Below are 115,356 nucleotides of genomic sequence, written 5' to 3' on the forward strand. Positions count from 1 at the left end.
CTTTCCAAGTATATTTTGTAGATTGACCAAGAAAAAATTATGTTAAGCTTGTGATATATCTTACAATAACAAAAGAAGTAACAAATTAATTTGAATATGAAAATTAACCCATCATCAACTCAAATTCATGGAAATCAACTTTTCCATCAAGATTAAGATCAACAACATTAATCATTTTCTCAATTTCACTCAAATCCCATCCATTATCCAACCCTAAACACACCAAAACCCTCTTAATCTCCTTTGCATCAATAAAACCATCACCATCCTCATCAAACACCGTGAAAGCTTGTCTAAGAAGTTGTTGTTTTTCTCTCTTCTCTTCTTCCTCGAGCTCGTTGAGAACCTCATTCGCCTCGATTTCTTCCTCTAATATATCGAAACTCGATTCTTCTTCTTCTTCCTTGACTAACCCTAATTGTTTAACCACCTTGCACGCTTTCTCTTTAGCTATTCTTCCATCTTTGTCCATGCCAAACACGGTTATTAACGCTTTTGCCCTCGACTCGTGGGCTTGAACCGCATTTATCTTGCAAGGGGTTGGGAGGGTAGGGTTGGAAATCGAGTTTCGGACGTTTGAGTGAGGGACTACTCCTAGAGAAGGTATTACAACATTGCTTACAAGCAATTGGTAGAGCTTGCGAATGCCTAACATATTGAAATAAAAATGAAACAAAGAATAAAATAAATTTGTTAAAATTAAATGGAGAAGAATTAAGTAAATTAAGCTAGAGAATTAGAAGATGATTAGTGGGTTTTTGGTTTGGAAGTTCACTTGATTTATATAGTGGGAATGTAGAGGTGTTTCCTTACACTTTCTCAACAACGGTAATGCCCAATTATTGAGGAATGGTACAATTATTTATCATTATCTTAATTGTTATTTTGTTTACCAAAATATTCTAGGAGAATTAATTAATTCAATTAATTAGCCTTGTTGAGAGGGACATGAATGAACTGGATTTTGTGTATATGATATAGTTTTATGATTGTGATAGTGCAAGATAAATGGCATGTACATTTATGAAGATGAGTCATGTGATATTCTCATATAATTGATGTGAATCTTTATTTAAGAAATGGAATATTGGTAACTTAGAGGTTACATTAATTAATTACTTCTATTGTACAAGATAATTAACCAATTAATGGCTGTATTTATGTAAATCAATTGTAACTGGTAGAAGCAAAAATGTGTTATTAATTTATTATTACAGTAACACGGAACAGAATTATATTCCAAATCAGATTCTACTTATCTATTTAAAGAATTTAAAACGAGTAAAGTGGTTATTATTTAGGTATAGCTAACTTGATGTATACCAAGGAACAATATAGATTCTGTACACCAAACCGCCCTCCTCCTCTCTTTTATAATACTAGTCTTATATGCACGATATGCGTGCGAGATTATATAAAAATTAAAAATTGCGTTATGACAACTAATCACAATAAATAATATGCTAGAAGTTCAAAAGGTTCATACGAAGAAAAATTAGATAAAATCTATAGTTAAAAGCATTTATATAGTTAAACAATGCCTACACATATTATATGACGAAAAATCTAAATTGTAGTACTAAAGTAAAGAAAATTAACAAATAGTGTGTTTCTTAGAGAAATTGGAAAAAAGAATCGGAAATTGATTGAGTTTTTTCTTAGAGTAATTGGAAAAAAGGATTTCGGAATTTAGGTTTTGATAGCGATCAAGTAGAGAAAGAATGTCGTTGAGTGGATTATTTAGACTGCACCATTGAGCGTCGTTCCACGTACCATTTGGAATGAAGCATAGTTTTTTTTTTTTTTTTTTTTATATGAATTAAAATGGAGATAATTAAGGGGGTTATGAATTAAAATGGAGATCAGCATTAGGAGTTATGAATTAAAATGGAGAGAAATAAGGGATTTTGTCATCTTTTCTCAAATTATTAGCAATTTAACATTAACAAACATACATTATAGAGAGAAAATTAATGGGTAATTGATTGACTTTTTGATTTTTTTTTATTTCTTTTACTATTTTTGTGTCATTGCGGTGGGTTAGTTTGTTGTAATTAAGTATTTGGTAAAAAAAATATTTTTTAATTTCTGGCCCTGATTTTGGTGGGTTAAGTTAATTGTAATTAAGTATTTGGTACAAAAAAATCATTTTTAATTTTGAATTTTTACCAGTTGTTAATTGTTATTTCATTAGTGACGCAATTTGTGGTTGGGCCTACGTAATTTTTACTATCATTAAGTTAATTTTTTGTAGTTTTTCTTATTTATTTCTGATTTTTCCCCTTAATGACGTTATTTATTGTGGCTATTAACTGATATTCTTTTTTTTCTTTTTAATTTATTAAATACTTACTCTTTTCTACAGGGGACATCAAAAGTATATTTAATAAAATAACCTCGGGTATTTTCTTATATAAAAAATTTCGAGTCAAATAAGGTCACTCATTTGTCTCTCTAATTGAATCACTAAAATTTCGAGTCCATTAAATAAGGTCACTCAATCATACCTATTTTTACCATATTTGAATCGTATGGTCAATCTCTCAAATTGAAATGATATAACTCGAACATGACTCGACCCAAACATGAATAATATGGCTGAATATGATCCAAATCGATATGAAACTGAACCAAATAACTTAAGCCGTTAAATTGATACACACAATTCAAAGCCACGTATACAAATCTAATTAATACGCAAATTCACTAAATTGAGATATTTTTGCTGATATATTAGAGCCCACGTAGAAAATCTAATGGTTTGACCAATGAAAAATAACATTTCTAATTTATTTTTGAATTAAAAAAATCGAGTGTCACGTAGATAATTAATTAGATGTCACGTAGATATTTTAGGTAGTGTTCTCTTCACCTGAATTTCACTTATCTTATCTTATCTTATCTTATCTTATTGGCCCTGAACTTATCTTATCTTATCTTATCTTATCTTATCTTATCTTATTGACCCTTATCTTATCTTATCTTATCTTATTGACCCTTATCTTATCTTATCTTATCTGAACTTATTGACCCTTATCTTATCTTATCTTATTAACCCTTATCTTATCTTATTGACCCTTATCTTATTGAAACTTATAGTATAACCTTATGTAATATTTACCTTATCTTATCTTATCTTATCTTATCTTATCTTATCTTATCTTATTGGCCCTGAACTTATCTTATCTTATCTTATCTTATCTTATTGACCCTGAACTTATCTTATCTTATCTTATCTTATCTTATTGACCCTGAACTTATCTTATTTTATCTTATCTTATCTTATCAGACCTGAAATAAGTGAAAATAAGGTGAAGAGAACAGAGCCTTAATTAATTAATTACTAATATTTACAACATTACAACTCCATCCAAAATCAAAACACTCTAATAATTAAAAAATAAATCTTAAATAATGTTCATGCAAATTGAAACACTAATCTAAAATAAAATTCAACCTAAAATCAAACATTAATCCAATATTAGAGCGCCATGTAGGAAATTTAATGGTTTCGGCCAATGAAAAATAAGATTTCAAAATTATTTTTGAATTATGAAATTTGAGTGCCATGTAGATAAATAATTAGGTGCCATGTAGATATTTTTATAAATTAATTAGTAATATTACGTATATTCAACTTCATAACACTCTAATAATTAAAATTAAAAATAAACTGAAATTCAATCCAAATTCAAACACTAATCTAATCTAATATACTCCGTATAAAATATAGCAATTGGTATATATAAGAGTTTTATTTTAACTTAACAATTTAATAGAATATGTGCATCGCACGAGCTAAAATATAGTAAGAAGAAAGTGGAGCTAGTTTACTCATGCCTCCTCTCTCTCCCCTTTCTCTCTCTTCTTCTTTTAAGATTTTAGTTTTTTGCCGTTCAGATCTGAAATAGTCTAATTTTTGGCCCTTATTCTTGTTTTTTCATTGTTTTCTCTTTATGTTTTGTCTTTTTTTTTTTTTTTTTTTTTTCGTTGGTTTGTTCCCAATTTATTTTTGGCTTGTTCCCAATTTATTCTTGGGTTTTTCCTAGATTTTCCCAGGTTCTTGGTTTTCATCCATGGACGAGAATTTTATTTTTATGGTTTCAATAATTGGGAAGCTGATTTGGATTCATATAGGTTTGGGATTTATCGAAACTCGTCACAATTCGTGCGCAGATTAAAGGGCTATACTTAGAAAGATGTGAAAACATAGAAAATCACTGCTCGCGTCAAGCTAGAAGCGGTGGAGTAAGAATTGTGATTTAGGATGCAGAATAATAATTGTTGCATGTGATTGTAACAAGTACGTATATTTTCTTTGAATCTGTGATATGCAAAGATATTTTTATCATTTTAATACCGTATGACTGATTATTAATAATATTGTTCATTCCCGTAAAAATAAAATAATATATAGTAGTAGTAATAATAATAATAATAATAATAATAATAATAATAATAATAATGGTTATGGCGATTAGGGCTGGTTATTAGCACGTTCATTTTCCGGCGAAGGTAGCAGCAGCTCGGTCCGGCGAAGGGTGCGGTAAAGGGTCGGCGTTTTCAGGCAGTTTACAGGCAGTTTCACGGTGGTTTTTGGTGGCGTTTTCGGGTGTTGTCGGGTTTTTCAGGCATTTTCCGGTGGTTTTTTGCGGCATCATTTTCAGCTTCGTGGGTTCGGTTGCAGGTATTTCGGGAGTTCAGTTTCATTTCGGGTTTCAGGTTGGGGATTCGATCAGTTCCGTCAATTTGGGTGTCAGTTTCAATTCGGGCTTTGGTGTTTCGATCAGGTTCGTGACTTCTTTCTCTGCCATTCGTGGGTTCCTTTTGGTGATTTGTTCAGGCGTGGAGGTTCTGGTTCGACGTTGTGGGTGTGTTGCATTCGCTGTGGGTGTGTTGCGTTCGCTGTGGGTGGCAGTTTCAATTTGGTATTTCCGCATAGGTTTTCGCAGTGGGTGTAATCGGAGGTTTTTCAATGTGCAACGTGCATGGTTAAAGCATTTGCACGGGTTTATTACTTCGGGCAGTATTGTCATCTCTGTTTCGATCGGTGTGGTAGCGGTTCTCTGTTTCGGTGTGCTGCGGACGTTTTTTGTGGTGTGTGGTGTGTTGTGTTTCGGTGGTTATTGTGGTGTTGCGGTGTTTTCCGGTGCTTTGGCGTTAGGGTTATTGTGGTGGTGAAGTAGTGTGGGTTGCGTTCTTGTTATTCTTGATTGTCGTAGCGGTCAGTGCTTGTGAATTGCGTTGTGTTTGGTGGCATTGCGTGGTTGTTGCGTTGTGAGGTTGTGTTTCTTGGTTGAGGTTTCAGATTCAGTGCGGTTGAAGTGCTTTGATATGGCGGCTTCCGTGGAGAAGTTTCATTGCCCTTTTGTGGGACTTAGCGGGTGCCAGGATGGAGGTGGGCGTGGTTTGGTGAGGAGTTCTCTGCTCACTCACTTACGGGATCGTCACTGTTGCTTTGGTGTGCGGGATGCTACCCGTCATTCCCTTACTACCAATTTGCAGGTTTTTACTTCGGCTGAGGTGACCTTTCGTCGTATGGGAATTTGGCTATGTGGAGATTGTTACAAGACTCATACTCATCGTACTAGGTGTCGACATGGCAGTGGTTCTAGTACTGTTTTTGTGGACCCTCCTGATTCTGGGGATGGTATTCCCCGTTTTATTCTCTATGGTATTCAAAAACCCCTAGCTCCTACTTCCGAGCTGCCTTCTTCTGATGCGCCTCGGGAACATCATTTTTCTTTTGATGTTGCTCTTCTAGACTCTTTGTTGTCTAAGCGGTTGCGTTCTGTGAAATCCATCCCTCCCAAATGTCGTTTGGGTTTTTCGCGGGTTCTGAAAGGGGCGCTTGATAAGGTGATTTGCAGATCAGATGACATCGCTTGTTGGGTTCAGTTGCTCGTGTTACCTCTTTGTGTCCTCACGACTTTTTCTCCGCGGAGTAATCGTGAGTGTTCATCCGGTGTTAGGCGTCGTCGTCAGGAAGAGAGTATCACCGCTGCTATTCGTTCTTGGGGTGTGCCTGGTGGTTCTGAGCAGCTTGTTATGGACACATTGGCTAGCGTGTCTCCCCCTCTATTGGATGTTGACGACGACCATGATTTGGCGGAGCGTAATATTAAGCAATGCAAGAGAAAAATTTCTGACGGTCACTACACGGCTGCCGTTAGAGTTCTTTCGTCCTCAGGTCTTGCCCCTTACAATGATGCTACTCTTGCTGATTTGCAAGCAAAGCACCCTTCAGTTCCGGAACCTACCTTTCCGGATATCCCAGTTGATCATCACCTTACTGCTTCCTCCGCTGTTGTGTTGGAGCAGATTAGGGGCTTTCCGCGTGGTACTTCGTGCGGTAGAGATGGCTTGCGTGCTCAACACCTTTTGGATTGCTTGGGTGGTGCTGCTGTAGCTGTTTCTGATGAGTTGGTGGACTCTATCACTCAGGTAGTTAATCTCTTTCTTGCTGGAAAGTGTCCTGCTGAGCTTGGTGGATATATTGCTAGTGCTCCTCTTACGCCACTTGTTAAGCCGGGTGGTGGTATTCGGCCTATTGCTGTGGGCACTGTTTGGAGGCGTCTTGTTTCTAAGGTTGGGGCTGCTATGATTGGTCCGCGTTTAGGGAACTACTTTGGGGGGCTTCAGTTTGGAGTTGGGGTTCCAGCAGGTGGTGAGGCTATTCTCCATGCTGTCAATCGTTTGGTTGAGGCTCGTGGGGCCGATGTTGGCCTCTCTATGTTATTGGTGGATTTTCAGAATGCATTCAATTTGGTTGATCGTTCGGCTTTGTTGCGTGAGGTTCGGCTACATTGTCCTGCTCTTTCGCGTTGGGTTGAATTCTGCTACTCTTCTCCAGCACGGTTGTATTATGGGGAGCATACCTTGTGGTCTTGTCAAGGTGTGCAGCAAGGGGATCCTCTCGGCCCTTTGCTATTTTCTTTGGTTCTACATCCATTGGTGTGTCGAATCAGGGACTCTTTTGATCTATCTCTGCAGGCGTGGTACTTGGATGATGGCACTATCGTTGGTGACAGTTTGGTGGTTGGAAAGGTCTTGGAGTTGATTTTGGAGGAGGGTCCTCATTTAGGTCTCCATGTTAATGTTGAGAAGACAGAGGTTTTCTGGCCTTCGGAGGACCCACGCAGTCGTCTAGAGGGTGTCTTTCCTACTGGTATTGCTCGTCCCGCGCTTGGTGTTAAGTTGCTTGGTGGTCCAGTCAGTACGGATTCCTCTTTTTGTAAGGAGTTGGTTTCGCGACGGGTGTCGAAGACTGTTGTGTTGATGGATGCTGTAGCTAAGCTTAATGATCCCCAGTGTGAGTTGTTGCTTCTTCGTGCGTGCACTGGAGTTTCTAAACTCTATTTTGCTATGCGCACTTGTCCACCTCATCTTTTTGAAGCGGCCCAAGTATCTTTTGATGTGGCTCTTCGGGCTTCTTTAGAGCGTATCGTGACTGCTTCGGGACCTGGGTTCGGTGACTGGCAATGGCGTCTTGCTACCTTGCCTTATTCGTATGGAGGATTGGGTGTTTATTCAGCTGGTGATGTTCGGCATTATGCTTTTCTTGCATCCCGTTTGCAGTCTTCTGGTTTGCAGGATTCGCTTCTTCGGCTTTCAGGTGTTGATGGTCCGGGGTCGGCCTTTGATGATGCTCTTGGTCTTTTCAATAGGACCGTGGAGAGCGACCTTATGAGTAGCCCTAGTGAAATCACTGCCCCAACTCTCATGAAGAAATTGGCAGACATATATTTCACGAAGGTTACTGCTGATGCGGTATCCGCCTACTCCTTATCTTCGCGTCATGTTGCCCTTTGGAAATCCCAACAGGGGGATCACTCCTCAGCTTGGTTGCGGCAGTCCCCATCTCGGGTTTAGGCCAGACTATGAACGGTAAGACTTATCGTTCGGTTCTTTGCTATCGGTTGGGTATTCCGTTGTTCTTTGATTCGACGCCGTGTTCTGCTTGCTCTCGGGTTTTCGATGGGGATATTTATGGGGATCATGCCGTGTCTTGTGCTGGGATCGTGGGTATCAAACATCGACATAATGTTGTTCGTGATACCCTTTTGGATATTTGCTATCGGTCGGGGATTTCTGCTCGAAAGGAGGTTGATGTTGGGCTGACTAGTGAGAGTGATGGAGCTCTTCGTCCTGCAGATATATTGCTTTATTCTTGGGATGGCGGTGTAGATGTGTGTGTCGACTTGACTGGGTCTTCACCTATGACGCAATCTGGGTTGTCAGACTTCGTTCCGGGTCGGGTTGTGGCGGTTGCTGCGCAGCGGAAGCAGGTTAAGTATGCGGCACGTTGTAGGGCTTTGGGTTACGGTTTCTTTCCTTTTTCCTTCTCTTCTTTTGGGGAGTTAGAGAAAGGGGCTGTTTCGTTGCTGAAGCGGGTCCAGACGTACTCCGGGGCTCAAAACATAGGGGCACGGGCAGCTGCCCACATTTTCAGCAGGATCGGGTTCGCCATAGCTAGAGGAGTGGGGGCCCAGATTGTATCTCGGCTCCCCACCAACTTCTTGTAGTTTACTTGATCTTTGTAGCTTGTTAAGCTTGTAACGTTTTGGTGGTTTCCCATAATAATAATAATAATAATAATAATAATTTGACATAGAAAGTGGAGATCCAACTATACATGTTGTCTATACTAAATTGGTGCAAAAACAACTCATCAACAAATTAAAGTCAGAATATCACAAAGTTACAGATTAATTAATAATAAAGAATGATAATAACAATTATTATTATTTTGTGAATGGCCTTCATTTTGATTGTCAGTGTGTTTAGTGACAACCATTAATTGTCCCATGCACCTCAGATTTCCAACCTCTTACCTTCCTTGAAGGAGGTACGGAGTATTATGCTTTCATAACTTAATGTCGATCACTTGTTCATGCAACTATATTATAAAATACTTCATTACTTTTGTTCTTCGGATTTGTGAATGTCAACTTGTCAATGGTTCGTATTTGGATTGGATGGAGTTTTACCTGCATGGCTGCAGTTCTATATGACCGCAGGCTGTAACTATCCGCTTTCCTACTTACTCACCCGTATCCATCTGCCACTTGTTTAACCAATCACATGCACCCATCCATACGTCACCCTTGGAAGAAAGGGGTGGTGGGTGGATTAGATAGTCGCAGATGAGTATTCTATAATTTTAAAAAGCAGTATGTACTTATTTATTTTCACTACAAGAAATTGTACTATTAACGACGGGAAATCCCGTCGCAAAAGGCCAATAATCATTCATTAACGACGGGATTTCCTGTCGCGAACCCGTTATAAAAGGGGGCCGTCGTTAATAAAAATCCCGTCGTAAATCCGTCGTAAACCCGTCGTAAAAGACATTTGCGACGGTTATTCCCGTCATTGTTTGGTTGTTAGCCCCGTCGCAAAAGGTTTTTGCGACGGGGTTTTTGACCCGTCGTAATTAGGTTGTCATTAAAGATACAAATTCTTGTAATGTAATTTTAACTAAAAATAGAAAATAGCAACAAATGGTTTGAAAAATTATTTTGCCACAAAAATTAAGTGTTTTTGGTTGAATATATTTAATAATCTTTATTAAACGGATGGGTGAATGGTTAATAAATGTTCCGGTGTTGTAAAGATGGAAACAATGGGCTTCGAATGAAGGCCCTTTTGTATGTGTTGAAGATCTTGCTTGTTTGAATGAGTAGAGTCCGAATTCACCTGCACAAGAGCAAAGTCACTAGCCTCGGGGGTGTTTCCGAGGAAAGCCCCTCCGATGCCTAAGTAAGAACGATGCTCGGATTCTAGAGAGAAGTTCTCTAGAAGAGTAGTCTTAAGGCGATAAATTGGACGTACCTTGAGGTGTGAGCCTTGGCGGCCTATTTATAGTGTTTGCATAATAAATGCCCATAGGTCATTTATTGCTATTGGGCCTTGGGCCTTAATGGATGGCTGAGCAGCCATTGGTAGGTTTGATGCTGTTGTTTAGAGCCATTGGGCTTTGGACTTAGTGGCCCAATTGAGAATCAATTGGGAGCCCAAACAACATGCCCCCCAGACCCGGTCCATTTAGAATTAAATGGGTGGGTTTCCAGCTGTCAGAAGTCCGAAAGTTCCCTCTCTTTTTTGAAAAGGGATGATTTGCATTGATGACAAGTGTTGGGAGTTGTACTGTGTCGTGGAGATCGTGGGTTGAGGAAGTTGATGCGCCCTTTTCTTTTCTATAAATACTGGGTGCTTTGCTCTTTTTGAACTTTTTATTCCTTCTTTCAAACCCATTCTCTCTCCAAATTCCGGCGATCGCAGTGCAATTTGCTTCTTCAGATCTACGAAATTCGGCCAACTTTAGACTTCGGGAACTTGTGTTGTTCGCTTTATCGGCGAATTCCGCTTCGGAAAAAGGTAATTTGTTTCTGAGTTCTCCTTTTTTCTTCGTTCTTCCTTCTACCCCTCAATCTAAACCCTAGATCGAGATTTCGCGACCATGGCAAAGAATAGGGGCAAAAGCAAGTTCGTCGTTGGCTCCTCTAGTGAGAGAGAGAACGTGCCTTCGGGGAGGTTACCGAAAACTTCGAGGAGTCGGCCTTCGGCGAGGCCGTTGGAGAGGAGTTCGATTGGTTGGGATGCTTCCGAAGATGAACGCGCAACCTCTGGTGAGAGAGCTGGCTTTTCGGGTGCTCGTCGTCGTTACCCCGAGTTTCCAGCTCATTGGACGGAAGCTGATCCGAAGGGCAAGTATGCCTCAATTTTGCACGAGACCACGCAGATCGACGGTCCGTTGGAGAAATCGGTCAGCGGTGACTGGTTGGTGGAAGCGAAGCTAGGGAATTATCATCGGAAGGCCGAGGAGCTATACGGAATTCAGCATGCCTTGGGGTACTGGTGCGAGCTTCCTGAACAAGAGCGTCCTCGGGTGACTCATCCACCGAGGGGGTTCATTTCCGTGTATACTCACCACTTGGAGAATGGTCTCCGCTTTCCTTTTGATCCGTTCGTATCCGAGCTTTTGGTGTCGTACAACATTAGTTTGGCCCAGCTCACACCCAAATCTATGAGGCACATAATCGGATTTAGATGGGTGTGTGACTTCGTCAATTTCCCTTGCTCTGTCGCTATTTTTCGGGATCTTCACGATCTGGTTCTCAACCATGCTTCCAAGGGTGATGGGTATGGTTGGTGGACCATTGTCAACAAGAAGTCCCGAAAGAGGGGGGATCCGAACTACATCACGGCGTACCCCTACCTTAGCTCTGACCACAATTGGAAGACGGAGTGGTTGCTCGTCCGTGTGCCGACGGATCCGAAGCATCCCAACTTTTATCGTCCTCCGAAGTGGTTCGTGGCTCCTGATCCTGATATGAGGAGTGTGGCAGCTCCAGATCGGAACCATCGCCACTATGTGGACCTCCTCCAGTGGTTCTTGGCTCAAGAGGATAATCATCGACTGCCGTCTAGCTGGCTCCCGAATCTCAATTACATTTTGAGGGAGGACATTCTTGCTGTTGCCGGTCTCAGCAGGATTTTTGACAGGGGTAGGTGTCTTTCGGCTGAGACCGTTTTTTCAGTGAGTTTGTCCTCTTTCCTGCTTCGTTTTGCTGACATGTTTTGTGCTTTGTTTTTGCAGAGTACGGCTTCAGCTGCATTGATCCTAAGAAGTTGGGCATTTCTTTGGATTTGAAGACTATTCACGACCCGGCTCCCGAGTACAAGTTCGGAAAAGATAACCCTCGTAATCCTCGTCTGAAGGATTACGTGTTGTCTCCTTCGGGGGTTGCTCGGATATCCGAAGTTCGAGCTGATCCGTGGGATTCCGCCTCCTCTGTTGAAGCTGTTCCTATGAAGGTTGTGCTTCCTGAGTTGAAGACAACTTCGGACCCGGTGAGTGTTCATTTATAGGCTCGATTTTCTGTTTGTCTTCTTCTTTTCGGTTGGCCGTCGGCTAATCGTCTTGGTCCTGGACCATCTTTTTAGGGTCCTGGGACTGACGCTGTGCCGCGTGCCGTTCCTTCGGTTTCATCTCCGGCTCGGATAGATATCTCTTTATCTAGGAACCGGGTATTTCCCGCTTTTTCTCTATTTCTTCCTTTTTCTTCTTTTATATTCGTTGACCCTTGGTCTTCCCTTTTTAGGATCAACGCAAAAGGAAGGGCAGCACTCTTTTGAGGCCTTCTGCGCATCCGAAGAAAGCGAAAGCTTCTCAGTCTTCGGAGAAGGTATTTGTTCTAACTTGGAGCCTTTTGTGGTCCGTTTCTCCCTTTTTCGGAAACTAATCTTTGACCGCTTGCTATGTAGGAAGCGGCTTTGGAAGTCATGCCTCCTCCTAAGAATCTTCTTCACTTCATGCCCTTGCCAGGGCAGAAGTTAAAGAGTGTGGTGGTTGCTGAACCGCCGCCCGTGGATCAGCCGCTGATCGAGGAAGATATCATCCCTTCTCCACTGAAACCATCTGCTGCTTTGGGGATCGAAATCCAGGATATCACCGAGGTGATGGAGGCGATTGAAGCCGATTTTGTTCCTGGTTCGGATGTCCCTGAGGTAGCTGGGGAGAAGAAGGAGTCTGCTGATCTTCCCTTCGAGAGAGAGAAGAGTCCAGACAAGGAGATGATAGATCTCTCGGGCCCCGAAGCTGCGGTCCCCGAGGTTCAGAAGGAGGTTCCCTCTGCTGGAGAGGAGGAGCAGCCCGAGCAAGGTTTGACGAGGAAGAGGCGCCACTCAACTTTGGGTTCTACTTCTACCTCGGCCCTGGATAGGCTGATCCATGCTGATCCCTGTTCGGATGTTCCGCTAAAACGGATCCCCGAAGAAGTAAGGGAGGCGATGGCTCGATATGCCAGGGCTCCGATTTTGGGAGAGGACCCCTTGGCTCACGTGGGATCCTTGGTGGGCCCCGAGGCTGCTCGGGAGAATCTGCTTCGTGCTAACCCGCAGTGGAGGGTTCCTGGGGCCGAAGAGAGGAATCCGGCTATGATGGCCCAGTACTATCTGAACGAGGTAATTTGCTAGATTTTTCTCTTTGAGTTGTGTTTTTGTTTTATGTTTTTCCTATTTTGCTCATCTTTCTCTCGTTCCCAGGCTGTTTTCTAGTCCTCGTTCGCTTCCGAGTGTAGCTCGGTTGAGGAGAAACAATTGAGGAAATATCGTGAGGCTTATGCTCGTGATATTCCCATTTTGGACCAGAAGGCTGGGCAACTCCTCTCCGAGCTTACGGAAGTCAAGCAGCTATACCTTCTGTATAGTCGCGAGGCTAGAGAGTCTGCTGAGAAGATTGGGGCCGAGGTTGGCCAGCTCATCTTCCGAGTTGAAGAGGATGCTGAGAAGATCGCTTCCTTTGCTGAGGAAAAGAAGGATATGGCCGCTAAGTTCGCTAGCGAACTTGAGGAAAAAGATAGACTCTTCCAGGAGATGAAGTCTAAATTTGAAGCGGCCGACAAGGAGCATAAAGAGGCGGAGTTAAGGCTCCACCATTTTGTCCAGCATCGGGAGCTGATCCAGCAGCAAGCTGATAAGGTGCATGTCCTTCGGCTGAAGCTTCGGGAAAAGGATGACTATATTCGGAAGTTGGAGCAGGAGCGAGTCGACCTCTACACTGCTGATCAGTGTAGAGAGCAGTACTGGAACGGCATCCTGGGTGCTCGGCGCATGTTTGCGAAGCACATGCCTCACTTCCCTTGGAACGAGAAAGTTCCCCTATGGATGCAGGCCGAGGACCACTTGGTGGAATGCCAAGCTGATCGAGATGAAGCTGAAGCTGAACGCCAAGCTGCTCTTGCAGAGGCTCGGGCCCAGAAGGCAACTTCCGAGGGTGATACTACTGCTGGGGGTTCTTCGAAGGATGCTCCCCTAGGGGCCGCTCCTGAGACTCCCAAGAGTTAGGGATTCGGGCAGTCGTCTTCTTCAGAGTCGGTCGGTTCCAGTTGAGGACTTCCGAATATGTGCTTGCTTTTCCCCCTTTTGCCTCGGCGCTGCGTTGTACTCATTTCTTTTTGTTTTCTTTAGTACTTCGGTAGGCCGGTATTGTCTGTTGATGGCTGCCGATTTTAACTGTTTCATTTTGTTTTCAATTTTTGAGGTTTTCAATGTATTTGTACTCTCCCCAAATATTGAATAAAAAATGAATGTTTGTTACTTGGCTGCTTCTTTTCAACTTGTTCTTTCGCAATTTTAGGTCTTTAAATCCGTAGATTTCTCGAGCTCCTCTTTCTGTAGACTTGCTAAAAACCTTTTGATCTTGCGAGCTCTTTAAATCCGTAGATCTGTTAAGAGACTTTTTAACTTTTGCGAGTTCTTCAAATCCGTAGATCTGCTAAGAGACTCTTTGACTTTGCGAGTTCTTCAGATCCTTAGATCTGCTAAGAGACTCTTTAGTTTTGCGAGTTCTTCAAATCCGTAGATCTGCTAAGAGACTCTTTAGCTTTGCGAGTTCTTCAAATCCGTAGATCTGCTAAGAGACTCTTTAGTTTTGCGAGTTCTTCAAATCCGTAGATCTGCTAAGAGACTCTTTAGTTTTGCGAGTTCTTCAAATCCGTAGATCTGCTAAGAGACTCTTTAGCTTTGCGAGTTCTTCAAATCCGTAGATCTGCTAAGAGACTCTTTAGCTTTGCGAGTTCTTCAAATCCGTAGATCTGCTAAGAGACTCTTTAGTTTTGCGAGTTCTTCAAATCCGTAGATCTGCTAAGAGACTCTTTAGTTTCCAGACTCTTCAAATCCGTCGATCTGCTCAGAGGTTTGGATTGTTCTTCCGATCTCTTGTGGTTCGGAAACCTGGGCAAGAGATCGCTAGTCTGCCTCTTTAGTTATGCCTTCGGCGATCCGTGGATCTGAGCCGGAGTTTTATAACTTGATTCGAGCGACTGTTTGTTGCGAACAAATTTTATTAGGGTACCGCGAATCCGAGGATTCTGGACGATTCCCTGAAGTGTATGATTTGGTCATTTCTTGCATTTTATCAAGGAATGGGCAAAGTCAATCCTGTTTTTAGTCTCGGATTGATCAGATCCGAGGCTGCATGTATATATAAAGGGACAATAAATATAGAGATAAGTTTAATGAAACTCATGGTGCCAATGGCTTTCCTCTTCTCATTAAACAACTTACTTGGTTTTCAGACAGAGATCATACAAAATATTTCTTGAGAACATCGGTATTCCAATGGTTCTTCAAAATTGTTCCATCTAACTGTTTCAGCATATACGTGCCTGGCCTTTTTTCGGAATGGATGATGTATGGTCCTTCCCAAGTGGCTGAGAGTTTGCCATGGATCCGTCCTTTCTGAACCGAGGCGGCGTTTCTGAGTGCTAGATCACCGACTTTTAGGGGTCTGGCGTTGACTCTTCGGTTGTAATGCTTGTTGACCCTCTGCAAATAGGCTGCGTTGAGTGTCCTTGCATCGTTCCGAGCTTCGTCCAGTAGATCGAGAGCTTCGGATAGAAGTTGGTTGTTGCTTTCTCCTTGGAGCCCATCATACCTGTTGTATGCCTGGATCCTCAGGCTTTCTGTTCCGATTTCCACAGGAATTACAGCTTCGGATCCGTATACAAGGTGGAACGGTGTTTGCCCGGTAGCTTCTTTCTCAGTGGTCCGAAGGGACCATAGCGTTCCGGGTAGCTCTTCTAACCATTTGTTTTTGTCATCCTCGACTCTTTTCTTGAGTGCATTGAGGATGAGTTTGTTAGCAGCTTCGGCTTGCCCGTTGCTTTGTGGGTGACAGACTGCCGAGTACGCTAGGTGTATGCCGAACTGTTTGCACCACTTTTGCAACGGGGTGTTGTCGAACTGTTTCCCGTGGTCGAAGACCATCAGTCTTGGTATGCCGAACCTTGTGATGATGTTCTGCCATATGAACTTGCGGACCTGAGGTTCGGTGATGGAGGAGACAGCTTCGGCTTCGATCCATTTGCTAAAATAGTCGACTCCTACAATCAACCACTTCTTCTGGTTCGTCGCTGAGGGGAAGGGACCAATGATGTCTAACCCCCACTGTGCGAATGGTAAGGGATACAGTGTTGATTGTAGGGTTTGAGCTGGTTGATGGATGGCTGGTGCGAACTTTTGGCATTTCTCGCATTTCCTTGCCATCTGCTTTGCCTCGGAAACCATAGTGGGCCACCAGTACCCAGCCCGAAGGGCTTTATGTGCCAATGTCCTACCTCCAATGTGGTTTCCGCATATTCCGAGGTGGATTTCCCTTAGGATGTAGTCAGCGTCTGTTGGACCCACACATTTTAGCAGCGGAGCAGAGAATGATTTCCTCATGAGCTCTCCTTCGGCGCTGATGATGAACCATTTGTTGAATCTTTTCAGTTTTCTCGCTTGCAGCTTATCTTCGGGAAGTTCTCCCCTTTCTTTGTATGCAACTACTGCGTCCATCCAGCTAGGTTCGGTACGTAAGCTGCATACTGTGGTGGGTAGCAAGTCGATGCTTCTCTCTTGGTGAACTTCCACGTGGACCGACCTGTTTAGGTCGATGAGTGTTGAGCTTGCGAGCTTTGACGGTGCGTCTGCTTGCGTGTTTTGTCCTCGGGGAATGAGGATGACTTCAAAGGATCTTAACTTTGACGTTAAGGATTTAATTTTTGCTAAATAGGCTGTCATGCTGGGCCATTTGGCCTCATACTCCCCTCGGATCTGGTTGGCTACAAGCTGGGAATCAGTTTTGAGGCAAACATGTTCGGCCTCCAGGGATAAACAAAGCTCTATCCCTGCGATTGCGGCCTCATATTCGGCCTCGTTGTTGGTTGCTTTGAAGCCGAACTTCAATGCATACTCTATGCTTTTCCCCGTCGGGGGGATCAGTACAACTCCTGCTCCTGAGCCGTTTATTGTGGAAGATCCGTCAGTGAAGACCTCCCAAGTGCTTTTCGTATCATCCAACATTTCCTGGTATGAGCACTCGGCCAAGAAGTCTGCCAATGCTTGTGCTTTGATTGCTGTCCTCGGCTGATATTTGATGCCGAACTCTGATAGTTCGAAGGCCCAGGCAGCCAATCTTCCTGACCTCTCTATTTTGTCGAGTACTTTTTCGAGCGGTTGGTCAGTTAGCACTGTGATCTGGTGGGAGTCGAAGTATGGCCTCAGTTTTCGTGCAGCTACCACTACTGCATATGCGACTTTCTCGATGAGTGGGTACCGGGTTTCGGCCCCTGTGAGTGTTCGGCTGGTGAAGTAGATTGGCTGTTGCTTCTTTTCTTCTTCCCGAAGAAGCACTGCGCTGACGGTTTCAGGGCTAACTGCGACATATAGGTACAGGGTTTCCCCCTCCTTTGGTCTGGCCAGTGTCGGCAGTTGAGCTAGGTGGGCTCTGAGTTGCTGAAAAGCTTCTTTTTGCTCCTGTTCCCATATCAGTTCGGGATCCACTTTCCTCGGGACCCCTTTTTTCTTGACTGGTTCTGCTTCTCCTCCGGGGAGGTTCTTTGGTTTCAGTGCTTTGAAGAAGGGGGCTCCCTTGTCCGAGGCTTTTGATATGAACCTTGTTAGTGCGGCTAACCTGCCGGTTAGCCTCTGCACATCTCTCTTGGTCTTCGGCTCGGGTAAATCCAATGCCGCTTGGACTTTGTCTGGGTTCGCATCAATTCCTCTTTCGCTCACCATGAATCCGAGGAATTTCCCTGACTTCACCCCGAAGACGCATTTTTTTGGGTTCAGCTTCATGCTGTATTTCCTCAGATTTCCGAAGGTCTCTGCCAAGTCTTTGACGTGGTCTTCCTCCTTGATGCTTTTTACGATGGAGTCATCCACATAGACCTCCACATTCCTCCCTTTCTGGTCGGCGAAGACGTGATCAACTAGCCTCTGGTAGGTGGCTCCGGCATTTTTCAAGCCGAAAGGCATCATTTTGTAGTTGAACACTCCTGCGCTTGTGATGAACGCTGTCTTTGCTCTGTCATCGGGGTGCATGAATACTTGGTGGTAGCCTGAAAAGGCATCCATGAAGCTGAGCAGTGCATGGCCGCTGGTGGAGTCAACCAATTGATCTATCCTTGGCAGGGGATAGCAGTCTTTGGGGCAGGCTCGGTTCAGGTCTGTGAAATCCACGCACATTCGCCAGGAGCCATTCGCTTTTTTGACCATCACCACGTTGGCCAGCCATTTCGGATACATGCATGGCTCAATGAATCCGGCCTCCTGCAACTTTTTCACCTCCTCGGCGATGGCTTTGTTTTTCTCCGAGGAGTAGTTCCTCTTTTTTTGCTTGACTGGCCGAGCTTCAGCGTTGACGTCCAGCTTGTGACAAATCAGCTTCGGATTTATCCCTGGCATATCTGCTGCTGACCATGCAAAGATGTCTTTATGATCCCTGAGTAATCGGATCAAATCGATTCGGAGCCCCGAGCTTAGGCCCTTGCCTATTCGGACGCTCCTGTCTGAATCCTCTTCGAGGAAGATATCCTCCATTTCTTGATCAGGTTCGGGAGATAGGGTTTCGGGGCGGGCATCAACTTCTGCGGGAGACAAGCTGCTCGTGCTTGCTCTTCTCCTTTTTGCCTCGCTTTCCTCTCCCGTAGCTCCTTTTTCTTCCTCGGGGCCGTCCCCTAGTTTGGGCTTTCGGACAGCAGTGTGGCAGGTTCTTCTCGCCACTTCTTGATCACCTCTGATTCGTTCGGCGAATCCTGCATCCGAGACGTATATCATCAGCTGGTGGTATGTGGAGGGGACTGCTTGCATCTTGTGAATCATGGTTCTCCCCATGATTACGTTGTATACGGAGTCGCAGTCCATCACCAAAAATTCGTCCCGAAGGGTTTTTGCTGCCTGGCCTTCGCCCACTGTGACTGGCAGGGTGATCTTTCCTCGAGGGATAGCTGCGGATCCGTTGAATCCGATCAGAGGATAACTGACTTTCGTCAGTGCTTCCTCTGGCTCTTCGAGGATCAGCTGCTCGAAGCAGTTTCTGAAGATGATATTGACGGCACTTCCTCCGTCGACTAACACTCGATGTACGTTGTGGTTGTTGAGGTCCATGGAAATGACCAGAGGATCGTCATGTTTGTACTGGACTCCGAAGCAATCATCAGCAGTGAAGGTCATGTTCGGGGGGTGTGGCTGGTTGTCTCCAACCGCGCTGAAGTTGACCCGATGGGAGAGGGCTCTTAGGTGTTTCTTGCTGGCCTGGCCAGACTTCTGCCCCCCGAACACCACCAGGATGTCGTTTTTCTTATGTCCTGTTGCTTCGTAGACCCTCTTCTGGGGTTGCTCATGCTGTTTGCCACTGGCGGCCTTTTCTTTTTCCTCCCTTCGGTCTAACAAGTACTGTTTCAGGTAGCCTCGGCGAACGAGGTCCTCAATGTTGTCTTTCAGTGAGTTGCACTCTTCGGTGTGGTGACCGAAGTCATCATGGAACTCGCACCACTTGTTCTTGTTTCTCCGAGCTGGGTTGGACTTGAGCTTCCCCGGTAGTTTCCACTTTTCATCATTTCTGTTGAGGCTAAATATCTCTTTTCGGGGCAGAGCTAGTGGAGTGTAGTTGGTGTATTTGGGTTGAAGTTCACCCCTTCTCCCGTCTTTCTTCGGGCTCATCTCTCTAGCTCCTACTTTCTCTTTCCCCTTCCTTGAGCCGCCCTCGGGCTTGCTCTGGGTATTCTTTGTGTCTCTCGGATCCGACGATCCCTTCAATCTTGCAGCGGCCTTGTTGAACTCTTCGGTTCTGATGAACGCATCAGCCATTTGGAGCACGTCAGCTATTCTGGAGGGGTTCTTCATTGAGAGTTCGTCACGGAACTTCCCTTCCTGGAGCGCGTGCTTCAAGGCGAAGATGGCCACGTCTGGCTGCAAGTTTGGTATGTTTTTTGATTCCTTCATGAATCTGGCCATGAATTCTCTCAGACTTTCGTCTCTTTCTTGTTGGATTGAGGTCAGTTCTGCTGTGGTTCGCTCGGGGCGATTGTTGCTCACGAACTGTGTGCAGAATCTCTTTTTCAGCTTTTTCCAGCTCTTGATCGATCCCTTCGGCAGCGATCTAAACCACTCTCCCGCCACTCCGGTTAGCGTGGTTGGGAAGTATTTACACCAACATGCTTCGGAGTAGGGACTCAAGAACATTTGCTGCTCGTAGGAGATGACATGATCCCTCGGATCTGTGATTCCGCTGTAGGTTAGGTGCGCTGGCAGTCTTACCTTCGGTATTTCTTCCATGATCAGCTCGTCCGAGAAAGGGGATGACGTAGGAGTCATGATTCTTTTCCCGAGTCTGGCCCTGATGCCTTCGTTTGCCGAGGTTCTGTGATTAGAACGTTCGGGCGTACGATGGGGGCTAGGGGTTCGATCATGCCTCTTGTCTCTTCTTCTTTCTCGGCTACTGACCTCGGGTCGTTCGCCAGATCTGCTCGACTCACCTACCCCGAGTCTCGTATGGATCGAAGGTCTTAACCTTGAGTGGACCGAGGGCCTCAACCTGCTGAGCACCGAGCTTCGGATCCGAGTGTTACGAGTAGTTGATTCGCTTTGGAGAGCTGTTGGAGTAGGCGATGGTCTCGCAAACCAATCTGGTTGCTGTTGTGCCCTTTTTTGGGTGTCCCACGTGCTTTCCATCCACCTCGACGTCAAGTGTGTACCTGTCAAGGGAAGGAGTTCTCGTTCGGGTCTGGACACTTCCGCACTGGGTGGCTCGTTCAGCCTTCGCCTGGTCCTCCTCTCTTCTCTGCGGTCATTTGCCAGTCCTTGCTGCTTCTCATTGAAGAGGAAGTTTTGCATGATGGTCATGGCCGCAGTGAGCTCTTCCCTAGTTGGAATCGGAGGTCCTGCATTTGTGGCGGTCGTAGCTCTGCTTGGCTGTGACCTCGCCATCGATTGAGGGTGCCCCTCTTGGTCAGATTCTGAATCTGACCGCACCATCATATCGTCGTCATTGTTGTTAACAACATCATTCACCATTTTCGCGGAAAGAGGTGATTGATGTCTTTCAAAGGCTTTGAAGTGTTCTTCCCCACAGACGGCGCCAAATTGTTCCGGTGTTGTAAAGATGGAAACAATGGGCTTCGAATGAAGGCCCTTTTGTATGTGTTGAAGATCTTGCTTGTTTGAATGAGTAGAGTCCGAATTCACCTGCACAAGAGCAAAGTCACTAGCCTCGGGGGTGTTTCCGAGGAAAGCCCCTCCGATGCCTAAGTAAGAACGATGCTCGGATTCTAGAGAGAAGTTCTCTAGAAGAGTAGTCTTAAGGCGATAAATTGGACGTACCTTGAGGTGTGAGCCTTGGCGGCCTATTTATATTGTTTGCATAATAAATGCCCATAGGTCATTTATTGCTATTGGGCCTTGGGCCTTAATGGATGGCTGAGCAGCCATTGGTAGGTTTGATGTTGTTGTTTAGAGCCATTGGGCTTTGGACTTAGTGGCCCAATTGAGAATCAATTGGGAGCCCAAACAATAAATGTAGTAGATACCATCCAAATTTGATCCAATTTGTTGCCCGGCCGCTTCATCCATCACTTATCTTCCGATTTCCATCCATATAACTCAGGTTTTCACCCGTTTACACGAGTGGAGCAAGTCAGTAAATATTCATTTAAAGTTGACATCCTTTTTCAAGTTTATTATAACTTATCTAAAATGCTAAGTACTTGATATTTAGTTTGTGTTTGTTTAGCTGGAAAAAGAAAAAAAAAATGCTAAGTACAGTCTTAAAAGTTGGCATGCATACTAATAAAGGCACCATATTTTTATGAATTTGAAAATTAAAAGTATTTTAAAAAATCCATTTAACACGTATATAAAACATTTTAGGCTAATAATTGAAACTCGATCAATAACTATATTTAACGATCATACGTAGTACAAACTACAAAGTATCATTTAACATTGAGGTTAGGATAGATCATATGACTGCGCAAAATTACCCAAAATCAAAAAACCTGAAACCCAATCCATTTTCCGATTCTGAAACTCCGACTATCAAAAATTATGTGTACCCAACCCGATAAATAGATTCTTTTTCAATTCAAATTTTTTTTCCCTCAAAAAACTAAATAATTGTTATTTAAAGATACGGATAGTGGTTCGGTTTAATAAATTAGACAAATCATAAAAGATCTACTACGTACACCACCATGGCACCATCTCTTTGCATGAATGTACAAAATGCGAAAGATACATGAAATGCAAGCTGCCAATACGCGTTTTCTAGCTAAAGTTGTTTCCCTTTTCCTTTTCCTTTTTTTGTACGTTTCATATCCTTAATTATTAATTTTCTAATCACAATTATTAATTAATTGTCGGGTTTATGTATACTAAGATGCCAAATGTTGGTAATGTCCTTTGGGGATGGTCGGGTGGAACTCTTAGTTTTAAGAAGTGGACTTGAAATTTGGAAATCTGTCATCCTTACACAATATTGAGTGACAAATTGACTATAGTATAACATTTCAAATTAACATTTCCTTTGTTGCAAGATTTAATGTTGGAAATTCTCGTTGAAAGTGGAAAAAAAGGGGGAAAAGTGAAAAGGGAAAAAGCTCCGCATTGATAAAAACACCAACTTTATTCCTGGTTTATATTTGGGGGTTTGAGTACAATACTCCCTCCGTCCCTTAATACTCGCACCGGTTTGACCGTGCAGAGTTTAATACATTTGAATTGACTTAATAATTTAATGGGTGTTTGTTGATAGTGGGGTATTTTTTTAATATAGTTAGTGGGAAATATGTGAGGGGTGGGGAGTGGTGAGTGGGGGGTGTGTATTTTTAAATGATTTTTTGTAGGGAGTAGGGGTGTAGGTGGGTTTGTAGGTAAGTGTAAGAAATATAATAATGGTAAAAATTTCCATTATAGAAGCGGTGCAAGTATTAAGGGACGGCCCGAAAAGGAAAGCGGTGCGAGTATTAAGGGACGGAGGGAGTACTTGTTTAAGAAAGCATGAGAGTGGCACGCGTGGACACATAACACATATGTGTGGCCGGGTTGGGCTCGGGCCGTGGCCCTTGGGGGCTCTTGGTTCGCGAGCGTGGGTTTTGTGGGCCACATATATTCTTTTTGGCCAGAAACTATTCACTCTCTGTCTTTCTCAAATTAATCCTTGGTATCGTGTTAACCCTGTAAAACAACCGCAAGCGTTCTACTGCATCGGGATAGCGTCAATTGTCTTTTAGAGTAGTGGTTCGGCTACGGCACGATAATTGTTCAGTTCGTATTTCGTAACATCCAGATAAGTTGTTCTAATTATTTTTTGCTAACATTTAAAATTTCAAAAATTGGAATACTTTTTATTGTTTTCTGTCTCAACGAGTATATAGTTTTCTACTGTATATACTTACTTAAAGTACGTTTTGTTTATCGTTAGACCCTCTCTCTGAAAAGAATGCATGCATGTTCCAGCGTTATATACGGGAGACGTTCTACAGTGCAAGATTCATTCAACGACCGTAGTTTTGATGAAGGAAACCTTTATTTAATTCAATTTGTCATGTATTTGTTAAATCTATATTTCTCTTGTAGATGTCGTATGATCTTTATTAATGAATTAATTTTCCTTTAAAAAAAAAAGTACGTTTTGTTTACTTCTTTAGTGGATAGTGTCTTGGAGGACATAGCCTCTACTAGTTGCAATTTGGTTTTCTAAATTGGTCTCATGTCAAAAGAGATGGAAATAGTGTTGCCCATTATCTTGCAAAGGTAGTACCGTTTGCTAATGAACAATGTTGGGAGAACCACTCCCCGAGTGAGGTTTCATCCTATGTACTAATAGACTCTCTTTCGATTTAATGTACTCTTTCGATTTAATATATTAGCCTAATCTTTCCCTCAAAAAAAGTACGTTTTGTTTACTTACTTTTTTTGAAATTATTTGAACTTAAGTAAACCTATTAAAACTTATGAAAACTTATTTCAGTATGTACTGTCTAGGTCAACCCTTATTTTTCCTCAACTTATTTGAACTTATTTTTCTTAAAATAAGTGAAAATAAAGTGAACATAGCATAATCTTAATTTTCCTTATTAATGAAGTATTTAATACCCTGTATGGCTGTATCAAGTCATCAAACACACTGTAAGAATGTCGTTACACACAATGTTGATTTGGGCTTTGGTCTAATTCGATTGACAATGTGAGTTACTTCACATTTTAATTTGGTTTTAATTTGGTAAGAATTAAAGATATCTCTCAATCTTAAATGTAGAGTTTTGCATATGCTAGTGTGTTTTGGGTGTATGGTAGGTATAATGGGAGTTGATGTGAGTATTTTATTTATTTTAATTTATTTTTGGCAAGGCTTAATGTGGGTGTTGAAGTAGGTGTCTGGAGTGCGGAGGGTGGCCAGCCAAAACTTAAAGGATGAATTAATTCAGTTTGACTCTTTGTAGAGTTGATTGGAATTACTTTTGACGTTTTAAGTATCAAAATTTTGAAATTTATGTATTCAATTGATAAGGTTTGAGTGTGATATGATGAAATATTTTGTTTTGACGTTTTAAGTATCAAAATTTTGACATTTATGTATTCAATTGATAAGAGTTGAGTGTAATATGATGAAATATTTAGGTGAAACCGTAAAACTTTTCAAACTATTAAGATATAAGACCCTAACCAAAATATGTGTATCGACAATTCGACATTCCTTTCATTTGCAAATTTTCCAAGGCATACCAAGTGCTTGTTTTTTGTGACAATCCCCCTTGAACACCAATATGACCACTGACAAACCTCAATAAGGTGAAGACAATCCCCCTTGCTCAGGTTCTTATCAGACCAAATTATTTTTAGCTTTTTTTTTTATCTTCATATCAAATAAATACAAGAATATTATTAATAATTCATATACTTTGCTTGCAGCATTCGTCATTTTTATACAACTGCTAATGGTACAGTCTTCACCTTCTGTAAATATACATGAAATAGCATTACAAAAGACCATAACAAAAAAATTATAATAATGATTATTGAAGATATATAAAATAATTATCAGTTAATCAAAGGCCTTTCAAAATTTGGCTCTGAATTTCCTTCCCTAACGCCAGCACCTTTCAACTTGGGTGAAGGAAGGTTCAACTCTGAACAAACCAGCTGAATAATGTCTGCGGTGACACCTCCAAATGACATTTTGTTTAATGTAATGGCAATTGAGAACCTGTTTTTTACGTCACAGTAACCGGTTGACCCACCCATACCCGAGTGACCAAAACCAATAATGGATCCGTCCGCAGAAATTATCCGCTTAAATCCTAACCCAAAATCTCCATCAGGCAAAGCAAAATTCTCATATTCTCCTAAACCCATGAAGGCATCATGAATGTTAGGATTTCTAAAAAGTTTCTCATTCTTCTTTTCATGATCATCACCATTCACATTGTGACCAAGTATGTTTTGTTCAACGTGACTGCCATTGCTGTTGTTGCTGCTACTAGGCTCGTCACTTGGGAACCTATCATAACTAGGACCCTTGACAACATTTTTACCTTTTTCATGGTTGAAATTTTCAGACATCATGGTTCTGCATAGAGAAAACAGATTTAGGCGCTTCTTACTGGTGTTGTTTTCTTTCTTGTGAAGTTTATCAGAGGAAAACTTTGGTATATGGACGTGGCTGCCAAGGCGAGGTGAGGAGGAGGGAAGTTTTGGAACAGTTCCTGAGTCGGCCAATGAAGCATAATAACGCGCAAGAGCACGCGCAGAGCAATGTCCATTGGCAGCAGGTATGATAGCACGGCGAACAAAAAGAGAATTGAAGAGGGCTGGGAGTGCAGTGGCAACCTGAGCAATCTGGCTTGGTTGGAAAGTGGAAGGCAAGTCAGAACGTGCATCCAAGTCAGGGAGTTTCTTGAGATCATCCGTATCTAGTGTAAGTGCTGCTAGTCGATTTTCAACTCCTGCACTAAAAAAATATTAGACTGGAGAAATGAAAGAAATTAAGAATAAAGGCAAAGGAGAAGGAGAAGAGGAAAAAAGAAAAACGTCAATGGAATTGGAATTGGTACTCTGGTGTTCTAATCTAATTGAAGTGCAAATTAGATTTTATTCTCGCAACAAGCTTTAAAAGAAGAATCCTCAAACACAAGAATGTTAACAACTTGCCTGGGGGAATGCCAATATACAGCTCGCCCTCAATACTTAGTGGATGAATGAATGCTTCTTCAAGAATCTCTTGGAATTTCTTCCCAGATGCACGCTGATAAATCCAAAATTATAATGTTAAATTAAATCAGGAATACATGTTTTAAATACAACTATATCGAATGAAGATTATATCAAAAAGTAGAACCCAAAATGGAGTCAGGCAAAGAGGATAGCAAACTCAGGAATCAGGATCACCAAAAGCACATTCAATGTAAACAGAATTGGTCCGATATAAACAGAATCAATGTAATAGTATAGTGCATATAGACACTACATTAAATCACAAGATACAGGTTGAAAACAGGTAATTCAGAATAAGATTGAGTTCCTAATCATACAAGAATGATGAGTCTTTCAGTTCGATTTCAGTTTAGTTCGAGTTGATTCGGGTTGAAACATGTTCGGCCCCTTAGATATTAACTTACTACTCACTGTTCCAAAATATAAATGTCAATACAGTTTTCAAGAACCAACTTTGACATTTGGGTATTCTAAAAACATTAATACAATTATAACTTTATACCAACGGATTTGTAACATATATATACTCTCTTTGTTTCTTTGTTTTTTTTTTTTTTTTTTGTGTACTCACTTTCCATTTTGACGTGTTTTATTTGATGTCCCCCCCTCTTACTTTTATTCTATTGTTGGCACACGCATTTTACCATCTTATCCCATATCCTCACAATGTTTACACCCTTTCCACACATTCCCTCTTAAATTGTCCATTTTTTAAAAATTATACTCACCTGCCTTTTTACTACATCTCTCTTTACTTTATCCACATCTTTCTTACACTCACCACTCCAAGAAACAAGAGTGTACACCAACATCAAAAGAAAATGGGGGAGTTTAACAGTCAAAGTAAAAGCGACAGTTATTTAGAAACAAGGGGAGTTGTATTTATGAAAAATAAATCAATTATACTTATATGAACTTTTGAGTTGCTTGGTTCTAGTCAATTAAGTTTGGGTTGTGTAATTCGGTCCGGAACTGGGACAGGGCATTTTGCAAGTCCATCACACAAAAAGTCACCTGTGCAGATTAGGATAAATAAAGATTGAGACAGTTCATATTTAATGGAAAAATAAACAAAAAAGATAAAAGCATTGATCAACTTGCACTCCATATAACAAACCAACCCCCCAACCTCACTGCATAAATAAAACTGAGATAAAACAGCCAATTGACGTCTTGCTCTGATATCTAATGGCAGCATGCAAAAGAAAAGCAAATTAGCATATGCCAAGAATTACAGTAAATGACAAGATCAAAACCTCAACAATTCCACCACATAGCCATCCGAATGAGAGATAATGATACAACTGTAGTTGACCAGGCTCGCTCTCAGGAGTAGACTGAGCCATTTGTTGCAAGCACTCACTCCAATCCGATACCGACAATGGATTATCTTTCATGATGTTGGCCAACGCATTATGGAGACCAGACGTATGATTAAGAACGTGATGAACCTGCAGAGGGAAATGAATGTATGTAACAAAGTAGTAGAAAGGAAACAATATTAAAGCAAAGATGCCTCTGAGAATAGAAGCATGATACCTTTATCGCATCCTTATTGTTTGATGCAAATTCAGGCCATACAGAAGCAATGTTTTCATCATAGCTTAGTTTTCTGAAGGATCAGAAGCAAAAAGAATTATCCAGCAGAAAACTTTACAGACTTTATATCTTTCTTGTTAAAAAGGAAGATAATCAAATTCCTGAATTTTCAAATTAAGGGGTTAGACATTTGTGAATCTGGCTGATTCTTCCTTGGACTCAGATGCCCTCTTTACTTTATACATCTTTATTACACCTAGTAGCTTTATTTGTTGTTGCTTTTACTCAGTAGCTTTATAGATAGTCTAAAACTCAATGCTCATTTGCTTACAGGGACTGATACTATTAGTTGCAGGACAGCTAAACATCACAAGAAATGACGGATAAAACTTTATTAGACAAACAAGCTAACTCAAGTATGAAACTTAACCATCCTCAAGCACACTAATCTGTAGAAACTTCCGTAAGTTCAATCGTTATGGTAAAGATTTGTCAAAGAACTTACAACATTAACCCCTTTATTATTGTTCATTTTCAAATTATGCATTGGACTCGGAGTCTCCTTTATTAAGTAGGTCTTTATCACAAAATGGTTATCCAACCACTGAAGTCACATTTCCCATTTTGGAAAACAACATTTAAGTAGTCAGAGAAAATACAAGTATTAGATTACAAAATGCAGAGTACTTAGCACTAGTCGGACTATTCTTTTTCAACTCCCACTCCCTAACCACCTCAATCCACCAGGACAGAAATGGAGAAAGGGGCGGAGAGAAAAGTGCTATATAAAGAGACAACAACAAGCAAAAGCAAGTGTTGGGATTTTCATTTACAGTGACACAGCCTCCTGAGAGTCTCAGACAAGCACAAAACCATGCCTTCAATGTTATGTCTCTATCTCCTTTCCCCAAAAAAATAACGGGAAATTCTACATGATGACCCTATATTTTGTAAACTTATAAATGGTAGAAAAAATTTCTTCTGATTTTCGACAGGGACCCTCATTTATTGTTCAATTGACTTCTGTGGCCATGTTTTGCCAAATCTTTAAAAAACCGTCCAAAATAAAAATTACTTGATATATAAAGAATTCATTTTTTAAGGAAACAAAATTGACCTTTTCCTTCAACTAGAAATGTCTAAAATTTCTCTATGCAATTTATTCTCCAAATCCTGCCACTGATGACTTCTGAAATGCCTTACTTCAGGCTTCTATATAATTCAGGGTCAGAGAGTTCATTGCAAGCTCCAGAAACTCTATTGATCATTCAATAATACCCTAAGCCTTCCCTCTTACTCTTATTTCTTCAGTATCTCATCTCTTCACCCCTGACTTTTCCATTAATCTTGTTCTACACCCCCCCCCCCCCACCTCCAACCCCCAAATACTTTTTATTATGTTTCCTGCATCAAAAAGCTTATAATTTCCAAAATCTAGAACAAAACACAAAAAGGCGGAATCAATAACGCGCCAGTTACCAGATTTAGTCAACCTATAGCTTCAGAACTTTATAGCATAATAGTGATGCAAAGATAAGCACAGCACTACTTATATTGTAAGGTTTGTACCTGTTATCGACTAACCAGTGTAGCAATCCTGCTGTGATACCCTTCGTCACTGAAAAGACAGGAAACAACGAATCAAGCTGAACTGGTCGGGGATCATACTTCCCAAGCACTCCAGCAGCAGTGTCAATGATGACTTCCCCATCTTTGTAGGCACAGATCTAATTGACATTGCAGAAAATTGATGTTGTTAAATAAAAATTTGATGGGAACTTTTCAAATGCCTTAATTTGTTGTCAACAGTTTGTTGTAACTGGTAGTATTTAAAAACAAAAAAAATCCCATTCCAACACCTGCAACACATTCTTTTAAGAAGAATACACTATTCATCTGCATCGATGATCTCATTTCATAGTTTCTGTAAAGCCTGTAATGGTACAGAATTTTTGCATGGTTCTATACTGAATGTTCTATGTTTTATGTCCTAGTGATGTGTCACCATTAGCAAACACTTGCGTTTCTTCATGCCCTTTCATTAACACTTGCACCCACACCTTGAAATAAAAATAAAGAACAAGTGTTTGCTAAAGAAGATCCGCAATCTGGACATTTGCAGGGGATATCCCATGTAAAAGTACCAAATGAACTATTGCCAATGCCATCCCTATTTTTTACTTATACCAAATGAGACATATAACGATTTTTGCACGACAGAAGCAGGAACCTCAAATCAAAACAAAAATGATGCTTCAATTATGTCAATGGATTGAAGACTCAAAGGAAAACATAAGCATAAAATCAGCCTTACAGATTTGATGGTATAACATTAAGTAAAGCAAATGATGAAGAAGGGGAAAGAATTGCTCAATACAAAACAACTCATAAGTCATAACTAATGCTTTCCTCACTGTAGACACTGTTACATGCCTAAGAACGGAAGACTTGTGAGTATGTGACTACATCTAACAACGTAAGTGGCAGCAAGTTCCAGCAACTTCTCTGCTAAATCTTGTGATCAAAATAACTCTAAATCATATCCTATCAGATCCACAGCCAGTTAAAAGATGAATCAAGGCTCTTAAATAACACATCAATAATTAAATTTAATGAGAGAAAAGGAAGTTCATGAATCATGAACTAGCAACCTCTTTGTAGCAGAACATGTTAATAGACACATGTAACCTCTAAACTGTAAACATGCATCATGTGTCAGAGAAGTATGTTTAGGTGCATTTTCAGTCTCATTTAATATACTTTTAGAGCATTAAGAACTAATTTTGCATGATTTCCGCTTACTTAAGTTCCATGATGCTTCAAGGGTTATTCCTGTGTTTTTTATGAACTTCAAGGATAATTGGATTCTCAGTGACTCTAATGAGCCGATGATAAACGAGGCACAGGCCACGAAATCCTATGAGCAAATTTTGGGCCCCACATATGGAAATTTGAAAGGAATTGCAAGCAAATGGTCCTCAACCGTGCCATATCAGGCACAACATTCAGAACCTTTTCCTTGGAGGCAGAAACTACTGACTCGCTTCTGGAAAGTGGTATCTGAATTCTGAACTTCTGAAGGAGCATATACATGCCACTTGTGCCACTTCCGTGCCATTCCTTCGTTTCAAGATCAGTAGGATTCGATACGTCCGTGCCACTCCTATTTTCAGAGATCAATAGGTTCTGGAAGCAAGAAGTCTGGCACGTCCGTGCATGTCTGATGCTGAAGCAGCTTTTACTTACAACTTTCTTATGTCGGCTTATGTAATAGGGTTTCATATAGACACTTTGAAAAATACCCATTAAGACGAATCTAACAAGACCCTACTTGATAATGTTTTCTTCTTATATATTTAACATAAAAATGTGGTTAAAGTTTACACAAATCAATAGATCAGATCAGAACTTATAACATGCAGAACAAAACACCATATTTTAGCTGAAGAGAACAGATCCCTAGTATTTTCTTGTCTGCCTCTCTTATTTTTTTAATTGCAATTATTCTGTTCCTCAATATTTCTATTTTCTTTGTCAATTTGTTTATGTGTGAGTAGTTCTTTAATCTAGGGTTACTTAAACCCTAATCAAGAAAATTTTCCACCAAATCCCTAACTTCACTAACTAAATCTTATTGCTTTAGCTTATTGATGCAAGGTTAGAAGTAACTTAGTATTGATTAAACCTAATGTCTTTATTATCAATAAGAGTTGGATTTAGATGGTTGTGAGAATCTCCATAAGGACATGATTTCTCCACTGGAAATAAGTTGATCTGGTTGTTAGTAACTTTAGGATGTCGTTCTAATGTCTTTAATAGTGCATGATTCCATGAGCCTAGGTTTCATTGCATATTATAGAACTCATTAATACTCAAAAATGGTTATTAGCAACTAAAAGGCTCATCTTTTTTTCTATAGCTTTATCGTTTGATTATTGAGGTAGGGATTTATTAGATACATTGATTATATCCTTAGTTGCATTTTTTTTTGGTGAAACCCTTAGTTGCATTAGTTTAGAGTTATTGTAATTATTATCAACTCAATAATTTTGTTACTTGCTTGGTTGTTTTCAACTCAAATCAGATAACTAGTATAGTAAGGATGATAGTGTATGTTATTTTCACATACACGCGAAATCTTGTCACTAGTTTCCTCTCCTTATTCAATTTTCAGGCAATTCTGGAAATAAAACCAGTCAGTACCAGGAATAGACAATTCAACTAAAAGTTCCTTCTTTTCTTTGGATAGTAACTACATTCGCCTAGAATTAGGAGTTTTAGGACAAAATTTTTCCAATAATATGTGAACATGTGATATATGACGGCTAAGTAGGTATTAAAAAAACTCCATCCTCCAAACTTCTTATTCCTCAAAGGCTCAAATGTCTCTTTCCCTGCCCATCGGAATGAAATGAGGCAAAGAAGAAATAATAGCACAGAAACAGGAACACATATGACAAATGTGAGAAAGCAGCAAGAAAAGAAAAACTACTACGTATCTTATCTTTATCTTACTTGTGAGCATATTTCATCTTGTAAGCAAGGGGGGGCATACATTGATCCAGTAAAAAAAAAAGCTAGACAATCCGTATATTAAGCTCAACACCATAAGGGGCACAAAAAGGGTTGTGAAAATTTTTGCAGAAGCATCATATGCATAAACATTAAACAACATACCTGAACTCCCAGTATCTTTCCAGAATTTCCCAGATCGATCAAGAGCTTCCGCAGCTTTCCCTCCACATCTGAATGCACAGGAGTGTCACAGAGCCATTGCGTATTTGTTGCTGGTCCCATATTAATGATTCTGACAAGTAAATAAATCTATGTCAGACTAAAATGAACTTAATAAAAACATCCACATTCGGTTGAGAGTTTGAGACTAACACACCCTCCCAAAGCAGACTCGGCAAATGGTCTCATGATATCAAAGTAGACAATGCGGACATCCATTGTGGCAGAAAGACCTAATTTGAAGTCAAATGTTTAATTAGTATCACAGAAAACCACATATATTATTCTCAAGACGTTATTTAAACAAAAAACTTTATGACAAAAATTATCTAATTAAGGCATTTACAGACTGACCTCTTAAAAGATTCAGCACACGTGTAAATATCACTATATCTCCAGGGAAGGCATCAACCTAGAAACAGCCATTACAATGTTTACATACATGTGTGACAAGAGTCATAGAGTAGTACCATTCAATAAAAACTTAGACCAAACTTACAGGACTAAATCGTTTAGCTTCTTTTTCACCAAGCTGCATCTTTTCTTGTAAGGCCTTCAATTTCTTTTCTCTTTCTTCTGAGAACTTTTTTAACGTTTCCTGTACAGAGAACTCGGCTTTAGTAAAAGTAGATTAGAAAAGCAAACCGGAAACCTTGACACCAAATCCAATACTCACAGCAGCTTCGCTTGCAGGAGTTGAGTTACGAAAGAAGACCGTTGTCACCTCCATTGCCTGCTCAGGCAAATCCATGCGCAACTTAAGTCCCATTTCTGCAAATGCAGACAAAAGTGCCACATGATCCCCCTGCCATTATTAGCATAGTAGCATCAATCATTTCGTAATTCTATCAAACTGGTATATCCAAAGAACTTCTAGAAAGGCTCATTTTTCTTTTGGAGTTCAGTTAAGTGCATAAGAGGAGGAAAGAAGTTTTAAACTAGAAAAATGACATCACAAAAACCAATTATGAGATCAGAAGGTCCAGAACTATGACAGGAATCTCTCAAACTGCAAAACATCCTTGTAAGGCATAGAGTATTTAAGCAGAGTCCTATATTCAATAAATATTGTTGACACCAGCTAGCACGTCATAAATCTCAAAATAAAATGTTCAGGTCAGCTCTAGACTGCCTAGCAAACCTTCTTCCAGGACCTCTGTCAAAGGGTTCACCTAAAGATAAAATGTCGCTGTTATGCCATTAATTCTCATATCCTAGTGCCTACACATTTGCGTCCATCCTTTTCAAGGCTTTATACTGTATATGCATGTTATTGTTGATAGAAAACACAGACATCATACTTGTACTGTTTTAATGACTTTCTGAATTACAAACAGCTTTTGCCTCCTATTGGAGCCTAAAAGCTTATAATTCCAGAAACAAGATTGCTGAAAACAAATATCGATCATCAGTACTGGGGAAAAAATCACTTTAACTAACATAAACCGCTCCAACTAACCTCTGAAGCTGCTAAGAGCATCTTTGCCAGCGCTTGTTTTGTGGTTGCTGGAAGTGACTTCGTGAGGCCAAAATCTAGCAAAATTGGACGATGCGGAAACTCTTTGCTCACAAGAAAGTTTCCTGATTTATCCAGCACAGAAACATTGGACAGTTGGGTTAGCGTAAATGCATTTGCAAATACTCACATATTAATTGTGAGCATGCTTGGTGGCAATGAGCCTCATATGGTAATGATAAGCAGCAAGGACGGAAAGCAAAAGGGATATATGCGTACCAGGATGAGGATCACCATTAAAGAATCCATCGACATAGATTTGGTGGGCATAAGCACGTGTGATTTCTTCCACAAGTTTTTTTCTATCAACACCCAATTCTTGCAGAGCTTCAAAATCATTTAAGCGAACCCCATCCATATACTCCAAAACTATCACTTTCTCTGTTGACTGCCAATGATGAAAGTGGGGGAAAAACAGAGAAATGAGTCATTGTTTTAGTGATAACTCGGAAAAAAGACAAGATGGGAACTGAATTTTGAGGTTTAACTGATGGGATGACCTCATTGAGCTGGTTTTATCTTGATTCTATCATCTAAAAGAAAGTTCATAATTCCTGAAGGATTGTAACGGTTCTCCCAGAAAAGTCTCAGGGGCATCCCATTTTAACATCCACTTAACAGTTCTCCCAGGGGTATCCCATTGTTTTAGTGCTCTTTCTCATACGAAGTATATTTTAGGTTCCTTTTTATATGAGAATAAGGAAAATTGTAAACAACTACCTGTATTCCAAATTTTGTTTCAGTAACACTAACATTTGGCGGAAACTGTTACAACATTTCGTTTGTGGGGCCTACATTATATCTTTGCTTCATTTCTTTTCTGCATTTACCAACCATCATCCCCTTTATACTTTCACTGTAGATCCAAATAAAAAAGCAATAAAACTGGAAAGAGAGTGGAATCAGTGGTAAATTTCGGAAGAATCATTAGTATTGCATTTTTAGCCCTTTGAGGAGTTGGGTTTCAATCTCTAATTTAGGGTTCATTTGAATTTGGAGGAGTTTTTAATTCTTTACAGAATTTCACCAGCTGGGGGTTAAAAGTAAGAATCCAAGGATCAAATTGAAATGTATGAGGTTTGAATATTCGAATGATTAATTTAACAAGTAAATCAAGCTTGAATTTGTTTTAATTTGTGGTTAAGGAATTAAAAATTCATTGTTAAACTCTAAGTTTGGGTATTTAAGGTAGGGGTAAATTTGAAACATCCGCAAAAGGATCTTCAATTGGGTGTATTAATGCTTCTTTTATTACTGTTTTCATATTACGAGTTCAATTTGGTTTTTAAAAAGGCTAATTCAGCAATGCAAAGACATATATTTATACTACCTTTGTTAATATTAATAATATTTATAAATATATATACCAAATATTATTTTAAGGAATATTTAACGTTTATACTTAATAGTACTCCCTCCGTCCCAAAATTATAGTCCAGTTTGACTAAAAACACGCGTTTTAAGAAAAGTGGAATATAGTGTATGGGAAAGTAAGAAAGTGGGAAAGTGAAATTTAGTGTGTGGGGAAGTGGGGAAGTGTACGGGAAAGTGGAAAAGTGGAATATAGTGTATGGGAAAGTGTGAAAATTAATGGCCAAAAATAGAAACAGGACTATAAATTTGGGACGCCCAAAATAGAAAACAGGGCTATAATTTTGGGACGGAGGGAGTATAAAATTACCGTATATATAAAATGTCACTTTTTAGCCTACGCAAAGAAGGTTGATGGTGAGCACAATGAAATGATAGTTTTGTCATTTTTAGTAATGGGTGAAGAAATTGGAAGGAATGGGAAATTTGGGTCGTTTTCTTACAGATTCCGTCAATTGGTACTTTGGTAGTGGTACTCAAACAAAATTGAGAATGAAGTAGTTGTTTAAGAAAAAAGCTTAAAAGATAGTACTCCCTCCGTCCCTTAATATTCGCCCCAGTTTGACCGTCACAAAGTTTTAGGCAATTTGATTGACTTAGTAATTTATTAGGTGGTAGTTGATAGTGGGGTACTTTTTTAATATAGTCAGTGGGGAAAGTGTCAAATAAAGGGGTGGGGTGGGGGTGGGTTTAATTTTTAATGCTTTTTAAGGAAATAAGAATATAAATGGGTCCATGGTTAAATGAGAGAAATGATATAATATAAGTATAAGTATGCCATTTATAGAAACGAGGCGAGTATTAAGGGACAGCTTTATAAGGAAAGTGGGGCGAGTATTAAAGGATGGAGGGAGTAATTCACAAAAGTGGGGAAGTAAAATATATTGTTCACCCTCACTGTGATACTGCCAATATATTTAAGTATCAAAGTAATCAAATATACCATCTTACAAGAAATTACTACCTGTATAACTTCTGGAATCAAAACATCAATGCCATTGGTTCCCCTAGTATCATTGTTTATCTTATCGCAACCAAGATTGATGGCCACCTTTCTGGTATTCTCTACAGTCATGAGGATAATATTAGTAAACAAAGTGTGCCTACTATGAAAACATACGGAGTACTAATTTAAGAAAATAAATTAAAGATTAAAGAAAAGCTGTGGCACAGCACTTGATAACAATTTGTAGCTACAGGAAAAATAAGTACCAGCTTCAATGTTAAAATCAAGTTCTTTTGGTGCTTCTTTACACCATTCATCTATCATGGGGTTGAAATTGTAAACAGGTTCAGCCCATGCTATCCATTCAACAATTGACTTCGCATTCTTCAAGTCCTATGAGTGAACAAAGATTACACCAATAGCTTATAGGTTGTGGCTATCTTCTCTTGTTTACATTTTAGTTCTGCTGTCTAATGCAAAAGTCAGAAAGGGGGAAAGGGCAATAAGAACCTCCAATATAACATGCTTAATACCGTCATGCTGAACTTTGACCACCACTTCCTTCCCATTTCTCAGTGTTGCACGATGAACCTGTGCTATCTGCATAAAAACATAAAGCAATGAGCTCGCCACTTTTATCTTAACAAAGAGGCGTGATATTTGAAGGATGACTTCATATATACAGAATAAGTTGTATTTAATAAATAAATCCATCAAACTCACAGGCCAACCTAAGAAACATGGCAATAGTCGAACAGAGTGTTCATAAAGAGAAAAATATATAATGCTTAATGAAGTTCATAATATGGTAATAACATACAGAACGTCATCTGAATATCTCTTCAATTCAAGTATGCATACTAAAACCATCTACCATCATTACAAGTCATTATCCCCACGGGAGAAAAAGTAAGCCAGAGAAACAAAGAAAAGAATATCTACCATTAACAAACTTCTAAAAGTTTTGAAAGCCTTTGAAAAAATAAAAATAAAAATTGACAGGGCATTAAGTTGAAATTTTAAATATTTACATAAAAAATAAAATTAAAAAGAAGGAACACAGTCCGTATAGAAAATGTACTCTGAAAAATAACAACTTATCTGGGGCAGGAATGAGAAAAAAGGACCAGGGCAGTTATAATTTAAACTTACTGATGCTGTAGCCAGAGGTGCTTCTATGAATTTCAAAAACAATTCCTCCACAGATTTTCCCATCTCTTTCTCAATAGTATGACAGACCTGTGTGGAAAAACATAAAAATAAAAATAAAGGTTAACCAAATGGTATAGATGTATCAAGTACCAAAGTTTTTGCAACGATTCTAGTACACCAAGTAGCTTCAACGAGGGCAGATGAATAACAACAGCCAGAGCTCCACTCTAAAATATCCACGTCAAAATCCCAACATAACACAATATAAAAGTCAACAAAAACTTAATATACAAGGACATAACCATCTTGTACAAGGTAAATTTTCTTTTTCACAGATAACAAGCAACAACAATCCAAAACATAGATTATATCGCATTACTCCCATGTTAGTAAAGTCTTACACATTTTGACACTTAATGTGATCAAATTTATCTCAATAAAGAGAGAGCCAGAGAGGTAAAGTGAAAATATTTGATACGGAGTATTTTCAGAGCTTTTAGCTCCACCTATCAACTTGTCTAACTAATTAAAGTACGTTTGAGTTCTGGTTGCAGCTGACAGCCTAACATATCCAGCTCAATCTCTGATTTTTTTTCACCTCATTTTTCCCCAGGTGTGTCAAAGTGATTAAATGCTGGAAAAGATATATATCATATTACGTCGTCAAGAATGAGAGAAAACCATACAATCAGAAATAAACAAGGGTTAAAAGTAGAAGCCTAAAGTTCTAAGGTCAACAATCATTTCATAAGCAATTTAGATGCATAAACTTTAATCATAAGACAAATATTTCTTCATATACTGCTAGAAATGTATATTCCCTGAAATCACACATCAACTAAAGCCAATACTAAATATCCAACATGAGGTGGCCCCTGAATGGGCGCCAGCTAGTTCCCATTCAGTGACAACATTTTCCTTATTGTCACGATCTCACCTGGTTCTCAACTACTTTATTTTCAATAAAAACTCACAGAAGAAAAATCAATATATAATCAACCACAAATAAAAGAATGACGTACTACGTATTATAAAACGAATTTAAAAAAATATGTAATTTTCTTCTTTTTTTTCATTGGAAAAGGTGGTACTTTCCTCCTATCCTTAGTACTTTCTTATATAGTGCAAGAGCCAAGAGCCTTCCATCTTCCAAACATTTTTTAATGGTTAGATAATTGCGATAAAAAGATTTTAGGGAAGAGAAAGGATTATATGTGATAAGGACCGCCCTGATTCTCCACAAAATATTAAAAAAAAAAATGTGCTAAAGAACAAGAAAAGAAAATCAGATAATTAAGAATCAAGGACAAATAATGGGTCTGGAACTCTGGATTGGTTAAAAGTTCAGTAAGAGCATCTTTGACAGAACCTAAATTAGACCAATTTTGGGCCTCTCAAAGGTAAACCTTCCAGGAGTTAAAAAGGATTCTTTGATACTATTATATATTACAAATTCACTAAAGAGAATTCCTGAAAGTTGAAACATTTTGAAGATAGTCATTTTCCATCCAAAGCTGAACTCCAACCAATAATCCAACAAAGATCCTTGCTAAAATCTCTGTCGGAAACTTGTAATTATATCACCAAAACACCACATTGTTTATGAAAATCCGCATATGACATGCAATGATCGCATCCATTAGCTACTCTTTTTAAGGCATTATCTTCTATTCCTAAGCCACTAAAATGACAAATCCATAATTTCTCCTACTCTAGTTAATTTAGAAATTACCAAAGTAGATGGAATGTTACCTCGTCTAAGGGTCGAGGAGGAAGGGAATCCTGTAGCTTCTGGAGAAGCCGTATATAGGCCTCAGGAAGAACATCAGCACGTGTAGACAAATATTGCCCAAGTTTTACCCACAAGCCCTCCATTTGTATCATGAAGTTGAGGATGCGAGTAGCATTGCGCTCATGAGCTTTTTTCCATATAGCATCCTTTTTAGACTTGTTTTTAATCCATTTACTTCTCTTCTGCAAAGCCTGTTAACATAATTTGACCAAGGAAATTTCAGCGTAACAAATCTAAGAAAGGGAAAAGGAACTAGAATAAATGAGAGGAGGAATTTTTCCAGTAAGCATGCATGTTTACCTTATAATCCAGGTAGATCATGAAGGCCAATGTAAAGACTTTGATGCGCCTCTTATAAATGTTTCCCCACCCCATCATGCAAGGGAGATGCTTCTTGATCTTCTCTTAGTAAGAAAAAAGGAAATACTAACATCATCATCATTATCATTACCCCATTGCCTCAAAGAGGCTCCCGCAGCGGGGTAAGGGGGGTCGGACGTACGCAACCTTACCCCTGCAATTGCAGAGAGGTTGTTTCCAATTGACCCAAAAGCGATAACGGGACAACAACGGGATGACCATCTTCTACTTCATGGAAATGAAGCGAAGAGGTATTAAGAGCCATTTTGATTTAGTCCATTACATCCCACAGCCAAAAGAACAAATGAATCTTTGGCTCCATCGGAAATGGACAAGAATGCAAACTCAAATTAACAGGAAAAGAATGCAAACAGTGAAATACGTCAACAACAACAAAGAAAAACGCATACATACACAGACGAAAATATGCTACATCTTCCATGACAATATAACTTACAACACAAACACTTCTGTGACAGAGTGCTTAATGTACACAGGCAGAAAGTATATGACTTCTGGTTGCAAGCATCTGTTGTAATTACAATACTACAATCACTGTCCATGGAGCTTGATGTACAGCATTATGTCACATCAGAGCTGTAAGGGGTAGAGTGGAAGACAGTTTGATTGACCTAAATGACCTTGAAGTTATATGATTACATTTTAGATCTTCTTCTGAAAACTCTAAGTATTCCGTTTGTTAATCTGTTCTTAGCAATAGATGTCCCTGGTGTAAAACCTCACTGTATCAGATTATTGACAAAACAATACCAGCAATTCCAAAAGACTTGGAGATTTCTCAAAGTCATTACACCGAAAAACTCTAAACACAAATAGGAGAATTTCTCCATCACTAAAGTAAACTAACAAAGTGAAACTGGATACATTAATCAAGACATCACCCGGCGCAGTGCCACACACTAAATCTGTAAATCATAATGCATAAATAAAGACCAAAAACACTTACAATTATTCTCCTCCTCCTCTATCAAACACCTAGTTAAAATAGTTTTACAATACAAAGTAACTGCCTTTTTTATCTCTTAGAGCTACAACAACAAAATTAGCATCAACATTGAAACTTTTACCAACACTAAGTCGCTCAAAAAAAACAGCTCCTAACTATCAAGTAAGCATAATTTAACAGCCACAATAAACTCAAGTTTTCTTCAATTCTCGTAATTTGCTCAAATTTGATTCAATTCACATAAACTGCTCAAATTCGATTCAATTCAATTCACACAAATTGCTCAATTCGCTACAATTCACAGAAATTGCTGAAATTCACTTCAATTCACAGAAATTGCTCAAATTCACTTCAATTCACACAAATTGCTCAAATTCGCTGCAATTCAAGTAAATTGCTCAAATTCAGCTGCAATTCATTAAAATACAATCACACTGAATAAAAATACAAGCTCGACATTACAGAACTTAATATAAAAAAAGTTGTGAAAAAATAAAATTTCATGACCTCAATTTCGATAAATCAATAACAAAATTAATAAAATTCAAAAAAATACATAAAAAATATATATTTAAGAAAAAGATGATCGCGAATTTGAAAATCGACAAGACGAAGGTGTGAAAAAACTTACCTCGGAAAAAGCGACGAAATGCGGAAGAAAATAGGTGGAAACGGAGGAGAGAGAGAAAACTGAGGGGAATTTGGTGGTGCTGTGGTTGCCTTGTGTACGAAGTACTAGTGGCCCGACTTGCAGGTTAAAGAGAGAGAGAGAGTGGAGATTTTTAGGTGAAGAAGGAAAGCACCATGAAAAAAGAAAGGGGAAGAAGAGTCCAACTGAATACGCCCACGATTGTGGAAACGTCAGTCGTCACGTTTACGCGGGGTTTCAATTTAACTACCGCCTCATATTCATGCTAGATTTAGGATACTGTTTTCTTCTCAACTACTGCGTTTAGTTCAGCTAATTTTTTCTTGTTTTTACTGATTTAAATCGATTTTTACTAATTAAAATTTATCTTTATTGTAACTTTATTAGGTAGAATAATCCTATAATAGAGTTTAAAACCTATACGAAGTGTTTTCTTTCCATTCGATAAACTGCATTATATTTATTTTAGTTTTGTCCTCAACAATTTATTTCATAGGTTGATGATAAAGGTCGCAAGTTGCGACAACATTTAATTGTCACAATCCTACGTATCGCAGTTTAATTGGTACATATAGGCGTCACGTAAGCTATGTGTCATCGGGATATTTTTACTATCAATTCAATATTTTTACTATGAAAATATGTAAATAAGGGAGTCGATATAAAGAAGAAAACAAATTAGAATATTAAGATTTTCCTACCTTTATTGAAACATGTACTATAGATTATATAAGTTAAATATTTTAGTATTCAATTTAAATCATGACACAAACATGCCATGTCATAATTGTGACACAACTTAAAGGTCGTATGTTGCGACCTTAGCTTAACTTATCCCCCTACAAGACCTGAAGACCACAACCAACATATACTACAATTGAGCATGGATTGGATGTGAAATCCAGTTTTGAATCTGATATACGTTGCTGAAATTTCAACATCAAATTCAGAAATTTTCAAGTATCTAAATATTTACGTTCGTACATAACAATATCTACCTTTTAGGAAAAAAGAAAAAACAAAGAAAAATAAGTCAATGTACATAAATATAAAATTCGTCCACTTGAAATTTAGAATAACGTTCATTATATAAAAGTACATCTAGTTACATACATGAAAGGGATTTATCTAATTAAATACATGAAACTATGGAAGGGTAGTTCTAACATGAAGATTACAGATGCTTCTAAAATTATTTTAAACTTTACTTGGAAGCCAATTAAAGAAAACGGAAATCCTTAAAGCTATGCTCCTATTTTGTTTTTATTTTTGTTTTTATTTTTTATTCTTATGTCAACATAAGAAGGAGAATATTAGGAGACTCTCCACACGAGAAGGGGAAAAGTTAGACTGAAATTGCTCATTATGTAGACCGAGTCACCAACTTATCTTGCACGAAAAACTTATAGCACTTTTTTCCGCAATTGCATGATAACGCTCATTGTGCACAAATGCACAATACATTGTATATTTTACAAGTGATCAAGTTAAAAGTTAGAACTACCTTTCATGTATCTAATTGATCACTTTTCGAGAAGGGCAACTCAAAGCATTCGAACAAACAACAAAATGGGTCAAAATCCTTTCACCATTTGAATAATGAGAAGAGTATTTTGGAAATTGAAAAAGAAAAAACAAACAAAAGAGACTATAGAAACTACAATTTGATTTGCAGCTCAAACAGATTGGTTGACAAGAGAAAATTACCCAATAAGAAATACTAGTCTCGTCATAATACAACAGATGATATTCTAGTCCTTTGGCAGATAGCTATTACGGATATGACCGTGGTAATCATCTAATCTCTACAAAACGCTATCTACTACTATAACCTAGCAACTCTGTAGGAGAAAGTTACAACCAAGAGGTTAAATATGAGAACAAGAGAAATAGCATTATCCAGACAAAAACTCAAAAAGCAACCTATTATGTTCACAGTACAGCTTCGGACTCCACCATCAACATAGGTTTACTGGATGGACATTTTTCACAAAAGAATCAGCAATACAAAAGGGAGAAATTTGTGTCTAGCACGGTAACCTCCTTCAGCGTATGATTGATGCAGTACAACGAAGGCTCTAAAATCTTCAAAAACTTATTTTCAGCCTGCCAATACGAAACAAAAACAAAAAATGGCAGAAACGAATGAGAAAGTTGAATTTATAATTTGGATATCAACAAAATGCTTGATAAGAAAGTGATTTATGCAAGGAGAAGAATAATCTAATAATCATAAAACAAATGTTACCCATGCAGATATTAAAGGGACAGGGCAAGGCACTAGAGAAAACTAGCACATATCAGCGAAACATTCATGGAAATGATTTCAAGCATGGTAAATTCAATACAAGGATCGTTTTCATATAGAAAATCCTAGCATGATACTACTTTTGGAGGGTTTGCATGCATATTAGAATATTGAATTTTACTAAGTTGGTGATCGCTTCGCTTTCGTCAAATTTATGGGAACTTAGGCCGGTTTGTCCAAAAATTATCTTGTTAAGAGTGATCGAATTTTGTAATATTATGGTTCACAAGTCCTCACAACACGACTTATTAGTCTTGTCCCGTCAATACACCTCTTTTACCATAATAAGTTATCTTGTAACACCCTGTGACTACCCTTGTAACGCTCCTCAAATTCTCAAAAGCATATACAACAGTTACACTCACTTTCTATATACACACAAACAAGGAGGAGAGTTATAAGCAGGGTATGAAAACGCACACTAGGCACTGAGGCGACGGGGTTAAGAGCTTTCTTTGTTCTAAGCGAGGCACATTCAAGGTAACTTTATACAATGCGCCTCACTTCAATAAGACGCACCGAAGCACAACCAAGGCGCTTCTAGGCGCAGCAAGACCCTTATCGCCTTGGTGCGCTTTGAGGTATTTTTATACATTGGTTACAAGATTAGTCATATCATTCATATGGACTATGAGAATAGCAACTTGTGGATATGAACTAATATTTTAAGAACAGCATATTACAAATTTACATGTAACGGTAGCAAAGTACCTCAGATGTGCCACAAGTGCAAAGCAAACTAGACGCTGAAAATCTACTTGTCTGAATGTCCCCTTTTACCCTTGCGGCGTGAGTGATGTCCATGAGTATTACGAGAAGGCTTCACTGACTTTTTGCTGCACCAACCAAGTCCAAGGAAAATCAAAGTTTTATTTATAAATACATCTTCATTTCGTCTGCCTTTCCTAGGTTCAAAATTAGAATAGATGAGAATTTTATACTTACCAGAACAGCGCTGAGCAGATTCTAGATAGAAGGATGACAGGAAGAGCCAAAAGAGCAGAGGCCTAAGAGGAGGGAATTACAAGAAAATTAGATCTTTTTAAAAAAAAATGTGTGCACCAGCAAACTGAGAAACAACAAGGTGAGAATGGAATTTACCATAAACCAAACCAACTCCTTTGTTGCTAGAGAGTTTGTAACCTCGTGTTGCTTCAGCTTTTCATGAACTGCAGCTTGGACCTACCCATGCATTACAAAGTGAGAATAAAAAAAAAATTGCCTAAGCATTAAGGAAAATATTGCAACTTACAACAAGGTATAAGTAGCAGCATTTACTAGTGAGCAGAATTGCGACAAAATTTCAGGTCTTGAAATTAAGAAATAATCTATCTGCCTTCAAACCCAAAAGCATGTCAAAGATGGTGACTTCCCAAGAGGCCAAGACCATATTTTCACAACTAATTTTTTTTCCTCTACAAATTTTACTGAAAACTCGCTAGCAAATATAGTAAAATAAATGGTAAGCCCAGAACACCTAGTCGGCCATGGAAATAACAACCAAGAAAAAAAGGTGGAAGAATCACGTACTCAAAAACCCCGGTTACAGTGGGCACATGTCTTGCGTAACCTTTTTTACCTTCCCCACGTTACATACTTAGGGGATGTTTGGTATCTCAATTTTTAGAGTCGGAAACGGATTCACATAACTGTTTACATTACAAGGTGTTTGGTTTGGAGTACACGATAACCGTTACCGTTATTGAGGGGTAATTGACTCCCCTACTTCGTTACTGCTCCAAAGGCCACGGTAACAATTACCGTTTCCCCTCAAAATCCTTATTGCTCTCTTCTTCTCCTTCGTTCTTCTCTCATCACTCTCTCCTTTGAGCTTACTCCCAAACTGAAACTGTAGTTGACGTGCGGGCGAGGCACTATGTGACCTCCGTATCTGCACATGAGGCGGCGGTTGTTGCGGAGGATTGATGAGGTGGATCGGAATGGATCGCCGAAGTTAGTTGCGCGTGAGCGCCGGGAGGAGTCGATTGAGTCTGCATAGTTGGCGGTGGTGAGGAGGGCGGGGTGGTGGAGATGGGCGGAGGTGGTTGTCAATGGTGGATGGGTGGGTGGGCAGGCAAACTGGGTGAGAGCAGGAGAGAGAAAGAGATGAAAATGGGGGAAAGAACACGGTTGCTTGCCTTCCTTGTAATAATTCCTCCAAAAAAATATTAAAAAATATATAAAAAGTAATTGAATTCTATTTTTCTCTATGTAAAAAGTGGGTTAGGTTTGATAAAAAACAGGTATTGGGATTTGGGGCTATAAACCGGGGGAGTATTGTGGTTCTTCATAAAAAAAATTGTTGTTCTTCAAAGGTGTTACTCCCTATTTCTTGTTAATTTGTATTTTATTATGATTTCTTACTTTATATTGTTCATATATAAATGTAGAATACCCTATAAAATATACGGAGTATTCATTTTCTTATTACTTACCAAACATTAAGTAAGGAAATCGTATATAAGTTATTCCTTTCCTATTACATACCAAACACCCAATAATGGAAATAGTTAATATTACCTTTTCCCCTTTTTATTTGTTTCCATTCCACTCCCTTTCCAACTTTCATACCAAACAACCCCTTACATTATTAGGCCCACCCAAATGCATTACCCCTTCTTTTCAACGAAAGGTTACAAAAGATTAGCATCTGTTCCAAGTCAAATGACCTTTTAGTTTCTTGGAAAAATGTCTTACAATTCTGTTGTAAGCAGTAGGGAAGTTAGTTCCCTATTGAACCTAGGCTCGAAGGGAAACAAACTTCTTTGATTACAAGGATAAGGCTAATTTCTAAAAGAACCTCATAAAAATTGCATGGACATGGTATCTTATCTAAAGTTCTGAACCCTTCTAACCCGCCATAGGTGTGACACTGTGACATGAAAGATTATTCCTTAATACACTGTTACACAAGCACACAAGAATAGCACATGTGAACTAAATAAACCAATAACTGAGAATACTCATCACAACCCAAGCTGCCACTTCTAGATGCATTGTGCCACATGAGGTAAAAATGCAATGGGCACTAAAATTTGTCCTTAGCCAATGAAGGAACAAACGGACCTCTCGTTTTTACCCTTTATTCACGAAGACCATCAAAATTTTCATAAGCTTACTGGATGGCCATCCATGAACAACTACCAAGCACATTAACATGACTTCTACTCCTGTAAACGTAATTTTCTAAAATGAGGTTATAAATATCCTTGACTTCCAATTATTGGCAAACCGCAAGAATATCACGGCTGCACAACTGCACAGGTTGATTTATAACTCTGTTCTATAGAAGTGCATTGCAAGTTCAATTATCTGCCAATCTTAATTCATACCATTTCTCGCCCATTAAGCAGGAAATTGGAACAGGAATGGATCACGAAAACCTAATTTAGTCATGACAATGCAACTTAGCATAAAGCACTAACATAGATCTAAGTATTATTTCATTAGGACTGTGAAAGCACACTATTTCCTAAGGGTCGTTCATCACATTTCATATGGTCAGCAATCTCAGACATCTATTTACCACAAAGTATGAATCCATCACATAACTTCAGTTATGAATGTCTAAGAAAATTGCTTCTCTTAATTCATCGCAAGTGGCAACCTGGCGGCTGGCAATCTGCCATTCACTCCTCCGGCCAATTAAGGAAGCTTTTCACCTTTCGTAGTACCTAGATAGCTAAGTTATATTGTTATAATGAAGACCTGAGATACCTAACAGATAAAAAATCACAATTACTAAACATACCTGATGATGATACATAGTTGCTGATTCAAGAAATTTCCCATAAACATGAATTGCCTTCTTAGTATACGGCTTCAAGGCAGTCCTTGCTTTTTCGACATGAGGCTTTGTCACAGTGGCAACATGATCAATGTATGGCTTGCTTACTTTCTTCACTTCCTGTTATCATGAGAAAACTGTCTTAGCCTACTACACTATCCAAGGACGATTAACAGGGAAAAACAAAAAAAAAGACTTAGAATACCTGATAATAAGGGTCTGCCAAGTCCTGTACTTTAATGATGTGTGGCTTCACAGCATCCCTAGATGCCTCAAATGCCTCAGCAGACTTAGCTGTCAACGTCTGAATATGCGGTTCAACATACTCTGTTACCATCACCCATTGTTCCTTCACAGCTGGGACCAATTTCTTCATAATCCAACGACCAGGTTATGAGTGTCCGAGTTAGATATAAAGTGAAAACAAATGATAATATGATGCATAGAGAAAATTCCAAAACAAGTGTTGTAGCGCATGCACAAAAATCAATCAATCGGACAGAAAATATTTATGAGAACAGACTATATTGTACATGCATGCACCGCATTAACATACATTACAATTGCCATGAACAGACTAAATCGTTTAGGTGGCTTACAGTTTTGATAGTTTCAACGTGAGGTTCTGCCCACTTTTCAGCTTGATCCTTCTTCTCCAGTGTCTGGCAAAGATATATTCAAGCAGTGAGTTGGTGAAATTTAACTTCTGAATGACTTTCTTAAAAATTACGGACTACATAACTATCTAGAACTAGCACAAAATATCGGTTTATTATAAAAGGAAAAAAAATAGCAAAATTGAATATCATGGCATTACCTTCTGAACCAAAACCTCCATAACAGGTTTTCCATGCTCATTCCACTCAATCTCTATGAAAGACTACAGCAGACAAAAGTCAGTAGTTATAACAGAGGAAATAGGTTACGTTTTATGTGCGATAAAAATAAAAGAGAAACAATGACTACAAAATTTACCCACGAACGAAGCACATGATCCACGAACCATGGTGGAAGCCATGCACCATGCACCTACACATTGATAAGATCAAAGTCAACCAAACAACATTGAATTGGCTCCAAGCCTCCAAGCAGGTTATCAAACAGAAAAACCTTTTTTTAAGAAGACTTAGATGTGAACAATTCGCAGCAATTTTCTCGCCATTTATGCTAAGTTCTCTTTAGTGCATTTACAAGAACACGAAAATACCAATCAGATCCTTAAAGTGGATACATCTTAGAGATTCTTCCACAAAGTAGCTAACAAGCTTTTAATTTCATTGTCTGTAGTGCTCAAAATCCTTCATTTATGAGGAAGACCAAGTTACTCAACCCCTTGACGAAAATATTAAAATTTCTCAACATCCTTGAGGCAACCATAAAAGAACATTGTTGTATTAAACCAGTTAGCTAGCTGTTTCGGGAACACATCTCAGTAACTTTTAGAAGCATCCTAGTAACTTATGATGCCAGAGTAACCAGATGTTTCTACGATACTATTTCTACTGTCTTCAAACTTTTTTCATGAACAGGACATAATAGGAGCCTAAAAAGGATAGAAATAGGGAAGTGCTAACTGCAAATGATAAAGGAAAACACAAAGGTTAATTTTGGAAGGAAATTATGTCACTGCCTGTATCATATAAACATCGCCTCAACCTTGGAACTGGAAAAAGAAATTACATGTATATTGATATAAGTTCCAAACCTAAATTGTGTCGTGAATACCCTTTCGTTTTACAGGGCTAAACCACAAGTTCTTCTACATGCACATAGTAAGAGAATAATGAAGTGGCTAGTGACATCCTAAACAGAAAACAATACCATATCCCTTTGAAAAGAAAGCAGGTGCACGCAACTAAGACTATCTCCATTAATCCATAGGTGCAGTCAAAGTCTAACACCAAAACCACAATTTTGCAAAAGACAAGAAAGTCCATTCTAGAGATACTTTTCCCAAAAAAAAAAAAAAACCTTCCCTTGCATCGCAGAAAAGCAAAACAACGAACCATAAGTGACCTTAGAAGCTGAAAATTTATTTTTAACTTAATTGCATCTCTGTTTTTTTTCAACAAAAAGAGACAGCACCGGTTAAGCAACAACATTCACCAAGCACCACAAAGAACAACGTCAATACAAACCTTGAATTTAAGAAAATCTGTTAGTATTACAACTAGAAAGTAAAGCAGGCTGACTGGAAACAACACAGAAGTGAATCAATCTTTACCTCCATCAACTCCTTAGTCCTTGAGGTGGCCTCCAACTTAGCCTTCATCATTTCTTCCTGATAGCATTAAAGATAAAAAGAAAGGAAGTTAACAATACGCCAAAATAAACCATACATATCCAAGAATAAATAGTAGAAGTGTCATGCATGAAGCAGTAAAAAGTACCTCTGCCACTTGAAGTGCACGCTCAAGTTTACGAATTCTGCTCTTCTGTTCATCATTTATCTTCTGTAACTGTATAATCAGACATACAGATGAACTTGAGAAAAATAATATCTACTACAAGTACAGTTTATTCAATCAACCCATCACTTAAACTAAAAACGTGAAATTTATCTCAAAGTTTGTCATCTTAAAATTCACAACAATTATTTACCAGAAAATCTACATCATGTCAAACAAGAGCAAGCCACAATGCTACATGGTCAATTTACTAAAAGAACTCTTGGATCCCTTCTGATGCACTGTTTTTTTTTCTGTCCCCATTTACATTTATGTCCTATTCTAGATAAAAGGTTTAAGAACATTAAAGGTAAATAATACATGTGCAAGCTCATGCAAACAATTAACGTTAGAAAGACGAGTCAGTTGCAATTTGCAGGATAGATGATGACATTCAACATTAAGATACATCCCGTTCCCTAAAGCATCGCCAACAAACTACAACTTTTTAACCAACACTTCCCAATACCCTAAAGCATCCTCTAGGAAATACATATAGTCATATAGCATGCAACAAGCCAATGCCACAAACAACTACGAGTAGTATCTACAGCGCTCAATGAAATCATACAGTTGTGCCTGTCAAGTTCAAAGCACAAGAGCCAAACTCATGCAATATAGTCTATGACAGAAAATCAGATACAACACATCTATAAGTAATAAAAGGGTTTAATTATTCTTTATATCTCCAAATCGCATTAAGAAAACCCCATAGAACAATCGATCATCACTTAATAACCATCTATCCAAAACCACAGTGCCATACAGTCTTCTCACAAGTATACTATGTGATTATACATGATTGTAAAAACTAATAATGTCTAAGCACAAATCCTCCACTAAACCACTAACTATGGCTTCACGTAGAAAAATCAAAGGTTCGACTGAAATCAATTATTAACTATTGCTTTATCTTTCACTGTATAATACGAGTAGTTGAAAATTAACCAAAGATGCTTGTCCTTGAAATTATGCTTGAAGCTTCTACAAAAAACACGGGTTCAACCTACTTCCCTCTAAAATCCTTTGGTCAGTTGCAGATACTTGGGGCAGACTGCAACTGTTTGGCAAAACCCAATAGATGGGTTCCGGGGGAGAACTTAAAGAGGATCGCAAAAGAATTAGCATGTTCACCACTTTGCTTGCATTAATGGCTTACCTTATCTAGTTTCGAACTCAATTCCTCAATTTTGTTCTCTGATTCTCTAGCTCGGGCTTCCAAGGGCTCCTTCTCTTTTTTCTGTCCTTCAATTTCTTTCTTCAACTTGTCAACCTATGAAGACAATAATGCAAACAAATTCCTTACTTCAGACTCTATTTCTGACTGAAAGGTCAATAGCATATCCCTTCAACAGGTACCTGCTTTTGCAACTCACTAGCCCGAGCATGAGCCTTTCCAACCCGCTCCTCAGCATCTGATGTTCCTCTTTTCTGACCCAACAGAAAATCAACAAAAAAAAGGAATCAATTCTATGCTCAAATTCTCAATATTATCCAAATTTTATTCCGGATTGTCCAAACCAACCATAACATAATTTTATACATGAACTCCAAAAAAAATAACAATTAAATATCAAACCTGAGCGGTCTCTATCTCACTTTGCAACGAAGCAACAACCTCTGACTTCTCTTGGATGACTTTCTCCAAGTCTGATATTTTCTCATCCTTTGTCTTCACATTAGCGTTGCTCTCATCAAGACGAGTTTCTACGACAAGCAAAGAGCACAAGATGATCAAATTAAGAGAAAGAAACTCAATGCACAACCCTACTTACATTACAACACTAATTATTACAAGCACGTTTACCACTTTTTGATGCAATCAATCAATCATTCATCATATCGTTACACAGCAGTTTCATCAAGGAACAGTAATAAGAATACAGAACACACTTAACACTTCAGCTAATACTTAATGAAAATCATTTTAAAAAGACTGCATTTTGGTTATTCTGCAACATTCCAAACACAATTTCACATCGATTTAGACATTTTAAGGTAATCTACAATCTGTACCCCTAATTTCGCTAAACAACAGCAAATCTAGCCCCCCAAAAAAATAATCAAAAACTGAAACAACAGTCAAATAACAAATCAAATCAAGCATAAAGCTAACATGCAAATGTTACATCAAAGCTTAAACAACCACTCAAAATCAAAGTAAATAAATAGAAATGATAACGCATAGAACAATCATTACATCATTGATATCAATTATAACAGAAAAAAAGAGAAAAAAAGCTAACCAAGAAGTTGGATCTTGGACTTAAGCTGGTCGAATTCAAGCTTAAGAGAGGAAGAATCCTCCGATCGAACTTCCTCAATAAGTTCCGAATTTCCAGAATCTGCAATTACGCCGCTGAAAATCAACGAACATAGCAGAAAAATCGACAAGAATGCGAGCTTGGAATTCGCCATTGAAAAGAGAAAAGGAAGAAGAAAAAAAAGGAGAGAGAAAATGAGAGATTTCAAAGCATAAGAAGAGAGCGAGCTTCGGAACCCCCGAAGAAGAAGAAGGGGAGTAGGAGACGTGGTGCAATGAGAAATAAATTAATGTTCTTTTTTCCTTTTATTTATTACTCATTCTTTTTTAGGAAATTAAGAAGACGTGTGTATAATTTGTATGGACTGTTTTATGTTAAGGTATGCGATGTGTTTCTCACATTTTGCATACAAACACGTGTGGTCCGTGCACTGCCCGGATTATTACTTACAATAATTAAAGTTCACGATTTTTCTTCAGCTCAATATTTGATCAAAATATATGTAGTCTATAAAAAAAATTCATTGCGTCCATCAACAATACATGTACACTACGTAATTTCTTATGCCAAGTAAATGTAACTACATAAGTTTATGTGCCACGTGGCGCTCTATTTGTGAGTATCCATTTCACGTAAACTTCATATATTTAAAAATTTAGAAATGAAGCATGTATAAGACTCGAATCCGCAACCTCACTTCTAAACAATGAAATATTTACCATTGAGCTATAACACATTACATGCTATCATTGTAAAAAAAATATACTAATAAATGTAATAAAAAGGAATTGATTAATAATATTTTCAAAATACGAAGTAAGAATAATATAAATGTTACTAATGCAGTAACATGGGGCACGCCCGGGCCTAGAACTAGTAAATGATACAAAATGTGCGTTGGCAAACGTAAAAAATATAAATTGGAACACCACTATGAAATGGATGCAGTATACATTTATAACTATTACATTGACAAGTTAGTTAGTTTTTTTTTTATGAATGACTCAAAAGGGCAATATAAATTACAAATGAGGCGATGAGATTCGAACTTAAAATTTATCGTACCCAAACCCTCAATGTTAAACATTACGGAGTACGTCAAGACTCAAAAAAGTCAATCTCGCAAGGTCGATTATAAGATTTTGATTTTTATTATTTTTATTTTATTTGTATTTTTATGTGTGAATGTGTGATGTATGGAGTGCAAAGTGTGTGGGGTATTTAATTTAATGATTAAATAAATATGGTGATGGTTGGGGAGAAAAATCAAATCAAAGACAAAGAAAAAGAGGTATAGGTGGTAGTTGGAGATAGAATCTTAAGAAAGGTTTTATTGTTGAATCTACCTTTATTTTGTTTGGTTTTATATTTACCAATTTGATCTTTTTTTCTACACAAAACAAAAATAAAAAGGGTATTCAAAAGCCTACTAAAGTTGATATGTTATGTGTAAAGACTTCTAATAATATCGCTTTATGCCTTTAAAATTTTAATTAGATCAAGGGTCCTTGTTAAGTATTGTTTGGGATGATTCATTTGTTTGATGTTTGGAGTTAGCCGTTACAATTTGAGAAATGTAAAGGTGTTTTAGGCTTTTAGCAACAATGGGTAGATTTATTATCTAAACTAATATTTTAAAACACAATGATTTTCTTGCTACGTGTCATCTTCTTACTTTTATATGTTTTTTTTTGTTCTTTTTGTTAATTATTCTATTTATCCTTCAAATTCTCATTTTATTTATTAAAAAAAAAAAAAGTTGAATATCTTGCATGACTCTCCATGTACTTTAATTAATTTTATTTTGTACAATTCATCGATGGTGGAATAATTGATTAGTTCAGTGCTCTTTTAATTTTTATATAGCATACACAATTGTGTTGATTTAATAAAAATATATAACCTGTGCGTTGCACGGGTTAAAACTAGTCATGATTTTAAAGAAGCTTTAAGTTTTTTTGGAAAAAAATTGGTTGACATTAATTAATTGGAGAATGCTATGGTATAATATTAATGATAAAAAATAAAAATACATACGAAGTATGTGTCAGTGTCTTTACAATTCTTTGTACCAGAAAATAGTTTTTTAAAAAAATATCGGAAAAGTTTACAATTTATTACAAGATTTTCAGGCTTTGTATCATCAAAATGGCGTCATTTTTTTACTAGGCTGAAAAAATAAAAAATAAAAAATAAATAGTACTCCGTAAGAAGTAAGACCATTATGCCACCAATGGATAATTGGGGTAAGGGTTGGGGACGGGGGTTCCATCATTTGCATCATTGACAATTTGACATCATTAATTAGATATAAAGATTTCAACTTGATAGCTTTGTCCAAATACTTAAATGTTAAAACCTTTTATAAAGTAAGTTTAGGCATATGTTTTGCTTCTTCTTTGCATTGTTTCTATCTAACTTTGAGACGATGGTATACAAAGAGATGACTTTGACTAAAAGTCATATAATTTCAAGAATAATATCAATTTGTAGTAGGATTGTTTTTTCTCCTAATTTGTTTCGCACAATTTTAGTTTCGTAGATCAATAAACTTACGTGGTAATTCTTTTTCAATATAGTCAGTACATAGCTCTTTCATTTAGATTCTCAATAAAGTGATAAACTAATTAAACATGACGGAGTTTTAATATAGTCTCCACCTTCAAACATATGAAAGGAAAAAAGCTTCACCTAACTTTTACATCTATATTAGAGATGATCATTGGTCAGGACTCAGAAGGACTAAATTACACATAATGTGATGGTAATGTTCTTTCTATATTTAACTTGATGAGTATTTTTGGATCACACCAAGTTGAGAAAAAACGAAAAAAACAAAATCGATATATTTGGGGATGGAGTAGATTTTCAGGACAATGAGTAAAGTATAAAGCTTGCCTCTTTTTTGTGTCTAAAAATGTATACAGGTACGAAATTAGTGTTTATGATTGACGGTAAATGCAAATAGATTATTCGTCCCTCGTCAATTCATCGTGACGACAATTCTCGCCAATTCATCGTGACGACAAATCTCGCCCCTGAGGTTTCATAGTGAAATTAAGAGAAGAATTACCAAGAAGATATGGACAATGTACATTTACATCATAATCACTACATATATTGATCATAAATTATTATTTTTGTGAGAGGAAATTATCGTCTTCTCATTAAGACCAATTTTACAGTTAGAGGAACAACTGGGGATAGCATCTATTGCAAAACGTATTAATACGAGATTTCGTATATTAAATGGTTAAGGAACATCATATCCAAAGGGGTAGGTTCTTGGGTAGGTTCTCCCCACACAACCTTCACACACAAGGTTCTTTTCACCTTTGTCAATTGTTTGTTCTGTCGTTTATGTGAACATGTTTACCACAAAATCCAACAAAGTCATCAAAGTAAGAGAAACCATTCTAAATTTCTACGGTAAAAAGTTTCAGCATAACATTCACATAAATGTAGGGGATGCTTGGTACGAAGAATTCTAGACTCGAAAACGAAATTAAGTAACGGTTTACGTTAAAACTTGTTTGGTATAAAGTGTTGGTAATCGTCACCGTTTTTTCGAGGGAAATTAATTTCCTTACTTTGTTTCTACTGTAAACCCTGCAGTAACCGTTACCATTTCCTCTTCAAACAAGTTCGTCGCCTCCATTTATGTCCCTCTCATTCCCTCTCTTCCCCCCCCCCCTCTCCATCTATCTGTTGAATTTTGCCTCCTCTCCGCCGATCTCACAAGTAATTCACTTCATCAATTTTCCGATCAACATCTGGTTCTCATTGCCGGATCATTTACAACGATACTATTTATCGACTATTCTTCACAATTTCTTTGATTATTGTTTCACTTTTTGATTTATTAGATGAGAATCTATGAAAATTTCTGCATTTAGAGAAGTTTGTTAGCTATGATTTGTTAAATTAATCATAATTTTTAGATTTTGGCGATTAATTAGTAAAGATGAGTGCAACACAACCTTCTTCTTCATCTTTACTCATTAATCATAATGTTTGTTGATTAATCTTCACAGATGAGTGCACCTTCGTCTTCATCTTCTTCAATTTGGCGATTGATTAGAAACTCCAACACCTTCGTCTTCACCTTCTTCCTCGAATTGAACTACTACTACTCCTCCTACTCCAACTGTTCGATTTACTTTTATCAAACACGGAATCAATCGGCTATTTTGGGTTTTTAGTTGATGGTATTATTTTGGCCTTGATTAGGATGTAATTTGCAGGATAATAGGACAGTTAGGGTTGATACCTTCTCTTCCGTCAAATTAATTTGTGTGTGGTACTTGATTTATGAGCATACTTGCTTTATTTAAGTAATTTCGTAAACCTGGTATTTTCACCAGCCTGATGGTATTTTATTTCTTATGTTATGCTATAATGTTTTATATAGGGGATTTTGGTCCGGAGTATATAGAGATGTTCCATACAATACTACCCAAGAGATTTATTTAGTAATACACCCCCTTAAAGGTTTGAATGCAAGGACTTTACATAACAAGTCTATTTTGAATGCAAGTAGACATGTTGTAAATTGTGACGTTCTATGAAATACTACATTCAGGTTCGCAAGAGAATAAAGAGCAGGAATAGTTTCACACTTTCACGTATAAAATAGCCCAAGGGCTACTGGCCTACCGTAGCATTGTTATAAATAATCAAATGAATCTGAAAACTAAATTAAACTGGGTAAAAAAATGTAAGAATTTCAAGTATAAATTCATGTTACGCAGATCACTGGGACGATTAATGCAAGAAAATACTGAAGTGACCTTCCAATATGGCTAAACAAGTCTATCAACCACCATACATATGATATGACAACTAAATTAATTGTTCAAGCCTTAACTATATCTTCAACAAAAATATGCAGGCAGTAAAACAAAACTGAACCACAACACAATTAGAAGAGTGAGGTTCCCTTTCCCTTCTTGTCTCCACCAATCTCAAAGTGCTTGCAACGCTGCAAAAACAATACCATAGATATACACAGTCAGGAAAAACAGAACTACCATACACAAATATAAGCATTGTTGAATAGTGTAGCCAAACATAAACCTTAATGGGGTGCTGGGATACATGCTTGCATGACTGGCACTGTAGCCTCAAGACAATCTTCTTGGTAGTCTTGGCCTGTTGAGCAACAACAAACACTAGATCCGTCAAAACACAGTGCTGAACAAAGACATTCGAGCTGCAAAAGTAACACACATCACTGTGCTTTTACCTTCTTGTGAAAGACGGGCTTAGTCTGACCACCATATCCTGATTGTTTGCGATCATAACGTCTCTTTCCTTGGGCAGCCAAACTGTCCTTACCCTTCTTGTATTGAGTCACCTTGTGCTGGGTGTGCTTCCTGCATTCCTTGTTCTTGCAGTAGGTCTTCTTCACTTTCGGAACGTTCACCTGTCATCAGAATACATGCAAATCAGACAGAATTTCAACAATTTACACCAGCACATGAAAAAAATACTAATTGTAAGCATAATTAGTAATTTAGTAGGACTACTAATCGAACAGCACTACCAATCAAAGAACTCAACCCCAACCAAGGGAAAGGGTTTGTTGATCCGGCAAAGAAAGTCAATAGTCATTAGGGAAGTCTTGGGAAGAACGCAGCATACCACAGTCAAGGTTATTTCGGCTAACTATACTATATCTAATACTCCGTATGATCTCATCTACTTTGTCTTTCCCCTAACGAAGCTCGTTCTACGTCAATCTCTTGAATTTTTGTAACTGGAAGTAGACGATGCAGTTCGGATCAACAATCATACGACGGGAAAAGGAAAAGCACTTTCAAGAGAAAACTACATAAGCCACTCCTAATAGTCCTAATCTAAACAGACGAACTTCCGGCAACAAATGGATAGTGTACTCAGAAAACTACGAAGTAGATTATTTCACTCGTGCAAGTCAATACATCTTCATGAAAATTTATGTAGGATTGTTCTTAATAGATAGATTATTCTTGCCAACTGTCTTGTGTATTAATACTTGGAACAAATTGTACCAACAGATAATAATGGACAGCGTGCATTAGCTACGCCTATACACACCTTGTTAACAATATCACATTCTAACCCATAATTTTATTCCAAAAGGCTAAGATACACTAACACGTCTTACCGGAGTCATTGCATTAGGGGGAAAACCGCATATTCTTTAGGAAGTGTAGAAACCGAATCATTTCAAAATTCAAACAAAGGAACAAGTTTAATATCCCAATTTTTATAATATACAGCTCCTAATTGAAGTTACAAACCCTAAAATTTATTCAAAATCCGAACAAATTGAACCTCGCATTAGCTCCATCTCATAAAATCCAACAAACCAATAGTTTCTACCTTAGAAATTGACAAGAATTTCACTGAGAAGTGAAAAAAATAACTAGAATAAACAATCAATAAAATACCGACAAAAAAAATTAAAAAAGAAGAAAAACATTCACTGTAGACAAAAACGAAAAGCGAGATTAACAGGAGCAGATGAACAGCTACCAATCAGAGGAAAAAAGAGAGAAGACGTACCATTGTTGCAGGCGGCAGGGAGATCTGGTTTTGATAAACCCTACAAATGAAGAAGACGACTCAAAACAAGAAATTAGGGTAGCATTTTCTTATTTATATGAAAGCAGTTCAGGGTTTCTGTGATTGGATATTGAAATTGGGCCGGGCTTATGTGGATTAGTATGTTTGCGATCGGAATGGGCTACATTCATTCCTTTTTATCTGTTTTTGAAATAAAAAAACATTGTCAACACTTGCTTTAACGTTGCTCCGGATCCTATCAGAACTCCGCAGTTAAGCATGCCACAATGGACCGGACAAAGACAATGTGTTATAATCCAACCTTCTTTTACTTGTATTTTGCTTATCTAGTGCTTTCTATGATCTTTCTAATAGTTTTCTAGACTCTAGATAGAATTATTATGTTACTGTAATTTCATTGTTCACGGGCAAGTTTTAGCTAATTCAAAATAAACCTCTATGAGGGTATGAACCAATACCTCTCATCAGAAGTTTCCTTTGCTTAATCACTTGCGTTGTTGTTAGCCTTTATAAATATTGTGGTGTCGCATGTTTTTAAGTTTTTCAAGACCAATCAAAGTCCCCAAAACATATACACTCTCGTCGTCGGTCCCGCTTGTGCCTGTTGTGCACACAAGCGCCCCGATCGACCCTCGTCCCTCGCTCTTGTCGCCAATAGGCAAGAGTGTCCCTTCAGAATCAGACGCTTACTCGTGCCCATACGAGTCACAAGACACTCATTCCACACAAGGCTCGCATCCTTGCCGCCAATAGGCAAGAGTGCGCCGCACAAATTCGGTGTCAAAACATTCGGACCGTGACACAGTGGATACGGTCTAAAGTCGGAAAATATTAATTTTTGGTTTCTGGCCTAAGCTACTTGGTTAAAAATAAGGATATAAACCACTTAAGAAGTTAATGTATCTTTTGGATATATTAGAGATGTTACTATATTATTACATATTTTATTTTATTTTTATCCTTTCAAAAAATTCGGTGAACAATTACTTTTCAATATTTATTTTCTCAATTTTACTGCGTTTTTTAGAAATTTTAACAAAATATTGAAACAAGTTTACAAACGATGTAAACCAACTTGGTTCAGGTTTTGGAACGGTCTTTTTAGTCCGTGACCAGCAAAGCATAATCGGTTTGTTCTTCATATCTTGATTTATTAAAATTTCTATCCCCGATTCGGTCAGGTCCAGGATTGAACCAGTTAAACACCCTTAATTGTGAGTTGTAATTTTGTAAGAGTGGTAGATTTTTTGTAAGGGTACGTTTTATTACAAGTACCAAAGCCTCGTATATGCGGGCATCGGGGGGTTGTTGGGAGGATATTAGAGTATTTACAAATTTCTAACGGGGATATATTTCTCTTAGGAAGTACTCTGTATAAATACATGAGCCTAAAGAAAATACATAAATTGGAGACGTTGTGTCTACTGAGACTTTGAGTATATATTAATCGTCACCAATAAGAATGAACGCATATTATTATGTTGAGTGGTGTGAACATGACTTCTCGCACGCTCGTCTAAAACATGTATCATATATTCGTGTGCTAATATTACTAGTGATTAATGTATGGTGGATTCAAAATTTTGTATGGGTAGAGTGGAAAAAAAAGTATTTTATATATCTGCATAAATTTCATTATAAATTACATTAGCTTTAGATAAATTTTAAACTACAAAATTAGTGGAAAAAGAAAGAAGAGGAAAGGTAGTAAACTCGTAACATAATGCCCTTAAAACAAAACATAAAAGGTTTGAAGAATAAATTGAAAAGGAAATACAAAAGCAAAATAGAGAAGGAAAACCAGAGTTGTATCAAAAATGTGAAAATAAAGAGAAAGTCTCCAGATTCAACAACTACAACGAATCAAACCAAGAACCAAACTTCTAAGAGCGTTGACGTGCAAAATGTTTAACAATTGCATGTTAGAGTCAACTTTGTCAAGTTTATTTTACGGTTATTCTTTACACATATCAAAAATGGACTTGTGATATTTTTTGATCATGGGCAGGCCAAAACCTTGATTGGCCACCCCTAGATCAAATCTGCCATGGTGATGATAGGTTGATAGTCTCTGAATGGCAACTAAATTACGAGTAGTCAAGAGCTGTCGAGTAGTGAGTTTGAAACAAATACAAAGCATTGCCCATACATGGAAGAACATCGTAGCAAGTGACAATGAAGAAGAGTGACATCTTCCATTTGATATATAGTTGTATATGCATCTATATAATTGCAAAACATATGATATTAATTAGATTTTCCTTTATGTTGAACTATGCATTCCTTTTTTGTTTAATACTCAATAAAAATTCTTATCATGTCAATTTATCACCCAATTCTTATACAGAAAAATACATACCTAAATGAGCTAAAAATATATACGAAGTATTGTAGACTTGTTAATGGAATGCAGTACGTACTACATTTGGGGGGGATTGAGTATGAAACTTGGCGACCAATGTTGCGAAATTCTAAATAACTTACAACAAGTGTAGAAAAAGTGTAAGAGAGATTTATACGAGAAAAACTTCACAGAACTAAATAGAAAGTGAAAAAACCATATCACTAGGGATTTTGTTCAATCTTTCCACTAATATTAGGCCAACGACAATATCCAACAATTGCTCCCTTTAATAGTTGCAGCCTCAAACTTCGCTTGAAGTTTCCTCTCTTGATTTTGAACTTTATTCAAAGACTTACTTTTTCTCTCTTTCTTAAGCTTAACGCAAAGCTTTACACATCCAAAAGGAACTCACTAATTAAGGTGCTTTCCCAAAAACCCTAATACAAGAGTTCACTTAACACAAAATCTTGTTTACAAAGGGTGTACAATAATTTACTGTACACCAAGCCCAACTAACAAGCCTTTGTTTCTTTTGGGCTGGACTCACGCGTGTGAGTAGAAAATACCTTTCTTCTTTTCTTCTAACGTCGTTATCTTTTCACGTTCTCTCTCCTCACACTCCTTCCATTTCCTCTTTCCATTGAAGAATGAAGACATTGATTCAATATTAATTCAGGTATGTCGATCTTATTTGCTTTTGTTTTCTCTTCAATTAGATTTTTTTTTCTTTTCAATTTTGATGTTAAGACTATCGACGAGGGTTCAAGAGAATTGGGAACACTTTGTTCGAGCTACGATCCGGCGAGAGTACCGTCATAGATATTTCCGTATGCACTATAAGAAGTGGCCATGAATCATGGTTGTACTGGGGCTGAAATACTCAATATTCTTGGATTTTCTCTGAATGATTTAGAGCAATTTGAGAAAGTGATGCGATACATAAGATCAGACATTGCTACTTGGGAGTGGAGCTAAGCTCGAAACAGGAGGAGAACAATTAAGTTAAGAGGGATACTACATTAAACCCAATGTTTTCTCCAATATCAGTGAAGACATGTTGATTGCACATGATGAAATATTTCATTCAATTGCTTTGTACCATTTAAATCTAAACACTCACTTTTTATTCTTTCAATTGATGGAATTGTTACTAAATATTGAGTCTCGTCATATATAATAATGTAGGGACTATTAATATAAAAGTTAATAATATCAATATAAAAGTTAGGCCTAGTGTAGTAAAAGTTAACAAAAGTTTTATATTAGTTTACCTAACTTTTACTATATCAAGCCTATCTTTTAGTATAAAAAGACTAACTTTAACATTTTTACTAAAAAAATGCTAACTTTAACTTGTGAGGCTTCACTTGAGTGAAAAAGTAGGAATATTAATATAAAAGTTAATAATATCAACATAAAAGTTAGGCCTAGTGTAGTAAAAGTTAACAAAAGTTTTATATCAGTTTACCTAACTTTAACCATATCGAGCCTAACTTTTAGTATAAAAAGACTAACTTTAACATTTTTACTAAAAAATGCTAACTTTAACTTGTGAGGCCTCACTTAAGTGAAAAAGTAGGAATATTAATATAAAAGTTAATAATATCAGCATAAAAGTTAGGCCTAGTGTAGTAAAAGTTAACAAAGTTTTATATCAGTTTCTCTAACTTTTACTTTTATTAACTTAAATTTAAACGATAAAAGTCTGACTTTTATATTTCTCCCTTTCTTCGGCTAATGTGAATCATGCAATTTGTTTTATTTCACACCTTGTAATTTTATGTGTTAAAGTTGTGGTTCTACAGGTTAAAGTTATGGAAATTATTCTAAAAGTTAAGACAGTATTCCGTCATATCAAGCCTAACTTTTACTTTTAATAACTTAACTTTAACGACTAAAAGTCTGACTTTTATATTTCTACCTTTTTTCAGATAATGTGAGTCATCCAATCTTTTTATTGCACACATTGTAGTTTTCTGTGTTAAAGTTGTAGTTTTGTAGGTTAAAGTTATGGAAATTGTTCTAAAAGTTAAGACAGTCTTTTTCATCTCAAACCTAACTTTTACTTTTATTAACTTAACTTTAACCGCTAAAAGTCTGACTTTTATATTTCTCCCTTTCTTCGGCTAATGTGAATCATGCAATCTGTTTTATTTCACACCTCGTAATTTTATGGGTTAAAGTTGTGGTTCTGTAGGTTAAAGTTATGGAAATTGTTCTAAAAGTTAAGACAGTCTTCCGTCGTATCAAACCTAACTTTTACTTTTAATAACTTAACTTTAATTGCTAAAAGCCTGACTTTTATTTTTTACCTTTTTTCAGCTAATGTGAGTCGTGCATTTTTTTTATTTCGCACATTGTACTTTTTTGTGTTAAAGTTGTAGTTTTATAGGTTAAAGTTATGGAAATTATTCTAAAAGTTAAGGCAGTCGTCCATCATCTCAAACCTAACTTATACTTTTAATAATTTAACTTTAACTGCTAAAAGTCTGACTTTTATATTTTTACCTTTCTTCAGCTAATGTGAGTCGTGCATTCTTTTTTTTTCACACATTGTACTTTCCTGTGTTAAAGTTTTAGTTTCATAGGTTAAAGTTATGGAAATTGTTCTAAAAGTTAAGGCAGTCTTCCGTCATCTCAAACCTAACTTTTACTTTTATTAACTTAACTTTAACTGTTAAAAGTCCGACTTTTATATTTCTACCTTTCTTCCGCTAATGTGAGCCCGTCAATCTTTTTATTGTACACATTGTAGTTTTGTTGTAGTTCTGTATGTTAAAGTTATGAAAATTGTTCTAAAAGTTAAGACAGTCTTCCGTCATCTCAAACCTAACTTTTACTTTTAATAACTTAACTTTAACTGCTAAAAACCTGACTTTTATATTTTTACCTTTTTTCAGCTAATGTGAGTCGTGCATTCTTTTTATTTCACACATTGTACTTTTCTGTGTTAAAGTTGTAGTTTCATAGGTTAAAGTTATGGAAATTGTTCTAAAAGTTAAGGCAGTCTTCCGTCATTTCAAACCTAACTTTTAATTTTAATAACTTAACTTTAACTGCTAAAAGTCTGACTTTTATATTTTTACCTTTCTTCGGCTAATGTGAGTCATGCATTATTTTTATTTTCACACACTGTACTTTTATGTGTTAAAATTGTAATTTTATAGGTTCCTGTTATGGAAATTGTTATAAGTTAAGAAAAGTTTTGTACCGGTCTACTCAATATGCAAATGTTTGAACACTAAGGCTATTAGCTCAAATGGTAGAGCAATGTGCATTTATGTACATGGTATGGGTTCAAGTCCCATATAGCCTACATACTATTGGGTTGTGTTTTGATATATTGTGAAACGACTATCAAACCTAACTTTTACTTTTAATAACTTAACTTTAACTGCTAAAAGTCTGACTTTTATATTTTTACCTTTTTTCAGCTAATGTGAGTCGTGCATTCTTTTTATTTCACACATTGTATTTTTCTGTGTTAAAGTTGTAGTTTCATAGGTTAAAGTTATGGAAATTGTTCTAAAAGTTAAGGCAGCCTTCCGTCATCTCAAACCTAACTTTTAATTTTAATAAATTAACTTTAACTGCTAAAAGCCTGACTTTTATATTTTTATCTTTCTTCATCTAATGTGAGTCGTGCATTCTTTTTATTTCACACATTGTACTTTTTTTGTGTTAAAGTTGTAGTTTTATAGGTTAAAGTTATAGAAATTGTTCTAAAAGTTAAGGCAGTCGTCCATCATCTCAAACCTAACTTTTACTTTTAATAACTTAACTTTAACTGTTAAAAGTCTGACTTTTATATTTTTACATAATAAAACCAATAGCCTATGTAGGATTTGAACCCACATCTCCACGCAAGTTGCACGGTGCTCGCCCAGTTGAGCTAATAGGCTTACAAAAATAAAACACACAATGTAGAACATGTACTCAGATTTATTCAAATCAGGTACACATGAATCAAGTAACTTATTGAAGGTTAGGTTTCATCAATGGTTTTTGGAAATTTGTCGCCAATCAAATATGAGTATCTTGGAAGGCTTATAAGTAATTGTTGCCATGCTACAAACAAAGAGAATGAGCTACAGAATCGCTGCTTTAATATTTAGCTTTCAACATATCAAGTATCACATTGAAGCTGTGAGAAATAAAACTGGCCAAATGGAGCAATGTATGAATTAGAACCCAGGTAAATGGCAAAACTTTTAAGTAAAGCTAGCTGCAACTATATATCAATACAGCAATCCTAGTTGGCAACATAATATTACAGGAACATTAGACTAAGGAATCAAGCCTACATTCACATAAAGGAAATACTGATTTGTTAGACCTGGAAGCTCGATGATAATGATGCTGCATATATGAAAGTGAGTGAAGAAGTTGAAAATTCCATGGTCACAGAATCTGTCTCGGTACATGTAGGAAAGAAATCTAGTGCCTAGAAACTACTGCACATGACTGCATCTCACGCAGCCGATATATACTCCCAAAAACGACTATTTCCTAATTTTAAGTTTTTAACACAAGCTGTAACCTCACCCATTCACCCCCAACCTATTACTGAGCATCACTTCACGTTTTATACCTAAGCAACATGATTTAGAGCAGCAATTTACATCAACAACTGATTCAAATCTGGCACCAAAATTGGAGTAAATACCACTATTTCCTGAACTTTTAATTAGCAAAAATAAATTTATATAATCTAACATACCAATTACAGTTATCACTAGACATAAAGCATATGAATTAACATGATTTGGGGCAGCAAAACACAAGCCAGAAACAGATTAGAACTTGCATAATGAATTAGACAATATAAACTCTAAATCGCAAATTTTAATTAATAGAATAACTCTATAATCTGAACATGCTAATTACCATTATATATAAGCATGATAACATGATAAAATATGGATCTTCTGTACTGAATTCAACTCCTTTTCGCAAAGATCTTCCACAGAAAATGGAACCTAATTACTCAAATAGAAGAAAATCAATGAATTAAAGAAACAAAAATCAAACCTATTAATGGGAATCGAAGATTGGTGCGGTGTTGGCGGCGAGTCGAACCTCTATCTTCAACATGATTCGATTCTAGTGGTGATTAGCGGCGGCGAGGGATTGAAATTAGTAGTGCCATGGTTCTCATTGCAAATTCGATCTTCATCTTCATTTGCGTCTTCCATCTTTCTCTCTCCTCTATGTTTTTTCCCTTTTTTAATTTTCTCTCCACTCTTATTATTTGGCAGGTGAAATTGTTATGCGGATGTGTTGGAAAATTTCGCACGTGTGAAACTTTTGGTGTACGTTAATATTAACGTACACCTGTTGCGCGCAAGACCGATTAGAGTTCACTTAAACCCTTAACTAATACCTCAATACAAAAATTCACTACAAACCCTTATCGAACACCCCAATGCAAGAGTTCACTATATATAGCATGATAGAAGATCACCTACTTTCATACGCATTTAAGGAGTCATCCCACTAACACATTAACACTATTATTTAACCCACTTACTTCATATTTCCCACTAGGATTATGTTTCCTATGAAATAGGCATGTTCTCTATGAATGTAAACAATAAATTAAGGTATTCAATGTGTTTACAAAGTCAAAAACATTTTCCCCATATTTTTCTTCTTCTTTCTCCTTTTAGGCAATCTTCGAATCCTCAGGAAATTAATCCCCCAATAATTGATTTGGAGGCACCTCCACCGGCAGAAGTATCATCAACTGTGGTCACAACCGAAATATTCTTTGGAACAATCCCAACGAAAGTGACTACAAGGGTAGTGAATGCAATCCAAGGAGATGTTGGGAAGCACGGTGGAGAGTCAGGTGTTAAAGAGTAGTTGGTTGGGTCACTTTCCCCTCTTAGGTTGGATGCTTGTTAGTGTTTGGAATGTAATGTTTGAGGTGGGGGGGGGGGGGGGGGGGAGTCAGTTTTTTGGGGTAGTGTTTGGGTTAATGTAGTTGTCCATATTTTGTGTTATGCGGGCTGCAAGTTTTTGGTGCCTTTGCCCGATGTCTTTTATACTGTTTTTTACGCTGATGCGCTATTAATATAAGTTCATCGTTTGTGCGTTTTTTCCCACCTTTAGTCAATTCTTCTAAATTGTGAAAACGTTAGGAATTTTATTTTATAAAGGTAAAACAATTAAAAGTCTAAATAAAATAAATAGAGTTGACAAAGTTTTATCTCTATAGAGCCAAAAGTTTCAAGTTTGTCCAAACACAAATTCTTATTTACAAAGGGTGTATAATAAATATTGTACATCTAAGTAAAAGTTAACACAAAATGCTTAAAAGTTAAGCTTATATAGGTAAAAGTTATTAATTTTTAGTGATAAGTTTTTTCATTTTAGTAAAACTTATTTCTTCAAAATCACTAATAATGTATAAAATTAATCATTTAAACCTTTAATATGTTTTCTATCAACTATTTTTTACTAATATAAAAGTTAATCAAAACTAGGTTAAAATTTCAAAAAAAATAGGTAAAAGTTATCTTGGTGTACAATAAATTTATTGTACGCCTTGTGCGCGCAAGACTTTTGTTGTCCAAATGCTTAACCAAAGGAGAACATAATAACAAGTAACTCCTCCAAAATCCGATCGAATTCACTATTTTACACCAGCAGTTGACTCGTTCAACATGAACAGTTGAGCGGCTGGACCTCAACAAAAGGGTACGGGGTTTTAGAATTCCAACAAACGTTTTCCATTTTCACTTCCCGCTGTTTGGAGTTCCCCCGTCACACCTTCGCTCTCTTTCTCTCCCAAGTGAGTTCTTCCTTTCTCTCTTTCTATAGTTTTACCTTTTTTTCTTCTACAATTTTATAGGTTTACATTGTTATATTTTTTTTCAAATTATGTTACAAATTTGTTGCAATTTTAGGGCTAATTTAGTTGTAATTGTTAGGGCTGATATTGAGAAATGGACGGGGAGGAGTTAACGGAGCAAGAAACTGCGCTGTATGATCGTCAAATTAGGGTTTGGGGTGCTGATGCTCAACGACGGTAATACCAATTTCACGATTTTATAAATTTAGCTGTTATTTTAATTTATGATTATGATTGTGATTGCCACCTGCTTAGCTTTGTGTAATGTTCTGAACAAAATCCAACACTGCAATTTGGTAGTTAAAATTGACTGCTTCAGTATGGAATTTATGGATAATGCATTTTTTCATGGTAGTTTGAGCAAATCACGTTTTAAATGTGGAAATTAGTTGGTTTTAGATAGGTTTTTTTAGGAATAGGAAGTCGTAAGCAAAACCCACAAGTAGAATGTCGTATTTTTGTGAAGATGATGTGTTTTTGTTGTTGGAGGAGTATTTTTGTTGAAGTAGAATGATTGTCAGAAGTTTATGTGTGAATGCTCATAAGTTTAATGCTTGCTTGGTTTTTGTGTTATAGACTGAGCAAAGCCCATGTGCTGATTGGTGGGATGAAAGGAACAATTGCTGAGGTTTCTCTTCCTATCACTTTCCCCATTTGAAAAAGTTTGCTTGATGCAATATATTACCAGAATATTAATATGTTGATGTTTCTTTGAGTACATTGTAGGTCTGCAAGAATATAGTTTTGGCTGGTGTTGGAAGTGTTACATTGGTGGATGATAGTCCAGTAACGGAAGAATCACTAAATGCTAACTTCTTAATTCCCTCAGATGAGACTCTGTATGAAGGTCGTTCTATAGCAGAGGTTTGTTGCGACTCCTTGAAGGATTTCAACCCAATGGTTCACGTCTCTGCGGAAAAAGGTCTGTTCCTTTGTGGAATATCCTGGATATTTTATTCAATTAGTTGGCTACAGTTATTTTTTTCTTTCTGGTCTTATTCACGACAATATTGGGTTCTATTAGGATTTTTGGAAGACACTTAGGCTCCGTTCTATTCGACTTATTTCGTCTGAACTTAACTGAACTTATCTGAACTTATTTTATATGAAAAAAACTTATTTTAACTGAAATAAACTTATTTGTGTGTTAAAATATCTGAAAAAACTTATTTTTTCTGAACATATATTATCTGAACTTAACTGAACTTAACTGAAATACTAAACTTATCTTAACTAAACTGAACTTATCTGAACTTAACTGAGCTTAATTGAACTTATCTAAACTTATTTTGTGTGAAATAAGTCAAAATAAGTCGAACAAAACAAAGCCTTAGTTGTCAAGCTTCGAAGATTGGAACTGGATGGTTCTTGTGTAACGTAATTCTTTGGATTGTTGGCTGTTGTGTTTTGACTTACTGCTTGCGGATTGTGCCATAGGCTCATAGATGGATGTTGTTGGAGGAGGTCTTGGACTCCTGGGATGTTTTGTCACTTTATTGTTGAAATTGCGGAAAAGTCAAATTAAGGATAAGTGTAAAAAAGTAAAATTTGTTAAAATTTTCTTTTTAGTTTGATTATTTGATGTATGAAAGTAAAAGATTAATTGGCACCGAGAGGAAATTGAGTGAAAGTGTCAAACTAAAATGTCTTCAGTATTTAGTTTCCACCAGCGTTAAAGGGAAAACCAAATAAAATATAACTAGAGGATTTCCACTAGTTTCAGTTTAATTAAACAAACATGGTAAAGTTTGGGAAATCTGAAGTTTCCTGCACTTCTACAGAATTTTCCATTGAATGCAAGTTCTCTAACACACTGTTAGTCAATAATGTTAAATTGGTAGTCCATAGGAGAGCCATGTTTTGCTGAAAATCCATAATCATTCTGAGAAGCTATTTTTTTCCGAGTCTTCGAATTAGTAGGTTTCAACATTTGAACTTTGATTATTTTTAATAATATAATTTGAGGATCACAGTCAGGAATGTACATCCACTTGTGTTGGTCATGCATTTGAGAAAATCATGTCATCAGAAACTTAGAGCGTTTAGCGTATCGAGACATCTAGATTTCATGCTAAAGTTGTCTGCTTTTGACTTTTGCCGTGTTATGGAGTGTCAAGGTTTCTTACAGTTGTTCCTTAACGGGCTTATCATAAGTCTCTGGCATAGAGTAATGAAGCATACAGCCATACAATGGTATAAACATCTGAACACATGTTTTTGCTTGTATGAAAAATGTTATATGGCCTTGGTTTTATGGTTTATCTGTGATGCTATGTTCATGAAAGGTTGGTTGTATCTTCGACTTGTTATTCAGAAGGGGGTTATTAAAGGAAGTGGCTTTCCATGTTTCTCAGTTACTAGCTGCTATTCTAGGGGAAATAAACAAGTTTGTTCAGGTTGGGTTGTAAGGCTACATAAGGGTGGAAATTTTGATGAGAATAATTATTTTGGTAATGTTGCAGGAGAGAATCAGTAACCTAACGGGCTAAAAGATGATTTAGGTAATTCAGCTGAGATGAAGTATATGTACTAGACTACTAGATTTGCGCTAGCTGAGCTGTGAGGTAAAAGTGTCTATTCTATGTGGCATTGTGGAATCAAGAATCCACCTTAAAATCATTTGTATGAATTAGAGAAGAAAATAAAGTACTTGGGGATTGTAATTCTTCTCTAAATTAGCAGTTATAACTTAGAAGAATTGCGTCAGTGGCATAGTGTAAAAACTCGCCCGAATTAACTCGTATCGACCAAGTTAACAAGGTTTTGGAGGCTAGCGATACGAGATATCCCGAGTTGTAAAGGTGTTTTAAAAAACGGCGAGATCTTGGTCGGTTCAACCGATCCAAACGAATTTTGTCCGCATTAAACGTTATTGACATCACATCTACTCGGTTTTCAGCCGTATTCCCCATGTTTTCGACAAATAGAAAGGGAAAAAGTAAAGAAATGGAGAAACTCCACTGAAATAGAGTAGAGAACTCCAATTTTCAAATCAAAACAAGAGAGGAGAGAGAAGGTAGACAAAGGAATTCATTTTAATTATGTCACGTGTACGGTTTAGGGCAGGGGGACTAGGGTAGGTAGTGAGTGGGGCTGACATGGGGATTCTTTTTCAAATTTTAAATTCCTACGCGACAACCGCGACACGGTCCGCGACTAACGCATCATTCCCATTACCGAGACTCCGCGACCGTGACCGATACCGCATTTTTTTATCTATGGTCAGTGGTCAAGTCAACAAGCTTGCAGAGTCTGCTGCAAGTTAAGGAAATTAGGGAGAATATTATGGATACAAGATAAGGTTTTCTTTAGTTTCTTACTTGTCCGTCTTCAGGAAATTGGATACTGGAGTAAGAAATTAGATTTTACCAAAAGAGAAATATACAAACTATAAGAATTGGTTGTTATCTCTTTCTACTGACACACTTGTATCAAATTATCTTTTGTTTTCCATGTGACCCATTATTTTTCAGAGCTCCAACTTTAATTGATATAGGAACTTTTTGAAAGAAGGTTTTGGTAATGATAACTATTCTTGCAGGTGATTTATCAAGTCTCAGTACAGAAATTTTGGAGAAGTTTGATGTTGTAATAGTCAGTGGTTGCTCTCTAAGCACAAAGGTAGACTGAAAATATTTTCTGTACAATCAATTTTGTACATCCCACCTTCATGTCCTATTGACAAGTAATACAACTTGACAGACACTAATTCTTCTTCCAATTGGGTGCTCTCATATTTCAGAAAGTGGTCAATGATAAATGTATAAACAACTTTTTAGTTTATGCATCCGTAAATTATTTTGCATCTTTATGTCATATTGACTAGTAATGACAACTTGACGTATACTTATTCTTCTTCCTATTGGTGTTCTCATCTCTCAGAAAGCAATCAATGGTAAATGTCGGAAGTTGTCGAAGCGCATTGCATTTTATTCAGTTGATTGCCGCGATTCTTGTGGTGAAATATTTGTTGATTTGCAGGACCATTCTTGTACAAAGGTTAGCTCTTGATTTGTGTAATATAACTTTGTTCTTGGTCATTGCATGACATGTTTAAAAGGGTCTTTGAATCTTTGTTATCTAGATAGTGATAACTGATTTAGTTGTAATCAGACTACCCTTTTCTTGAGTGTTCAACCTTTGCCTATGCTAATGTTGTTCTTGTCCAACGTTTTACTGACGGTAGATTCACCCTTATTCACGAGGATTGTATACTCTCCAATTTTCTTTATGTTAACATAATTGTCACATATGCTAGCCATACTCTTCATTTCATCTTGAGTACCTGGGTCGGAATAAAGATTCCTTCATTCGAAGGAGGATCCCAACTGCCCTTGAGAACATAAAAATAAGAAGGCTTCAGTAACATCCCACATGCCCCGCTCCTCTACTTGTATTGGCCCTAGTCGATGGGAGGTCAGATTCCCCACGCTCCAACTTGGTTGTCGACACTTCGACCATTCATTTTATCCAAAATCATGGAAATTTTCACAAAATAGCGGAGTGTCACACTTACACACATAGCCATATCCGAAACGAGTACTCAAATCCTAGTAACAACATATTGTTATTATTACTAGGTATTAATATACATAGGCATCATCGTGTCTCTCATGTTTAGTGTCGTTTTTACTTTAATGTTCTCAATTTCTGTCGTTTCATTATAATTGGTAGTAATTATTACTATCTCCATCCTACGCGTGGAGGAAGAAATTTGTGTTTCTACCGTTTCATACTACTGCCCCTCATCAACTTTCTTTACTTCACTGATGATTTTTGACTACTATTAAAACTATTGTACTTCAATACTTCTCCACTTTGGAAATTTTTTAAATGCTTTTAGGGGTCGGACCCATATAGTCTTTATGGTTATATGAATTGCCGACCCTTCTTATTCTAGAGCCACGAGTGCTCTTCTTGAGGGCAGGTTAAGTACTTCCATATAGTTCCACTAGGACTGCTACCACCACTCAGCAAGAATACACAGGCAGATCAATTTATGTTTTCCTATGTGTCATTTTAAGAAAAGCTAAAAAAGGTCAAATAGGCTTAGTTACTATTAGCACTTTTCACAAGTCAAGTTTCACAACATTTAAAGATCATACTACATTGGGAATTTTGGTATCCTATTTTCAGACCTATGACAAGTCTTCCATGCACAAGTTCTCAAGTTATAGGGAATTCAGCATGCCTCATCTCAACCTGTTACATCATTAATTCATCACCTTTGTATAAAGTATATGCCCATACTTTGGTTTGAAGTTATTTGAATTTTTCTTATTGAAAATGTGGGCTTCTGGTTGGAATTTGAAAATCTTACTTCTGTAAATTATACCATCAGTATAATTGATGCTTATGGAGCTTGGGGTTTTATTTTTCTGAATCGGCGAATGGTTGGGGCTGGTCGGCTCACTGTTCTAGACTTTTGATTGTTTCCATTTAAAAAGTAATACTCTAAAATGTATATCCTGTTTTAGGACTTCGTTGAACGTTAGTTTTGGGCCTTTCAAAGAAGGGCATCTACGGAAGTTTCCATTTCTCACTGCAGTCCTTCACAGAAACTTTTGTCAAGTGTGTTTCTGTAATCCTCAAGTTAATTTCTGGAAAATAGGTTGGAGACAAATGTTAGATGTATGTCAACTTTTCAAAGAAAAAGGAGAATTATGAACTGAAATTTAACTGGTATACTGTATTAGCTAAAATCTACAACGTTATTCTCCAAAGAGAAGATAATTTATTCAACATTTAAGCAAGAGCATAGAAATATTTGATGCAAGACACAAATACTGAACGAAAACATCAAAACATTTTATATTGATATTCCAGTCTGGATCCTGATGTTTCTAGGGGTGTTCTATAACATACAAGGCCAACGTACCAAGCTCCCCTTGGTGATGTACCACATAACTGACTTTGTCCTGCATCGCATATTGGTTGACATTTAGAATGACCCTGGGACATCTAAGGAGGAATGTGTTCACAGAGCAATGAAAAGTAAAAGTAAAAGAACATAGATGGTTCATTCCCCCCCTGAAGAAAATAGGATTTTAATTTTTAATTTTATGGTGCACAAGTATTACCCAGGTAGCATAGATCCTGTATGATGAATCTGTGGGCATTACTAGATCAACATCTGTATTTTAATGCCCATCTTTTTGCTTGAGGGCCTGTATTAGTGTGCTAACAGAGCTTACCGATGTTCATTTGTCTTTCGTTTTGATTTTTTTAGTATATTATTGTGGAATAGTGTTATCGGGATACATTTTAATCTGTTTAAGTGATCTTGTATTGTTGGTGATGGAATGCTTCAACATTCATCTGATTTCATAGAACATGCATCTTATTTCCTCTATTTAATGTAAGTATTGTTATTCTGTACCCTTGCAGAAACAGGTCAATGAGACTGTTGAATGCCGCCTGCAGTATCCGAGTTTTGAGGTATGTGCCATAGACATGATTCAGCTAAACTCCAGAAACCTTAGCATTGGTTTTTTGTGTTTCTTACGCTCTCTTCCTGCTCTAGGGTAAGAAGTTTTTTATTTATTTATTTGTTTATAATGTAAGTCATTATTAAAATATGTCTCTCGTGGCAGGAAGCTATTGCAGTACCCTGGAAAATACTTCCTAAGCGTATCTCCAAACTTTACTTCGCCACGAGGGGTATGGATTTTTATCTTTTTGCCTTCTACACTTCGTATCGTTACAGATATTGTGGCTGTTGTTATTTTTTTCTTTTTGTGATGTATAGCTCACTTGACTGTCAATGTCTGATTTTCGACTTATATATGTATGTCCGACAGACCCCCCTACCCCGCTTCTTGCGGGAGCCTCTTTGAGGTAATGGGGCAATGATAATGATATGCTTGCTGGTCTTGTAAAGTTGTAATTAGTGTTCACTCACTTTACTACTTTAGGATCAGCATTAGTTTTGATATGCTTGCTGGTCTTGTAATTAGTGTTCACTCACTTTACTACTTTAGGACCAGCATTAGTTTTTTCCAACATTTAACTCCTTTTGTCAAGGATATCTGAAAGAGTACTCTGATTGTCTATTTGTCTGATTTTTGTAGGCATTAGTATCTGTTTTGGAAATATTTCTTCTCCACCGTGTTCAACCACAAAATATTTTTAACGATGAAATATTTTTACTGTTTGGTGAACGCAAAGTAATTTTTATCTTTTATTCTTGCATCAGTTGGGCATCCTTTTTGCAGTCGGGACTTGGGAAGGGGTACTGAGATGTCCGTAACTAGGATGATTTCGTAGGCGGATTACAGAAAATACCCTTTCTCATGGAAAGGATTTTGGTTTTCTCTTCCGTTATAGAATATCCTGTTAAGCATTTTTGCCAGGAACACTAAGCGTTGAAATCTTAGTTTCTCCCTCCAACCATACCCTGCCATTTGATCTTCAGCTCCTCTTCTCTATCGGTTTTGCTACTTTATGATGTAAGGGGTGTTCGGTTCAAGAATCCTTTCATGTCATGTGTTTGGTTGATAATTTTAAACATTTTGACCATACCATCTTGATGTAAGGTATGAGGTTTAGAAACAAGTGGGAAGTGGGTTGGCTGAACTAAACACATGGTATTAAGAATCAAGTTCCAACCATACCATCTTGATATCATTCCTGATCCCAACCCATACCACTCAACAAACCAAATTCCCAATAGATTTAGAAGTAAGGTTTTCTTTCCACCGAAATGTCTATGTGCATACCATTTTGGACTGTTGGTATACTTTCTATTGTTAAGGATTAATAGGGAGTGGTCCAAAACACAATAACAACATATAAAAAAGCTTTCAACGTAAAGTAATAAAAAAAAAAGAATTTCAATGAAGCGTCAAAAGCGTGCTTTTTGCACTTCGCAGGCTTCATGCGCTTAAGCGCGCTTCGGCGGGCTTAATCACAAGAGCTTAGCTCAGACCTAATTAAGCGTTTTTCCCTAGAGCTTCAAGCTTCAGGGCTTAAGTGTGCTTTAAGCACGCTTTTTTAAACACTGCTTGTAGTTTGGCCATAAGGGCCAGTGACAGATTGGTGGCCTCGCAATTTTTGAAGTCGACAGTCTTTTGGTAAATTTGGGGGGTGTTTTATTTTTTTTAGAAACTTGCATATTCCTAGCATTTTTTGGCTAATATTTGAGTCCAAGTAGATTAATCTTCAGCTATATATATATACTTCCTGTGTTCCTTAATTATTGCACCGTGGTTGACTTTTACTCCTCCAACACATTACTTTGACTCCATTTCAAATTATGTATAAGTAAAAATTATTAAAAAAATAATATTTAGAAGATATATATCGATACAAATCTAACATGATCACAAATGACTACTCGTAGTGTGAATAGTGTAAAAATCAAAATTGATTACATGAAAGTTGGCTAAAAAAGCCCTAAAGAAGGGGAAGTCATCAAATTCATCTTTTTGGGGCACATGCTATTAGAATTAGCTGTTGGAAGTTGAAAGAACTTGGACATTAAGAGGAGTTAGATTGGGCTACAATATGCTCAGTAAAACACGGGCCCTGAACCTATTAAATCTGCCAATGTCTCTTCTCTTCCCATGGGGGGTGGGTCCAAGATTATTGATTTTTTTCTGCCATACATAAACTCATGAATATTTTCAGGGTTGTTTTATTGACAAGAAAGCAAAATAGCTGAAGGGCTTTGAGTTACTTTGGTTTCTTGTATGTTTTTTGTCAATTATATTAAAAAAAGGTTGGGTTGGGTGAACACAAGTCTTTCTTCGAGTGAAACCATGTACAGTTTGAGGGTTGTTGACTTGTTTCATTGAGACGAAAGGGGGAAAAAAAGTGCTGAAGGCCCTTCAGTTTTCTTGCTTGCTTGTCAATAGGATTTAAATAAGTTGGGAAATTAAAGGTCTTCCTTTGATCTAAACACATCCGCGGTGCGGCTGGTGCCTTTCAGCTGTTACCACATTTTTACCCCGAATGAGGATCATTGTAGCATATAGGCTCTTTTCTCTTAATTTGAGATGTTGAGATTTAATATGCTGATGTTTTTTCTCCTCTTTATCTTCTACTTCCTCAGTTATAGAAAGGTTCGAGGAGACAGAGACGCGTACTTCTGGTGAAACCTCACTTGCTGATCTTCCTAATGTTCTGAAGTTGAGGAAGGAACTCTGTGAAGCACAGGTATGCTAGAAACCTCATTTGTTTATAACTTCTTTTGTCAATTGTAATATTATTAACTTGTTTTGTCTGTTGCAGTGTATCAGTGAATCTCAAATTCCTGATTCCCTCCTTGAGAGATTGCTATTGGGTAAACTGGAGTTCCCTCCGGTTTGTGCCATAATTGGTGGTATTCTTGGACAGGTAATTGAAACATTTTTTTTTTTTTTAATTCTACTAGTTGTTTATTAATTAATTGTGGATTCTGATTATCCTTCTTTAATTTGGTTTTCCAATACCAGGAAGTCATTAAAGCTATATCATGCAAAGGAGAGCCAATCAAGAATTTCTTCTACTTCGATGCTGCAGATGGAAAAGGCCTAATTGAGGACATATCAAATCCCAATTCTGCTAGTTGAACATTCGACGACAGGTTTCACCATAACTTAACCCAATGCATGTAGTAACTCGTAAGATTCCAGGGTGTTTTTTGTTCATGATTTTAGTATAGTTATCCGGTGATGCTTTAGGGAAATAGCATAACATATTGGAGAAAATTTGGCTTCATCTTTTACTCTAATTTTTGTCGGAAAGTTTTCCACATCTTGACAAATTGGGGTTTGAATGAGCCTCGTATTTTCCTTGTATGATCTGATCATCGTCTATGGTTTTGAATGAGGTTGAGGATGAAGAGGTGTAACAGAGCTTTTTGCGCAAATGTTCATACATCCATCCATCTTTATTGTAGGTCGGAAAATGATTTTTTTTTTATTAAGACTTTGACTTGTAGATTTGCTAATACAAATTGAAAGCAAGGAAATTAAGTTTCTTGAAATGTTGAGCACTCCATTGTTGCTTGCTGTGTTGCTGGGTTTAAGGTTCATGCAGGGTAAACCTCGATAACAGACCTGGACCCTAGAATCGGTAATATTTTATAGTCACCGAAGCCGGAATTGATGAAGAGATGTTTCCATTGTTGTTCAGTTCTTTCTTTAGCCCCCAAGACTGACACCATTTGCATATCCATTAGGAATTGGGATTGAGAGTGATTTACATTGTCACTTGAAATTCCCACCACCATTTCTATGATCAGCAACTTACCTCCTTCGTCTTTGCTCGGAATTGATTCTTTACATCGCTTAAGTACCTTAATGCAATTATCATCACTCCAATTGTGCATTATCCACTGCAACATACAAATTGCAAAGTATATATATTGTTAAATTTTAGAGAATATGAAAGTTATGAAAGGTCAAACAAACATGGAATCTGATACCATGTTAAGTTTCAGAGATATGAAATGCGTCTGGGCAATAAGGAGGGGGAGAATTTGGTTCATTTATAAGCCCGACGGAGGTTTCACACTAAAATCAATTGACAATAGTGAGTCTAACACCTCAAACTTGTTAGACATTATTTTTTCTCATATTTCTCTAATGTGGGATAACTCGTATGTGGATAATATTGGATTTCAACAAATATAATTAAAGAACTTGAAAACTTTGGGTCTGTTTGTTATTGTTGTTTTTTTGTTAAAATTTTTCATATGCATTTCAGATGCTGTACAATGGTACACAATGGATATGGTGCACAAAAGAATATTAATTAGTTTATGTTAAAAGAACACAAGTCACGCTTTGAGTTAATTAGTTTACCTTGAGTATAATCGCATGAGCACGAGGAATGACCTCAAACATGTCACCCGCAACATAAGTCAAGTTCCTTCCATTTCCTTGTAACCCATCAACAACATGTAGTAGATCAAACACAACACAATTCATCATAGGATAAGCTTCAGCAATTGCCTTAGCCAACGTCCCATCACCTCCACCAACATCTACCAACGTTCCAACCCCTTCGAGTAAGCCTTTGAACTCAGTAGTAGTCACCAACAAGGCCGAGACTAACCGAGCATCACTAGCCATGGCTTGGTTAAAGAAAACATTGAACTTCGAGACGCTAGGCATACGTTCATATAGATGACTTCCTTGAGCAATGTGAAAAGGAGACTCATCTTGGTTCATAAACCATAAGCCAAAATGGTGCGACGGCTCGGTTATGATAGGATCCATTTCCAAAAGTGCAAAGGGTACTTGAGTTAGGGGGTGATCTTTCAAGAGAAGTTGTGAGTTTAGGGTTAGATCAAATAATAATGTTGTAGTATCATCTTCTCCATTTTCGACTAAATGTTTAGTGGTTGTGGAGAAGAAGTTGGAGTGAACAAGAAGGCGCATCAAGTGATGTAGGAAAGGAACCTTGGTTGGATGGATTGAAAGGGAATTGGCTAAGTCAATAAGAGTCATGGGTTTACCATGTTTATGAATTGCATCTGGAATGCCTAATTGAATTGCACATTTTAAAGCCATGGAGTTTTGGAATGAAAAAACATGGTTCCAAATGTGAGTTAGAGAATTTAGTAGCTCTTTTGCCTCTTTTTTTGAATCCATTTTTTTGTGTGTTTCTCTACTCGATCAAAATGCTACTTACTCCGATTTACTATATTTAGACTCTTCAAGTTCATTGTCCTAATAAGGCTAGCTATTAATTGCAACATGATACTCGTGTTCTGAAATTGTCGGTTGTTCAATTCCATGTAATGATTATCGGATAAAAATGCTAATTGCAGCACACAAACTCTTACGGTTTTGGATCCTCTAGAGTTCTATAATAACTCTACAAGGTAGAATTTGAGCAATACCGGCCATTAGATGAAAATCAATGACTCATATATTATCTTTCCAAAATCTCGCTTATTTTTTTTCTCATTAATATCCACCTACTGATTTTCCATTCCCACTAATATGAGCCATTGATTATAAAATGTGTGGTTTAGATACAACTCTACCTTGTAGAGTTTTACTTTACGCAAAGCTTTTTAATTGCACATGTACAACACGCGCTAAGTCAACGCTGTAAATTTTGATCAACCGTCGAAATTGGGAATGATCCTACTCCCTCCGTGTCAAAATTATAACCATGTTTGACTAAAGCACGGATTTAAAAAAATGGAATATAGTGTATGGAAAATTAAAATATACTCCCTCCGTTCCTTAATGTTATTCCCAGTTGAAATCGGAGAGGGGATTAAGAAAAATGAAATCTTGATATGATTGAGTGTAAGAGTAATAATAGATTAATAGGGTGTAAGAGATTTTACTTTTTGGAATAAATGAAAGAGAGAAAATAAAATAGAAATAAAGAAAAATGAGATATTTTATTAAAATAATCATAAAATAAGGCGAGTGAATAAATTCTCTCTCAAAAAAAAAAAGGTTGGTGAATGAATTAAATAATTTTTATTGAAGGTAAGATGAAGTTTGAGAGTGGGGGGAATGGTAAGGGGAACCCTCCCTTAAAGTGCCCCTAGTGGGGATTGAACCCTCAACCTTTTGGTTGGAAGATACTAGGCCAAGGCATTGCTCTGAATGAATTAAATAATGTAGGTGGGTAAATCAATGAGAATAATTGGGTAAGTGGATGGAATAAAGGTAGGATATGATAGAAAATTAAATTGTAGAATGAGGGTATTTTGAGAAAAAATATGATCTAAAATAGTATAAATTCTATATGGGAAAAATATTTAGGAACGCCAAAAATAGAAACGGGAAGAACATTCAGCAACGGAGTGAGTAGTATCTTAATGATTAATTTGTACATGTAAAAAGGAATAAAATACATGCAAAAAGAATGCTCCGTATTACACTAAGAAGTTTTCAATGCATTTTGTTTTTTTGTTTTTGTTTTTTTTTGTTTTTTTGTCTTAAACGAGGGTAATATGAAAAATATGTTATATTTAAATAAGAAAACATGACTCTAATTATGAGACGCTTAATTTGAAAAACAGGACTATAATATTGAGATAGAAGAAGTATTTTACAACTTTTTTTAAAAGTCATTTTTTTCCAACTTTTTATAAAAAAGGTTATTTGACACAAAAGCAAAAGATCCCTGGTCAACAACAAAAAAGAGCAATGACAAATTTTCCCAATTTACAATTAAATAATACTTTTTCCGTTTTATAATACTCGTATCTTGTTTTAGAAAACGTGAAAAGTAATACAAACCATTTAAAAACTGCTCCCATCCTCTCTCCCTCTCTTATTTTCTAGGGTTTATTTTCTTGGCATCTCTAAGCCGGAATAGTCTAATTTCTTCGAAAATTAGATTATTCCCAACCCTTTTCTTTCATTTAATTTAGTTATTGTCTCCTAAATTCAATAAATTTTCACCATATTGGTGGAGTTCGTCCTTATTCGTTAGTCGCCCTTTGGTGGAGTTAGTATAAGTATATTTGGTTTGTTGTTAAGTGGATTCACTACAAAAAAAAAAAGCTCATATAGCGACGGACCAAATCCACCTCTAAATTGGTCAAATCCGTCACTATATGTGCTTAGGGACGGATAACATCCGTTATTAAAAACCTTGTCGCTAATTCAATTTAGGGACATATTCCATAAAACCCGTATCTAAAATTTAGGGACGGATTCAAAAATCCGTCACTAAAATTAGCAAGTAAAAATAATTGCTGCCTATTGTTAGATGTTCGGTTCAACTCTGTCCCATTATTGGTTCGAAATCTCGCTTAGGTCAACCCGGTACAGCTTTGCAAGGGGAAGGGGGATCGAACTTGTGACCTCAAGGAGAAACTCCAACCAACTAAACCAAGTACAACTTGTATACTTCTATGTGTGAAATTGATAATAATTAAAAGAAATATTAGAAACGGATCTAGAAAATCCGTCTCTAAACTAGGGACGGATTTATCATTCCATCTCTAAATTAGGGACGGATTTAAAATTCTGTCTCTAATTTAGAGAAATTTGCTAAAACACTTTAGGTAAGGATTTTAAAATCCGGTCTCTAATTTAGATCTAACTTTCTACGAAGAGTCTAGGAGAAATTTCTCGAGGACTTTACGTTTCAAAATTGTTAAAACATATTAGGGACGGATTTTGAAATCCGTCCCTAACTTAGAGACGGATTCTGAAATCCGTCCCTAACTTAAAGACGGATTATAAAATCCGTACCTGAATTAGAGACGGATATATATATAAATCCCTCGATAAAAGTAACGACGGATTTTCAATTTCCGTCTCTAAATTTGAGTATTCCGTCTCTAAATTAGAAACGTTATAAATCCGTCGCTCTAAATCCTTCTCTATACGAGGTTTTTTTTGTAGTGATTTATGTAGAATTGGTTTGTTGGTAAAGTTTATGCGGGATCGCAACATATATCAATTTTTCGAGTACATTCAAATGAATCAAGTGGAAATCATCCTCGCGGCTACAACAAATCGTTGGAACCTCTATTTGAAAAGGCTGCATGTTCCAGCGTCATATACGAGAGACGTTCTACAATGCAAGATTCATTCAACGACCGTAGTTTTGATGAAGGAAATCTTTATTGGATTCAATTTGTCATGTACTTGTTAGATCTATATTTCTCTTGTAAATGTCGTATTACTCTTTATTAATGAATTAATTTTCCTTTCAAAAAAATAAAAATAATACTCGTGTCTTTTGAATTTTTTTACGTTGTGCACACATTTTACTTTGATTACCATTGATGATTGATACGTAGTTATTAGTTAACATAAAACACAATATGTAAGATTTTGTTATCGTCTCAATGCGTATTTTAAAAGTATCAGCCTTTTGAAAATATTGTTGAAAGAGAACTAAAGCTATTATAATTTTATAACGATCAATATGATGCATTTAATTACACAAAAGTGACCAATGTTGCAATTAAAAGAGGTTAGCAATTTTTCATGGTGATTTATGTAACAATTTTTAAAGTCAAGCAAATACTACTTCATTGGGCGGTTAAATATCTTAGAGAGAGCTTGCCGTTGCACATTTAAAGAGCGAAAATCATAACAAACCACATCAACAAAAATTTAAAAATCAAATTTGTTAACAACTTGATAAGATTACATACATTTTTTTTTTTGAATTTTTTTGTTGGTAAATTAATGTGAAATAAATAAAAACGATATAAAACGAGAACGTGGGATTCAGTTATAATTAACTCCTCTAAAACACAATTAAATAACGAAAATGGAAGAAAATACAAGTTCAAAAAAACAAAAACATAAAACCATAAAATCATCCGCAAAACTTCTACAAAAGATGAAAACCCTTGAAAAAGAATATCAAAAATTTATAAGTTCATCCTCAATTTCCAAAAAATGCAATAGTTTTGATAATTCTCCAAGAAAACTTATGTCTGCCCTTCAACATCCACCACCAACAACATCAACAACAAAGAGAAGAAGAAGTAGAAGGAGAACATTGTCATTTCCTTATTGTTCTCCATCAACAATAATTTCAGAAAGTAATGGTGAAGTTTGGAGGGTTAGAGATAATGAGTTGGCTTTAGAAGAGATCATTAGGAGGCACCGTAAACTCGGGTTCGAGAGCGGCCGACTTCGAGGGAGGAGGCTTTTTCAAGAAGAAAGTGATGATGATGATGAAGATGATTATTATGATTATGATTATGATTATGATTATGATTATGATTATGATGAAGAAGATATTATTAGTAGTGTTTGTGATGAGGTTAATGTTGATGAAGTGGTTGTGAAGGAAGTTACAAGTATTGGAAATGGTAAGAGGAAGATGTTGATTGTTGTTGGATTAATGGTGTTTATTCTTCTAATTACTTGTTTTATTTTAATTGGAGGGTTTGATGAACATGTTAGTGAAGTGAAGTTTGTTGTACTTCCAACTTGATTCTTCCTAATTTTTTGTCAATTAGAGTAGAAAAACATTACATTTTGTATTTTGTTTTACTTATTTAAGTAATCATATTTATTCCCTCAAAATAAATAAATAAATCATATTTATGTTTTTTTGGAGGAATCTTATTTTGATTTGATGTTAGGGTTTTTGGTTTGTGTTTGGAAACAAGAGATTAGGGCTGTCAAAATCGGCATTCCACAAAAATCAAAGTAACCCTCCCACGGCTCCACACATTCAATCTGCATAAGCACAATGACCTCGCACAAACTATTATCCGATTATACCCGAAATGATTATATCTGACCTGCAGTCAACCGATGACCCGATTTGGCAGAACTACAAGAGATAGTTGAAGAACGCAATTAGGAAGGTGGACCATGGTGCACCTTAAGAACACTAGTATATAATTAAAAGTACACCTGGTTACGTGAAAAGAACATGAATGTATTATTTACTTATATTTTTAATAAGTAGTGAAATAATTATTGTTTTTAGAAAAAAAAAGGAAAATATTATATCGCATGTTCTTTTGTCGTAGTATCGTGTTTTTTTACGTATGCACATATGTTGTTTTGGTGCACCATGTTTCATAGTCCACATATTGAAGAAGAACGCTGTATGCAAATTACAAATGAATAAGGAGAGACTCGAACCTAAAACCTATTACACACAAGCTTTAACTTTTAACCATCGGGCCAAGACATTACACAGCTAGTTGCAGCAAAATTGAAATCGTAGACAATTGATTGCACATTTGTAATCACTAGCATACGTAGCATATATTCTTTCGTCGCCTTCATTTGTCTCATCCTTAAAAGTATATGCACTATGAATCTATGATTGGAAAACAAATCATGTCCCTTAACATAAATGGTAACGCCCTTTGCCGACGACCCCTATGCTAATTGACATTTTGTCACCTTTCAACTTGCAGGTTTGGGTACATTGACCTTATAGATCCAAATTATTTAAATGGAATTTAAATTGGCTCTGATACCATGTTAAAATAAAAATCGAATAATATTTATTTTCTGTATTATTTGTCAATAAGCATATCACATTATCAACATTTGTATACAAGAATGCAATCCCAAAAATATCCTACAAGCACTACAAGAAAACGCGCTGTTACCAACTGATTTTACCGACCGCACTATATGTAGTCGGTAAAACAAAATTTACCGACCACTTTAAGAGCAGTCGCTATTTATAAATTTTTCACCCTAGATTTTCACCCTTTTTCTGGTCTTCTCGCTACCGGCGGCGTTGATTTCGATATTAAGGTATTCTCTCTCTTTATCTCTCCTTTATTTCATCTGATCTGAACTAACCCTTTCGATTACTTCTTGACTGTCTCAATTGTAGCTCGATTGTTTGATATTGTAGTTATGCTTTAATTGATATGTTGGTATGATGAAATATTCTAGTAGGATACTTGATTATCTATTTATCATAATATTAGTTGCTTCTGTTAATTTTGATGCTGGGATAGGGTTAGGGTTTAACGGGTCTTGTTACTTTTTTCCGATTTCGAGTGTAATTTTGACGGTAGTGAAGCTAAGAACAGTTAAAAATCATTCAGATCTCAATTTCGTGTAATTTTGAAGCTCGAATTAGTTAGATTTCTGTGCACCAAGGAACTGATTAAAGTCATATCAACATAGTAGTAACTACTACGAAGTATTGAAGTTGTAGTTGGTATGGCCATTGGGGTTATTGGTTTATCCTGATACGGAGTACGAATAATATTTTCTCAAGCTACAATCTCCCCTTTTTCATTACCCCTGTGCATTTTAGTGACTAGCTTTTCTACTAGTGGTTAGTGGTTCGACACTTCGATTACCTTCCCAACATAAGTGAACCCTAAAATTGCCAAAAAATTTTATGTTGAACGCATAGGCAACTTTATGAACATGCTTCTTTAACAATAGTCAGACTCTTGACGATGCAATCCAATTTTGTGTATTCAATATTATTTTTGCAATGGCATCAGTTTTCTATAATGCTTGAACTACCTGATGTGATTATTTCAGATATGGAAAGTGGAATCGGAAGAAGCACAAAAGAAAATTCCAACAGCTTCCTATCAAACTAGTCTTTCTTATCATAGCTCTGCAGTGAATGTTCTCAAATTCTCTCCTTCGGGTAAGAATTATTCTTGCTGACTTGCAATTCTTCATTTTCTATTCTTACGTGCTAAAAGTTTCTGGCACTGCTTCAATAGCCAAAATAACTAAATAAGGTAAAATGCTACTAGCCTGTTCTCTAGGGCTGCATTGAATATGATTTTGGTTGTTGAAAAATGCAAGGTTTGTGGATCTATTAAATTTAACACTTTTCCTTTTGTTGTTCATATTTTGAGGATGACATTGTCTGCCAACACCGTGTCCGCGCAATTCAAGCCGGAGAAAATCATCCACCACCGTGGCCGCGCAATTGTAGCCGAAGAAAATCAACCACAAGGTTCAAGAACGGCAGCCGCGCAGTTGTAGCTGTCTAAAATCAACCACCACCGTGACTGCAATTGCAGGCGTCGACTTTTCCCACCTCAGGTAACGTACCTTTGATCTTAATTTCATCACGAGATAATGCTTCAATTTTACAAACCCTAACTTATTTTAATATCAAATGTAGTATATTCATTGTAATTCTCCGGCTTCGTGAACTCTTCGGTCTTTTAGGGGTAAGTATTCTCTTGTCTCTTCTTATGTTGTTAATTTACAATTTGAAAAAAACCGTATATTTTTTCATTAATTTGAAGAAAATCCTTTATTTTTACTATAATCTATATGGTATCTTTATTCTGGGTTTGGTGACAAAAAAACCTTGAATGTGCCATAAAATATGTAAACGGTTTAAAATGATAAGTTTGGTTTCTTAACTCAAAGTTGGGCGAGAAAATGACATTTTAGGCAAAGTATGACCTATAGCGACCAAATAAGCCTTAAATGTGAGTAAATATTTTTGAATGTGTCTTAACAAGTTAAAACTAAGCATATAAAACATGTAATAAGTTTAAAATCTGCCCTTAGGTCCTTTAGTTGAAAAATGGGAGCGAAAACGCCTTGGTTTAGCCATATATGACTTATATCGACTAAATAAGACTTAAATGTGCTTAAATTGATTAGAATCAGTCTTAGAAACCTTGAATGTGCCACATAAAACATTTAAACTGTTTGAAATGATAAGTTTGGTTCCTTAGCTCAAAGTTGGGCGAGAAAATGACATTTTAGGCAAAATATGACCTATAACGACCAAATAAGCCTTAAATATGAATAAATACATTTGAATGTCTCTTAGGAAGTTAAAATTAAGCTTATAAAACATGTAATAAGTTTAAAATCAGCCCGTAGGTCCTTTAGTTGAAAAATGGGAGCGAAAACGCCTTGGTTTAACCTATATATGATCTATATCGACCAAATAAGACTTAAATGTGCTTAAATAGATTAGAATCGAGCTCTTGTACTTTTAAACATGTAATAAAATTAAAAGTACAAGAGCTCAATTTTTTTGTCCCTTAACAAAAGTACAAGAGCTCAATTTTTTTGTCCCTTAACAAAAGTTCCTTATTTATTATGCAAGTTGGTTTAATATATTTGTTATGCATGGGTGATAATCATTTCAATTCTTGTAGGAGGACGATCTACTTTTGAGGCAAAGGGAGAGAGAAGAAAGAGAAGAAGAGCGACTAGAGCATCAAAGGGAGAGACAAGAGAGAGAAAAATATGCCGCCCACATGAAAAAGGCAATGGAGTATTACGAGAGGATGTTCAGCGGGGCACCTTTGTGTTAGGTAGTTAGTATTCTTGTATGAGTTTGAACTAGTTGCAACTTTCCTTTTTGAGTCCTATATATTATGAATGTAATAACATGTTTAAACAACATCAGGTGTATTATGAATTTTGTTGTATGACTTTGAACAGGTTTAATATTATAACATTGAGCATGTTTCATACGATTTTACAGGATTTATATAAATTCGTATATACAGGCATATATAAATGATCATGACTGCAAAATGATATTTGCATACATACAAATTTACCGACCACTACAGGCAGATTACAGACTACAAAATAAGCCTAATAGCGACTAGAATTAAAATTTAGCGACTGTCAAACGGTCGCTAAATTACCGACCACAAGTGCAGTCACTAATTTAGTGACCGTCTTAGCAGTCACTAATTTAGTGACCGCCAAGGCAGTCGCTAATTTAGTGACCGCCAAGGCAGCCGCTAATTTAGTGACCGCCTAGACAGTCGCTAATTTAGTGACCGCCTAGGCAGTCGCTAATTTAGTGACCGCCTAGGCGCCTAGGCAGTCGCTAAATTAGCGACCGCCTTAGCGGACGGTAATTTAGTGACCGCCTTAACGGTCGCTAATTTAGCGACTGCCTAGACGGTCACTAAATTAGCGACTGTCTTGGCGGTCACTAAATTAGTGACTACATAGGTGGTCGCTATTTCTGTCGATAAATTTTAGCGACCGCCTTTCAGTCGGAGTTTCCTTAATTACCGTCCAGGTGAACACTGACCGCCATTTTGCGACCGTTGGCGGTCGCTAAAATATTTACCAACCGTTTTTCGTGTTTTACCAACTACTTTTGGCGGTCGGAAATTAATCAATTTCTTGTAGTGAAGCTATGCCGCTATGGGACTTATAGGACGCGTCCTAAATTAAACAGACACGGATAACATACCTGGTTCATACGGAGCACTGTGCTCTAACACATATTTGTTCATCTCTAATGTACTCCATATGTGAGTGTCATACACTCATACACAACCTTACAATTCGTTCCCCATCTCAAACAACTTTGAAGCCAATTTGGTGCAAAACAAAAACACTTTGGATATTTGTAACACAAAACCTGATAGTTTATTAAAACTTGTATAGGCAATTTATCGTTCATTAGTTTACAAAATAACAACATTTGGCATAAACCAAACTTACAAGTCTTAAAATAAATAATTTAGTCACCAAATGTTTTCTAGCTAGAAATTAAGAAAACAAATTAACCTTAAGTTTTAAATTCATACTACGTAGTTAATTTGGTTTTTTTTTTTTTTTTTTTTTGGTGTTAGCACCCGGTTCACCCTTAGGGCTAATCCGGATTTGGGGCGAGTTCTGGGTGGATAGGTTCCAGTCCCCTCCCAATTGTTGTTGCGGGGGATCGAACACGAGTTCTCCCTACCAAGTTCAGCCTCAATCACCACTGAACCAATTTGTGACTAGACTACACACACATCCGGACATACCTGTATACATTATGCCTTTGTTTTATCATAGCACTAGTACCGTAGTACTCCGTACGCCTTTATTCATTGGCAAGTAATTAGGTTTCCACACATTATTGGTTTGTAGTACGTAACTGTACAGTAAATCATATCATACAGCTAGCCAGCTAGCTAGTTCTTAGTGCACGAAGTCCTTATACAACTCATTTGATAGCCGATAATTAACAGATGACGGCAATGAAAATGAATGTAAGTCTAATTTGGTAAACTAGCAGGAAAAAAACATTATAATCAATCTCTATAATAAGGCAATCTCATCCATAATCTTGTGTTTTTTTGCATTAATTTTCGTTTTCATCCAATAATACTCCCGTGGTAATACTAGTATAGTCTAATAGATCTATGGTAATGAAAATTTATGAATAAAACGAGACATAGTGATGAATATTGATTTTCCTTAAAATTTTACATACAAATTCATTTATATTACAATATACTCTATTAGCACGCACGTAGCATTTGTTAGCAGCTACCAAACCCTAGTACTCCCGTTGTTCCTGAAAGTTCTTCTTGTTTTCCTTTTTTTTGCGTTCCTAAAAGTTTCCTGTTTCTATTTTTGGACATGTATTTTGTCCAAAATACCCTTATATTTCTACTTAATAACACACAATACCTAAGAATATTTTCATATTCCACCATCAATTTCCCCACCATCCCTTATTTAATTCATTCTAATTTCCTCATTTAATCATCCAACCCCACGTTTATGATTTTTTTATTACTTTATTAAAAATATCTTCTCTCAGCTCTTATTCGTTTCTTTATTAATTTCCTTCATTTCTTTATTATTTTCTTTTACACCCAATCATTATAAGATTCTATTTTCTTAATTTTCATCCAAACCCGAAATATGAACAACTTAAAAGAACAGAGGGATTAGTATTTGAAATACTATCCTTTTTATGGAATTCTTTGTACGTAGTATATTTTATCATGTCATTTTTGTTTGTTTAATGCAGTTTACTCCCTTTTTGCCTCAAATACGACCGAGACACGTACATCTACAGTTTACTTTATCAATAATTAAGCTACTTTTTAATTAAGCTTTCTTCTCTAGCTCAAAATCACTATATTAATGAATTGATTTTACTATAAAGCATTCACCTACTAGCTAGGGTTTGAAAATCCGTGGCATTTTTTGCTAGTGGTGTTGAGATCTTGATGGAGATCCAAAAGAATGTAACCCCGAAGCTTAAGGCTTTGTTTGGTAGGGCGTAAAATGGTTTTCCATGGAAAACATTTTTTAAAGGAAAACACAAATTCAAACTAGTTTTCATTTGTTTGTTACTTTAAAGGAAAATGAGAGAAGATGGTGAAGATTGAGGGGAAAAAAAGAAGAGGAAGGTAAGGAGGAAAGAAGAAAAAGTGAGTTTCCTCCCATTCAAATGGGAAAGGGGTTTCCACCTTTGAGGGAGTCATGAAAAATTGTTTTTCTTCCCTTATTCAACCAAACAACGTAAAATAATTGAAAAGGGGAAAATCGTTTTCCATGAAAACGTTTTATGCCCTACCAAACGGAGCTTAAGAAACCTCATTTGAACTTATTGAATTTATCATGATGCATTTTTCATCTCTACAAATGAGTTGATTATAGGGATCTTTTACCAAAATGACTACTTTTATAATTTTATTTACTAAAATAGCTACTTTTGAATTCTATTTCCCAAACTAGCTACTATTTATTCACCAAAACGACTATTTTGACTTTGAGGCAAAAAAAAAACAATGAACCGATTTGGTTTGGGTTTTTTTTTTTTATATATATATCTATTGAACCGGTTTTTTCTTTTTTGATGATTGAGGTTTGTTTTATTAAGTAGGAAGGAGCCATAGAATTGGACGGTTGCCCAATCATTGTGAAAGCTCAGAGTACAAATCAGTCTTAAGACTTACAAACCAAAATAATCAAAATACAAAAATCGCTGGCCCTTAGTTACAGCCAAGCTAATGAAATCATCAGCTCTCGTGAGTCCTTTCTGGTTTTGTGGATGGTTTCAATGCCATCCCCGTCCTGGGATGCGCCCCGAATATAGATAGTGATGAAGTTGAGGTTCCGCGGTCCACCATTAATCTCGTTACACCACTTTACCGCGATTGCGGAGTCCGACTCAATTATGAGTTTGGACTAAAAAACAAGTAATTTTTGCTACTAGCCGTAAAGCATTCTCAAATAAAATCAACCCAAAACATAAATTACAAACCAAATAATAATTACTTTATTATTAATGAAAAATAACTTGTATTATTAAACAAAATCACCTATTCTAAAAAACAAAAAACTCAAACCAAACCGGTTCAGTAGTTCACAATTAAAAAAAAACCAAACTGGTTCACAATTAAAAAAAACCCAAACCGGTTCACTATTAAAAAAAAACCAAACCGGTTCACAATTAAAAAAATCAAACCAATTCATTGATTTTTACTTCAAAATCAAAATAGTAGCTAGTTTGGAAAATAGAATTTAAAAGTAGTTATTTTGGTAAATAAATTTGTAAAAATAGCCATTTTGGTAAAAGGCCCTGATTATAGAATGAATGAATACCATAAGTTAATCCAGGCCCAACAGAAAATGAGCCATTCTGAGTTAATCTCGTTGATTGGGAAAATTTTCCAATTAAATGACATTTTCGTAAATAATTGATGCTTTTATTACGAAAATGCCATCAAGTTTGGGTTAAAGTACAGTGACATGTCATCAAATATGGCCACATGTACGGTCATTATTGTATTTTCATAATACATCAACCATTTTATAAGATACCGTCAACAACTCGCAATATACAATAAACTTTTACTAATAAACAATCTACAACTATAAATATACAGTCAATCACTTACCAATAAACAATATTGCATTTTAGTAATTCATCAGCAGTCATAAAATATACAGTCAACGATAAGTGGTATACAATCAACACCGAGTAATATGCAGTCAATAACTACAAATATACAGTCAACACCTAACATTATACCACCTACAGTTTTCAAGAAAAATATTTACGAAAATACCATTTAATTGGAAATTTTTTCCAATCACTGAAATTAACTCGGAATTTCTCACAGAAAATCTTCTTCCATGCATGATTTATACTTTGGATAAATAACTCTTATTGGCTTTGAGCTCAACTTACTTTTTTTTCTTTAAAAAAATTAACCTCCGTATATTGTGAATCAATTTAATTTTAAAAAGGCATACAACATATAAAAACAATCCAAAACTTGTAAATATGAGGAGTAGTAAGTATATGAAAAATTGAATCAAAAAAATCAAGATTTCTTTTACCAAACTATGATCACTGCCTTGTACTGTGGAATACATATCGCGCAACTCACTGCACCACTCCAATAATTCACAGATTCTTCTTCAACAGGATTGCTTATGACTTAAAATCATTTTATACTTCAAAATAGGACTTGAAAATGGCGTGAATAGAAAGTATTCAAACAAATTAATTGTAATAACAAAAATATTGAAGAACTAAGTAAAAAAAAACCAAGAAACGAAAAGAAGAAAGTTTACCATGGGAAATCGCAATATCGGAAGGAGAACCCATCAATCCACTAGAAATTATGATAATTTAAAGATCAATTTACAAAGAGATTATCAAGCTAAGCAAACTTCACCTCACGACTTTCTCTCACTTAAACTTTAATTAGTGTATGAGCTTTAATTCTATGAGTAATTTTTTTCTCTTAAATCAACAACTTATTTCTAGATATGACATACAATGAGTATATATAGTGTTAGGGTACATATTACAATCCAAAGATCATAAACAAATTACGTCGATCTAAAAACGACCTAGAAACAAAAACAAAGATTCAGCCGTGCAGGAACCCGCACTCGCAGGTTTTGCTGAGTTGAAACTGCTAGGGTGCGGGCAAGGACCCATCATCCGCGCGATATGGCGCGGCTTCAAGAAAGCGTCCTCCAAGTTCCTCTTTCACTCATAGCCTCCGGCCCTTATTATTTTTCTCTTGTTAAACCAAAAAAAGCGGTTAAATCCACCACCAACATCATTTTTTTTAAAAAAAAAACATGGTCATCAAACTCAATACATTGCGGGTTGCGTCTAGAAATCGAACATAAAGTAATTAAACATTGTAATTAAACTATTATTCTACATTTCCAGTCTATAACAAATTAAAAAGTGATAATCATTAGTAACATATTCATAACTAACTTCAAAAAATGAATCAATCAATTGTATACTTACCTGCTAATTATTGATCGATTTGCATTAATCACTCATTATCGATTCGATCATCATAGCGGGTCCTAGTGATCATCATGCATGCATGGTTGTTTTTCCTAGCTTGATTAATTAGGAACTAATCATTAGATAATAAAACCAAATTAGAGCATACATGAAAAAGAAAAGAACCCAATGTAGCCAAGGACAACTTGCCGACACATATTATAACATTATGCTAATATTAATAAAATCCGGCAAGTCATCCTTGGCTGCATTGTGAACATTTTACCTCTTCATGCATGCTCTACATGGCACCCATGCATGCAACTAAATATTACTATTTGCTTGGAGTAAGAGCTTTCATAAGCTACCCTCCACAACTTTCATTATGTTCAATGTAACTTATGTATTTATAGGGCTTCTGAATATATAGAGCGAGTGAACTTAATTAATTAACCGTCTCCCAATAAATATCTATATATCCCTTATTAGAGTTCGAGTCCCACCATATATACCCCTAACCCAGTGGTAGATCTTGAACCATTTAATTAGGAGTAGTAAAGGAATCAAGCAATATAGTAGAAAAGTACATATAAGGCTACTAGTACCAATTGTCTGTTGGTTCAATGTTGATTGAAGCTGAACTTGGTAGGGAGACCCCGTGTTCGATCTCCCGCAATAACAATTGGAAGGGGACTGAAACCTATCTACTCATAACTTGCCCCGAATCTGGATTAACCCTAAAGATGAACCGGGTGCTAACACCAAAAAGTTAAGGCTACTAGTGGTTTATACATGCAATACGTGCATGACATTTTAATAAATGTTGTAATTTTATACTATTAAGTATATAAGCATTAAATATTATTTAAAAGAATATTTTGTATGTATTTATAAATATTATTAACCTAATGGAGGTAGTACAAGTTTTGGTTTTTCAAGTGGACATCAAAAAAGTCAACATTGATTAAATACTACTGCCTTATGGGATAAAGATATTTCAAACGCGATACGATTATACTTCCTCTGTTCTTTTTTAAATGACACAATTATTTAGGCACGTTTGTCAATGCACGATTTCAAACACTAATATCATCCATTGTGGATAAGAAAAAATTATAAAAAAATAATATTTAAAAAATATTTATTGAGACGAATCTAATAAGACCCCACATGACTATGTTTTTTCCTATATATAAATCACAAAAAAGTCAAAGGAGCTTGTGTAAATAGTGTTAAAAACTCACTTGTTTCCTGTAAATAAGAACGGAGAAAATAGTATACAGTAAAAAGTACATTTGTTAACTTTCTTTTGGCATACTACTTTTCATTTGAGGGGCTTTTGGCATCACACTTGTAAATGACATTAATGCAAAGTTCAACTTTTCTCAAGATTGTCGAATATGTAGATTATCTTAACAAATCCTAACCAATTTCACTAATGATGAATCGAATATATTAATTAGGAGTCAAAGTTTGACTAACATTTTACTCATTAATTATTATTATATTTTCATTATTTTATATATACATGCACACTTTTTAAAAAAGCACTTTTTAAAAAAGCACTTTTTAAATGAAATCTTACTCCATATCATCATTACCCCATTGCTTTAAAAGAGGCTTTTGCAAAAAGCGGGGTAAGAGGGGGTCGGACGTACGCAACTTTACCTCTGCAATTGTAGAGAGGTTTTCAATTGACCAAAAAGCGATATTGAGACGACAACGGGACGATCATTTTCTAGTTCATGGGAAGGAAGCGAAGAGGTATATATCCATTTTAATTTAGTCAATTACATCCCACAACCAAAATAACAAATGAATCTTTGGTTCCATCGGAAATGAACATTGAATCTTATTCCATATATATACTTCCTAAATAGTAGATCAATATTACTTATACTTCCTCCGTTCCTTAATGTTCTTCCCGGTTGGAATCAGGGAATAGATTAAAAAAATGAAATCTTGGTACTATTGCGTGTAAAAAATTTTACTTTTTGGAATAAATGAAGGAGACAGAAAATAATAAAGAAATAAAGGAAAGAGAGATATTTTATTTAAAAATCATAAAATAAGATGGATGGATGTTTTGAGGAGTGTGAATATATTAAATAAGATGGGTGGAGAAATCAATGTGAATAATTGGGTAGGTGAATGGAATAAAGGTAGTTTATATGGTAAAAAATTAAATTGTAGAATGACGGTATTTTGGGGGGAAATAATTTGCCAAAAAAAGAAAATATTCACAATGAGAGAACAAAAAGGAACGCCAATTCGGGGAACGGGAAGAACATTTACGCACGAATGGAGTATTACTTAACGGTGTGTTTAGATGGGAAGATAGAAGGTTAAGGGAGAGAGAGGGAGGGAGGGAAAGGGGGGAAGGGAAGGAGAAAGAAAGTTAGGGGCCAAGGTAAGTTTCATTTCCCTCCAAATCTCTCCAATTTTAGAGGGATGGTGTTTACAAAGGGATGGATCAATTCTCTTCCTTTCTTCGACATTCTATCTAAACAAGGAAGCTTGTATACCTCCCTTTCCCTTTCCTCTCCTCTATTTCTTTCCATATCCTATTATCCAAACAAAGTGTGCATAAAAATATTGGTGTCACCCTTCTTACAATCTCATGCAGTAGAGATTGAGTGCCAACGGTACCGTTCATTTCATCTTGATTAATGGTAATTCATTAGCCCTCCCTACCCCTACTACCTAAATGTATGAGTTATAATTTCGAAATCATTTACAATATTTAAAATTGTTATATAATTTTCCATACTAATCCAGTAATCCACCCGTTTCTAAAAACTTGTAACACTTGTGTATAGAATACGTAGTAGATAGTAGGAATTGGATCTTAGAATAAAGGGAAATAATTTTGGAAGGAGGATGCCCTATGTAGTAGACTAGGGGTGTTAATGAGCCGAGCCTGCTCGTGAACTATTCGATACTCGGCTCGCTAAAGCTCGGTCAAAGTTCGGCTCGGGCGGGCTCGACTTGAGCTCGGGTTCGGCTCGAGATCTTAACAAGCCAAGCCTGAGCTATCCTAAGCTCGGCTCGAAAGCTCGTGAGCAAGCTCGAGCTTTAATAATACTGTAATTTTTACTACTTAAGACTATCCCACATTCGTTATTGCAAAAGAATGAAAGAATGAGATGCATATAAATTAAACTCATATTGCAATAATCATACTTTATATGGGCCATTTGGTTTGTCAAGCTGAGGTGTTTCTCTTTGAAGCATTTCGTCAAGGTCTTGATGAGGAAATGGAAAGGGGTGCGAATGTAAAGTGACTAAAGGACTGGCCCCCAATTATGAGGATCTAAGAGTTCTTGATACACCAATTGCTGAAAATTCCTTCAGGGGAACGACCATTGGAGCTGCCATGACTGGTCTAAGGCCTATTATAGAACTATAGAAGGAATGAACATGGGATTTATTTGTTGGCAATATGGCATTCAACCAAATCTCAAACAATTGTGCACGTTGCATTACACTTTTGGAGGACAATTTAAAATAGAGAATCACATTTGTTAATGGCAGTAGTTGAGACTTTATTACTGACAAAGTTTCATTGTCCCATATCGGCAAAAGCAAATAAGTAGCCAACTAGAATCACTTATAAAACTAAATGACTATTAGGCTGTTTGGATATGGCATCAAATAATTCCATTTATTGGGCCCTATAAAGTCTAATATTTTGTGTCTATTTTGGGCTTAGCTTATTTTGAATTGGGCTACAGTTATTCCTATGCTTGAACAAAGCACGAGCCGAATCGAGCTTGGTTTCGAGCCGAACCGAGCCTAGGTTTGAGCCCGAGCTCGAGCTCAGTTTTCAAGGCTCGTCGAACTTCGAGCTCGAGCCGAGCCTAAGGTTAGAAGTTTCGAGCTCGAGCCGAGCTTGCCTAAGTTCGGTCTCGGCTCGGCTCGTTAACACCCCTATAATTCTTTGTAATAGGCGACAAGGTGACCATAATGCAAGACGAAGGGGCAAGTAGTGGTGAAAAGATCTTGGGGAAAATGGGCATCGTGAATGCGTGTATCGTATCCTGCTTTTATCCAAAATGGTCAGGCTTTTTTGGGTCATAATTTTCATTTCGAAACGTGGCCCATAAAAAGATTTTCTTGGGCCCATTCACATTTATGGCAGAAAAGTGCATTGGGAAAGGAGAAATAACTCAATTAGTGTTTTTAGATTGCATTTTTCACTTCGCCTTTCTACGGCTCTAAACGATAGAGGCCCTACTTCGGATGCTATATTTAGATCTATTTAGTTTACATTATTTCAGTACTTTAATAGTTTAATTACTTATTTCTGATCATATAAAAAATATAAGTTTAGATTAGATCATATTATACTAGATCATATCAAATCAGAAAAGAAAAAAAAATTTGTTTAGTTTAGTTTAGATTAGATTAGGTCATATTAGACCAGATAATTTCAGATCAGACAAACCATATAATTATTTCGGATAATTATTATTATTACTGATTATGTACATATCATAATCGATATGTATAAATCATAGTCGATATGTCCAGATCATGTCCAAATCGACACCAATTTGTCTAATTCATGTTCTGATCTGGGCCGATTTTGTCCAAATCGACATCGATCTACCCAAATTATATCTAGACCGGCACCAATTTGTCTAAATCATATCCATATTGCTCCGACCTGTCAAGATTATGTCCATATCTGAATCGATCTATCCAGATCATAACCATTCTCCCCATATCATAACTGGTATGTCCAGATCATAATCGATATGTCTAGTTCATGTCAATATCAGAACTGATTTGTCCATATCGTGTCCAAAATAGAACCGATCTGTCCAAATCAGAACAGATCTATATAGATAAGAATTTATCAGTACATATCATGTCTAAATTGTTCAGAACCGATAAGTACATATCATGTCCAGATTATAACTTATTTGTCCATTAACCAACACACTAATTCCAATAGGTCATATGTGACCATAGTGAAACGAAGGAAGTACAATACTAATTTGTCACTCGCTAAGTCTAGCCACAAAGTGTGTGAAAATTATATACTTTGGTCTTCAGGCTATGCAGTTTTCACTTGAAATAAGGTACTCTGTATGATATAAACGTCTACCTTTTGTTAATTGTTGGAGATATTTAACGGTTAAAGATGTACATTGACAAATATACTAATTCCAAACGATTATGCTATAGTTTGCTCTCTCATATGATCTTCTAATTCAATTGTAATTTTATTGTATATTTATGTAAAGTACAAGAAAAAAAATTATCAAGATTTTTCTAAATGTATATTTTTAAAATGTCTAGGTAATTTTACGGAGTACTAAATTTAACAAATACGAAAGTAAGTAGCTTTGATATGTAATGCATGGGGAAAAGATAAAAATTATGGCATGCTTGTTTGTTTTGAATCTTTTTAGTTTGGCATTATTTGATTTGATTTGATTTTAACAAGAATAAGTATTAAGTTCTTCAAATAAGGTGAAGAAAACATGGGTAATTAAGTATCCATTTTTAAAATTAAGGATTATCTCATTTGATCATTTCTTCAAATTGTTCAAAAGTTCCTATATGTATTTTCCTGAGCCGCCTGCATTCCTAAATTTAAATTCAGTCCATGTGTTTGATATTTTTCTCGCTCTGGTCACTACTACATTTCTGATCAGATGCAACGGTCTAGAAAAGGCTAATGCGACACCTTAACGAGAACCGTTGCAATAGAAAGGACTAATGCAACGGTGCCTTATGTAGCATTTCATAAATTTGGGCTAATACAACGGTTGGTCTTAGCCGTTGCAATAGAGGAACAAATGCAATGGCATATTGGGCTAATGCAACGGACGTGGTAATGAAATATATTTCCCCGCCTACACTTTTACTTTATTCCCTCCATTGTTTCCCAAATTTCAAAACCAAGCGCACTTGATTTATTCCGAAAATTTAAATGAAAAAAATTTAAGAACAAACACAAACACTTTCCTTATTCTAGAACATCTCCACCACCGAAAAATAGAGATGAGAAAGACTGAGAGCGAATACGCAGAGGTTTCTTTACAAGGTTAGGGTTTCAACCAAATTGTCGCAAGATCTAACAATTTGGTCTGCAATTCGCAATTAGGTCCCAGCTTAATCATATTTCTTGTAAGGTGTAGCAATTGGCTGCGAGAATTCTCTCACGTCGCTTAATTGCTGCTCGAAATGGTCTATGCATCGAGAGGGTTGAATTGGGGCTTTTCAATAATAATTCAAACAAGTCATCTGCTACTATTCACGGTAAGCAATTGATTCACAATTCAGATTTGTGTATTAATAATATGAATTTGGATAATTTTGTGAGGGTTTTGTTCGATATTTGTTCTGTTTTCCCCTTTCCTGGGAAGCAAAATTAAACACTTGCTGAAATTATTCATAGTTGATTATTGGAATATTTTGTAAATTTTAAATATTTGATTTAGTTTTACTAAATTTTGATGATGGAAGGTCAAACAGTCATGAGTTTCTAGCCTATAACTTAGGGCTACTTTCAATTGTGTTATATTTGGGAATATTTGTTAAATGTACAGAACATTACTTACATGAATTTTGAGCATTTAACAAGTAATGTAGCATAGGCTGAACAAGGAATTGATAACTAATGTTAAGTTCATGTTACAACTTTTACACTCACCATACAGCTTTTAAAATCCCATTAACAAAAAATGAAAACTGAAATGGATAGGCTCTTAGCATTTCTTTTAATAGAGTAAGTTCTGAAATAATTTATTCCTAGGAAATTTGGTTAGTTTTGAATGAAATGATTTGAGTTGGGTTTTAAAAAATTGTAATGTTCAATGGTTGATTTTATCATGATTCGATTAATACTTGGTCTTGCAAACAAAAGGGTGTCTTGATTTTTTGATTAATCTGGTTGTTCCGTTTGTTGAATTTGATATTGGCTATTCTCAGGATAATTATTTAAGGGTCTTGCAACAATATCTTGATTGCGCAAAGTCCAAGCACTGTAACCTGGGTTATCAAGCTCGTGACGAGATGGTCAGGTACAGTAATCTCAAGCTCTCGTCAATATTCAGACTTCAGAGAATACATACACTGCTAAAGGGCTAATGGATGTTTTTGCTTTTATTCGTATCACATGTGTTCAGTCAACATCAGTGCCCTGCTTGTTTATCTTTTGTTGGTCTTTACAAGGTTTTGATTTTTCCAGCTTGTGTGTGCAACTTGTCCCGCATTGTTTAATTTACTTCTTTGCTCCTTTTTATGTCTTGATGCATTTGATAAGCTTGTCGATATTGGTATATAATTAGATATTGATATTTGACAGGGCACAAAAAGTGCAGCAGCTGTTAAATTATATCCATAATCATGTGTCTGCGAGTTAGCATCTAGATTATTTATGTTCACAAATTGTGAGTCCATTCCAACTTCAGATAGGGCAAATGAAACATTTGTGTGTTTTACTCTGTGTGTTTTGTACGTACCCCATTCTTCTATCAAGCTTAGGTTGTTTAATAGTAGCTTACATTTCCCTAGAATAATGTCCATGGCTACTTCCTTTCTTTTTTCATGACCTCCATTTCCAAAATTGAATACAACTTATCCTCTAAGATTCCGGGTTCTCAAAATTGTCTTTTGAACACTTTTTCACATACTCTCTGCTTCACCTTGATCATTGCACCATTACTCAATAGTTTTTCTTTGTGTCGTTGGTTGTTAAGCATTGATTTTGTACCAGAATTAAATATCAGGTTCAATTTAAAGAGGATATGAGAGCTGAAAAGGCTTTAAAACCTGCTTTTATGGCAGAACAATATTGTGGGTACTATTCCTGATGAACTGTAGGGATGCACCAATCTTAGAACTTACTCATAGGAAGCATACCGAAAAGTTTCTGGAACCTCTTGGGTTTACAAGAGCTTCAGCTGAGTGTGAACCGGCTATCAGGAACCATACCTCCTGAGCTCAACCACTGCACAACCCTCACTCACCTAGAAGTTGACAACAACACTCTTTCAGGTGAGATACCGGAAAGTATTGGCAAATTGAAGCTTGACTCTTTTCTTTGCCTGGATAATAACCTCACAGGGAAAATTCCCACGAGCCTAGCTCAGTGCGAGAGCTGCAAGCACTTGATCTCTCTTACAACAGTTTTTCTTGCTAATTTCCCAATTAGTTTGCATGTGAATAAAGAAATCTATGCTTAATTAAACTTTTATTTATGTTGTTCCAATTTCATGCTTAATTTCCTCAATTTAAGAAAGAATCGCTTCACTAGAAGTATACCACTTTCTTTGTCAGGTTGCTCAAGCCTGGAATTCTTCGACGTGCACTCGTATGGGCTCACAGGCTCCTTGCCAGATGCATTTTCTAAACGTCTACAGTTTGTAGACATATCAGACAATAGACTCTGTAGCTGATATCTTTTTGTTTGGTCTCCTTTCTTTTTTGCAGACGCATATGGATGATTGCAAAGAGGCAGACAAGAGAACAGATGAAGCAACACATAGGATTTCAAGGGGACTTTATGAAAAGGTATATGTTTGACCCTTCTAAATCTCCCTTTTTGGATATCTATGAAGTTGGGTTATCTAGTTTTACTCGAGTCTTGACTCTTGACTATGGTTACTTGTGGTCTTCATATTTACTATTTAGGTTGGTGCTACTGAATCAAATAGAAGAGAGAGAAAATAAAAGAGTTATACCAAACTGTCCTTTGTTACCATGGTTGTGTCCTATTTATATATCTTGATGTCGGTGCTTACATAGGATTAGCATACCTTTACCATATTAATTCCCCTTTTGGGTGCAACAAACAATTATTATTGGAATTTCATAAACGAGATACTCATGATGCTTCTACTAGTGATCAAGGTTTTTAAAAGTTGTAATAGATCTATTTATGAAAAGATGGATGCGTCAATCTAAGACATTTTCATAGAAGGGATGAACTTATTCTGTTTATACTTTTGGTTCACTGAATAATTCCGTTTATAGCAGCATTTATTCTGAACTTATTTTACAGGGCCATTCAGTTACTAGGAAGCTAAATTCAGATGGCAATGTGGACATACAAACACTGTATAATCTGAATGAAGGTAAGATCATTGTAGATTAATGGAAAATGTATTTTTTTTCTTCTCGTTAGCTGTGAGTTGTAAAAAAGGATAATTAAATTTCCTGATGAACTCGGAAGCTTTGAAGATGCTTGGAAAAGAAACGGTGAAAATCATCTGCCACCACGTCCAGGTATATTCACTTATTCAGCATCCAGTTTACCCACTGACTAAGATTTAGTTCACTTGTGTGAAATAGTATTGATTATAAGATCTAGGAACTATCATGCTGTCAGACGCTTCACAAGTTTCTGTGTACTGTTAAGGACCATAACATTCAACCTTATGTATCTTTTGTCTTATATCATGAACTATTACTAACATATGAGAGACACTGTTAAAGTTTCTAATTTCTATCAGCTCTTGATCTCTTTTGCCTTTGTTATTTTCTGAAATCTGCTGCTTGCTTGTTATACTTAAAGGGAATCTTTGAAAGGTTTTTAATGACCGACGCAAATGAAGAGTTTTCCACTAGTGATCTCTAACTTGTGCCCTTTCGTGATTTAAACTTGCAGGAGCATGGTGAGCTAAATGGAGAAGAAATGTAGATCTAGCAATGACACGGTGGAGGCTCTTGTTTGTTTTTGAGTCATTTTGTGATTTCTAGTAATGTACGTTGAATTTGTTTATGTGGATTTTAATTTTATGCATTTTGTATTTAGAAACAGTAAATTAATTAGTGAACGATTATTTTGTAATGCATGTGTCCTATGGGCACTAATATTGTAATATTACTCTTTAAGTCAATGAAAATCTTTTATTATTGACATCCTTTCTTAATTTAGAATAATAATTTTAATTATTATTATGAATAAATGAACCCGTTGCATTAGGCTAAAATGTGTTGCATTATTTCTTTAAGCCATTGTAGATATCCGTCGCATTAGCTAAAATAACCGTCGCATTAGCTAAAACAAACCGTCGCATTAGCTTAAATGTCCGTCGCATTAGCTAAAGAACTGATGCGACACCCATCTAAGGACCGTCGCATTAGATGTTTATCTAATGCGACGGTATTAATTTTACCGTTGCATTAGGTCACTGATCGTCGCATTAGGCCTAATGCAACGCCACCGGATGTAAGGGTCATTTGTCGTCGCATTAGGTCTAATGCGACGGATTTTGATGCCTAATGCTACGTTTTTAGGCGTTGCATCTGATAAGAAATGTAGTAGTGGGTTGTAAGGTGTGATAGAGAATATACGTAGAGTATTTTGTAAATGAATGTCTCTACATTTAATGTTAGTTTTCTAATATTAATAGAATTGTGCATATATATACTAACCCTTTAAATATCAATCTAATATTAATAGAATTGTGCATATACTAACTAGGGATGGCAATGGGTCCAAGACCCGATCCAGATCCAGTTGGACCCGGTCCATTTTTAAGGGTCTGGGTCCAAAAAAATTAGACCCTGTGGATCTGGGGCGGATCTGGGTCTTTGTTCAATGGGGCGGGTCTGGGTCCGGGTCCAAGAATTAAAGATCCAGATCCGGTCCAGATCCGACCCACAGACCCATATATATAATTTTTTTTAATAAAATTTAAAATTTAAATATAATTCAATCTTTACGTGCTAAACTTTATTAAGTTCTTATGATACTAAACTATTTAAAAATTGTTTGACGTGACATATACATAATAATATTAGAAACTTTAAATACTTATTGTATTACAGGGCTAATATGATTTTTTTTCATAAACAAAATTAACGAATATTCCATATTTAGTGGTTTTATTAAAGCAACGTTACGTTTACATACAAAAAATGGGAGAAAAAATTACGTAATATAAGAAAAATGAGGGACAATTTTTTTTTGAAAAGAAATACGCTTAGACCCATTTAGGATCCAGATCCGACCCTAGACCCATTAGACCCAGTGGATCTGGGTCTGGATCTGATTTTTTTGGACCCAGCGGATCTGGGTCGGATCTGGATCCACCTCTTAAAAAGCGGGTCTGGGTCTGGATCTTGTCGGACCCGGTCCAGATCCGACCCATTGCCATCCCTAATACTAACCCTTTAAATATCAATCTAATATTAATAGAATTGTGCATATACTAACCCTTTAAATATCAATCACCATAATACAATAAAATCAGGGAGTTTACCCAATAATGTAACACACATTTTAAAGCAATAATAAAGCCAAAGATGTACCACGTTGAAGAGAATTGTAACATTCATTGCTTCAGAGGAATTACGTTCCACCTTGTACTATATAACAACAAAATATAAATAAGTTAAATAAAAAACACTAACAAATTAAAGTTAAACATAACATAATTATACTACAAACTTGATGAAGTTGCACTAGCTAGCTAAGCTTATTGGCTTATTGATAATACAACCAAATGACTTCCATATGATTGTTATCGATGTAGCTACTTATTTCTTCCTAGACGTACAAATACTTACGCGTATATATATATATATATATAGATTTCTCCTCCATTTCCCTTCAATTCAGTTGTAGCTTCAAGCTCAATTTATGACAAAACACATATATGATCGTTGTTGTTGTTGTTGTTGTTTGTTTCCCTAATATGTAGGCCAATAGTTGTCATACTCGACGCAATTGTCCACATTCATGAACCTACTACTTGACCCACCATGCCCATTTATGTTCATGTCTAGTTGAACATAACCAGTCTCCAAACCACTTAACATCGAGGAAGTAACATCATGTTGTCCATCTTGTTGGTTTATCATAGGCCTTAAAGGTGGCGGCCCTTGAGACACACTTCCTCCGGCCCCACCAAGGTTTAAGTTAAGGCCAGAGATGGTGAACCCTCCACCACCACCACCACCGCCGCCACCATGTCCTCCTAGAGGGTAGTTTATATGGGAATGGATAGGCATGTTTGCAGTAGTGGCGCCACCATTACTTCGTAGGGCACGTGTGAGCTCGGCGAGTTGATCAACATGATTGTTCATCATGTAAGTTCTTCCAAGGTTGAAGTGAGTTGGGTCTAAAGGGAGCATAGGGGATGTAAGTATGTGATGATTTTGTCCCATTTCTAAATTGATTGCTCTTGTTGATGTTGATTGTGTTGTTGTTGTTGTAGGGTATTTCTTGATGCCTGCACTCTTTTGGAATACACGGCAAACCACCCACTCATCCTGCTTGCAATTTCCAAATTAGAGTTAGTAAATACTACTGATCCATAATAAAATCTAGAATTATCAGCATAATTATATTATAAGGTAGTTTTTCGCAAAAAATCAAATTTGTAAAGGAAGTTTTTGACAAATTTACCTATTTAATTTCACTTGAAAATAATAGCCTTGTATGTACTCTAAAATTTACTACGTAACGAGATTCCAAATTAGAATTAGTAAATACTAGTACTCTTCAATAAAATCTAGAATTATGAACAGAATTATATTATAAGGCAGTTTTTTGCGATAAACTAAATTTATAAAGGAAGTTTTTGACAATTTCACTTGAAAATAATAGCCTCGTATGTACTCGAGACTTCAAATTGAGTATGGAGCTTTTTGATCGAGTTTTCGAAATGAACTAAAACTTATAAATTGCACGAATTTGTGTGCTTAAAGTCTTTAACGACACTTAAGGTTCACTCTTTATCCATTGATTGCTAAAGTTGACAAGTTATATCCACAGTAAAAGAAAACAAGACCAAGATGAGCAGTGACGTTAACGTGGATTACGAGCTACTAATAACTAATTAACATACTTAAATAGTAAATACGAAGTATATATATATATAGAACTAAAATACGTTACGGTAGTAAAATATGCACGTTACTGCAGCGATAGAATAATTTATACACAAATAACATATTGACATATATACTGGCAGGGTTACAGGGTTAGTTAAGAAAATATGTTAGTTACTAAGTTAGATTAACAAGTAATAGTACCAATTGAGGTTGGCATGAGTGGTTAAGGGCCTCTTGCTCCTTAACCAAGGTCTCGAGTTCGAGCCTTGGGAATGGAAAAAATCTCAACTGGGAGGGATGCTGCCCATCGAGGTACCCATGCAAACTCCCGCGGGAGATTAGTCCACTCGCCGAAGGCGGTGGGAACTCCTCGTAGTAGAACCAAAAAAAAAAAAGATTAACAAGTAATAGTTATGTTATTTCATTAGTCTTACCACCTAGCTTAGACAGCTTTCACAATCATGCATTAAGTTTAAGCTAAATTTATCAACTACTTAATTTTATCTTCCTAGCTAACTGTTGAAATTCAATATTACCATATGTGAGTTGTCCGACATTGGAAAAAGAGTAGTACGTAAAAATATTAATTTATAGGCTTGAGGAGTTACTCCTATTATTGCCAATTGATTTTAGTGTGGAACCTCCATTGAGCAGCGGCTGCCCAGACCCATTTCATATTCATTGAATGATTTGCATACCAAAATGCATAAAATTTACCCAAATGTAAAAAATTACCCTGTATTTATTTTAGTGAGTTTTTTCTTTAATAAAATTTCTTCAAAAAAAATTATAAAAAGTTATCAAAACATGTTAAATTTATCAAAAGGTGGGAAAAGGTTAACCAGATGTACAATAAATTTATTATACAATGAGTACATGTAAAACCTATTGAAATTTAATTAGCTAAGATCTTAACACACGCCGTGATTCAATATTGTTTTTATTAAAATCTGTACAATAATAATTTTATGAGAGTATATACAAATTAAAGTCATTTAAGTATTTTAGTTGGACATCAAACTCTTTAATTAGGTGCTAAGTTTTGTAATAGAGATATAATATTTCTAGCAAACTCTTGTAAAGATGGTCTGACATGAATTTTAGTTTTCACAAAATCATTCGGTCATCCATACTGCTAATTTTGTTCCAATACATATTCCAATTAATTGAATAACCAAATGTATAGATTTTCAATAAGTATGGAAAGTTGTTAATTACGGGTCTGGGTCGCACCTGTCATCAAGGGAGATAGTCCACTTAACAAGTCCAAATGAGGTTCCATCTTAAAACCATATGGCAATAAGGGGAGTAGCCCCTTGGCCTTATTAAGTGAATAATTATCTCCTCTTTTATCAATGTGGGAGACTCTCACACGTGATGTTTCATGGGTCAGATCTTAACAAAAGACTTAATTACCTATTTACCTTCCTCTAATATAAATGTTACTATAATTAGACAATGATAAAATTTGTTAAGAGAGTGAAGTAGCAACAAACAAACTGACCTTAGCACTTCTATAAGCAGATCTAGAATGAACACGATATTCATGCATAACCCAATTAGTTTTCTCTCCTCTAGGAGCTCTTCCTCTATAGAAAACCAATGTCTTCTTCATCCCCACTAATTCCGTCGTAACGCTGTTGAAGATTTCTTTGTCTTTCCCAGTTGTTTTCCAGTAACCTGTGTTGGTTGCGCGATTTGTTCTAACTCCTGTTGGGTATTTTCTATCCCTCAAGCTGAAGAAATACCATTCCTTTTCTCCCATTTTCGCTTTTCCTATTTATTTATCGATGAACAAAAATGCTAGTTAGAAACAACTAGTAGGTTTTTCTTTTTTTAGGGTTCCTTAGCATTTTACCAAGGTATTTAATGTTTGTGACAATAACTTCTTACCACAATTAACCTGTTATGGTAATTTTTTTTAAAAGGTTTTTAAGAGCCTAAGAGTGTCAAAGAAGAGTTTGCTTCATTTTCAATTTTAGGATGTTTGATAGTTTATGTTCAATTATTTTCAAGTTTATGTTGGATGAAAAGGCACGAATAATACTACTTTCGTTCCTTAACGTTATTTACCCCTATTATTTGCACGGACTCCAATGCAATATCTAATCATTAATATATATATATATATATATATATATCTAATCGACTTTCTTATGTGACATACCGACCGAGAGCGATCTAACACGGTCTTACAAGATAACATGTTGAATATATAATGGTGAGAATTTACGGTCAAAGTTTTTATACTTTGAACCCATATTTTAAAGCGTAGAGAATTTTTAGCAACAAAGGTAGTATAAGACTGATCGGTATAGGATAAATATGTACTCCGTACTTCATATGTTAAATTCTTCTAGAGTAATTAAATTTGTTTGTAAAGTGATAAAGGTCGCAACATTGCAACTATTTTTTTCATAAAAATATATTATTATGTATTAGATTGTAATTTCTATTTTTTAATTTTTAATTTACAAGATAAAAGGGTGTATGTATATTTACTACGAAGTATAACAATAATAAAAAAAATTCTCTTTATTTTTATGAACTACATTATTTAAATATTTTCATAGTAAAGATGTTGATAGTAAAAAAATGATAAGTCACGGCAGCACCCTTGTGGTACCATTAAAAGAGCGACACGTACATTTTAATTGTCGCAACTTACAATCTTATTAAATATTTATCCAAATCATCTACTTATAAATTTGATTTAATAAATTTGGCCGATTAGTGTTTCCAATCCCTACGGAAAAACATTACACATAAGAATTATGAATAAACTAATAAATTTTATTCAAAATGTTGGAAGATGTCACTTCAATAATATTTCCTCAAGTTAATTGTTAAGAAAAAATGGACAAACCATTTTAAGTTTTTAACCCTTAGAGAATTTCCTAACCACCTTTATTTGATGAATTTAAAAATCTTAGACTTCATCTTTTAATTACCCTTGATCAATTTCTCCTTGTTTAATTTCTAGTACTCATGACCCAGTAAGAAAAACAAGCGCTATATTATGTGACGAAGAGAGTAGTTACTACTTACTAGCTAATTGTGGTTATATATTTCGAAAATGATAAAGGTCGCAACATGCGACCTTTAAGCCGTGTCACAATGATGACATGGCATGCTTATGTGTCATGATTTAAATTGGAAACTAAAATATTTAACTTATATAATATATTATACATGTTTCAAAAAAGGTAGGAAAATCTTAACATTCTAATTTGTTTCCTTATTTATATCGTCTACCTTGTTTACATATTTTCATAGTAAAAATATTGAATTGATAGTAAAAAATTCGAATGACACACGTAAGATTGTGACAACTAAATGTTGTCGCAACTTGCGACCTTTATCATCGATCACCCTATATATTTACATGTTTAAATTCATCATTTAAATTTCTTACAAGATCATATGTCATTTAACCATGCATGAAAAGATAGATTAAAAAAACCTGGAAGATCCCATGGCTCGCATTTATTAAGATCAACATCTGCAACAGCTCGGCATGAAAAGGTGGCGTCTGAGATCTTGTTGACAAGGTAGAAAGTAATCAGCTCTTCATCACTTGGATGAAACCTGAATCCTGGTGGCAGACTTTCATCCTTTGCTTGTATTTGATTATCTCCTCCTTCCATTATGATCGATGACTTTATCTTTGCCTTAATATAGTTATTAGGAAGTATTTAACCTAAACTGAATTAAGCTACTAATTAATCAATCAAAAGAGTAAAAAAGGTAGATGATGAAATCTCTACAGCTTATATATACACCAATTACTTAACCTATTTTTCAGGGTATAGTATATTTCATATAATACAACAAATAAACAAGTTAACTTGAGAAAATGAGAAATACTTGTACTTAATTCCTAGATTTTTTTTTATTTTTTTTTATGGATGTTAAATATTACCTTGGCGAAAATCGAGCATCCGACAGAAGCAAGCTCTAGGGAGCTTGGTGGGTGAATTAGTATGAATTGAAGGAATAAGATTAGTCTCAAAATCAAAGTTTTGGATGTGGGTGAGAATTTTAAGAGAGGAAGAAATAAGGGTTTACTATAATACATATAGTTCATTAAATATATATAGATAAATATTCATATTAATTAAATAAGATGTATGGAAGTTTAATAGAAAGCTTTTTTTAGGGTTTGAAAGTGTGAGTTTGAAGCTATCACCAACTATGGACCTTGAGATACAAGGTGCCCGCATGAAATTAATTTAAAGTATGGAAGGTCATTCAAGAAAACCTTATTAATTCTGGCTAGGGTTGTGTAAGATTGCTTCTTTGTCTTCTAGTTCCATCTTATTTTAACTGTCTATGTCATTCTGCTGGCTATTTTATGGAAATGCATGGAAATATATTTACTCCAATTAATTGTCTTTTCTTTGTACTCTATGGTACTTTCATGGCGTACTCCTTCATTCTGAAATGATAGTGGCCGGTTACGCTGTTTTAGGATACTAAGTTAAACTTAACAAGCAATATGAAATGACAATGTACTTAATTAGGGCACGTTCTATTCACCTGAATTTATTAAAACTTATCAAAACTTATTTTAGTTATAAATTGTACTTGACTAGCCCTAATTTTTCCTATACTTACTTATCTGAACTTATATGAACTTATTTTCCAAATATAAGTGGAAATAAGGTGAACATATATAACAAAACCTTAATTTGAGTACCCACATTTGGTTAGAAATTAAAGAGATTATTATTTTGTATTTTATTAAGAGGGTAAAGTTAGAGAAAAATGTGATGTTAAGTGTAAATGTATTTACATGTGTTTTTTTTTTTTGGTTTCACGTTTAAAGATAGTGGGTTATTTTTATTGTGCATTGGTTAGCTAGTACTAGTAAGCATCTCTCAATTGTTTGTCATCTATTCGTTAAAGTGTTAAACAGATTGGTATTAGAGGTAGGTTTAGTTTGGGTTGTTGTTTTGCATCTACTGATTGATGTCGTCATGGGCTCTTGTGCCAACAAGGCCCATATATTGGTGTGTCCTTGAGACAATATATACTTCGTATTATTTTAAACTTAATTACGATAATATGAATTGGACCAAGAAAATCTCAAAGCCTATAATAATATCTACAAAACATTTCATTCTCAAATTGAAGAAAACAAGTAGAAGCCATTTCTATATAAAAAACGAAAAATGATAAAAGTCGCAACATGCGACCTTTAAGTTGTGTCATAATGATGACATGGCATGCCTATGCATGTGTCATGAACGTAGGAAACTAAAATACTTCCTTTGTTCCTTAATATTGCACCATGGTTGACTTTAAGCTTCCAAGCGCATAATTTGATTCTTAATATCATGAATTATGTATAAGTAAAAGTTATAAAAAAAAATATATTTAGAAAATACATATCGATATGAATCTAATAAGATCTCACATTACTACAATTTTTCTTAGTTAGGAATCACAAAAAATGAACAAAGGTCTAATGTGGATAGTGTAAAAAAACAAGATGATGCGATATTTATGAAACGAAAGAAGTATTTAACTTATAACTCCGTATATATGTTACAAATAAGGTAGGAAAATCTAAATATTCAAATTTATTATAAATATAATAAATATTTGTTTCGATCTTTGTATCGATTACCTAATTTACTATTTTCATAGTAAAAATATTGTATAGATAGTAACAATATTTTGATGATGCATGGATTATGTGCATGGGCCCTAAGCTATATGGCTATATGTATCATTTAAAATACGACACGTAGGATTGCGACAACTAAAAGTTATCGCAACTTGCGACCTTTATCATCACCCATAAAAAAAACATAGAGAAAATTTTATACACAAAAGCAAAATATATACAGTGTAGCCTCACCAAAAATAAAAGCTAAAATAAATAAAGTCGTCTCCCCGACAACGGCGGCCAAAACTTGATGAATTAAAAAGTGATACCGCAAGTGCACGGTGTCTGTTGTTAGCAGATACTTAGCAAATGCGGGTCGATCCCAAAGGGAGACAAGTGCTATTAGTTTTTGTCCAATTATTGTAAACTATTTCAAAAAACGAAAGTTGATTTATGATAGTTAATTTACAAAATCTAAAAAATAATATAAATGCGGAATTTATCAATGAATTAAAGGTTTAGGGCATATGTTCGATCCACCATTTCTTATACCAATCCAATAACACAAATCAATTTGACAATTGTATTCTCCACCCGTTAGCATATAGCCAAATTGTGAGGAAAATCGAGAAAATCCTCAAGCTATGCAAAATTAGTTCACGTACATGTTTAAAATCAAATTTTGCAACTGCAATGAAGTTTGGCTCAAGTAATGGAGATTTTTAAGAAACTTAATCGAGTGTATTCTTCACTAATCAAGTCTCTAAAAATCCATTAATCAAAACCCTCTATCATTATAAGTCTGATCAACCATGTCCAAGATCCAACATAAAGCATCTCTTCGATCAAAGTTTCGGCTTCAAGAAACTCTGCACACCAGCAAAAGGATAAGGAGTCAAATGTTCATCATGTACTACGTACTAAGTATATAACTTTGTACATTACATATGATTAATCAGAGTATTGACTACTCCCTCTGTCCCTTAATACTCGACCTGTTTTGACCGGACACGCTTGCCAATGCACAACTTTGACCACCAATTTCTTTAATTCCATATTATAAAAACTTATTAAAATATTAATATTTTGAAATTATATATTAAGATGAAGCCAACAATATATTATATACTGACATTTGTTTTCATATACTATAAATAAATTAGGGTCAAAGTGAATTATGTGAATAGTGCAAAAAGTCAAAACAGGTCGAGTATTAAGGGACAGAGGGATTACATACATCTATCACAGGGTAGTCAGCACAGTTACGCAAGTTTATGCTTGAGCCACTTCTAAACAATTTATAGCTAATGAGGTTCCAATGTGAGTTTTCCACCAACTCTACCAACTTGTGTTGATTAACCAACTGAAAATGCACATTTATTATCAACACGTACAATTGTAAATTTAATAGGTACGTACGTATATATAGTTTCAAAAACGAATCAAGTATCTATCAAAATTTGAAAAAAGAAAAACACAAATGTAAATTGCGACGATTGCATTGAATACATCCAATTCAATGACCATAAATTTGTTGGTAAGCAACAGATCACCTGCATCCCGAGGCTCAATATAGTTAAGGAGGGAACGTATTCCCCGAAATTGAGCCTCAGGATGCAGATTATCCATTTCTAACCACACTATACTTCGACCAAGTAGACGAAGAAATTAAAGGACAAAACATGCATGTAGAACCAAGTAGTAATTTTAATTAGGTGCTATGAAATTATATAAAGGAGCTGAGATTTGTGTTACATTGCTTATCGATCAAAAGAAGAGGCAATTTATTTATATACAAGTGTAAATTGTACGAAGATGCAAATAAAAGGTGCTTTAATTATAATGCATTATTAATGCTAACACAATATTTTGTTCTCTCATACCCAATGATAGGGTGATGCTCGAATTGACTCGACTACTCGTGTAGATGCTCGATCGATCAATTGTTGACCAATCTCTAATTAAGGTGACCAGGATATTCTTCAGCATTTCTTTTCAGATACCAATTCTCCATTTCTCAGGTGTGTTCCGTAGAGATGACAATGTCTAACATGATACAATAACACGATATACAATCAATTCGATCAAATTTTATACGTGAATCCTACACAAAACGACACAAATCAATCCAAAAAGACCCAATTCGATGATTTTTTTTAATGAAATTTGCTAAACTTGTGAGAGTGTCCCAACTTATTTGTCCAAGCTTAATTGAACTTATACTTTCAATAACAATAACGGGTTTTAATAGGCTTTTCATGCACTGCCAAATACGCTTACTAAAGTGGACTAGTTCATCATTTCTAAGGTGGGGCAAAGTCGATTATTACGAAATGAGAATTCGGGACCAATAACTGGGTACATATTAATTCTAACTTAACCTTTATAACGCATTTAATCCTTATTCATGCGCATTCTGAAAAACTTTTCAAGAGGTCACTCATCCCAAAACTATTGTTCTCCTAGGCTTCTAGCAAAAAACGTTTAACTGTGAAATTTCTTAGCATATGAGATGCCTTAAATAAAGGTGTGCCTTAATAATATGAATGGCACCTCAAAGTTTTTTTTAAAGCAAAACAGGGGTATTACGTTAGGAGTGCCACACTTCTTCAAGTCTTATATGTGATCAGCCACATCATCAACTTAATAGTGTGGCGAGTTCACACTTATAAATAAACCCAACGTGTTGGTCAACGGGACTTAAAAGTAACACCAACATTGAAAATAAAGTAACATCATTCTATACAAGGAACCTCCACCATAAAATTTTAGAAAATGCAATCAAACAAGAAAAATAACGAGTACATTATATAAAAGTAACACCGGCATAGAAAGTCAAGTAATGCTAGTCTATACAAGGAACCTCTAACATGAAATTGAAGAAACTGCAATAAAACAAGAAAAGTAACAGCAAATATATTGTCTAAGTAACACCGACATAGAAAGTAAAGTAACACTAGTCTATATAAGGAATCTCTAACGTTAAATTAAAGAAACTGCGGTAAAACAAGAAAAGTAACATCGAATACATTGTCTAAGTAACACCAACATAGAAAGTCAAGTAACATCAGTTTATACAAGGTACCTCTAACATGAAACTGCAATAAAACAACAAAAGTAACAACAAATACAATATATAAGTAACACCAACATAAAAAGTCAAGTAACGTTGTTGCCAGTCTATATAAGGAACCTCTAGCATGAATTGAAGAAACTGCAGTAAAACTAGAAAAGTAACATCAAATACAATGTATAAGTAACATCAATATAGAAAGTCAAGTAACATCGGCCAACACCTTTTTCACAGTAGTTGTGTTGTGCGTCCGTCACACCATCAAGTTAATGGTGTGGATGGTCACACAGGAGACGCGCTGATCACACTTTACCGCAACTATTGAAGCATTCTTCCTTGAGATGTCCATTCTTCCTTGAGATGTCCTCTCATCCCGGGTGGAATTCGTTTCATTAATGACCCTCGAATAACATAAAGAGTTATCAAGGCAATTATTTTTTCTAGGTGGGAGCAAAAATACAAAGCAGTGTAAAACTTTTACCTCGTAATTAATAATTCGATATACCATATTACAGGCTACATGCCTACATTGCCTACCTAATTAATAGATCGATCGACGTACTATTAAATATGGTTTGACAATTAAATACTCTGTAGGTGTGAGACGGTACGTATAGATGTGAGAGAATGTTGATTGGTCCAGCTAATATCCTAGAATACATCCAAATCTAGTAACTAAATTTCAATTAGCCACTAGTACAAGTAAATCGATAAACTTTTTAAAATTTGAGCTAATGCATAATGCTGGGCTCTTCCAGACAATGATTTTAGATAATTTCTTGAAGAATTATCCAAAGTAGTTGCTAGATCTCCGATGAAAAAGTTGAAACAATAAATAATATTAAATGACTAGAG

At 36.2% G+C, this 115,356-nt stretch overlaps 8 protein-coding genes and 1 long non-coding RNA gene across 13 annotated transcripts; 2 read left to right on the forward strand and 7 right to left on the reverse strand.

Moving 5' to 3' along the window:
- Positions 1–37: 37 nt before the first annotated feature.
- Positions 38–799, reverse strand: LOC110783884 (calmodulin-like protein 2). The gene has a single exon (XM_021988269.2). The coding sequence runs from the start codon at positions 653–655 to the stop codon at positions 104–106; it is 552 nt and encodes a 183-aa protein (XP_021843961.1). The 5' UTR covers positions 656–799; the 3' UTR covers positions 38–103.
- A 23,890-nt stretch (positions 800–24,689) lies between these two features.
- Positions 24,690–41,290, reverse strand: LOC110783904 (uncharacterized). 3 transcript variants are annotated; one of them, XM_021988287.2, is made up of 19 exons: positions 41,049–41,290; positions 39,391–39,489; positions 39,051–39,281; positions 37,299–37,385; positions 36,657–36,746; positions 36,413–36,539; positions 36,165–36,265; positions 34,049–34,217; positions 33,773–33,894; positions 32,990–33,118; positions 32,813–32,911; positions 32,668–32,725; positions 32,471–32,546; positions 32,257–32,386; positions 29,149–29,306; positions 27,580–27,652; positions 27,297–27,491; positions 25,978–26,071; positions 24,690–25,772 (listed from the first exon to the last, which is right to left on the reverse strand). In XM_021988287.2, exons 2-19 carry the CDS (start codon positions 39,466–39,468, stop codon positions 24,868–24,870), a joined length of 2,922 nt encoding a protein of 973 aa, XP_021843979.1. In that variant the 5' UTR covers positions 39,469–39,489; positions 41,049–41,290; the 3' UTR covers positions 24,690–24,867. The 3 variants fall into 3 exon arrangements, with proteins under 3 accessions (XP_021843979.1, XP_021843981.1, XP_056697780.1); XM_021988289.2 differs by having other exon boundaries at positions 39,391–39,494; XM_056841802.1 differs by lacking the exons at positions 39,391–39,489; positions 41,049–41,290 and having other exon boundaries at positions 36,680–36,746; positions 39,051–39,105.
- A 1,465-nt stretch (positions 41,291–42,755) lies between these two features.
- Positions 42,756–52,155, reverse strand: LOC110783903 (uncharacterized). Its single transcript, XM_021988286.2, has 15 exons — positions 51,855–52,155; positions 51,188–51,315; positions 50,968–51,039; positions 50,768–50,881; positions 49,552–49,620; positions 49,386–49,442; positions 48,137–48,190; positions 47,979–48,041; positions 47,761–47,823; positions 47,367–47,531; positions 47,126–47,281; positions 44,476–44,556; positions 44,320–44,381; positions 44,086–44,210; positions 42,756–43,172 (listed from the first exon to the last, which is right to left on the reverse strand). Exons 1-14 carry the CDS (start codon positions 52,024–52,026, stop codon positions 44,129–44,131), a joined length of 1,338 nt encoding a protein of 445 aa, XP_021843978.2. The 5' UTR covers positions 52,027–52,155; the 3' UTR covers positions 42,756–43,172; positions 44,086–44,128.
- Positions 52,156–56,640: 4,485 nt separating this feature from the next.
- On the reverse strand, positions 56,641–58,579 carry LOC110783902 (60S ribosomal protein L44). The gene is made up of 4 exons (XM_021988285.2): positions 58,422–58,579; positions 57,118–57,297; positions 56,949–57,023; positions 56,641–56,853 (listed from the first exon to the last, which is right to left on the reverse strand). Exons 1-4 carry the CDS (start codon positions 58,422–58,424, stop codon positions 56,794–56,796), a joined length of 318 nt encoding a protein of 105 aa, XP_021843977.1. The 5' UTR covers positions 58,425–58,579; the 3' UTR covers positions 56,641–56,793.
- Positions 58,580–67,422: 8,843 nt separating this feature from the next.
- On the forward strand, positions 67,423–77,634 carry LOC110783901 (SUMO-activating enzyme subunit 1B-1). Its single transcript, XM_021988284.2, has 11 exons — positions 67,423–67,582; positions 67,722–67,819; positions 68,219–68,270; positions 68,369–68,564; positions 71,184–71,263; positions 71,525–71,641; positions 74,030–74,080; positions 74,236–74,302; positions 76,695–76,798; positions 76,874–76,978; positions 77,077–77,634. The coding sequence occupies exons 2-11, from the start codon at positions 67,737–67,739 to the stop codon at positions 77,191–77,193; spliced, it is 972 nt and encodes a 323-aa protein (XP_021843976.1). The 5' UTR covers positions 67,423–67,582; positions 67,722–67,736; the 3' UTR covers positions 77,194–77,634.
- Positions 77,529–79,265, reverse strand: LOC110783900 (trans-resveratrol di-O-methyltransferase). Its single transcript, XM_021988282.2, has 2 exons — positions 78,430–79,265; positions 77,529–77,960 (listed from the first exon to the last, which is right to left on the reverse strand). The coding sequence occupies exons 1-2, from the start codon at positions 79,219–79,221 to the stop codon at positions 77,655–77,657; spliced, it is 1,098 nt and encodes a 365-aa protein (XP_021843974.1). The 5' UTR covers positions 79,222–79,265; the 3' UTR covers positions 77,529–77,654.
- Positions 79,266–92,351: 13,086 nt separating this feature from the next.
- Positions 92,352–93,458, reverse strand: LOC130466170 (uncharacterized). Its single transcript, XR_008926186.1, has 2 exons — positions 93,032–93,458; positions 92,352–92,791 (listed from the first exon to the last, which is right to left on the reverse strand). It is a non-coding gene; the product is annotated as an uncharacterized lncRNA (long non-coding RNA).
- A 5,535-nt stretch (positions 93,459–98,993) lies between these two features.
- On the forward strand, positions 98,994–102,890 carry LOC130466171 (uncharacterized). The gene is made up of 7 exons (XM_056834872.1): positions 98,994–99,286; positions 99,959–100,050; positions 101,309–101,342; positions 101,462–101,542; positions 102,033–102,105; positions 102,204–102,256; positions 102,639–102,890. The coding sequence occupies exons 1-7, from the start codon at positions 99,212–99,214 to the stop codon at positions 102,669–102,671; spliced, it is 441 nt and encodes a 146-aa protein (XP_056690850.1). The 5' UTR covers positions 98,994–99,211; the 3' UTR covers positions 102,672–102,890.
- A 1,394-nt stretch (positions 102,891–104,284) lies between these two features.
- LOC110799849 (NAC domain-containing protein 87) lies at positions 104,285–109,890 on the reverse strand. 3 transcript variants are annotated; one of them, XM_022005118.2, is made up of 4 exons: positions 109,737–109,890; positions 109,278–109,514; positions 107,319–107,590; positions 104,285–105,250 (listed from the first exon to the last, which is right to left on the reverse strand). In XM_022005118.2, the coding sequence occupies exons 2-4, from the start codon at positions 109,459–109,461 to the stop codon at positions 104,669–104,671; spliced, it is 1,038 nt and encodes a 345-aa protein (XP_021860810.1). In that variant the 5' UTR covers positions 109,462–109,514; positions 109,737–109,890; the 3' UTR covers positions 104,285–104,668. The 3 variants fall into 3 exon arrangements, with proteins under 3 accessions (XP_021860810.1, XP_021860811.1, XP_021860809.1); XM_022005119.2 differs by having other exon boundaries at positions 109,278–109,485; positions 109,737–109,888; XM_022005117.2 differs by having other exon boundaries at positions 109,278–109,519; positions 109,737–109,886.
- Positions 109,891–115,356: the final 5,466 nt, after the last annotated feature.

Source organism: Spinacia oleracea, chromosome 1, assembly GCF_020520425.1.
Source record: "Spinacia oleracea cultivar Varoflay chromosome 1, BTI_SOV_V1, whole genome shotgun sequence".
NCBI classification, from domain to species: domain Eukaryota; kingdom Viridiplantae; phylum Streptophyta; class Magnoliopsida; order Caryophyllales; family Amaranthaceae; genus Spinacia; species Spinacia oleracea.

What these genes read in the sequence shown, in the direction of transcription:
- LOC110783901 (XM_021988284.2), top strand. Translation starts at nt 67,737, where the DNA reads ATGGACGGGGAGGAGTTAACGGAGCAAGAAACTGCGCTGTATGATCGT. An exon ending in AGGACCATTCTTGTACAAAG is followed by an intron (nt 71,642 to 74,029) that starts GTTAGCTCTTGA and finishes GTACCCTTGCAG; the next exon opens with AAACAGGTCAATGAGACTGT. An exon ending in TTGGTGGTATTCTTGGACAG is followed by an intron (nt 76,979 to 77,076) that starts GTAATTGAAACA and finishes TTCCAATACCAG; the next exon opens with GAAGTCATTAAAGCTATATC.
- LOC110783902 (XM_021988285.2), bottom strand. An exon ending in AGCCCGTCTTTCACAAGAAG is followed by an intron (nt 57,024 to 57,117) that starts GTAAAAGCACAG and finishes GTTGCTCAACAG; the next exon opens with GCCAAGACTACCAAGAAGAT. An exon ending in TATCCCAGCACCCCATTAAG is followed by an intron (nt 56,854 to 56,948) that starts GTTTATGTTTGG and finishes TTGTTTTTGCAG; the next exon opens with CGTTGCAAGCACTTTGAGAT.
- LOC110799849 (XM_022005118.2), bottom strand. Translation starts at nt 109,461, where the DNA reads ATGGAAGGAGGAGATAATCAAATACAAGCAAAGGATGAAAGTCTGCCA. An exon ending in CGAGCCATGGGATCTTCCAG is followed by an intron (nt 107,591 to 109,277) that starts GTTTTTTTAATC and finishes ATAAATAAATAG; the next exon opens with GAAAAGCGAAAATGGGAGAA. An exon ending in CTGCTTATAGAAGTGCTAAG is followed by an intron (nt 105,251 to 107,318) that starts GTCAGTTTGTTT and finishes AATTGCAAGCAG; the next exon opens with GATGAGTGGGTGGTTTGCCG.
- LOC110783904 (XM_021988287.2), bottom strand. Translation starts at nt 39,468, where the DNA reads ATGATGGGGTGGGGAAACATTTATAAGAGGCGCATCAAAGTCTTTACA. An exon ending in TGCTCTTAGCAGCTTCAGAG is followed by an intron (nt 33,119 to 33,772) that starts GTTAGTTGGAGC and finishes TAATAATGGCAG; the next exon opens with GGGGATCATGTGGCACTTTT. An exon ending in CACTGGTTAGTCGATAACAG is followed by an intron (nt 27,653 to 29,148) that starts GTACAAACCTTA and finishes CTGATCCTTCAG; the next exon opens with AAAACTAAGCTATGATGAAA.
- LOC110783900 (XM_021988282.2), bottom strand. Translation starts at nt 79,221, where the DNA reads ATGGATTCAAAAAAAGAGGCAAAAGAGCTACTAAATTCTCTAACTCAC. An exon ending in CTCATGCGATTATACTCAAG is followed by an intron (nt 77,961 to 78,429) that starts GTAAACTAATTA and finishes TGTATGTTGCAG; the next exon opens with TGGATAATGCACAATTGGAG.
- LOC130466171 (XM_056834872.1), top strand. Translation starts at nt 99,212, where the DNA reads ATGGTCTATGCATCGAGAGGGTTGAATTGGGGCTTTTCAATAATAATT. An exon ending in GTCATCTGCTACTATTCACG is followed by an intron (nt 99,287 to 99,958) that starts GTAAGCAATTGA and finishes GGCTATTCTCAG; the next exon opens with GATAATTATTTAAGGGTCTT. An exon ending in GAATTCTTCGACGTGCACTC is followed by an intron (nt 101,343 to 101,461) that starts GTATGGGCTCAC and finishes TCTTTTTTGCAG; the next exon opens with ACGCATATGGATGATTGCAA.
- LOC110783903 (XM_021988286.2), bottom strand. Translation starts at nt 52,026, where the DNA reads ATGGCGAATTCCAAGCTCGCATTCTTGTCGATTTTTCTGCTATGTTCG. An exon ending in GTCCAAGATCCAACTTCTTG is followed by an intron (nt 51,316 to 51,854) that starts GTTAGCTTTTTT and finishes TGCTTGTCGTAG; the next exon opens with AAACTCGTCTTGATGAGAGC. An exon ending in CTAGTGAGTTGCAAAAGCAG is followed by an intron (nt 50,882 to 50,967) that starts GTACCTGTTGAA and finishes TTGTCTTCATAG; the next exon opens with GTTGACAAGTTGAAGAAAGA.
- LOC110783884 (XM_021988269.2), bottom strand. Translation starts at nt 655, where the DNA reads ATGTTAGGCATTCGCAAGCTCTACCAATTGCTTGTAAGCAATGTTGTA.